General features: G+C 39.4%; 2 protein-coding genes across 9 annotated transcripts; one reads left to right on the forward strand and one right to left on the reverse strand.

The window, feature by feature from the left end:
* Window positions 1-1,798: 1,798 nt before the first annotated feature.
* On the reverse strand, window positions 1,799-93,964 carry ighmbp2 (immunoglobulin mu DNA binding protein 2). The gene is made up of 15 exons (XM_062967526.1): window positions 93,771-93,964; window positions 90,759-90,928; window positions 77,991-78,183; window positions 76,816-76,913; window positions 69,909-70,072; window positions 67,793-67,993; window positions 48,099-48,246; window positions 40,776-40,950; window positions 31,511-31,693; window positions 27,072-27,190; window positions 22,427-22,521; window positions 21,622-21,745; window positions 12,290-13,147; window positions 10,537-10,721; window positions 1,799-3,903 (listed from the first exon to the last, which is right to left on the reverse strand). The coding sequence occupies exons 1-15, from the start codon at window positions 93,851-93,853 to the stop codon at window positions 3,712-3,714; spliced, it is 2,988 nt and encodes a 995-aa protein (XP_062823596.1). The 5' UTR covers window positions 93,854-93,964; the 3' UTR covers window positions 1,799-3,711.
* Window positions 93,944-121,653, forward strand: mrpl21 (mitochondrial ribosomal protein L21). 8 transcript variants are annotated; one of them, XM_062967528.1, is made up of 7 exons: window positions 93,944-94,089; window positions 104,121-104,181; window positions 112,620-112,723; window positions 113,738-113,901; window positions 118,424-118,476; window positions 120,838-120,941; window positions 121,468-121,653. In XM_062967528.1, exons 1-7 carry the CDS (start codon window positions 94,020-94,022, stop codon window positions 121,530-121,532), a joined length of 621 nt encoding a protein of 206 aa, XP_062823598.1. In that variant the 5' UTR covers window positions 93,944-94,019; the 3' UTR covers window positions 121,533-121,653. The 8 variants fall into 8 exon arrangements, with proteins under 8 accessions (XP_062823598.1, XP_003214899.1, XP_016849128.1 ...); XM_003214851.4 differs by having other exon boundaries at window positions 112,638-112,723; XM_062967527.1 differs by lacking the exon at window positions 93,944-94,089 and adding an exon at window positions 96,424-96,622.
* The last annotated feature ends 15,885 nt before the right edge of the window (window positions 121,654-137,538 follow it).

Raw genomic sequence — 137,538 nt, forward strand, 5'->3', positions numbered from 1 at the left:
CCCTTAGCTCAATGTTGGGGTTACAAAAATTGGACAACAGTAAAAGGTTTCTGAACACAATTCATTTACACAAATTTGTTAGCAATAACATGCAGTTTTTGAAGTGAACTCTGAAGAAAATTCAGCTATACTCCCCACCCCCAAAAGCCTTGGAAATGCTTATTTATTTTCAGTAAGTGTTTGATTTCTATATAGGGTTGTTGTATGTTTTCCAGGCTGTATAGCCATGTTCCAAAAGCATTCTCTCCTGATGTTTCACCCACATCTATAGTAGGCATTCTCAGAGGTTGTGAGGTACATTTTTATATATAATTCATATACCTATATATGTCACGTAAAGATTTATTGAGTGTAAAGGGATTGCGAGTGGAAAAAGTTTAAGAAGCTCTGTCCTGAAGTACCTTAGGATTCAATTAGGTCAGGTTAAAAGCACAACTAAAAAAGGTTTTATTTTAGAGTTTACTTTTGCAAGTCAATGCTGATACAAATTACACTGCATCAGCCTTCTCCAGCCTGGTGTTAGATGTTCTGGATTATAACGTCCAACCACCACCCACTCTGAAAAAGGGATGATGGGGATTGCAGTCGAAAGCATTTGGAAGAACTTGCATGTTGCTCTGTATTATATTTTCCAAAAGAATGTGTTACAATGGAAGAGGATTGATTTCTAGGGCAGAATAATGACATCTTTCAAGGAGGACAGAGTCCTTCAGCACCTTGGACAGCATACTAGGCAGACCCCTCCTTTGCTTATCTTGTGCTTTTTCAAGTTGGGCTCTGTTCTTTGAATAATGAACATGCAAGACAGCAGTGAGAATCCAGTGGCCCTCCAGATCTTTCAGGATTGCAGTTGAAATAGTTGTACATCTGGAAGACCACATAATTTATTTATTTTTGCAACAAGGAATGCAGTCTCCAAGGCGATCTGGTAGATTAATGTGCTCCCTGGCTTTCCAGAGTTGACCATCCTGATCTAGATAAATTCAAGATGAAGAAAACTGCTTCAGAGTGATTCATATATAACAGCAAGCGTGTCCAGGCCAGCCCCTTCCTCATAATTTTCCATTAAGAGGGAGGCAATTTTATTTTATCCATTATATTAAACAATGGTCAGTTTGCTGTGGAAGGTATTTTATCACTTGGTGCTGTAAATGTCAATGGCATAGATTTTTATTTTTTAATTAAAAATAAAATTTTAATTATGCCTTTATTTTTGTTTTAATATTTACACAGGGCATAAAAGCAGGATATGCATCCCAAAAAATGATAGTCTGGCAGACTAGTCTGAACTGGAACGGCTTAAAATACAGCAATTTTTTGGCTGGAATAATTGCAAGAGTCTTTTCTGGAAGCAAATGAGGAAGCAGATGCACAAACAAAATGGATGAGATTTGGATACTGCTTCAGGTTGTTATGATTTGAAATGATTTAGCCTAATCATGTCTGTTGGTGACTTTCCCTGTGCTCATTTATTTCTGTATTTGTTGGGAAATTTGTTGACAGAACTAAGATCAATGGATTTCTGGGCAAGAAGCCCAGGGGTAACTTCAATGGCTTGGCTGTCAGCCTATCCACTACAAAAATATATATTTATTTAGGCTTGTGTACATTTCATCAGTTGCAGAGTGTGGAGGGGATGGTGGTACTCCCCGAATATGCTTGCTGTCATAATTCTGATTTCCTGTATTTTGGAAAATGGAGTTTTCTAGTAAGGCATGATATTTCATGTTTGAGATATTACAGAATATTAGAAGGAGCAGATTTCTCACTGAGCGTTAACAGCACAGAAATTCAGAACTAGGAGTTCAAACATTTAATGAAGTCTTAGAAAGGGTTTTTGCCATGACACATAATCCACAGCTGCCTCTAGTACAGGAAATAAAAGGATGGAAATAACTGAAAGACACCACTGTTTCAATATGTCAAAACTCATGTAATGAGACCAAATAATTCCCTCCTTTTCCAGAGATGTTCCCAATCCTCCAAATCAACATTTATCCCTAAATCTTTAGCCTACAAAAATAATTGATTAGGAATTCAGAAAAAGAAATCCAGCTACCTATGAGGCTTTGTAGCGCCAACGCAAAGGTGATCAGTGGTCAAAGAGAGAGACAAGCATATGGTACAGACACAGCAGAATGTAAAAGAACCAATGGTGGGTTAATACAGGGTTTCTCTCTTTTGTGTGCTTGCATTTTAGGATTTAGCCAACGCCGAACAATTGCTCATTTTCAAAGAGATGTGCAGGGACTGTAATGGTCAGTCAGTGCCATCATCTGGCATCTTGGTCCAGGCTACCACACAGCTTAGCCTAACATGTACTGTCAAGTAGTAAATGCTTTAAACGCAAATACTGATCAACTGCTACCTAATTTACTCCAGCAAACAAATAAAAACCACTGCATATTTTGCCAAACGGGGGAATGACCACCTTTGTTATTGAATCCCATTACTGGTCCCCCCTCATTTTCAGAGTCGAAAGGATAAGTCCAAAAATGCATAGTTGTCCTCTGGTGCAGCGGTTCTCAGACTTTTTCAGCTACTGAGCCATTTTTGAAGCAAAAGTTTCTTATGGAGCACCAAGATATGTTTATATATTATATTATACATTATATAGAATTTATACATACCAGACATGGGCAAATCTTTTGAACAAAATTAACCCAACAGTATTTCAGTGGAAGACCCCAGGGGTCATCCAGTTCAACCCACTTCTACCATGCAGGAAAAGCATAAAGCAAACAAGGCGAGGTGGAAAGGATCTGGGTGAGGAAAAAGGTGAGGAAAAAAGGCTTTTAGTGAGAAGGGAGGCGAGAGGAAAGGCTTGTGGGGTTGAGGGAGGCAGGGGGAGGGGGAGCACGAAAGAGGGAGGAAAGTTTGGAGGGAGGAGAAGGGAACCACGGAGCCCTTCAGTATGCATTGCGGAGCCCTAAGGGCTCCATGGAGCACACTTTGAGAACTGCTGCTCTAGTGCTTTATTTTTAATTGTACTAATATTATGATCACTATCCAAATTCTTGAAACAAATGCATTCTTTTAGTTTATAAGGTGTGGCTGCAAGCAGAGAAAGCTCTCTCCTTAAAAACTTGTAGTATATTTATATTACACATGTATACTCAAAACCTTTTCCCGTCAAGATGCAAGTTTCCAAGTCTGAGGAGGGAAATGCTTCTTGTATATCCTTAATTTCTGGATTTAAGGAGGACTTCTCCATTACTCCCACTCTTTTGTAAGGATAGTCTAATGTCCCACAGACAATTATTATTGTATGTCCATGCCATGTCAGCTGCACAGTTCATTGCTCAAGGCACTTAACTACCTTTGTCTTTTTGGAATATCTGCCATACACCCACTCATTGTACATCCATTGCCTTGCCAATAAAGAAAATTGCTCCAAGCAAAAGCTGCCCACCTTCTGCCTTTACTGACAGTGCTTTATGCATTTGAAATGGCTGGTACCAATACATTTTACAAAACAAGATGCAACTGCAGGTGCAAGATTTAAAACGGCAAGCTGAGCTTTTTGATGCTGTTGTATGTGTTTTCTTCTGGGGTTGGCTCTCTGAAAACTAGAAAGGGCAAATGCCTGATTTTAAGCATTAAAAATAATCAGTGAAAAGGGTCAAGAAGTTTAGGGTTCTTTCCCTTTGGAACCTGACAATGCAAAGGAGGTGCTGGGGGGACCAAGTGGCTAGGAACATGCAATTCCTCTCATTTCTCTTTCTTTTTGCTTTTCCTCTGGCTAGTCAATTCATTTAGTTTTTTGTCCAGGCGCCTCTGGAGGTGAGCTCGCTTGGCGGGATCCAAGGACTTGTCTTTCGATCCGCTCCCAGGATACAGAACACCTTCCTTGCTGATTCTCTGCCGGGCATGTGCTTTGGCCTTCTCTCCACACCCATGAATCTGTGAAAAAGAAACCCAATATGTCAGTGGAAGCCACTCAACAGTACTGAGATGTCCTGACACAAAACAAATCATTGGTGCTGGTAGGATGCCTACTGAAACAAACTGGACATTCTACTGAGTAGATAAAAACAAGACATACAAAATATGAAAGCCATCCACTCCCCACCTCACAATAATCTAAAGAGAAACTGAATAGTCCTCTCAGATGGCTCACAATCTCTAAAAATGAAAGAACCTCCATTCCATCTTCTGAGCACCTTCATTGCTCAAGCTGACAAATATCAATGTTGTTGCCTAACCAACATTATTTGAAGAGCAATCAAAATAAAAATGTTGGGGGACAGAACAGGAATTCAGGAGTCCCAAAGGGTGCAGATGGGCTGTCCTGGGCCTCCCACATGGCATGGGGTTGGACTTTGCTGACTAGTGACAAAGTGATCAGAAAGCAAATAGTAAAGAAGCACATCTATTAAAATGTACGAAACAATATACATGTTGCCCATGTGATCAATTCTAGATGGCATAAAAATAGGAAATTTCTGAAAGAATCTTAGGGAAAATTATTTTCAAGAGAACGAAAAACATTACAGCCTCACTAGGGGTCTGCCACATTATCTGGGCCAAAATGAAATCATAATATATATTAACTAGCTGTGCCCGGCCACGCGTTGCTGTGGCGAAGTCTGGTGGTATGGGAAATAAAGTATTGAGGAATTGGTGGTAGTTAAGGTCAAGGGTAAAGGTTTTCCCCTGACATTAAGTCCAGTCATGTCTAATTCTGGGGGTTGGTGCTCATCTCCATTTCTAAGCCGAAGAGCCGGCGTTGTCCGTAGACTCCTCCAAGGTCATGTGGGATGACTACATGGAACGACGTTACCTTCCCGCCAGAGCAGTACCTATTGATGCATTCACATTTGCATGTTTTCGAACTTCTGGGTTGGCAGAAGCTGGGGCTAACAGTGGGGGCTCTCTCCGCTCCCCCAATTCAAACCTGTGGCCTTTCGGTCCAGAAGTTCAGCAGCTCAGCGCTTTAACACGCTGCGCCATCAGGGGATATTATTTCCTAAAGGTTGTGAATATACAATATTTCTGATTGGTTTTTTTTGTTTGTTGGAGGCAAGTATGAATGCTGCAATTAGGAAAAATGATTAGGATGTAATGGCCTTGCAGCTTTAAAGCCTGGCTGTTTCCTCCCTGAGTGAATTTTTTGTTGGGAGGTGTTAGCTGGCCCTGATTGTTTCCTGTGTGGAATTCCCTTGTTTTCAGAGTGGTGTTGCTTGCGATATTTTATGTGCTTCTACTGTCTGTGGCCCTGAGAAAACAGAGGATTTTCCAGACTTTGATGATGGGAATACTTTGTTGGGAGGTGTTAGCTGGCCCTGATTGTTTCCTGTCTGGAATTCCCCTGTTTTCAGAGTGGTGTTCTTTGCGATATTTTATGTGCTTCTACTGTCTGTGGCCCTGAGAAAACAGAAGATTTTCCAGACTTTGATGATGGGAATACTTTGTTGGGAGGTGTTACCTGGCCCTGATTGTTTCCTGTCTGGAATTCCCCTGTTTTCAGAGTGGTGTTCTTTGCGATATTTTATGTGCTTCTACTGTCTGTGGCCCTGAGAAAACAGAGGATTTTCCAGACTTTGATGATGGGAATACTTTGTTGGGAGGTGTTAGCTGGCCCTGATTGTTTCCTGTCTGGAATTCCCCAGTTTTCAGAGTGGTGTTCTTTGCGATATTTTATGTGCTTCTACTGTCTGTGGCCCTGAGAAAACAGAGGATTTGCCTGATTTTGATGATGGGAATACTTTGTTGGGAGGTGTTAGCTGGCCCTGATTGTTTCCTGTGTGGGATTCCCCTGTTTATTTACTGTCCTGGTTTTAGAGATTATATTGTTCTGCATTATTCTATCCCAGTAATTATTTCATATTAAAGAAGAATCTCACTTATCCAACATTCGCTTATACAATGTTCTGGATTATCCAACGCAGTCTGCCTTTTCATAATCAATGTTTTTGTAGTCAGTGTTTTAAATTCATTGTGATATTTTAGTGGTAAATTTGTAAATACAGTACAGTAGAGTCTCATTTATCCAACATAAACGGGCCGGCAGAACGTTGGATAAGCGAATATGTTGGATAATGAGGAATTAAGGATAACCCTATTAAACATCAAATTAAGTTATGATTTTACAAATTAAGCACCAAAACATCATGTTAGACAACAAATTTGACAGAAAAAGTAGTTCAGTACACAGTAATGCTATATAGTAATTACTGTATTTATGAATTTAGCACCAAAATATCACGATATATTGAAAGCATTGACTACAAAAATGCGTTGGATAATCCAGAACGTTGGATAAGCGAGTGTTGGATAAGTGAGACTCTACTGTAAATACTACATAGCATTACTGCGCATGGAACTACTTTTTCTGTCAAATTTGTTGTATAATATGATGTTTTGGTGCTTAATTTGTATAACGATTACCTAATTTGATGTTTAATTGGCTTTTCCTGAATCCCTTCTTATTATCCAACATATTCACTTATCCTGCCGGCCTGTTTACGTTGGATAAGTGAGACTCTACTGTATATTTCTAATCTTATATTATCTGCTCAGAACTGGATTATATGAGGCCCCTTCTTCACAGCTGTATAAAATGCACACTGAAGTGGATTATATGGTAGTGCGGAGTCAAGATAATCCAGTGCAAAGCAGATAATATAAGATTATAAATGGGTAATATAGCTGTGTGGAAGGGCCTTGAGTCTACACTGCCATATAATCCAGTGCAAATTAGATAATCTGTGGAAGAAGTCTAAGTGAGGCCTACATCTGCCTGTCCCCTAACTGAATCCTGGCTGTCCCTTGGTTGCTAGGCAACCAAGTGGGCAGAGATTAGCCCTCTAAACTGGCAGCAATTGGATAAAAAAAATTATTGCTCTCCCTCTAATTAGGACTTTATTTTTCTTTTCTTTTTGTTGTATCAACCTTAAGGCGTGGATGATGGGTTGTGTTGTCAAATTTTGAGGTTGGGGGGCCTGTACTTTTGTTGTTTTGTGAATTGCCGTGATGCCATCACTCTTTTATATATATAGATATATATAATCAGGAGGTGGAGAGGGATGCAATATCTCCGCTTTTTGGGGCTTGTGGAGGAAAATCTAACACTAGTGGGGGCACAATGTTTTCATAATTACATCTGAAAGAAATAACATCTGGGGAGAAAAGGAAGAATCTTAATAAAATAGAAAAGGAACCTTAACTAATGACTGGAAATGGCTTTTGTGGGAATCTGTTTCATTAGAGATAAGTGATGATGTGCATGCAGGCAGTGTTTTAGGTATGAAAGATTTATTAAGATGGAACAGCACTACAGCTATCGCTTATATTATGAGACAGAAAACTTATTTTAACACGATTGACATTTAGATTTTGTCCAAAGCCAAAAGAAAAGGACTAGACACTTTCAGACAAAGCAAATATTGATTTGCAGATCAGTAAAAAAGTAAGTTGACAGTGACTAGACTGGACCAATTCCAGATTTCCATCTAAAATTTCTAACATTTTGCCTGTTTTCTTAATTGATCTACATTTTGACAGAGGAGAGGTTAAAAACTGAGCTTGAATCACCCCATGATGGTCTGATAATAACTGAAGTTACTTAATTCCAGATGCCATATCCCTCAAATCAGATCTATTTAAAATCCTAGAAGAAATCGAACATGTGCCAAGGATAAGTTTATTGGCTGAAACCATGTAAATCCCAATATATCCTGAGCAATTTGCTCTTCACCAGAGGACTCTATGACAATTATTTTAAATGGCTAGATATAAAATGGTCGCCATGGGGAGAAATACTTGTGATTGCATCTTGCAAAAGGACAAAATGTTCTTTTCCACATCAGATCCATTTAAGGTTCAGCAGCAAGTCCTAAGTTTCATTTTCTGTAATTCTCAGTGATCAGTTAACACAACCAGATTCTCTTATGTGCATGTGTCTGCAGTACTGTGATTGAGAGCAACTATTTTTGCATTTGCCCTTACACCTTTTGTAGCCTCTGCAAACATGGAGAGGAAAGGCTGTGGCTCTATTCCTGTAAAGGTTGGTTCACAATATTCACCCACATGATCATGACCCTGGATCTCACATTTGGGTATGATATAATTGTGAAGTGCCTTTTAGTTTCACTGATATCACATGCTCTCCTTTGTGCAACTTTCAGGCACTATAATCCTATGTGAACAAAGAGTTCAGAAATTCAAATTTCTGACTACCAAAATTTTGGAAACATCTTCACCATATATTATTCAGACAAATCCGATTGCACTTGATTTCTTTATGCACCAACACTTTCCTTCAGACTTTTCTTGTTTCAAACTTGCCTCATGCACGTTCCACAGCACAAACTTAATGGCACCACTACTTTACTACTTTTACCATGTGGCACACCTCACAGAAAATATTAACAGATCTTCCTGTATTTACTTTTGTTTGATCATTAAAAAAAGTTCAGCAGACAGAATGCTCCTAAATCCATAATCCCTCTCCCTCCTCCATATTGGGTGCTATAGATGAAAATATTTGTAGAAGTTAGTTGCAATACTTTGCCCAATGATTGAAAGCATATATGATTGACCAACACAAATAACAGGTTATTGGGAAATATTCCTTACTGCTGATCAATATTACTATTCTTTGCATAGAGGCATTTTGCACATCATGTTGGTAAAGCATGCAGGGAGACATGACAGCATGAATCAGGTAATGTGAGATATTCCCACGTTATGTCTCAGGATTGCCCCTGGGCACGTGCAGAGAACAGCCAACACCCACCACTTCTTTGCTAGAGCTGCAATAATGGATAGGTGATAATTTATAGAATTGTTTGATGCCCCAGAAAGTCAGTAGAAGCTGCTGTGCTTATGGCATCCTCTACATCAGTTTGATGGCAACTCCTACAGTAGAGTCTCACTTATCCAACATAAACATAAAAGTTGGATAATGAAAATGTTGGATAATAAGGAGGGATTAAGGAAAAGTCTATTAAACATCTAATTACATTGAGATTTTATAAATTAAGCACCAAAACTTGACATTTTACAAGTCTGCCACTTGTTTGGGAGTGTGGCTGCACTTGTGTTATTGTTGGGCATGTTGCTGCCTAGAGAAACAGCAGTGGATCTGGGTGGGATGCAGACTGTGTTGGATAATACAGAACTTTGGACAAGAGAAAGTTGGATAAACGAGACTCTACTATAGTACAAAAGATTAGGAAAGGCTCTGCACAACTTCCCTTAATTAAATCCAATCTTGGCGCATAATGCAGTTAAAACAAATCCATACACCTCTGTCAATGTGATATCAGTGGAAGAAACAAGGACGATAGCATCATGGCCCATATACTTGAAAGGAGCACATGATGAGAGTAGAGCCATTTGAAGCTGCTTTATTCTAGTTGACTGTCTAGCTCAGTGCAATCTCCTCTCACCAAGTCAAGCTCTTTAGTTTCTGGAAATCTTAAAGTTTCTCCAGACTTGCCATTTGAGAAACTTTAATAATGAATATGAGATGTTCTACTCATGCTTTCACATAAAGCAACAGCCCTGTCCATGCCAGTGGCATCAGCTTTCCATATACTAACATACATATGGAAAAGTGTCCTACAAGCCTTAGAACAGGTACTAAAGTGAAAGATGTGTGTGTGTGTGTGTGTGTGGGGAATGAATGGGAATTATGTGCTAAAAAGAAAGAAGTGGTCGGAGGTGAAGAGGAAATTACTCAGAGACTTGGTGGGAGGGAAAGGATGCTGCAGAATTGCATTAATTCAGCAGTGACACATTATTAACCACATATCCCTTGCTCTACAAAGTTAAGTACCTTTACTTAACAGGCCAAGCCTGTTCTTTCCTGTCAAGGACACAAAGTCTCTCAATCCTATTCATTTTCAAGGCAACACACACACACACACACACTAAAACCAAGCAAGAGAACAACGGAGATAGGGCACTGGATTATATTTTTGCTAAAGGTCAGGAAAGGGGGAATTAATTATATAAATTTGTTTGACAGGGAATAAAATTTCTTGCATTAGAATACAGGGAAAAGGTGAAGGGAGATTTATCAAACACAATGAAGCTCATAAAAACAACCGTAAATCCATAAGAAGTATCAAAGGGGATAACATAGAAAAGGCTACATATGTTTCCCAATGTCTATGAGGGGGAAAAAACCAACTACTGAATGAGCTCCATCATCCCTGCCGTCCATACATTAGCATCACTAGGATATAAAACTAGAGACAAACAACTGGGCCCCTGGTGCAATTTATATGTGCACATATTATTATATTACTCTATAATCCCATCATGTTCTAAAGCTACATTTTCAGGGTTATATATATTCTTAAATCAATATGAACATGAGTTGGATGGATGGATTTGTGCATGTTGAATTAGCCTTGTGCTTCCTACTAGGATCATAAGCTTCTTTGCAAAATGTCGAATGATTCAACATAAGATACTCTCTCACTACATATGAAATGAAGTTGACCCTTAATGCCCAGGGGTCAAGAGACTTGGGAGACAGAGGTGATGTTTAGTATGTCCGAACTAAGATAGGATAAAAGATACCTCTGGGATGTGGTGGCTGAGACAATAGCGTTTATTGCAATACAGACACAGCTGTCCCAGAGTTGTTACACTTGCTTTGCACTTGGAGAAACCACATGTATTGTCAGCTTTAACTGCAGCAGAAATCATAGCATCAAAATCTTCCTCAGCTGCACTTTCTGTTCTGGTTTTAACAACAGGCTTCCCTAAAATACAAAGAAAATAATATTAATTTTGTCAAAAAATAATAGAGGAAAGAATCCAATGCAATCTTTTATTATGTGCACAAGAGCTGCAGGTGAAAAAATTCCCAAGTAGTCTGAGAAGTTCCCAAAACTGGAAGAGACAAAACAGAAAACCACTGTCAAATGCATGCAAAGACTGACAGAGGTCTGACCTCATGTGTGCATGCATGAGAACAGATAAGTCATGAACAGTAAGCAGTATTACTCAAAATAACAGACATGGCAAGATCTCTCTACCCTGAAGGTCTGTGTAAGATAAACTGAACAAAGACTAGGAAGCAAGATATGAAAAAGAGTTGCAAAGATGAAGTGTGTGGGAGTACTTGATTGGCAGGAATGTTGGTGGCTGGTGGTTTAAATATATTAACACAATCCAGAATGTTGCTTTATGCTAAATCAGAACATAGTGCCATTTAGCCAGAACTGGCAGTAGTTCCATAAGGTCTCCCAGGTAGGTCCTTCCCACAAGAGGCTTACAAGATCTCTTACTAAGAGACACCAATGATCCTGAAACTCTAGTCCTCCAGGTATTTTAGACTTTGACTTCCAGAAGTGTCCACTTCCTTGGCCAATGACCAAGGATTCTTGGAGCAGAAGACCAGAGTTTGGGAAATATCGTTCTATCCACACAAAAGATAAAGTTTAGTACTGACCTATAGGCCTCCCCTTGGGAACCCTTTGTATGAACAGTAAACTCAATGAATGCATATAGAGGGTTAAGTTACAGGTTACCTATCCTTGCTTTTTACAGATCTTGGAGTATGCAAATTCTCTCAAAGGCATGAGGAAGGAAAAGAAGGATGTTTATGTTTATTTTCAAAGTTACCACCAAGTGAAACATATGCATATGTGAGGATGTATATTTTTCACAATTATCCATTTAAGCAGGCAATAACACCCTGCCCTTGGGCCAGTTGCATGTTTTTCACAATACGTTATAACCAAGATCCCCATTCCAAAGAGTAAGTCAAACTAACCCTTGGGTCACTCTGTTTTTTGATAATATCAGATATTGCATCTTTGCATATTCTGGTCTTGTATGTGTGGGTGTATGTAGCATGTCCAAAAGCCAAATGTGGTAGTCTAACATCTTCAAGGAAACTGACTCAATGAAAAAGGGTGATCTGACTCAAAAGGAGTTGACTTGGGCTGAAGTCTTGGTTTTCAAAGTGTTTCATCAGCCAAAGAATCTGCAGCAACAACAACCCTGCAGAAACAACTGTATGTTTTCATATCTGTAGTTGAATAATAATAACAATAGGAATATACAATTAACAGTAAAATACATACAAAGCTTTTGAAACCAATTATTCAAAGGATGTTCAAGAAGTATGTTTCCCAGAGTGCTTCAGCAGTGGGATTTCTATGAAAGTTGGGATAACAGGAAAACTCATGAATACTGAAAGAGCAATGGAAAAGTATAATTGATTTAACTTTTAAAAAATGCAAGAGAGAGAAAGAGAGAAAAAGGTTGAAGGAATTAAAATGATACAAAACAACATAATTGCTAAAGAGGGCATATCTCATACCTATGGCTTCACCTTTGTGTTTCTTCCCAGGTTCTTGCAGGTTTACATTCTGTTGCTGACTTTGTTTTGCTTTTTCCTTTTTCCTGGCCTTTTCCCTTTCTATCCTTTCCATGTGCAATGTTTTCAGATCTATTTCTCCCATGCTAATGCTGCTTACTCTCTCCTTGTTGTGACCAGAAATTTCCCTTGAAGGGCTGGGTGTCTTAGGGGATAACTCTTGTTCACATACCTTCACATCTCTCAGAGATACATGTGTTGCAACAGTTTTAGGCAAAGTGGGATTTGTGGCAGTAGTTTTCCTTCGAATGCTAATGTATCTCTCTTTTCCTTCACCCAAACTTAAATGTTGCAACCCATATTCCTCTGCCAACTGGTGGATAAGCAGCCTGTCGTGAGCATTTAATGATGGAGGAAACTCCAGCTGTGACTCACTACTGTCCAGAAATTCCAATATCTTTGCTTTATGTTTACACAAACGCTCCTTTACTTCAGGACCTGCAGTTGTGATCCTGACTGTGTTTGACACCAAACCCTCTGTTGGTCTCTGCTCAGGTTGTTTGGTTGGTTTTCTTTGTGGTTTCTCCCCATCAGCTTTTGGGGCTGCTTTGTTGCATTTATGCTTCTGTCCTTGGCCACTGAGACTCTGAGAGTTTTTGGGTGCATAGTTTTCTGGCACAATGTCATCCAGATATTCAAAGGCTGTGCGTACTTCTCCATGTTCATTCATGTAATCAACCAGCCGTTTAAGAAAACTGTGGTTTCCAGTGGTTCGGGAGTCACAGATCACAGCTACATGGCGTCGGGCACGGGTTATTGCAACATTTATTCTCCGGTCTTCAGCAAGAAATCCCACTTCACCTGTGTGTCAGAAAAACAATCACAATAACCTCAGATACCAATCTATGTAAATGATGACAAGAGCAGGTTACTAGCAGATATCAAAGATGTATAAACAGCCACAACACATTAATATACAGTGAATCCTCTGGATCTGCAAGAATGCCAAAAGATGTAGATTACTGAATCCCATAGTATTTAATGGCAGTGATGTGTGTGTGGCCACTTCAGCATGGACATATACATGGTGTGCCACTGTGATTATAGGTTTGATGCTATAGCTATGTACAACTTTGCAGTTATAGTTGATTGATCAACATAGGACACATAATATATAATGGAGGTTTGAAGTGATAATGCTCTATTTTTGAGGTTGATTAGATTTTTGTTTTTTACTGTATGGAGAAATGGGGCAAACAAAGTATCAAATATGGAATTTCTTGTCAAACATTAACGAGGGAGCTTTTGATTTCTGCAATGTAAGTTTCCTCACAATTTCTTAAATATCTCAAAATAACCCATACTTTTAATTTAAATGATACATAAATGCTTTATTTTATCTGTCAAAATGTGAGTGATCAGACAGTTAATATTCTTTAACTGATTGAAAGCTCTACATATTTTATATGACTATGGAGTTGTTCCAATGTGCTTCATAGTCAACTTTGGAAGGAGGGAAAGTTTAATTCCATTTTATGTTTCAATAAGGAAACAGAGTTCATTAAAAGGCAAAATAAAGAAAACAGATTTCTGGAGTTGGATAAAAATTCATAAGCCGTAGATGCTCATTTTTAGTTCTCATCATTGTGATCTGGAGTGCCAAAGGTGGGACAGCAGGGATATCCCTATTGGTGGTCCAAGCTCATTCACTAAACCCAACTAAAGTTCACAACTGAAATGGAACGGGATGGAAGATATAGGTTTCTACTGAATAGTTCCAGCAGAAATTGGTAAGGGAAATCTCAGGCAATTATATCCTTCTTCTATCTAGTTGTTGGCAGAAATCTAACTTCATAAAGACCAGATATATATAGAGAGAGAGTATATGCTATTTTTAAAAGAAGGCAATTAACTAACATGTGTGTATGAGTAAATGATTATAAAATGGCAAGTGCATATGAGATTTTTCCAGAAGCTATTTCTGATCTCCAGTTACTTTCTTAAGGATCTATAATAACAGATAGCAAAAGCCAGGATGAGTCAGCTTAGCTGCTTAACTTGGATGCTGGTTGATTACTCTGTTCTTGCGGAGAAGCAGGAGACAAGTGGAAAAGCAGACTTTAAAAGCAAATCAGGACAGCAGGTTTGTTCCCATCATCTGAAGTTATAAAACATTTCAGCACATAGTTATGCTGAAATGCATTAGTCACTAAATTGTGTTTAAGTAAACTGTACCTGGAAAAAAGCCACCTTTATCTCCAGGAGCTCAAGATTGTATAGATCGGTGGTTTTCAACGTAGTGTTTTGGCCTACAACACCCAGAAATCCCAGCCACTTTGCCAACTGTTAGGATTTCTGGGAGTTGAAGGCCAAAACATCTGGGAGCCCACAGGTTGAGAACCACTGGTATAGATGATCTTCCTCTCCATATTATTCTTACAGCCCAGTGATGCAGATTAGAATAAAGGAGAGCTTAAGCTTATTTTTCAAGATAAAATTGATATAACCTTTATACCTATGCACATATGCATGTACACACCAAGTATGTAACAACATATTCAGGCGGGTTAGGAATACAGGAGAGAGCTGTGTAGTTCGTACACATGCCACAAAACCATTTCTATCTCTTTTTGTGTGAAAGAATCTAGTTAAAATTGTACTGTCTCTCATTTCAGTCAAAACTTCTCCACAAATTCAAATCTAGAAGACTGTTCTGCTTTCTTTTCTTTTTTTAAAATAGATTTTTATTAAAGTTTTAACTAAGGTGTACAGGGAAAGTGTGAGAACATATAAATTTATAGAAAAGAGGGATGAAAAGGATAGTAGTGGGGGGGGGGAGAGAGAGAGAGAGAGTAAAATAAAATAAAATAGAAAAAATAAAAATTTAAAAGTAAAAAAATAAAAAGATTTAAAAAAATAAAAAATTGTGTGACTTCCGTTCTTCTTTTCCTTGGGTTCATGTTAAGTAATTTCATTATAATTGATCTTTCCCTTTTAGTAAATCCGATAATTTAGTTCAAAATCCCAAACTTCGTAAAACTCTTTGATATACAGTACTTCTCAAGTGATGTCCAATCGGTCATTTTTAGACCTTTAGCATTATTCTTCTTCTAATTCTAATTCTTCTAATTTATCCATATCCTTTATTTCCAAGACTTTATTCAGCCATGACTCTTTAGATGGTAAATTATCTGGTTTCCATTCCTTTGCAAAAACCATTCTAGCTGCTTGTTTAATAAACAAGTAAGTATTTTTTTTCTTTATTTACATGAATAGCAAGTTCCTCTTTGTATAACCCCAATAAATATATTTCAGGCTTCATTACGAAATTCACTCCCAATATTTTTTGGGTTTCATTATGAATCACTTTCCAAAATTTCATTGTTTTGTCACAGGACCACCACATATGAAAATATATGCCTTCTTTATCTTTGCACTTCCAACAGCTGCTATCCACGTTTTTTTACATTAATCCTAATTTCTTGGGAGTCATATGCCATCTATGCAGCATTTTTCACTAATTTTCCCACAAATCCATTGCATAGTTAATTTTCAATTTTCTTTGCCATAGCTTCCCATTTTTTCATCATTATTGGTCTCCCTATATTTCTTGCCCATTTCAATATTGAATTCTTCATTACTTCTGTTTCGGTTGCCTATTCCAACAATTTATTATACAATTTTGTAATTAGTTTCTTCTCAGTTTCTAGTAGCATATTCCAAAAGTCATCTTTATCATTGAATCTAATTTTCTTATCCAAGTTATAATATTCTTTAATTTGCAGATATTGGAGCCATGTGACCTTTGTATTTTGCTTTTATGTCATCATGTTGTCTTAGTTCAAAGCAATCTTTCTTTTTTCAACATTTCTCTATAAGTTGGCCATTTCGTCCAGCCAAGTAATCTTCTTTGGTTTGCTTCCAATCGTGCGGCCCACAATGGTGGTTTTTCATAGAAATTTCATCTGTACCTTTCCCAAACTCGTAGCAAGGTTGATCTTACAAAATGATTATCAACGTTTTTCTCTTTTGCAGCCTCTCCATACCATAGGTAGGAGTACCAACCTTTTCTCAAATCGAATCCTTCCAAAGTCAATAATTTGGGTTTTGATAATTTTATCCATTTTCTAATCCAAACCAAAGCACATGCCTCAAAGTACATTTTCAGATCAGGGGACCCAAATCCGCCCCTCATTTTAGAGTCCATGATTGTTGTGGCTTTAATTCTGGGGTTTTCCCCTTTCCAGATGAACTTTGACAGAACCTTATTCCAGTCTTTAAGTATTTTCATATTTCTTATGATGGGGATAGTTTGAAATAAGTGTAATAACTTCGGCAATATGTTCATTTTTATTGCTGCTATACACCCCATCATTGATAGATTTAATTTTTTTCCAACTCTCCAAATCCTTTTTTATTTCTTGCCATTTGGCTAAGTAGTTGTTTTTTAAAAGTTGATTGTTCTTAGTAGAAATCTAAATACCCAGATATTTAAATTTCATTACTAACTTGAATCCGGTTCATTCTTGAAGCCATTTTTGATTTTGTTTGAAAACATTCTTCGTCATAATTGTAGTTTTTGTTTTATTTAATTTAAGGCCCGCTAATAGGCCAAATTCGTTAATTATATCCAACCAAACTTGTATTTTCTCTTTTGGGTTCTCAATTATACAAATTATGTCATCAGCAAAGGCTCTAATCTTATACTCCTGTTTATCTATCTTTGTACCACTTAATTCTTTATTCTCTCTTATGTTTCTCATCAAAATCTCCAACGCGAAAATGAATATTAATGGAGAGAGTGGGCAACCTTCTCTGCTGCCCTTTTCAATATCAAATTCTTCAGTACTTTCTCCATTAATCACAATTTTTGCCTTTTACTGTTTGTAAATTGCATCAATTGCATTTTGAAATTGAAAGCCCATATCCATTTCTCGAAATAGTAGTTTAATAAAGTTTAAATTTAAATTATCAAAGGCTTTCTCAGCGTCAATAGAGAATAATGCTACTTCTTTTTGGTGAAAGGATTCATAGTATTCAATTATATCCAGAATCATTCTTACGTCATCCTTAGTGCTTCTCTCTGGGAGAAAGCCCGCCTGGTCTTCCCCGATCCAAGTTATGAGAAAGTCTTTCAATCTTTCTGCTAAAATATTTGCAAAAATCTTATAATCTGTGTTCAGTAATGAAATTGGACGATAGTTTTTAACATCTTCTGGGTCTGCTCCGTCTTTATGTATCATCATTATTTCTGCATGTCTCCATGTCTCAGGGATTTCCTTTTGTTGTAGTATTGCATTCATCACCATCTTTAGAGAGGTAACAATTTCGTCTTGCATATTTTTATAGTACACCCCAGTGTATCCATCTGGCCCTGGTGCTTTGTTTAGTTTTAGAGCTTTTATTGCTTTCTTGATTTCATCCTCTGTTATTTAATAAAAGTCTTTGTTCATCTGTAAGTTTCGATAATTTTTGCTTACTTAAATATTCTGTAATCTTCTTCTTGTCTATATTGTCGTCCTTGTAAAGGGTCTTATCGTATGTTATAAATTGTTTCATTATCTCCTTGTCTGTTGTGTAGGTCGTATCTCCCATCTTTATTTTGGATATGTGTTGTAATTGCCTTTTCCCCCTCAATCTTCTGGATAACTCTAGGCTTATTCGCATTTTTGAATGTATATTGTTTCAGATATTTCATCTTTTTCGCGACATCTTTAAGCTCCAAATTATCTTTTTGCCTTATGCAGACTTTTTTTTACACTTAGTGTCTTTTGGATTCTCTTTTAGTTCTTTTTCCTTAAATTTAATTTGGTCAGTTAGTTCATTTATTTTTTGTTGTCTTTTTCGCTTCTTTATTGAGTTTTGCCGGATTAAGTGTCCCGCATTACTGCCTTGTATGCATCCCATATTACATATGGTTTTGTTTCCAGTTTGTTATTTAAGTTAAAGATGCCCTTTGTAATTTTTTTATTTTTGATAATATCCTCTTCTTGTTTTTGCAAATTATCATTTAATTTCCATCTCCAAATATTATGCTTGTGATTTAATGTCATTTCTAAGGCATTGTGTTCGGAAATGTCTCTTGTGCTAATTTTTATGTAGTCGACTTTAGACGAAATAGTCTTAGATGTCCAAATCATGTCAATTCTTGACCAGGAGAGGTGTCTGTTAGAGTAAAAAGTATAATCTTTACATGATGGGTTTTACTCCCTCCAAATATCCATCCCCAATTCTTCTTTTAATTTTAGAAAAAGGTTTTGGTAATGTGCTAGTTGCTCCCTTCTCCTGTTTCGATTGTTTCATAATTTTGTCCAAATTTTTGTCCATCACTCCATTAAAATCACCAAATATTATTATATCATCAATATCAGTTTGTAGTATTTTCTCTCTCAATAATTTTACAAATTTTGTTTTAGGACCATTTGGGGCATAGATATTACATAGTAATATTTTTTTCAATCCAATAGTTATTCTTACTGCCACCATCTTCCCGTCTTCATCTTTGAATTGTAATTCAGCTGGGATATCTTTATCTATGTATTGGGCCACCCCACTTTTCTTTACTTCCGCCATGGAGTGGAACTCTTGCCCCAAACTAGTTTGGGCAAGGTATTTTGAATGTTTCTGGGAAATATGTGTTTCTTGCAGGGCGATTATTGTATATTTACCTTTTCTTATTTGATTAAATATTTCTTTTCTTTTATTTGGAGAATTAAGACTATTAACATTGTTAAACGTTTTATTTGTTGAGTAAAGTCAGCCATTGATCATTCCCTTTTCAGGGTCCGAGTCATCTGGATTTTTTTCATCTTCCCTGTCATCATCAGTATGGATTGGTCCTGCTGCTTCTATTCCATCTTCAGGTGAATGATATCTAGGCCTTTTGGGTTCTTTCCCTTTCACTGGTGACTTCTGAGCTGGGGATTGGGGGGGGGGGGTTCACCAAGTTGTCTTTTTTCAATTTTTTGTAGAATTCTCTGGCTTTTTCCTCAGACGTCAGCCAGAATTTTTCTTCTTTGTAGGTTACCATCAGACTTTGTCTTTCCCATCTGAACCTTATGTTCAATTTTTTAAGTTCATCAGTAAGAAGGAAGTTTTTTCTCCGTCTGTTCAATGCAGAGATAGGGAATTCCTTCAAAATTGCAAATTTTTTTGCATTTATAAAAAGTAGGCTTCTGACTATTTTGCCTTAAAAACTCATCTCTGATCCTTTTCCTCACGAAGCAGACAATGGTATCTCTAGGCGCTTGATTTCTTCTTGAATAGTTGGTATGTATACGGTACACACAATCGATTTCGGCATCACATTCTTGTTCTCTTTGTTCTAATATCTTGGACACGATTTGTATTATCGTTTGACGTATATCTTATCCTCCTGAATGTTTCTAAATCTTAATTGAAATTCCAATTCATTTTGCTCAATTTTCTCTTGTATTCTTTCGAGTTTTTCATTTTTTGACTGTAAAGTGTCCACTTTCTTCTCGATCTTGTTTTGGGCTTTTTCCATTTTAATATTCCCCAATTTTAAATCTGAAATGTCATTTAGGGCTTTTGTTAGGTCTCTCTTTAAAGATCAACTTCTTCTTTTATCTCCTTCTTCATTTCCATCATTTCCAAATGAAGTTGCTTCTGTTGTATTTCATGTTTTTCTGACAAGGTTTGTATCTCCTTCTGTAGTTCCTTTTGCAGATTGTCTTGTTTATCGCTTAATTTCTGTATTATCACTTAATTTCTTAATTTCTGTGGCTGGGAGGGCCTTTCCACAACTAAAACTTGTGCGCCAGCTGTGACCATACCTTGTGAAGTCTGATCTGGCTACGGTGGTCCATGCCTTAGTTACCTCTAGATTGGATTATTGCAACGCACTCTACGTGGGGCTGCCTTTGAAGACAGCCTGGAAACTCCAACTAGTTCAGTGGGCGGCAGCCAGGTTCCTGACAGGAGCGAATTACAGGGAGCGGTCTACGCCTCTGTTCAAGGAGCTCCACTGGCTGCCGTTCACCTTCCGGACCCAATTCAAGGTGCAGGTGCTGACCTACAAAGTCCTGAACGGTTTGGGACCCACTTACCTTTCTGACCGCATCTCCCCCTACGAACCCGCATGATCTCTTCATTCATCGGGGGAGGCCCTCCCCTCGCTTCCGCCTCCATCACAAGCGCAGTTGGTGGGGACGAGGGAGAGGGCCTTCTCCGTGGCGGCCCCCCGGCTCTGGAACGCGCTCCCCAGGGAAATTAGGCAAGCTGCCACCTTGGAAGTGTTCATGTAGAGCCTGAAAACCTGGCTCTTCAAACAGGCCTTTGAAGAAGTACCGCCCACTGTATACTAAACCCTTGTACTAGCGGTCTCTTCTGACCAGTTGTACCTCTTGGTTAACTCCTTGACATAGCCTCAGAGTTCACCCCAGTTTAAGGCTCTTCCCATGACCCTGTAGCACCTTAACTTCCTTCTTGTTTACAAGTTCCACTCAGTGCACTTTGCTCAGCTCATTTTATGTTTTTATTGCTGTGTTTCTCAAGTGTTTTATAATGTTTAATGCCTTTTAAATTTATTTGTGTGTTTTTGTATTTGATATTATTGTATGTTGGTTTTATATCTGTAAGCTGCCTCGAGTCCCTCTGGGGAGATGGTGGCGGGGTACAAAAATAAAATTATTATTATTATTATTATTATTATTATTATTATTATTATTATTATTATTATTTTGCGCATAATATCGCCCATATTTATTTCTTCAGCTTGAGAGAATCATCTGCCAAACATCTTAGTGTCTTTATACTTGGGTCCTGCCATTTCCCAAATGTAATATGACCGCTAATTAATTCTCCAATTAATTATTGAATAATCTTAAACAATCAGTTAATAGGAATTCAATCAGACAGGTAGATATCCATTTCTTCAACAATTCTTAATTAATGCAGTTTCCAATTAATTAATTTTAAAAATTAGACCTTAATAAGTTCATAAATTCATAAAATCCAGCCAGTTGATAGATTAATAAAATTAATGTTAATTAATTAATTGATCTATTTAAGTAGGTTGGTTAAAGTTGATTAAAACTGATTAAAGTATCCCTTCTGACGTGGTTTGATTTGTATTTTCTTCTTTAGCCTTTATTTCCTTGAGCCAGAATGGGGTCTTGATCTCCTAGCCCCAATGTCTTTTTCTATCAATTGGACCTTTCTTCTTTTATCCCAATCTTTTTATATAGCTTCTAACCTCCCTCATTGTCTATATAAGAGGACAGTGCCTTGTTTCTAAACAGAGTCAGCTTAAGCAACCCATAATAGTAGCAGCAGTTTAATGGCCTACATTGTCCTGGGTTTAGCATGTTTACCTTTCCTATTGGATCTCACAAAAGAAAGGACCACAGCCTCCTTCTCTCTTCCTTGGAAACCATCTACAGATTTAATTTCCAGCTCTGGATAATTCTGACAGAGAAGCTCTCTTAGCATGTCCACCTGAAAAGTAAAATAATTGCTAATAAATAAAAAAGACAAACAGAATATGAAAACAGCAAAAAAAAATCAAATGTGAAATATCTCCTGTTTCAAAAATCAAACCAATTGAATCTAAAGGTCAACTAAGAAGGAGTAAGAAAAGGTCACTGGTGCCTTGCATTCTTTCTTGACATCTGCTGTGATACAAACTACATTTGAAAGGAGGAGTGCTGACCCTGTTCGTGATGGGAAAGGTTTGGGTAGGTTTGTGGACTAGATTCAACAACTGACACAAGAAGAATACTAATGCAAGTCAACTCAGGTCACCAAATCCACTGACACTTTTCCACTTATGGCAATGCCTCCCCCCAAATAAGTTTCACAGGGTTTTCTTATGCAAGGAATACTCAGAGGTGGTTTTTCAGCCTATTCATCTCAAACACAGCCTATTGAGTGAATTATATAATAACTGCTGGTGGTTTAATGTAGGGTTTAATGTCCTTGCTTCCTAGGGCTAAAAGGAGATTCATCCCAGCAACTCTGGAAAGGCCACATATCCCTGTCTCTTTGCTTATGCTGCTGACCCCAAAAATTCAGAGCTTAAGTATTAGTAGCTTAAATTAAAACTAAATGGATTTGCCCTTTCTTTACATTCTCAATTGTTTAACGTTTGCTTCTGAGGACATAGCGGCCTACACCCACCTGGAGGTTATAAGGAGTAATGACAGCTATGTCTCTTGCCTTAACACCAGCATCTACCAAAGCTTGTATGTGTAAACCAACAAGACGCACTTCACCTGGAAAAGGAGAAACAAGTTAGCTGTGATCAGAGAACACGTTACTAAACCCCAGAAGAAGCTGACATGTTCCAAAGGAAAAGCATTCTAATCACTCAATGATGGTGAAAGGAAGCCTAACACTCGCAATTCAATTTGAAAACCAGCCTTTAAAGGCATTCTACAAAAGAACAAATCTCTTTGCTCTGGAGGCACATATTTACAAAGGACTCAAGAGAGGCAAAACATCTCACTTTGTGTAAGGTACCAGGTTTGTGGTGATGACTAAATTCAAATTTAATAGCTGTGAGACTTTTTCCTGGTCCTCTCATATTGCCATTCACACTTGTTATGTATGACAAAATATATTTTTTATAAATGTTTTGATTACATGAAAATCTGTCTGCTGACTTCAGTGCAAAAATCAAACATTCACCCAGCAGCTGCAGTTCACATAGGAAAAAGAGGTTATTTCAAATGTTCTTTCATTAAATATGAAAGGGAGACATGCAAGCAAAAGAAGACTGAACACTCATTTTAAAGACTTGAGATCCCTGCCCGCCCCCTACATTATTTATTCTTATAGGTACTGTGTATTAGTCCTGAATGAACAGTAGTACTAAAGGTCAACCAGTCTGGAAATCTTCCTAATTGTTCATTATGTTTCACAAGAGTTGCTAGGCTGATTTAAATGCCTAAACTTTTGTTGCTTGTGGTTCTGGCCTTTCGTTCTGCATGAAGGCCTGTCATACGCACTGTCAGTGTGGTCAAACTCTTGCTGTCCCATTAACTGCAGATGAGTGCCTTGTTCATGCAGAGATTTGACAAAGTGCAATGTGCCAAGGCAATTAAAAGCAAAAGTTCTCCCAGCCATATGGGAGTGAGGAGAGTTCAGCATTTCAAGCTGATGACTCACAGCGTTGTCCATCATTTCAGAGTCTGTGCGGCAACTCAAGGGAGCTATTTAAACTCAATTCCTGGGTTTGACATGTGGCTTTTCCCTTGAGCTCACTCAATCTTCAGGAAAGTCTGCAAAACTTGCCTGAAGCTACAAAAAATCAGACTAGATGATTTTCTAGCTAGGTATCAGGAATTTCTCCTATTCACTGCTATTTAGAATGGCTGTTTGGATCTCAGCATATTTTAGTTATTGGGTTTTGGGATGAAGACCATTCAGACATTATTGGATTATAACTCCCATCACCCCAACTATTAGTCATTTTGGGTGGGGCTGATGAAAACTGGAACCCAACAACATCTGGAGGGCAACAGCTTCTCCACTTATAGTTTGTATGAGTACCAATTAGTACACCCATTGTGTCTATTCAAAATGGGAACTTATAGCAGCAATGATCAATCAACCATGTTCCTTTCTATGAAATGTGAGAAGGAGTCTTAAAATTTTCTCACATGTATTTATTTCTCCGGTTTACTGCAATGTCTGAAAAACTGACATAAATACCTATATCAATAATGAAGTATTTTAAAAATAATTATAGCACCAAAACTATTTATGAAGTGGGGTCTTCCACACAAAACCAATCTCCACAGAAGAATCTATTGATTCTAGAAGGTTGACATGCTATATAAAGAAGTTTACCATTATATCCCCGTGCACTGCACTGCATGGCATTAGAAAAGCCATTTCTTTCAAGTTCGAAGCTTCTAAACTATTTCCATAAGAAAATTATTTGCATTTATGTGCAATGGGGGAGTTGATTAAGCCATCACAGACTGTTTGCAATTTTTGGTTTGTTGGTTTACAAGATAGGTACAAAGTGCAACATCATTTAACCCCTTTAGGTACGCATCCTGTGACAGCATGAATAAGTTTTAGGACAGATCTCTCATAAAGGAAACTCAGCTGAATTATGTGGGCTTTATTTCTAAGGAAACACACATTCGATCAGACTGTAATATATACAAGTGCCAATTTGAGGTACCCAATATAATACACATGATTTAAATTCTTTGAAATAGTAGAGGCTGCGGCAATATTTCATCAGAAGGAAAATCAAGGAATTTAAGAGAAAGCCCATATGGACTGGATTCTTTTCCACAGGTTGGAGAATTCTGTGAGCTAAATTCTATATAGGATGCTCCCACAAGGTAAAGTTTTTCCAATGTCATATCCTTCTGCTGTTCCAATATTCACACCCCCATCCTACTTTTCCTCTGTGCCTTTCTATCCCCAAAAAGATTCCACGAGGAATAAAAAAAAATAGGTAAATAGTTCCTTCTCTCCAATCAGCCACTGGAAAAGCTCCCTTGATTCAAAAACCTCTAGTTGACAGGAGGCCTTTTACTGGATCCATCCCAAGTATTCCTGTGTGGTAGGGAGCTGCACAATGACTACGGTATATGGTTCTTCTAGTACTATCCAACTCCATGATAATGTGCTAATAGGACTTGACAGATTAAAGAGATGGGCCGAAACTAACAAAATAAAGTTCAACAGGGACAAATGCAAGATACTTCACTTTGGCAGAAAAAATGAAATGCAAAGATACAGAATGGGGGATGCCTGGCTCGACAACAGTAAGTGTGAAAAATATCTTGGGAGTCCTCGTGGACAAGTTAAACATGAGCCTACAATGTGATGCGGCGGCTAAAACAGTCAATGGTATTTTGGCCTGCATAAATAGGGGTATAGCGTCTAGATCCAGGGAAGTCATGCTCCCCCTCTATTCTGCCTTGGTCAGACCACACCTGGAATACTGTGTCCAATTCTGGGCATCGCAGTTGAAGGGAGATGTTGACAAGCTGGAAAGCGTCCAGAGGAGGGCAACTAAAATGATTAAGGGTCTGGAGAACAAGCCCTATGAGGAGCGGCTTAAAGAGCAGGGCATGTTTAGCCTGCAGAAGAAAAGGCTGAGAGGAGATATGATAGCCATGTACAAATATGAGAGGGGAAGTCGGAGGGAGGAGGGAGCAAGCTTGTTTTCTGCTGACCTGCAGACTAGGATGTAGAACAATGTCTTCAAACTACAGGAAAGGAGATTTCACCTGAACATTAGGAAGAACTTCCTCACTGTGAGAGCTGTTCGGCAGTGGAACTCTCTGCCCCGGAGTGTGGTGGAGCCTCCTTCTTTGGAGGCTTTTAAGCAGAGGCTGAATGGCCATCTGTCGGGGGTGCTTTGAATGAGATTTTCCTGCTTCTTGCAGGGGGTTGGACTGGATGGCCCATGAGGTCTCTTCCAACTCTATGATTCTATGATTCTATGACATGTTTGTCCAGGGTCCCAAAATTCTAAATAGCCAGCTAAACTGGTTCTGAATTATTTTCACTCTTTTTTCAGTTTTTTTATGGTAAGCTGTTATTTCACACATAGAACTTATTCTTCACTTTGTCAGAGGTTCACTAAGAAAATTCAGCATTTTTGGAGACCTAGGATAAAAAAATTACAGTTCTTATCCATCTCTGGCCTCTTTTCTAGTGCACTGCATAACACTCTAGGTCAGTGGTTCTCAACCTGTGGGTCCCCAGATGTTTCGGCCTACAACTCCCAGAAATCCCAGGCACTTCACCAGCTGTTAGGATTTTTGGAAGTTGAAGGCCAAAACATCTGGAGACCCACAGGTTGAGAACCACTGCTCTCGGTAATATCAATATCTCTCCCATCTTTCAGTAGTAATGGACTAAGGGAAATAACGAACTATTTCATAATCTTGAGAAAAAGTGTTTCTAATGGTCAGCAATGCCTTCTTTCATTGGGTCTTTCAAGGAACTGCGTGTAAACAGCCTTATATGGCTTATCAAACTTACAGGTTGCCAGAAAAATTTTGGCTATAATTTAAGATGAACTGTTTTCATAAAACTTAATTTAATGTTTATCAAATGTAATGCCAAAAATCTCAGGAATAACATTACTGTATTTTTTATCCCAAAAACTTGGAATCAAAAATGTTTTTAATTTCAGACTTTTTTTTTGCATTTTTGAATACTTGTTGCATGTATGTATATGACGGGATATCTTGGAGATAGGACCCAAGTAAACTCAATTTTGATTTTTGTTTCTTATATACATAACCTAAAGATTGTTTTAGATAATACTTAAAATATTTTTGCTATGAAATAAATTTTGTGTGGACACTGAATCATCAGAAAGCAAGTGTCTCCATCTCAGCCACACAGGTAGACTATTTTAGATTATGGAGTATTTTGGATTTCAGAATTCCAGATAAATGATGCTCAACCTGTATCTCTTCAAGATTATTTCTTTAATATAGGGAGAGTTCCTAGCTTAAGGGAAAAACAAATGATTTGTCTGTAGAAGGTCCCAAATTCAATCCATGGCATCATCAGTTAGGGCTGGGAAGGATTCCTATTTGAAGCCTGAAAGAGCTACTGTACTTAGTTTCAGCAACGAACCAAGTTAGAAGAACCATTAGTTTGGTGTCATATATGACAGCATCCTTTGTACTTTCCTGGCAAAAGGTTACAATTTTACCTAGCAATAGCTGAATTATACTACTGTATGTATGGATGATATAACTTGAAATGTGAAGGTCAAGGGAAAAAACAGATTTCAGCAGCAGAAAAACAATTAGAACAGATAAAACAATAGTACCTTGGTTTCCTTTTGACTGTTCATCTTCCACATCAAGCTCAAATAAGCCGCAACCAGCTGTATCGATCAGAAGCAAAGGAATACTAGTCTCTTCCGTTGAAGCCACTCCTGGCAGGTCCCTGGCAAGTTAAAAGAAATAACCATGAGTCCACAGCAGTACTAGCATAAGGGCAATAGTTTCATTCTTCTTTTAAAACTCTGGTGTAATTTGTTCTTAATTTTTTCAGACTTCACAGGTAAAACCACAGACTGGAACAGTATTCCTTACACTCTGTTCTTGTGTTTTGGACTTCAGCGCCCAGAGTCCCTCATCATGGCCAAGGCAGCTGAGGTTTCTGGGAATCAACATTCAAAACACATGGAGGACCACAGTTTGGGAATCACTGGGCTAGAAGACATCTTGACCCTGTGTGTAGCTAACATAAATATGTAGCATATTTTTGCCCTTCCCCATTCAGCTAATATTACCTGGAAATGCCAAAGGACAGAGTACAAAGCAAAAACAGGCTTTCATCTTATGTGATTTCATTAGTGCACTGGAAATATTCATGTTAAAAAATGGAAAAGGTAGGAGACTTAAAATTAATAAATAATTTAGCTATGTATCATTTATAATAACAGCCAGTTATTGCTAAAAGGATGATTTCCCATGATGAAAAAGAAGCCAATAAATTTGATCTTCCTGAATCACTGATGCTCTTTCAACTCAATTTTACTTTGATTAATAGATAAAAGAGAGGTTTTCAAGAATTGCTGATGAAGGATAAGTAAATATCTAAAATGTGCAGTGCCCATTCATTCTTCAGTATTTCCTACTCTCAAATATGACATACCAAGAGTGGCCCAAAAAACAAAAAAGATCAGGGTCAAGTTTCTAGCTCATGGGTTTAGAAACAATAGGTAGGAGGAGATGACATTAACTGAATGTATTCATTAATTACATTTATATCCTGCAACTTCCTGGATTCAAAACCTGGCTCCCTTTCTCTTTACTTCATTCTCACAGTGCAACTGAGAGGTAGGTAAGCTGAAAAATAGTAACATTAGTCATCGGTGAATTTAAATGAAATCATTATTCAAAAATCCAGAAGTGAATCTCATTATTCAGTTCTGGATTTTCCAATTCCCAGACCAAGTCTCTAACTGCTAGACCTCTGAAGAGCCTCTAACACAGTTCTAATTCAGTACTAATTGATAGTAATGAAAAAATTAGTCATGGCTCAGGTAACATTCATTTCAATGAGGGCTATGTAAAGCTAAGTTTGAATACAGTGCCATACACATCTTCCTCTGAATTGGTTTCATATTGTTAGCAGCACTGGCCTACCATGAGATCAGGTAAGGCACAGCAGAAGGCAAGGTTGCAGCAATAGCCCTTTCCCTGGTGCTCCCAAAACCTTACAAATATAGGAGCAGCTTTATAATTTCTATTTGAAGTGTCCATAATCCATAGGATATGTTAAATATCTTGCAGTGGGTATTAAACTGCTGACTCTGTTTTGGGACTTTGGGTTTTGCTGTTCCTATGTTGGAATTTATGGGAAGAGAAAGAACGTGGCATAACATTATGGATAAGGTTTGCTCCACCTGCTAAGCTTAAATAAATCATTTCCTTAAGGTTTTTTTTTTTTTGCACTTTTAAAACATACTATCTGTGGGATTGGGTAGCATTTGTAGCTTGCTTGATAAATATGACCTTTACTTTCTTCCCTCAAGGCTTCGTCCTCCTTCAGTGCTTTTGTTGTCATAGTTAAAATCTGTTAATTGTAGCTGTGAACCTTGGGAAAAAAACTTCAAAACTTATTTCTGCAATGCTAAAACAACTTTCAACAATCTCAAGAACTAAACAAAATACGGAATGTGTTAAGAATGAATTCAGTCTCAATTAACTAATGCCAAAGACGAAAATTATAGACGTAGGCTTTCCATAGCGCAGTTGCTTGTATGTTTCAGTATGCAGAGACAAAAGCAGCGTCCTTTGATGTATTACAAGAGACAATGTTGTGACAGCTATGATATTAGGAAAAGGCACAATGCACAGTCAGGATAATCTAAAGCAGAAGGCTGCTTTAATACCATTTTTCATTTAAAACAGGCATAGCAACAACATGCACCAACAAACCGAAGTTGATCAACACATTCATTACAACAAATGAAAAAGAGTTTTGAGGAATCACAAGATAACAGAAAGTTTAGAGGGCCCAGGTTTGCAAGGCACAGTGAAAAAGAAAAAACCCTCAAGTTTTTAAAAACTTGTTCTCATAATAAATGTGTTGCTAAAAACAGAACTCAGGGTTTGCCTGAGTAACATTTACTTGTTCTATTAACTTTGAGTATGCTTAGAGCAAGCCAACAGTCCAACCTAAATCACATTTACTCAAACACAGCCTTCAAATTTTTCAACTGAATATACAAATACTCTACACAACACATATTGAAGTCTTTAAATAGCTTCCCTGTAGTCGCATGGGACTTCTACATTACATAGTACAGGAAGACAGAAATGTTCTACCTGCCCAGTTTCCCTCCATCAATGATGCAAATTCAGATCGCATCCCACCAGATGATAAATTAAATAACATTTTCCCCCATTGGCTATCCCACAATTGGGTCAAGGAATGGAAACTGCCTTTACTTAAAGAGTGTCATGCGTAGATTTATCATGAACTTTTCTTTTTGTTTAATTACACCTTGATGACAGGAATTAGGGGGATTTGTATCAGGACTGTAGTGACTGCAGTCAAGGCAGTTTTATGGCTACTCATCCAACCACTGAGATCCTGATCCCTACCACACATATATGTGACTAGGCAGGTAAGAAAAAAAATCTCATCAAGGTGGTGTTAGGCTGTGGGAAAACAGAGAACTGACATGTTGCCACTCAGAGAAACAATTGCTCAATTTTATATTTGCTTGATGTTGATGTTCAGCATTCCCCAAACTTAGTTCTTAATTTGGGATTCAGCTAAAGATTTATTTGGTATCAAATGTGGAGTTAGCATCTCCTTACAAGGTATGGGGCCAAAATATTTTTTTTACCCTCATAAATAATATGTATCTAACCACATGGAGGAAAGACAGAATTCCCAGCACACCCAATTCTACAAATAATTTGACATAACCTAGGCCTTCATATTTTAGAACTCAGAAAACACTGAAGTTTGAGAGGTGGGAAGTAGGTAGCAGTTGCTGCTGCTGCTACCAGAATTAAGGGCTTCTGCATAGTAAGAGCAGACTGTCATGGGTGTGAAAGAACAGAATGGACTTTGTGATGAAGCACCTCAGCCCTGTTGAGTAGGAGAAATGCCTTTCCTTCTCCTGAATGCAACATTGCTATGACAAAATCTATTACTTTTGTTGGTTCCAAAATAGACTTCCTTGAGACTGAAAATAATGAAAAAGAAAGATGTTAACCTCCTCCTCTTATGGAAACGGAAGCATAAGTTAAGCATAGGATCTTCTAAACCTTTCACCATTCAGAGTTGGAAGCATGAATGTAAAAACTGTTAAAAAGTGTGATACCACTGAATTAAATGGGGGATAGTTAAGCACACTGGGAACTCTCTTCCTAATCACACAAAATATCAGGTTTGGGGGTGGGAAAGGGGAGTATTGATCACCCTATGTTGGAACTCCATCTGTATAACTTGAGTAATACAAGACTTCAAGGTCTCTGGAAGGTTTGTCTCCTTTTGTTATTCTATAATATGGTGCTTGCGATAGAAAGAGAGGATATAGTATATCAGTTTAAGATGCTGTTCTAAAGCTCAGCGAAGTCAGTGAGAATTATATAGTCTTCATCTAGCAACTGCATCAGACCCTAACTGTGCTGCTAAGATCTTCACACAAAACAATTCATTTTTATTGTTGACAATTTCTTTTACAGTCGTTAGAAAGTATTTCACTGCAATTGCCATCAATATTGCGTACTGAGATTATCCTCTCCGTGATTTAAATCTACAATGTGATCTCCAAACAAGAAAAACATTGTCCTGATGGAAGTGTTTCCTGAATACTAAACATTCATTTTGTAGTCCAGTTTTGCAGTTTCAGTTACTATAAAACGGGGGGGGGGGGGGGGGGGGCTATCCTACACTACAAACTGCATCTCCAGAATTTGGGTTGAAAATCAATAAAAACTCAGCCCATGAAGTGACTGGAAGTCTTTCTAATTTTTATTTTGGGGGGAGGGGAGGAAGGGAGGGAGGAAAATCTAAGCTGTAAGTGCTACAGGGAAGATCAAAATCAATATTTGCTAAACAAAAAGGTACAATCTGCTTTCTTCTCATTTTTATTGAAACTGAGCAAAATAAATGCCTGGTTATTGCAGGCAACAGAAGAAATCACTAGACATATTCCAAAAATATTAATCAACAATGGCAACTTATCCTAGTAGCAGTAGCAGCAGAAACAGCAGCAAACAAACACAGGGCACTTACTTTAGCAAATGTTGTGCAACAGAGTGGTGAGCCAAGAGGCGGCCATCATACATCTCAGTGGAAGCCCATTGCATTATGTCCTGGTGCATTCGGTACTGCACAGTGAGCATTTTGACAACACGATCGCCATATTTTTCAATCAACCTTTCCATTAAGCTGAGAGAAAGGCCCTTCGAGGCAGCCCTGTAACAAGAAATTAACAAACAAAAATTTAAATAAGGATGAATAAAGAAAGTGATTAAGAAGGTTACAGAGTCATCAACTTCATCACACTGTTTGGCACTCAAAGAAAGTGACATACAAAGAGTGATGGTGATCCAGTAAATGAACACAAGGAACAGCTGGCACTTTCAAGAAGCCTACTTGCCCTCAGAGTTCTTTTGCTCTGTAACTGACAGTGAGAAAAGCTGTATGTACACTTGCCAGCATCTCAGTTAAATTTGCTCCAAAATGCCATGCATGAGATCAGCGTCTTCCAGATGTTGTTGGATGCCTCTCCCAACATTCCTCATCACTGGCTAGCCTGGCTACAGCTTCTGGAATTTGCAAACCAACATCTGTATTTGGAAATGCTTCTACCTTACCTCCCTTGGTTACAGCATCTTTAAATTCTAATACAGAGAGACATAGAGAGACAACACAGTGTAGTGTTCTGGGTATTCAACTACGATTCTGGAAACAAGGGTTCAATTCACTCATCAACCATGAAAACCCACTGAACAAGTTACAGATTCTCAATCCCAGGAAAACCTGTGATAGGGACAATTAAGGGCCGCCATAACCCAAAAATGACTTGAAGGAATACAACTACAAAAAGAGGACCAAAGCAATGTAAACAGTAGGTTTTTTTTTTAAAAAAAAGTGAACATCTGAAAGCTCATGGTTTTGTAAATGTCATACCTTGCTATTTCAATCCATGTTTTAATTACCAATAATCATGTATTTTCTTTGGTGTTTAAAAGTCCAAATATGCCATCTACTGCCCTTCCTTCAAAATTCAAGCTGTGTTCCAGAACTAGATCTCATTAACTCAATAAATAGTCTCCATGTTTGAATGAACAGATTCCCCCTTTCTCCTTTTATTATTTTCAGTCAATATATTATTTAAAGTCAAGTTCTGTATTTTTCTTCACATACTCATATTGATTATTTTTTTCAAACTTCCAATTTTAGTTACCATTAGTCTAAGCAATACAAATGATACATTAGATTGTTATCTTAAATGCGGAAGAAATCTAAATGGGGATTCTTCTACTTTTCATTTGTACAGTAAAAGGTAAAGGTTTCCCCTGACGTTAAGTCCAGTCATGTCTGACTCTGGGGGTTGGTGCTCATCTCCATTTCTAAGCTGAAGAGCCGGCATTGTCCGTAGACACCTCCAAGGTCATGTGGCCGGCATGACTGTACCAGTACCAGTACTGTACAGTACCAGCACTGTAGTAATAATAATAAACAAATGTTAACTAAGCAGTCATCTGAACGTGCCTCCTCTAGTTCTATTTTCCAAACAGACATGACATGAGAATGGTGCTGATAGTCTGGAAGTAAAAACCATGACAATCAGTGCAATTCTGATACTACAGTTCCTCTGAGCTTGTAGGCAAAGATTTTCCCCTTTACATTCTTAAAAATCCCATGCAAATCTATTAAATGAAATAAAAAGCAAGTCTATGGCTTTCACACATCGTTCCGAACCTTTTCTTTTAGCACCAAGAAGCAAATGTTCTAAAGTATTCCTTTTAATGGAACCTCATAAAATGTAGAAGAGGGAATAAAAACCACCCTGGGCTGCAAATAAAACTTTTGCATATGTTAACAATTGTTATTTCCCGACTCTGGAACTCCCTTCCCAGGGAGATTAGGTTGGTTCCCTAGCTATCTTCCTTCAGGAAACAACTGAAGACTTGAATGTTTCAGCAGACCTTCAGAGATACAGTCATTAATTAATCAGCCCCAGAGGGTTTTTAATCATCTATCATGTATTTTACGGTCTTACCATTTATGTGTTTTAAATGCAATTTTTATCTTGTATTGTTGTTTTAATTGATATATTGTATTACTGTTTTATCTTTTTTATATTGTGATTTGTTTTATGTTGCTTATATTTTGTCCTTATGTTGTTTGGGCCGCTGCTCCATGTAAGCCGCCCCGAGTCCCCACGGGGAGATGGTGGCGGGGTATAAATAAAGTATTATTATTATTATTATTATTATTATTATTATTATTATTATCATCATCATTATTATTATTCCCTGTGTATTCTGAAACTCACTGTATGGATCTAAAACAGACTATTTGGTGAAGTTATTAAGAGATCTTTCACCCTGCACTGAATTCTGGTATTATATATCCCCTAGTTATTGTCAATAACTCCCAATTTTGGGTCAAGTATACACATAAACACATGGATTAACAACAGAAGTGGGAAAATCTTCTAACCCCAAATTAGCTAAATTCATATAGGCAAATTTTGATGATATGGACATACTGAACCTCACTCACTCAAATTATGCACGATATCAAAAGGAGTGAGCACCTATACCAGGGGTTAGGGCCAATTTCAAATTCATAGCCCCCCTCCTACTCAAGTGATCCGTAGAGACATTTAAATAATGATAAAGCTTCTGATCTTGGAAACTAAGCAAAGAGGCTTAGTTACTACTTGGAAACCAAGGAAAACTAGGTACTATAGTCTACACTTCAAAGGAAGGTAATGGTAAACCATCTCTTGAGTATTCCTTGCCTGTGAAATTCAAGGAGTTACTATAAATAAACCATACGTCATTTCTGTTTTCTTGTATTCGCATTGCTATAATTACTTTTTATGGAGGTAGGGTTTGGTTTCATGAGAGGCAAATAATTCTCAACCCCCCCCCCCCCCAAGATGGAAAAAAAATCAGCTGAAAATCAAGCTAAAGCTAAACTAATAGTTATTTCTGTTTTCTTCCATAGATTTATTCTTGGGTTTTTTTTCCTCCTTCAGTTGAAAAGACAACATGAGGGCAAGCAAGGTTGAGACAAATATACATTCCCCCATATACAGGGGCAGCACAAGGTGAACCTTACTGAGTGGTCTGAGGTGCAATGACCAAAACTTCTCTCCCTATTGGCACCTCATCTATCTTCATTTGGTGGGGACACAAGGCCCACATGGGAGGGAATATCGAGATTATGTTTGTGTATTTCACCAAACAATGATTAAATGAAATCACACATCTCCTCATTGCAAATTAAGATAACTTAGCTCCAAGGACTGTATCTAAAAAAATATCTTTTTTATTTTGCGGTATATGTGCTAAGCATGTTATTTAACACCTCCCTATCCCACTCTTGACTTCAAAACTAGTCAGGATAGTTTGCAATAAACAGGAATACAGCAAAAGTTAGTGACAATCATCATCATCATCATCATCATCATCATCATCCCGGGAATAAACAAACTAGAATCTAACAAATAAAGGAAACTCTCACCATGTTTTCTCTAGAAACATTTCCAAAATGACCATCTTAGATAGGTGTTAAAATGTGCTTGAAACCACACATGAGGGTGGGGAGTGAGACAGATGTCCCTCAGTACAAATTATTATTACAGATGGGTGCAGTCAGGCTCAAATCAGCAAATCCAATTGACAAGATCAATTCTCAATTTTCAGCATCAGTGAAGCAATGCATATAAGTGTTTTCTAAACAAAAGGGCCTCTTGGCTTACCAGTATTATTGCAGCCAGGAACAGAAGCTCAGAAATAGTGGTCAGAAATACGGCATTATTTGTTGATTGCAATACTTTCTTGCTGGTGTGCTAAAACAATATTTCTAATATATTTCAGGGCAACATTAGTTCCTGAGACCTACCTCCAAACATGTTCCTCCAGCTTGCTTGGGACTTACCTTGACTACTAATATTACAGCAAATTGAACTCAATACCAATTTCCAAGTTTCATATTTCACTGGTCCCAGAGAAAGGAAGGGAAACAAATTGCAGCAAATAGCTTGTTTTCTGAATCAAACTAAATACACTAACAGTATAGAACACCCAAAAGAGTGAGAAAAATCCTCAAGGGAAAACATTGCAACGGAATGGCTCTTAGAATGATGCCCTGAATCCCCTTCTGGGTGGAGAATGGCAGCGTATAAATGGAGTAAATAAATAAATGCAAAGAAGAGTAAAGTACTCACGTATAAGTTATCCTCATGTATAAGTCAAGGTTGGGTGGGTTATAGATTTTACTATGACCCATGGATAAGTCAAAAGGACTGCTGTCTGAAAGGTTAGCAATTCGAATCTGGGCAGCAGGGTGAGCACCTATCTGTCAGCTCCAGCTTCTCATACGGGGACATGAGAGAAGCCTCCCACATGATGGTAAAATATCCAGGTGTCCCCTGGGCAAAGTCCTTGCAGACAGCCAATTCTCTGACACCAGAAGCAACTTGCAGTTTTTCAAGTTGCCCCTGACACAAAAAAACAAGAGTCAATGGTCAAACTTTGGGGCAAATTTAAATGTTAGAGACACGCGAATAGGAGTGTGTCTGTGAAAGGTAGGTACCATTATGGTGACCCTGGCCCACATTGTGTGTGTAAGTGCCCACAACCATCTGAGATAAACAGCCCCCATCTTTTATTATGCATTATTTAGCATTAAGGAACAATGTGAGGCAGCTTATACAGACTTATACAATAAGCCCCTATTAAAAATGGCCACAGTCACTCCGCTTTATCTCAAGTGAGGAGCCAAAAGAGAAATTGAGAAAAGCCCATAGCTCATCAAGCTGGCATAGTCATTGCCATCTGTTTCCAGCAATGACCTGTGGATAAGTCATCCAAGGTTTTGGGATTGATTTTTTTCCTCAAACATTTTGATGTATACATGAGCATATAGAGTAATACTACATCCCTCATTCTTTTTTCTTGACTTACTGTTGCTCTTAATTGCCATCATGTTGGCTTTAGCTTATGGCAAGCCTATGGATGAGAGACCTCCAAGAAACCTTATTCTCAAAGACCTCAGGTCTTACAAACACAGAGATATGCTTTCATGGACTGAGTATATTCCACCTGTAATGCAGCTCTATATTTCTACATGAACGACACTGGATTAGAGAGCCAACTCTGACTCTAATATCAAAATTAACTAACAACTTCACAAGACTACAGATGGTTATATTTTCAAGTCATCATTAGCTTTAATGATATTATCACTTGTCCGGACTAGTTGTATTTTAATTTTCTCTCAGATTACTATTTCAATATTTGCCTCTACCAACCACATGTGCATACATGCTTGCAGTTTAGCCATATCCTGCTTAGCAGGCCTACTAGTGTAGATTCTGGTCTCAATTGTAGAGGATTTCAAATGAAAGTTATAAAAAAAAACTAGTCTGTCTCATTTGCTGCCTTCCAGACAATAATTGGAAAATATTAGAACAGGATTTTTATCTCACTCCTTTTCATTTATGTCTTTTTCACACAGGTCTTTCTTTTAATTTCTTTTAGTTTTGTCCTGAAGATTATGGCTATCTATACCTCTTCCCAACAATTCTATTGCTTCTCACAACCATCAACCTGTCTTCCTGGGAAGAGACATTCTAAAGGCTAGTCTAAGAAAACTGCCTTCTGGTTATTTTCTCCTTTACACTTTTCAACTATCTTGACTTCAAAACTAGTCAAGATAGTTGATTAGTTATAAACTGAGAAATGCAGAAGAGGATTTTATTTATGGTTTAAAATCCACTGTAGAGCAATACATTTACAAAACAGTGAGTGAGCTTTCAGGTTTGCACAAGACTTTTATCAGAGACAATGATAATTAATCTCTGGGTAAAGGAAAACTAGGAGTAGTGTAATTGCTTCTCAAATTTAATTGCAAATCAAGATAAGCTGAACTTTAATTTTAAGGTAAACAGGTTCACGTTGGAGATGTTAAGTCACACACAATAACCTGCAGAAGCAGAAGCTAACTACAGCATTTCCCAAATTATGAACAATATAGGTTCTGTAGGTTTGTTCTTAACTTGAATTTGTTGGAATAAGTACATTTTAGTGTAACTCCAGCCCAATATATATTAGCTTTGGATAGCATAGGAAAGAGTTATGTGGTGTTTGTTTTGTTAGTTTTGCTGTCTGTTCAGAAGATTTCACTTCTGTCCCTGTGATAATTGGATTTTGAAAAATTTGGCTTGTCATGGAAATAAGGATTGCTGAGAAAGCTTCAGTGGAGATACCTTTTCCCATGATAACTCTTCCAGGAGTGAATTTTCCTTCCAAGGGGTAGATTTTTCTCACTTTCTGTTGTCTCACCCCTGTTCGTAACTATGTGTTGTTTGTAAATCGTCTGTTTGTAACTCAGCGACTGCCTGTCCTCAGTTTTGGTGAGGTGGATGAAAAACCACTTTGGGCCCGACTATGAGAAACAAGTGTTCTCAAAAAATTATTGGATCCATTTACTTCTCTAAAACAGTGATAGATATGTGGAACTCTCTGCCTCAGAGTGTGGTGGAAGCTTGTTCCTTGGAAGCTTTTCAACAGAGGTTGGATGGCAATCTGTCAGGGGTACTTTGTGCTTTTCCTGCATGGCAGGGGGTTGGATTAGATAGCCCACATGGTCTCTTCCAACTCTATGATTCTATGTGTCTGTGGAGGGAAATTTTCTATCAAGGCATTTACTTTGAAATTAAAAGGCAATTTAAATTGAATCTATCAATTTCTTACCTTATTAATTATTAACTAAGTGCACAATTGCTTTTTTAAAAACTAACTTTCCTATATCCTAGACCTAGGAAAAGATGAAAAGAATTAAGAGGTTCTATGTAAACATTTAAAACCAAATAAGATGGAGTGCAAGGCATTCTGTCTGAACACAATTGGATTACAGGTCTTGGGTATTGCTGATACCTTCAACAATAATTGGATTTATTACGGTGAGCTCCTTGGGGCATAACTTATTGGTAACTCAGCTTGCGAGATGTAAATCTGTAAACAGTATTGATCAGAGCCATGTTCTTTCAAGCTCTGTTTTACTTGAAATCTATTAAATCAAAAGGAAACAAAACACATTAAGCAGCCACTATCTCAAAATATTGCTTAGAAAACAATATCCTTTGTTTCAGGACTCAGGTGGCCCCAAAACAGCATAATCTATAAGAGAAAAATTATTTTACTGCCAGACGGGCTACAAGGAATTCTGACCATAATCTCAAAAATTTAAATTACAGTAGAGTCTCACTTATCCAACACTCGCTTATCCAACCTTCTGGATTATCCAACGCATTTTTGTAGTCAATGTTTTCAATACATCGTGATATTTTGGTGCTAAATTCGTAAATACAGTAATTACTATTTAGCATTACTGCATATTGAACTACTTTTTCTGTCAAATTTGTTGTATAACACGATGTTTTGGTGCTTAATTTGTAAAATCATAACCTAATTTGATGATTAATATGCTTTTCCTTAATCCCTCCTTATTATCTAACATATTCGCTTATCCATCGTTCTGCCGTCCTATTTATGTTGGATAAGTGAGACTCTACTGTATCTGGTTTTAACCCATAAACCAGAGAACCCTGAATACCTTTTTAAAAATACTGGATGTTAATCAATAAATATGCCAAGCAATCCTCCTTGTTTTTAGTACCACTGTCAATAGTTCAAAATACAAATATCCATTTAGCATGCCCAAACATTCCTATACCAATTCATTAACAAAATAGCCTGTTTGATGGAATTTGCAACACTTTAAAAAACTATTTTGGACATTTGGTTATATTAATATATATGTCTAGATTATATTAATATATATCTAGCTTGTGCATACCTTCTTGTATGTATTTCTCCCCCATTTTTTGTTTTCATTTTATTTTAAATCTAATGAAAATCAACAGAAATAATTACACTTCTGAAATTCTGACAGCTAAAGAAAAATGCAAGGAGTAATTTATACAAGATTTGGCTTGATCATTCTTACTGCAGAACTGTAATAGTCTTTATTTTAATTATTACATTGTTTTGTTTTATCTATCTTCCTTTAGCTAATGTGAATTCTAATACAGCTAAAACATCTCTAACAGAATATGATTTTATGCAAGTAACTAAATCCTTAAATACCTAGTCTGATAAAACACGTTAGCATTAGCTCAAGCCTTTTTTGGTCAAAATACGGTAAAGTTTGAAATTCATTTTTATTACTTATTAAGAATATGCCCCTAGCAATGAAGAATGAAAAAAAGAAACAAGTATTCTCAACAATCCAGAATATGGATTTAACTTGAGGCCACTCACTACCACTAGAAAGGACTGTACAGGTTTTCTGTAACTACCAGGTTGTATTGTATTATGAGATCCATAAAGTGCTTATAAAATACATTAAAATGCATTAAAATTAACATAGAAAGAACAACATACACAACAATGAGCAACACAGAGACTCCCTGCATACTAATTTCCCCCCTAGAAAGACCAGAAGCCTCTTTTTAGAGGCTTGATATCGTTCATGGATAGTTCCATAAAAATTAGATGTAATTGCTTTTTCTATAACAACTACAATTTGTAAGAAAGGCAATCCCTCAGGCAAATCAGATAAACACATTCTAGCACATACTCACATGCACAACAGTATGAAAACTCATAAAAGTCCAGATCCTTGATAACTGATATGTGAAGAATCTCAACAAAATGAGCAGTCACAGGAAGAGGCTGACAAATCTATTGCTGACTAATGGAGTGGAAGCTCAGTGCCCCAGCAGCCAAAAGCCAATGTTATTTTGAATTCTGGGCAGGGAAACTAAACTGGCTTCAAGTCCTTTGCTGTGTTTTAGGCAGCCCTTGTTGAGGTAAAAATGAACTACATGCGATAGTTAAAGGTGCCTGTGACCCCAAAACACAGATCATTGCTAGCTAATACCTCTGAAGTCTGGAACTTCTTTGAGCGCCAACAGTAGAGGCTGCCAAATACTTGTCTCTTTCCGATTATGAAGCACTCTCAGGGAAAGTGCTTAATTCTTACATTTTCATATTGCACATTTTTCCTGATATAAAAACTGCAATTGCAATTCAGAGATCACATGTATCTCTGTCGGCAAAAAACTCTCTGTTGTTAATTTTCTCTGCTAAAACATAGGTAATTTCGGATATAGATCTGAATCCCATGAAGACTATGAAAAGTTCTATCTATGATGTTCTTAAAAAAACCCACTTGCATCTTCATTGTAATTCTCATCTCCACAGGTGCTTCTTCCTGAACACTGACGATTGTGAGGAATGTTCCTTACTTGTGTGAGATTATTGTGGGAGGCAACTGTTTGTGATCTCCAGCCAGGACACATTTTTTGGCCTTCAGCAGAGGTATCCAGCAGCTGGCTTCAAGTGCTTGAGAACATTCATCAATCACCACCATGTCAAAGTGATTCTCTGGAAGCAGCTTCAGTGGGCCATCAGAAGAGGCTCCTAATTAAAAAGAGAATACAAGAAATGTTAACCTTTGTGCTATAGTGAACATGAGATGGACTTGGGGGTCTTCCCTACTAATCTTCTAATTCTGTCATTCTCTGATATGTGCCGTGACAGGGAACACAGGTTCCTCAACAAAACACAAATTCCTTTCTGCCATGACACCCTTCCAGTAGACAACTGCAACTGAACATTTATTCAGATGGTGGTTCCTGTCATATTCTACAAGGAGACAGCTTTGGAAGCATTCTATGGACTTCAAAAGAAAAGGGCATTGTACATCTTATTCCAATAGAGGAATCACTCTTCTAGTTAAATCCATGCAAATGATACCCAGAGTCATACTATTTTTTATTATTGCAGTTATGACCACCATAATGCAAATCTCTCATGGGTTTGGGGGGATAAGTAGTTCAGGGTGGGAGGGTTAACCTTGTCTTCCTTTTGAAGCTGAGAAAGTATGACACATCCAAGGTCACTCAGAATGTTTCCAAGACTGAATAGGGATTACAATACTGGTCTTCCAGAGTCTTAGTCCAACACTCAAATCACTGCATCTCACTGGCTTTCAGCAAAGCTTTTCAAAATACAAGAAGCATGTTATTGAGTCAATACTAGAATCACAAAAAAATCAGCATTCTGTCCCTGAAACAATAAAGCCAGGGGATTGCAGAAAACCCACAAACAGAACTATGAACACTGCAGTAATTTTCTGGCCATGTTCTTCAACAACTGGCATTCAGAGATAATACAGTTACCAAAATGATCAAAACCTGATGCTCTTATCCTCCACGAATTTGTCTAATGTCCTTGGTACTATCTATGTGTCTAGTTTTCCCTTTTGGCCTGGGAAACATTGGCAACACCTTGCCATTCCTTCTTTGAATGCAGTTGGGCATTGTCTACTCATGCCACAATAAAATAATTTTGTTCCTTCAACTAAATAACCACATTTAGCTGGTAACCCTGATGGAGGCTCTTGAAGCATGAACCTTTACGTCTTCATGCTCACAGTAAATCTAACTCCTTTTTTTCTTGGTGCAAATATGTCATCATCACCTCTGATAGTGATGGATGATGCTCTAGCAAATTAGGGTTGATGCTGCTGACAGATTCATGCTGCTGGGGAGGCATCTCTGCCCATCTCCCCACCTTTATCCATCTGACAAACAATGGACTCTCAGAGGCATCAAATACAACAAGCCACTATCTTCACTCATCCGACAACTAAAAATATAGGGTGGATTGGTAAAAGCTACCAAAAAGGAGGTGGAGGGATAAAATCTACAACTCCTCTCTTCCCAGTACCAGCTCACTCTTTAACAGAATCACAGTGCCAGAAGCATGTGTGTGTGTATGTCTGGTGTCAGCAGAACAGGAGGGAGCCCCTAGACACTGAATGTCCTGGAGCATTTGTTCCAGTTGCACCACTGATTATCCAGCCTTGCAAATACAAAGATATAGCTAAGAGAGGTGTTATTCCATTCCAGACACTCTAGTAGAATCTTAATATGATGAACTCTTTTAACTAAAAGTCATTTCTGTCCCTCAGGGTTGAAGCAATTAAACTCTCCTTCTGCTGAGTTTGGCAACAAGACGACAGAAGTAGGTTTGTGCCAAGCAACTATGTAGAATGAAGGAGGTCACGATAATTTCTACCTCCAGTTATATCAACCGAATAATTGCTCCAACTGGAACTTGCTTTTGGGAAAGGAAAAAAATTGCCTTGTGCAGAAGAAACATTGTTTAGGCTTCAAAGTAATCTGGCTTTGTTCTGGCCTGATTTCCACTGTAAGTTTTCAAAGCCTCTCACAAAAAAGAAATGTGCAATTCTTGTCTGGAGATGTATTCAAAAAAGTATAAAATGTTAATGCACTAAACAGAGAATAAAGAACCTGGCATAGCTTTAGGTGAAACTAAGTTTCCAAGGTCAAAGTTCTCAATTTATCCATCTCCTTCCCTTAGGAATGCATCTCAAAAGACAGTTTAAATCAGAAATATTCTGACTTTCCAGTGTTTTTCACCATGCAAGCTTTATGGAACTATTTCAGCCTTCCTATCAAATGGAAAACATACATTTCAGTAACAAATTAATTTTAGCAGGTCATTCCTTTTAAGTTTATAAATAATCTTTGTCAGTTCTGTAACTTTGTATAGGAACCCTTCACATATACATTTTCAAATATGTCCAAAATTATGTGGACATTTTCCAAAATATACTTTAAGAATCATCACCAACTCCTTAAACAAACAAACAAACAAAAAAGCAGCCGTTTTCTTTGGTCATCCTCTAAGAAGCTGCACAACATGTACTTTACAATAAAATAATTCACTTTTTTGCTGGTCTGAGAGCTTGATAATTTCTATAAATAATGCATGAATCCCAATAGCCCACATGGTAATAGGAAGCAATGCTCTATGAAAAGGGGATGGGAGACTTGTATGTGTTGTCCAAATGCATTTAGAATTAATAAGTTCCTCAGGTCATCTAATCATGGAGCAGAAAAGCACAAGAGAAGAAAAAAGCAAACAAACTAGTGAGGTATAATCCTCATATCATAACAAAGTTAGCCAAAGAAATTTTACTTCCTTAGTTAAAGCAGCCAGTGGCAACAAATACACAATAATTAAAAGTACACAGTATATAAAATCAGTCAAGTTGTCTTGGCATATAATGCACAAAATCCCACAAGTGCCATTACCCTGCATAATATTCTTGAGTTCAAAAAATGTTGTTCACCATGTTCTATTGTTTTATGACAAGGAAAATCTGTTGCCTAAGAGTGGGATAGGCAATTATTCTCCCTAGTGGAAGTACCAGACCTAAATAAGAATATAACATGCCTCCTTGTGGATTTCAAGCCAAGTGCAGGCTCCTCCATGAAAACTATGCCATAATAAATATGTTACTTTCAGAATTCCTTTTGTCCTTTGTTTCAAAATATCAAGAACACATTTTCATCCCTCACATCTCTGATTCCTTCCACCATTATCTTCTTACTTACTTCACAGGGTTGTTCCAACAATAACAAGGGGCAGGGGAAACTGTTTTCAACCTTGAGCTTTTTATAAGAAATGCAAGATGGCAGTACTATAAATAATGAATATGCTGAGAATTAATTCAAGAACCCCCATGGCAAAATACCCACTTAACTCACATTTCTTTGACAAGTAAACTTGCTTGTCTGCCTTTTATTTTATCTTCTGACAGCTTTGGGTGCTAAGCAGTACAGTGTTCCCTCACTTATCATTGGGGTTAGGTTCCAGGACCACCTGCAATAAGTGAAATCTACAAAGTAGGGACGCTATATTTATTTTAATATTTATACATTATTTTAGTAGTTATACACTATTTTAAGCCTTTATCAACCAATTGTGTGTTGATAAATCACCTCCTTCTCCTCCCGTTGCCACTTGGGCTCCTTTTCTCTCCCTTCGGCTTCTCCTTCCTCCCTTCCTTAGGCTGTAAATTGTAAGTTTTTATTATTTATAATAGTCTTTTAGAGTTTATTGAAAAACCGCAAAACAGCGAATCCGCAAAAAGTGAACCGCGAAATAGTGAGGGAACACTGTATTCACATAGATCAAGATGCCTAGATTTTACTCACACACAAGAGTGTCAAAATCATTGGGGTGCTTTTGCAACAGAAAGAAAGTTGAAATATGATACTCATGCAGTCCTAAAATTATGATTACCCGAGGTGTTTGGAAAGGGAATGTGAAAAATTATTACTGCACAAAAGCAGGCCAAAAGATGCACATAATAAAGTGGAAGTAGACAGGATACACATTTCATTTGGAAGACCACAGGAATGTTCAGTGATAACCAAAGTCATGTCTCTGAGAAAGAAGCAAGACAAGGATGCACTTAATGTGAAATGAAGAGATGTTAGAGTTTCTTCATCACACACTTAAACCAGCTCTGACTTCTGGGGCGGGGGATTTCAGTTGTAGTTAGGAATATAACTGTTTTTCGGGACACTCACAATTATTTAAACTTTACATTCTGTATATAATCTTCCAATATCTGACAGCAAAATTAGGCAATTCCAACTGGATGGCCCCCCACGAGGGTCTTCCTCCAGGGGCAAACTGTCAGGACCCAGGCTGCAGAGCACCAATAACCACGCGCAGAGGCCAGAATCTATCTAATATCTTTATTAAGGGAATATATAAAGTCAATAAAAACAAGTGTAGAATATAGTTCAGAAATAGACCTTTCAAGAAAGGTCAAATATAGTCCAGGAAAACAATGTCCAATATATGATATTAAAGCCCAAAGTTATAATCCACTTCACCGAAACACACACTATTTAGCAAGCAATAGTGTGGGGAACTGTCCATAGTCTTTGAGGCTCAAGGTAAATCCGAAGGAGGGGAAAACAAGGCTGGAATCCGAGAAACAGGGTCCGAGGTTTAAAACGCAAAGCAGGGCAAGACTTGAGACTTGGCAAGGTCCAACTTGAAACAAGACAATCGTGGAACAAGAACTGAGTCCATAGAAATCCGTGGAACAAGGCAGGGCTGGAAACTTGGTTCAGGAGCTGGGAACTGGGGTACGAAGTCTACACACGATCTCACTCCACGAGCTGACGAATTGACTCCGCAAGGAATCCTTTGTGGCCAAGCATCTATATAGGATCTTGTTTTCCCGCCAAAGCAGACTTTCTCTGGGGAACAAGAACCGAAACCTAAACTGTCCAGATGCAGGACTCCTTAAACTTTCCCAAGGGAAATAGACTTAATCATCTAATTGTCTGGCAGCTATCCGGGCGCTTCGGCGAGTCGCCTCCTGCGCGTGTCTATCTTGATTATAATAAAGGCGGCGAGAAAATGGGGGAGATTTCTCCTCAAGGCTTGTTTGTCTGACTTCTTGTGGGCAAACATCCTGCAGCTGCAAGGGCTCCAAATCTGGCAGAAACGGTGGGAAACCCAAGTTTTCCTCTTCATCTGTCACAACAGTACTAGGAATGGGACTACATGGCCCATAAGTCATCACACAAACCAAGAATGGGCAACTTGGAAGTCCCCAAATAGACTCAGAAGCAGAGTTGGCAAATCAAAAGACAACCTGGCAAAATGGAATTACCTAGAAAAATCCTCCACCTTTGCGACTGTGGAGCAAAACAAATGACTCAGCATCTGTTTGCTTGCACACAATGCCCAGACTCAGAGGAAGAACTGTTTAAAGATACAGACAATGCAGACGCTTTTGCTTATTTTTGGTCTAAATCTATTTAGCAGCTTGTGATCCCCTTATTTTATCAGTTTTAAACTTATCTATTTATGGAATACTTTTGAAACGAAATAAATATAAATAAACAAATTTGACAGAAAACCCTGTACTGATATTTAACTTCTGAAGAGATTGCCAAAAATGATATAAACAAGATCCCCTGTGGAGCATGCACAGGTACAAATGAGAAGGTCACTCCCCACTCCCATACTTTTAGGGATACTGCAAAGATAGTGAAGGAAATAAAATAATTAAAATAAACATTCTTTTAAAACTGTTTCATACATTTCAGTTTACACAGGTAAAAATAATCTCCCCATAACAACATAAATAAATATAGAGAAGTCAGGCTCTTTGTATTCTGTGTAACCCTAACCCTAACCCAAGCCCTTTTATGAAAGACTGATGCTCAATAATACCTCTCCTGACAGAGAAAGCAGAATCAGGAGAATACTTCAAAGTCTTCCACATGAAGCCACAGAAGCAGAATTTAATGACTGTCTTGGGGAGAGGGGGGTAGGAAGGAAGGACTCTAGCAATAGCTGCTCTCTCCCCTGCCATCACTAAAAAGACTTTAAAGAAAGGGGCAGGTTTCTCCATCTACCTCCTCACTCACCCCCCTCTATCAGCACCCTCCCATATTGTGCATCCATTACTGATTCATAATGCACCTGGACAAAGTAGGGTAAATGACACAATGAAAAAAGGGAGCCACCAGGAGGAACAGAGAGATGGTGGAAATGCAGCATGACCTCTGTATCCATTGGAAGTATACTACAGAATCACCAGGAGCACCTGAAAGTTCTTACGGAGGAGATATTTTGTCAGATGTCAATAAATGAAACACAAGTACTGGTATCACTGATATGGGGGGCATCCTGTGTTCAGCATAGTCAAGAGATAGACCTGAAGCTGAGTCAACCATTGTAAATTTCAGGCAGGAGGTTGGAAGGTTTTTCCACCTGAAGAGCACATCTGTGTGAGAGAAACTCTTCTTTCAATGAGATATATGCACAGAGAGGAGATGATCCCCCAAATCATGATGGCAGCTGCCACACCGTTCCACATTATATGCATCCCAAAACAAGGGGCAGGAGGGTTGATCGGGGGTGGAGCAGACCTCTCTAAAATGATCAGGCAGCTAGGACTGGATCACCAGGATTCTTTCATATACATTTGAGCCTCTGGTGAACTACCAGTCTGAAGAGCCACAAGTTATGTCATTTTTCTAGTTGCTAAACAGATTTCCCCCTTTCCCTAATATATTAATTTTACGCTTTTAACTGTGTTATAGCATTTTGTTAATTATTTTGCTATTGTATTCACATTGTTAATTGCTTTACATGGTGGCATTATTTTGCATTCTGTGATTTTATTTTCTGTAAACATACTCATGCAAGTACAAAAAATTAATAATGATCTGCTGTGTTGAGTCATGCCACCTTAAAATTGTAGCAGAGTCCCTGATCCTTCAACAGATGATTAAGAGGGAGCTGGGCTAGCAGTAAAAGTCAGCTAGCAAGGCCAGCAGAAGCGCTAAGTTCGACTTTTGGAAGGAGCACATGATAGCAGCAACCTTCATGTCCAGAGGGTGAGGTGTTTTGGACATTGGCAAAAGTACTCAGCAAGGAAGTTTTTGGCTCAAGATTGCTGTGTAGAGTAACTTTCCAAAACAGAAGGGGCCCATGCAAGTCAAGGGAGAATAGCAAATTTGGCAGTCCTAGAAAACTACCATCTCCTCAACCTGTTGCTATAGCTGGCCCTGACTTCAAAGATAATTTGTATATTGTTTGGAATTCCCAACAAAGCATCATAATGTGAGGAGTGTACAGCAGCTTAAATCTAAAACTGTCAATACTCTGACTTTAGCTGTACTTGTTGAAGGCAATGACAAAAAGATTCCCCTAACCTGTGTTTGTAGCAAGAATAACATCTGCATGTGTCAGGATTTCAGTCATTGCCATTTCCTCTCGCTCTTTTAGCTCCTTTCGCAGTGTCTTGATCTCATTCAGAAAATGGCTTCTTTCCCCTTTGTCTTGGGTTTTTCTGTTCTTAACCTGCACAAAAACAGAACAGCAAGGGAAAAAAACCTTAATAAAACAACCTACAGCCAGGCACAACCAGATAATAATAAGGCCAACAGAAGCTCTTACATAAAAGCGGGATATTGTACTATTACAGTGCTCTTGGCTCTTAAACCTGCTGACAAAGCTTTGATCTATATGAGAAAAGTACATATATTTAGTTCACATTTTCCAGGAGTGCAAAATTTTAATTGACTTGTTGTTAATGAAAATTGTATTCCTTGGTATTAGTTTGATAAATACTATGCTTTTATATAATAGGTTACTGGTAGTATTTCCCTAATGTAATTATCATCTTCTGTCATAAGCTATGAAATACTAATAAAATGCAATACAATGTCAAATTCCAAGAAACACTTTTTAAAGAAAAATGTGTTAGGTTTCCATGGGGCTTCTATGAGAAAACAAATAGTATCTATGCAGGGAGATCTAAAATGTTTCATCACCTAAGCAAGTTGCACAGTATGACACCACCTAGCACCAAGAAACACCCAACAAGATTAATCAGTCAGTGACACATGTGCCTAAATTAAGCTGAAATGATGATAGATGTAAAATTGGCAGCAAGGAAAGGAAGGAAAGACTTTCATATGCTTCCCATTTTGGCAAAATTAGTATTCCTTTCACCTCAGGTAATTTCATTTTGCTTCTTCAGTTGCTCTGCATTAACTGGATAAAAACCATAGTTCAAACAGGGATGCACCAAAGCAAGAACCAAGGAGATACACTGAACCAAGGCAACCTACCACAAACACTGTGATAAAAATTACAAAAGTTGTTGTGCTTCCCAGCACTTTCTAATTTGAATTTCCTCCCACAATAGTTGGCTCCAAGGTGAGGAACACAAGCAAAGGCTTGGACTACTGTTCTGCTACATCAACAGAAGTAGTTTCTGAATACAATAAAATGCCCCTTCTACTCACAAACAGCTTCATTCTGAAAGTGAAACACAGCACCCAACTAAAGTATTCAGTGGCAAGCTTTTTTAAAATGAAAACCTGGAAAAAGAAGTACAGTGTAAACGGGCTGAACCCAATTAATTTTCAAGATGCAATTTATAGAAGAGCTGACAAAGAATGTCACTTTCCTTCTTTTAACAACCACAAAAAAATCTTTAGTGCCACTTTGAGCAACAACAGAGCTGCCATTAGTAGCCTGGTTGCACACTGCCCCAGAGAATGGCTTAATGTGAACAATGCTATATCATGCTCTATCACTCCCAGAGGCATAATGAAGCTGCTCCCTCTGACCAGTCACAGAGCCATCCTCCCCTTAAAAAGACTCTGGGAATAGTCCATGTATCTCCTGTAATACAGTGCAGTGCGGTTAAAGTGCAACTCTGCTCTGGCCTGACATTGTGAGACAGCTTGTTCTTTCGTTGTTCGATGGGAAAGAAGCGGAACATTCTCTGCAGCTGCCTCTTGTATATCTTCAGCCCACCTCTGAAAATTAATCAGTTTTGCTTGTCCACAAGAAATCTGCTGAATGAAAATGCCTCCCACGCTCCACTTTTGTGAAAACAAAAGGGTTCTGAGAAATCTGAGGTGTCTGGCACAATACTAATGCAACTCCTTCTGTGTATAAAGTGAAGGGATAAGTTCCAAGCCAATGAATCCTTGAACCACAACCCAATCCATCGAAGTTTTAAACTCTGAATATGTTTTAATGGATTTTAACTGTGAATTTTAAAATGCTGTTTATATTTAATTCTATTTTAATGTTTGCATATTTGTATATTTTAAATTGTATGCTAATGCTTTTATGTCAAGCCGTTTTGAGTCACCTCCGGGAGAGATAAAGTAGAGTATAAATAAACATAATAATAATAATAATAATAATAATAATAATAATAATATCTTGAAGAAAAAAACATCTTGCCAGATGAACAGAAAGGCAACAAACGGAAAAGCAGGGGCACAAAAGACCAGTTATTGATTGACAAAATGATTCTGGAGAACTGTAAGAGCCGAAAAGCTAATCTTCACATGACGTGGATTGACTACAAAAAGGCCTTTGACTCACTCCCACACAGCTGGATCATCAAGTGCCTGGACGCCATCGGGATTTGTAAAACAGTTGGCACCTTCATTGAAAACATGATGGAGCACTGGAAAACTGAACTGTTTGTTGGAAATGAAATCTATGGACTTGTCAACATCAGGAGAGGAATTTTCCAGGGAGATTCATTGTCCCCTCTGCTTTTCATTATTGCCATGATCCCTCTGTCAACAATCTTACAAAAAACAAATCTCGGCTATCAAATATCTAAGAATTCTCACAAAATTTCACATTTGATGTACATGGATGACCTGAAGCTATATGGGAAAACGGAAACTGAAATCCAGTCTCTGACCAACACTGTCCGAATTTTTAGCACTGATATCAACATGGAGTTTGGTTTGGACAAATGTTCGACAGTGGCATTGAAGAAGGGAAAAATCATTGAAAGTGAGGGCATAAATATGCCCAATGGCCAAACAATAAAGTGTCACCAGCCAGAGGCCTATAAATATCTGGGCATACTACAGCTGGACAACATCAAGCATGAACATGTGAAAACTGTGGTCAGCAAAGAATACACACAAAGGGTCAGAAAAATTCTCAAAAGCAAGCTCAATGGAGGCAACACCATCAAGGCCATAAACACCTGGGCCATACCTGTCATAAGATATACTGCTGGCATTATAAATTGGACACAGGTGGAATTGGACAATTTGGACAGAAAAACAAGAAAACTCATGACCATTCATCATTCACTGCACCCTCGCAGTGATGTTGACCGGCTATATCTGCCTAGAAGATCAGGGGGCAGAGGACACTTACAAGTAAAGCAAGCAGTCAAAGAAGAAGAACATGCCCTGGCAGAATATGTCAAGCAAAGTGAAGAACCTGCTTTGATTGAAGTCAAAAATCAGAAACTCCTCAAAACACAGCAGACAAAAAACCAGTACAAGAAAACCGCACTACAAACTAGAGCTGACAGCTGGCACAACAAAACACTGCATGGAAAGTTCCTTGACAAAATTGAAGGAAAAGCTGATAAGGAGAAGACCTGGCTCTGGCTCACGAATGGGACCCTGAAGAAGGAGACAGAAGGCCTGATCCTTGCAGCCCAGGAGCAAGCCATCAGAACAAATGCAATTAAGGCCAAGATCGAAAAATCAGCTGATGACCCAAAATGCAGACTGTGCAAGGAAACCGACGAAACCATTGATCATATCCTCAGCTGCTGTAAGAAAATCGCACAGACAGACTACAAACAGAGGCACAACTATGTGGCCCAAATGATTCATTGGAACTTATGCCTCAAGTACCACCTCCCAGCAGCAAAGAACTGGTGGGATCACAAACCTGCAAAAGTATTGGAAAATGAGCACGCAAAGATACTGTGGGACTTCCGAATCCAGACTGACAAAGTTCTGGAACACAACACACCAGACATCACAGTTGTGGAAAAGAACAAGGTTTGGATCATTGATGTTGCCATCCCAGGTGACAGTCGCATAGATGAAAAACAACAGGAAAAACTCAGCCGCTATCAGGACCTCAAGATTGAACTTCAAAGACTCTGGCAGAAACCAGTACAGGTGGTCCCGGTGGTGATGGGCACACTGGGTGCTGTGCCAAAAGATCTCAGCCGGCATTTGGAAACAATAGACATTGACAAAATCACCATCTGCCAACTGCAAAAGGCCACCCTACTGGGATCTGCACACATCATCAGAAAATACATCACACAGTCCTAGACACTTGGGAAGTGTTCGACTTGTGGTTTTGCGAAACGAAATCCAGCATATCTATCTTGTTTGCTGTGCCATACAACGTCGTTGTGTTGATAATAATAATAATAATTGTTCTCTAGGGACATGGTATGAGCTAGTAATCTACCCCATGTCGCTGTGTTTACAGTGTACACTGAAGTTACTGGCCAATAACATGACCCTCGTCTTTTCTTTTAATAATAAACTGTAATGTTTCAAGGCCTAAAAAAAATAACACCTTAAACAATAAAGAATCCGAAATTTGAATGTTCCCTAGCAAATTACCAAGTATATTGCAAATGATGAGAAAGCAGCACAGAACTGTTCAGAATTTTTTCAAATCCCATATAGCAGGAAATCTAACACCAATGAAAGAGTACCAATTCTCCTTACTTGGCTTTCTGTTTTCCATAAATAACAAGAGCAAGTCAAGGTGAAATCCTTCAAATGGAACTTTGATTGCATTATGTCCAAAATCAAATAAAGATGGCAAAGCAGCAATAATTTTCCCAATTTCTGGTCATAGATAAATAGATTATCCAATTCAATAATTTGCTGAGGATGAGGGATTTGCCAAAAGGTTTAGTTTTTCTGCATTTTCACAAATAGGAAAACACTTACTGTAACATCACTAAGGCAATTAAAGCTGATAAGGGAAAACCAAGAAGTGCAGAAATTCTCAGGTGAGGATACCATTATGCAAGTGCAAGCATGGAGTAAAATTTTGTATTGCAGCTTTACCCCCTTCTCTCTCTCCTTTTTATAGAATCAGTCAGCTGCAATCTACGACATTAAAGCTATAGTAGAGTCTCACTTATCCAAGCTTCGCTTATCCAAAGTTCTGTATTATCCAAGGCAGTCTGCCTTTTAGTAGACATTGTTTTTGTAGTAAATGTTGCAATGTTTTGGTGCAAAATTCGTAAATCCAGTAATTACTACATAACGTTACTGTGTATTGAACTGCTTTTTCTGTCAATTTCTTGTAAAACATGATGTTTGGGTGCTTAATTTGTAAAATCATAATGTAATTTTATGTTTAATAGGCTTTTTTCTTAATCCCTCCTTATTATCCAAGATTTTTGCTTATCCAGTGTTCTGCCGGCCCATTTATCTTGGATAAGTGAGACTCTACTGCATAACACATGTGATCAAAGTGCAGCTTATTTGCTGTACATAGTCCATGCACCTTACTGAAGCTTCACACCAGTCATCAAATCCTCCCTTCAAAATTTTTAAATTAGCATCATTTTTAGACTTTTTTTTTCTTCAGGAAACCTCAAAGAACCCTGCACCATACTCCAACAAATCCCATAACCTTGTTCTACCCCCAAATACTTTGTTTTTTCTCTCTCAAAATTTAGGAAATATCACTTTCTGCTTTGAGGAATTTTGAAAGGGACTACACAGGAAAACAGTGGTATTTGGGCTTGCTGGGTTAAGGTGGGGTCTAGCCCTTTTAGTGGGGAGGGCAATAGGTCCCTACACAGCTCACACCCAGTTTATAAGAGCTAAGCAATCCAGTTTATTTTGCTTGTCCAATTAACAGTATTTATGTCCGAAATTTTGGGCAGGGGAACTAAAAACCTACGGATACCACCGGAGCCCCCTGGTAGCGCAGCGGATTAAATGGCTGAGCTGCTGAACTTGATGACCAAAAGGTCAGCGGTTCAAATCCGGGGAGCGGAGTGAGCTCTCGCTGTTAGCCCCAGTTTCTGCCAACCTAGTAGTTTAAAAATATGCAAATGTGAGTAGATCAATAAGTACTGCTCCGGCAGGAAGTAATGGTGCTCCATGCAGTCATGCTGGCCACATGACCTTGGAAGTTTCTACGAACAATGCCAGCTCTTCGGCTTAGAAATGAAGATGAGCACCAACCCCAGAGTCAGACAGGACTAGAGTTAATATCAGGAAAATCTTTACCTTTTACCCTCATTTTGCAATGGTCTTATTTCGACTCGTCTCTGTCAATGCAAAGTCACTACTTCCAGTATTCAAAGAGATGGTGATGGTAATGATGATGATTTTTCATTCATCCTTCCTTCAAAAACCTAGGATGATTGCTCCCCTAATCTACGGTATATCATCACAACAATGTAGTGAAGAATTTGAGGTTGAGTGACAGCAATTGACTCAAAATCACCTAGTTTATGCATGAAAGGACATGTGAACCCACATCTCCTTTACCCTAATCTCGCACTCCAATTCCTACACCACAACCTCTCTTAAGTATGGAGCACCACACAAATAAATAGCTGCCACAGTGGGATTGCTTGCTGTCCTTCAATTTAAATAACCTACCATTGTGATTTAAGGTGATATTGACACCACTGCTCCACATTGCATAATGTCTATCCCTGCTTGTTCTATTCCATAAAGTTCTCTGCTGCAATTTGCCCCCCCTTTTTTTTAAACTGTGATAAAGCCAAATTAAAGTCACAAACAGATGCCTCTTCAACAGAACAGCAGGAAATATATATATATACCAGGCCATAAAAGGTGGGATGTAGGAATTCTTTATGCAGTAGAAATCTTTTTTTTAAACCTTGGTAAATCACTCTGTGGTAGGTCTGCCTTAAAACCTCTGGCTGCCACTGTGGGCTTAGAGAACAGATTGTATCTCACCTGCAAAAACCAGAAACATAGACTGAAGGTGTGTAAAAGCAATTATCTTCATATAGTAAAAGAGCCCTTGGGAAGGTAAGCTGCCATTATATTGATTTTTTACCTACTTTTTCCTATTTTTGTGTATCTCCTTCCTATCCCAAGTCTATCTCCCCTACTGAAAAAAAAAATTCCTCCGCTGAAATTGGCTAGAAATTGTGAGCTGATATGACATCACATTACATCCAATTGCACCTAAATGCACAGGTATGGCCTTGGGGTAGGGGTTTGCTGCCATATCCTCTGCGGTTTCTTCTGTTCCTGGGCAGATAGGTTTAGACATATAAAGACACACCTGGAATATCACTGACATTTCCTCATCAGTTCTTTCTGGTTTATGCTCACTCTGTGTGACTTATTGTCAAAAGTCAGACGCCAACTGAGAGCAAAGTATAGTTTATTAAAGTAATAGTCCAAATATAGTTCAAAGAATTAGCAGAAACTTAAAACCCTTAAACTTCAGTGTTATTAAGTAGTTAAAACAGAAGAAATGCCAAAAACACGAACTGACATATAATCCGGATTAACCAGAGATAAAATCCGGACTAAACATAAAATACTTGAACTCAGCCCAAAAGCACAAAACGGGCTTGAAATGGTGAAACAGACAAAAGCAAACAGCTACAAAGCCTCCAAAACCTTCCCAAAATTCAGGAGTACGAAAGTAGCTTTAAACCAAAACAAACACCCAAACTGGGCTGGAGAACTCTCTGTTGAGAGCAGCAAAGCAAGCGGAACAGAAAGACGCAGGCGAGCCCGCAGCAAACCGCTGCTGGAGCGAAGGCCAAGCCAGGAGTTAAAGGAGCAGAGCAGGAAAAGTCGTCAAGCCGGTCCGAAGTCGGGATAAGTAAGCAGCGTCAAACCGCTGCAGGAGCAAAAGCCAAGCCAGGAATTGAAGGAACAGAGCAGGACAACGTCGTCAAGCCGGTCCGAAGTCAGGATAAGCAGCCAGCGTTAGGGTCAAGAGCGAAGCCAGTAGTCAGCAACAGAAAGCAGCCACGGAATTGAGAACGACGCCAAAACAAGTTTTGGGAGCGAAGAGCAAAGCCGAGTCAAATTCTAGTCCAAGGAGTTGAAGTCATCAAAAAAAGGTCCACATCATGGAATGGCACAGAAAGCCAAAACAACAAAAGCAAACAGCAGCTAATGCAAAATAGTAATAACAATGCAGTCCAGGGAAACCCACACAATTCCAGCCCTCCGTTGCAGAATAACCTGGATCAAACTTACATCTGTTGCAAAGTCCCAAGCCAGTCTTCAGAATCACGTACAGGAAACCCAATGGCGCCCAGCAACACCTTGCCACACGTAAAGCATAATGGTCAAACACCACCAATTTATTTAGGTTTCCTTGGGCGTCCAACCTTCTAACGCCCTAGGATCAGGTGTCCCAAATTCTTCATCAGAATCTGAGCTCCAAACAGCCAATGCCCTTGGATCAAGCATCCCAAATTCTTCATTAGAATCAATATCATTCTGCCCACACCCAACTCTGTCCACACCTGTGGAACCACCCTCATTCCTTCAGGCAGACCATGTGGGATCTGCTTCTGAAGATACCCAAGCCTCTCCAGCATCAACAGCATCCATGGATCCAGATTCCTCCCCAAGCCCTTCCGGAACCCATGCCCAATCTATGCCAGCTTCCTCAGTCACCACTAGTTCCTCAGCATCCATTTCCACCTCAACACCCTCTCCCAAATCCTCACATATATCTTCCTCAGAAGATTCCTCATCAATCTCCCTGATTCTCTTCCTATATAAATCTTCCAGCGAGCCCTCCTCACGAGGATTCTTCCTTCCTCTCCTAATCCCACTATTATTACTCACAACCTCAGAAGACTCATTCACAACACTTATGTAATAATCCCCGGTTTTCATTAATCAGGCTTGGGCAGCTTGGGAACCATTACAACAAAGAGGTTTCAAACCCTTTTCCTCTCATGCCAGGCACTTCCAAACCAAGCACAAATGACAAGCACTTGAGCAGGCTACAAAATGTGTTACTAGGGTGGGAACACTAAAAAATAATGCTGACCCATATGTTCCTTGGTTTGCCTATTGTGATGCAAAACTATTAAAGAAGCTTGGACAACATAGGGCAGAGTGATTTGACTTTCATACTGGGATAGATGGAAGTCAAGTAATCTAACTATTCTGCTCACCTCCTTCGCAACACCAAGAACCCTTCATGTGCCGTCGCGCCTGGGGCTGTAAACTCTTAGTGAAAGAGGCATGGACGTGACATCTTTCCCCAGGGGATTGCTTCTTGCCCTCCTTTAGGGAAACTGGAACTCCCAAGGACCAAAACACTGTAGTTAACTCAAAAACTGGGTTTATTCTTCACAAAGGGGGTAAAAGAAAATATACATTACAGTCTTTGATTGTTTAAGTCCATGAAGCTTGTCCAGATCCCTCTTTCTCTGGCTGTGAATGCCGGAGCAAACTCAGCCTCAGTCCAATGACCTATGTCTGAAGACAAGAGTCTTCCTCTGTTGCCAAAGGACTGATGTGAAGGCGCTTGAGACTCCTCAACGTTGTTCAGGTTGGCCCTGAACATGAAGTGTGAGTCCCAAGGGTAAGAACCTCAGAATTGGTGCTGAGAGGTAACTTTTGAAGGGCTTTCAGAGCCAAGCCTCTCTTTCACGTCCATCCGATAGAGTGGAATGAAAAGGAGGAAACACAGTCCTACTCCAGGAAGAGGTGGAGCCAAACAGTTTTGCTGAGTGAGCAATATAACAGGTACAAACAACATTGATTGACAGATATAAATAACCAATCCAACTACATTTACAGGGTAAGGGCAAAATCAGGCATGATACAACAATTCAAATCTTGAAACTTATAGTTCCAACATATAGATGGCGCCACTCGCGCCGTCACACTCCCGGCCTAGATTTCCGGACTTTCGGAAATCTAAACAAAATGGAGTTAAATACCTTTAACTCTAATAACTTTAAGACTGTACGTCTTGTGAAAATAACTCAACCATGTCGCTAATAGGCCTGTCAAACAAAGAAACCTTTTCGTTAGATCTTAACCTGGGCCTTGCACACTCTATTGTCAGAGCTAGGATATAATTTTGACACAATACCCTTAGCCCATTGGTTTCTAGGAGCATCCTTTTGTTTAAGTAACATCAAATCCCCAACCTTTACGTTGGCACTTAACAATCCAAAACCCATAGTTTTTTGGGGCAGACTCTGTAAATGACCTTCCTTGGTGTTTGACCTTTGCGTGGAAATGCTGTGTCAACAGCAGAGCTATGTGGCTATGGTGTGGCAAAATAACAGGATTTTTAACACAGGATCTAATCTTTGCTCTTTTTAGTCTACCTCCAACCCTAAGGAGACCCTCATTGTCCAGGAAGGGGTTCAAGTCCTTTAAACCACTATTTTTGGGCAAGGATGCTTTTCTTTCTAGACAAGCTATTTTTGAAGGTGAGGAACTGCTAGCTATGTACTGTCTTGACAGTTGTATGTTTTCTATGCCTTGGGCTTGGCAAGTCTAATTTTTCCATTGTGACATGAGATCCTGAGGAAGCTCCTGATCCCAGGTGAGCTTAAGCTGAATTGCCTGTTTGAAAAGCAATTTGGCTGAGATGACTACTGGAGACACTATACCCAGTGGATCGTAAATGCCATTGATGGCAGATAACATAAGTCTTTTGGAGGTGACCATGTCCAATTTAGGGGCTCTTAAAGTAAAACAGTCTGCAGCTACGTTCCATAACAAACCTAAACTGGCTTGAGCGTTCAAGTCTTGAAACAACTTTGATGTATCCTTTTCCACCAAGTCTTTTGGTGGGAAAGCCTGAAGTATCTCTGGACTATTTGAGTTTATTTTGTGATACGGCAGGAACCACTGCTGTTCTCCCTCTGCACACACCCTGGCTGGTTCAGCGTAGTTGCTTCTGAAGAGGTCTTCCACAAACTGGGTGATCTGGGTCTTTACCTTCGGATCCTTTAGCATTCTTCTTAAGGACAGGAGACGATGAAGGGCAACATCTCTGTTGTTGGGTAGAGATGGTCTTTCCGGCTTGAAAGGTAAAGGTGCTATCCAATTACCTTCAGGGTCTTGAGTGACTTGGTTGTTCATCATCTCAAGGAACTTCTGTTCATTTTTAGAGAAGGCTGTTTGCTCATCTCTCTCTGTGACTTCAAAGATGGGAGAGTAATCGGGCATTACTCCCTGGCAGCAAACTGAGATGTGGCTGGCACATCCTTGCATTAGTGAAGGCCTTTTAGTGACAGGCTGGAACATCTTGTTCAGGCAGACTGGGCCTAACACCGTCCATCCTAAAGGCAACTGCTGGGCCATGGGTGATCCCTTAGGACCTTCAATCTGGTTGCTAACACGGAACAGTGTGGGACAATCTGCACCGATAAGCATGACGATGTCTGTTTCCAAGTCCAAAGCTGGAATTAGATCTTGAATACCTTTGAGATGAGGATGGGCTTGTACCACCTCCTTCGTGGCTATCTGTTCTTTGTTCCTGGGAATCAGGCTGCATTCTATAAGGTCAGGAAGATCGTACCTGACCTTTTGTCCGACAGGCGAGATTTTGAACTTTGTTGCAACTCTGCCATTCATCTTATTCTTTCCAGAACAAGTGGATATGGTGTAATCTATTGTCTCGGTATGAAGGTTGAACATGTTGAAGAACTCTGGGGTTGCAAGAGATGCGTCACTTTGGGCATCCAAGGCGACGTAGACCCTTTTCTTATTCCACGGCTGCTTGTCTGGATACACCTCTGCCAGGCAGATTGGGTGGCAAATCCTGGGCTTGTGGCTATTTTGACAAAGCTTGGTGCAGGCAACCGCAGGAGCCTTGAGGGCTACCTGAGGTTCTGTAGGCTTTTGGTCTTCTTTGGTTTCTTCTTTGGTAGGAGAATTTGACTTTGCTTTGAATTGAGGGGAATCGAAGTTGTGCATTGCAGAGCAATGCTTGATGCTGTTGCAGTGTTGGCATTTAACCTTTTCTTTGCAGTCTTTGGAGAAGTGAATAGTGGCGCCGCAGCATCTAAAGCACACCTTGGCCTTTTGAACTATTTGGAGTCGTTCTTTGTAAGGCTTCTTTGCGAACTCTCTGCATTCAGCTAGGCTGTGTGGCCTTTGATGAATGGGACAGGATATGGTGTTGTTGCTGACTGGTTGAGCAGAAGTTGCAGGAGTTGCGTCTGTCATCTTGACACTCAGGTTCCTTCTAAGATCTTTGCCCTGGGCTTTGTCTTCTTTGGAGGTCTTTTCAGGCTTTAGGTCTTGGTACAAAGCGAGAAGACCTGTTTGAGGGTCATTCCTCTCACGGGCTGCTCTAGTGACAAAATCCACCAAAAAGGTGAAGGGCGGGTATACATTTGCATTCTCCTCTTTGTACTTGAACACCTGTTTCCCCCAAGCTTCTCGAAGAGGAAAAGGAAGTTTGCAGAGAATGGCACTCTGCGACGTGTGCTGGTCCAGACATGCTAAACCTGGCAGCTCTGGATTTCCTTTGGCTGATGCTAGCTCTAGTAAAAGATCACTAAAGTCCCAAAGCTGTTTGCAATCTTTCATCTTCAGCGATGGGAACCTGTTGAGTCGATCCATGAGGGACGCTTCTATCTCAGTGCTCGCACCGAAGCGCTGGTCCAAGCGAGACCACGCTGTGGACAATGCTGTTTGGGGGTCTGCTACATGAGCAGCATAAAGTCTTTTTACTTGCTCGGCTGAGCTGGGTCCAAGCCACGCCATAACAAGGGACAGTTCTTCATCCGCTTCTAGCTTGAAATCTCGAATGGCCCTCATGAAGGTGATTTTCCACAGAAGGTAGTCATCCGGTCGGTCAGTGAATTTCTGGACGCCTTTGTCTCTGATGTCTCTTCTTGGATTTCTCAAGAGGGAACCCAATTGAGACTCCAGTGTGTAAGGGTACATCTGAGGAGTGTGATGTGGCCCGACGAAGTCAATGTTCTTCGGTTGAACACATCTTGTCGCGATGGTAGGCGATGCTGGGTTCAGCAGATTGCTGGCAGGCAGCACCTCTGAAGCCTTCATCTTCAGCGATGGGAGAATTGACTTGGTATGCAGAGATGAATGTGGTGGTTCACTCCTGGCCATGCCTTGCCAATGTGAATGGACATCTGGATGTTGTTGAAAGACGTCATCCTTTTGTTCCCAAGTAGACAAGTGGTATCTCTGAGGCCTAAGTACAGGGATGGACTCTGACAGAGATGGCACTCTCCCGGCCGTGCTTTGCTGTACTTCTGAGGAATGGGCTGGCCTTGAAGTCGCGAACACTGGAACAGGTGAGCGATCTTCAAGGTGGCAAAAGGAGATATGACTCTGCACTACAGGTGGTGCCAGTTGCAGGTGTGCTGAAACCTTTGCTGTAGGCTCTTGTGTTGGCAGGAAACTAAGGTTTTCTTGGGTTAGTTCCTGTGCTAGGGCTTTGGCTAGAACGTTAGCTCTGACTATCTTTTGTTCTGTGTCTCTTTTTACTTGAAGCAGATCTAGATCCCGTTGCAGCTCATCTTGCTTGGCTTCAGCCATTGCAAGCTCTATTTCTCTCTGGGCCCTGGCCTGTGCTAGGTCAGCTTCTTGTTGGGCCCTAGCCTGAGCTAGAAGCAGTTTCTGCTTGGCTTTAGCCTGTTGAAGGAGGAGTTCCTCTTCATTGAAGACAAGGTCTTGCTTAGCCATTTCTGCAGATGCCTCTGCTTCTAAAACCTCTTTTCTAATTTTCAAACGGACAGCCTCTCTGTTGTAGTGGGCTGCTTTGGAAGAAGTACTGATGAATGAGTGTGTGGATTGGGAGGAACTGCTACGCCTAGATGAATGCTTGGATTTAAGGCTAGCATCATTAGATGGAATCTTGAGCAGACTAGATCTAAGGCTTACACATGGGGAGCCTTGAACCCTTTCTTCTGCACCTTTGAATAAGGAACTGGGCTCTGGTTCAGATAGAACCGCGCTGTAGCGCCTCCTCTCTTCTTGTAGGCTAAAAGAAATTTCCTTAGCCCTATCTAAAGACTCTGGAGTGTTAATTTTGTTCAGTACATAGATTATTTCTTCTGCAATAGCACTCCCATTATTGAAGGCCTTTACAAATTCTTGCCTAAGAATTTCCTTTTCCTTTGGGCAAAAGGATGCCTTTATTGCATCAGCTATGGTTGGCAGGTTTTGCCAAGCTCTGTTAAACCTCTGCCTAAGCTGGCCTTCCTGCTGCAAAAGGCAGAGCATTGTTTTCTCTGTGGGGTGCCTTTCTCTGACAGGGCGGGGGGATTTGACCCTTGTTTGCAAAATCTCATTGCTATGACTTGACATTCTGTGAAATTCAAAAGGAAACTTATCCCAAGTTTCAAACAGTACAAAATGCAATACTATATAACTATACAACTAAAGGCACACAAAAGGGCAATGCAATACTTTAAACAAGACAATTAAAACAGCTGCTTAACTGGGAAGCTAAGCCTGGGCTTTCATAAACTTGCAGCAGGCTCTGAAGAAATGGCAGGAACTGCAGAAGGTTGGAAATTTATTGCTTTGCAAACTGGGTTCTGGAAGAGGCTTGGTTGAGCTGTAAAGGTTGGCTTCTGGAGAAATGTATCTACTTTGCAAAAAGCTTGATCTTGTGCAGTTGCAAGAGCTGGATGTAGCGATTAGCTGGCTAGCTTGAGATGAAAAAAGAGCGGGAAAGCTTGCAAATGTCTCAATTTTGCAAAGGCTAGGCTTCTAGCAAAATGTATCCACTTTGCAGAAGGCTTGAACTTGCTGCAGCTGCAAGAGCTGGATGTATCAATTTGCTGGGGGCTTGAGATGCAAAAAAAGGTGGGAAACCTAGCAAATGTCTCAATTTTGCAAAGGCTAGGCTTCTAGCAAATGTATCCACTTTGCAGAAGGCTTGAACTTGCTGCTGCTGCAAGAGCTGGATGTAGGGATTTGCTGGTGGCTTGAGATGCAAAAGAGCAGGAAAGCTTGTAAATGTCTCAAGTTTTTGAAGGCTGGGCTTCCTTTGACTTCTTTATCTTTAGGAGACTATGGGCTTGGCAAATTTAAGGCCCTTTCACTCCTTCTTTTCCCTTCTTAGCACTTCTGGAAGGCTTCTTTCAGCAGTTCTGGAAAAGAAGGCTTCTCTCTCAGTACTTCTGGAAAAGAAGGCTTCTCTCAGCACTTCTGGAAAAGAAGGCTTCTCTCAGCACTGTGCCGTCGCGCCTGGGGCTGTAAACTCTTAGTGAAAGAGGCATGGACGTGACATCTTTCCCCAGGGGATTGCTTCTTGCCCTCCTTTAGGGAAACTGGAACTCCCAAGGACCAAAACACTGTAGTTAACTCAAAAACTGGGTTTATTCTTCACAAAGGGGGTAAAAGAAAATATACATTACAGTCTTTGATTGTTTAAGTCCATGATGTTTGTCCAGATCCCTCTTTCTCTGGCTGTGAATGCCGGAGCAAACTCAGCCTCAGTCCAATGACCTATATCTGAATACAAGAGTCTTCCTCTGTTGCCAAAGGACTGATGTGAAGGCGCTTGAGACTCCTCAACGTTGTTCAGGTTGGCCCTGAACATGAAGTGTGAGTCCCAAGGGTAAGAACCTCAGAATTGGTGCTGAGAGGTAACTTTTGAAGGGCTTTCAGAGCCAAGCCTCTCTTTCACGTCCATCCGATAGAGAACTTGCTGATGGAATGAAAAGGAGGAAACACAGTCCTACTCCAGGAAGAGGTGGAGCCAAACAGTTTTGCTGAGTGAGCAATATAACAGGTACAAACAACATTGATTGACAGATATAAATAACCAATCCAACTACATTTACAGGGTAAGGGCAAAATCAGGCATGATACAACAATTCAAATCTTGAAACTTATAGTTCCAACATATAGATGGCGCCACTCGCGCCGTCACACTTCAGAACACAAATATTTCTATCAAAGCAACCCTCATTATAGAGTTATACTCCTTGAACTGTTAAAAGAGACACCCAAAAGTTAACCGTTGTTTCAATATTGAAAATGCCATTATTTCTGTAGTTAAGTTTGCACAATCCACACGCAAGGAAGAAGTTATTTGGCTAGGAAGAATTCCAAGACCTGTAGAAGTGCAAAAATAAATGTAAAGGAGAGAAAATCTCAAGTGCATGAGGACTGAGCAATGGAATGCTCAGAGAACACTGGAACAACGTTGAACTACTGGAGCTGAACATGGGCAATTCCTGGCACTGCCAGTCAAAAAAAACATTGTAGAACTATTCTACATTTCTTTTTAAACAGAACTTTCTGGTAAGAAAAAAGGATGAACAAATTGGTATGAACATGCAACAGAATTAAAAATGGATGATGTTATGAGCTGGGCCATTAATAAAATTCTGGTTGAAACAAGGCATGTTTTTAAAAACTGTTTGGAAGCATCAGTGAAAGACACCAGGGTGTGGAAATCCAAAGAGAAAGGTGGTGCAATGCATTGGTTGGAAATCCAAATAGGCCCACTCTTGGCTGGTTGCCGGTCTCACTTGTTCAAAAGAAAATCCACCAACCTTGCACCAAAATAGTTCAAGAGTTCAAACTGTTTTAATAGTGTTTGTGACTGAGCTTTTTCTGATCAAACCAAATTCTATTTATACCCCCCTATAGTACCAGAAAATTAATGCCTCAAATCAGTATTTTATTTGAACAGGGATTAGCAACTAGTGAGCTGAGCCAAAATCCCTCCTCTTCCCACCCTATTAAAGTATATAATCTGACTTCAGCTGTCAACCCAAAAAGCCAGAGGATTGTGGATAAAGAACAGTATCTGTGATAATGAGAAAGGAGGGGATTTTGCTACCTTCCACATCATGCTGTTAAGTTCCAATCAAGGAAAGTTAGTTGAGCCAGGATGCTCACTAGAAAACCAACTGCACACATATGTAATTAAAGCAGTTCATGTTTCAACACTGCTACCTGGTCATATCTTATCATCCATGAAATTGAGAACAGCAATCTACTAACACATTTGTTTGTGTGGGGTGATGCATGTACAAGAATATCTAAAAATTACTTTGTAAATCAAATGATATTATAAATAACTACTAAGAAAATATTGTTATGGTTCTGAAAAGGGGAAAGGTACAGTGACGTACAGTCATTTCCTCCTAAATGAATGCAGTTCAAATGGGCACAAGTAAGGGGGTAACTGTGTGTACTATGCCCTGGCATCCATCTGAGTCCTGCCTTTGCGTGATTGTGGGCAGCTTCCTGGCACAGGACATTTAATGCAATTTTGAACCCATTTTTGTACAACGTCCTTGAAAAATGAAAAATAAAATTGTATTAAAATATGTTATCCTAATTAAATTACTGCCACATTTTAAATTAAGTTAAAAGAGTAAATTAAATAAATTGTATGACAAAGAACTCCAAGCCCCTGCTTACTGATTTTGCTAAGCAAAGAAGATGAAGGAGAGGAATGTGTAACAAATCTGTTTATACAATTAGTGTACTGAATTATCTGGCCATCCATTTGATGCTATAATATTACTGGTATAATGTAAAAATGCAAAATTGTCTTATGGAGCCTATATAGTCAGTGGCTGCTCTCTGCTCTGAAAGTTCCAAAGAAGGTGAAAATGGCCTGCTTTTTTTTGCTCTCCTTCAATCAGAAAGTAAAGACTTTTTATTATTCCAACAGAAATGAAGTTTTTAAAGAGAGGCTTTAAGTGCTGTACTGAGTTTTAGACTGCTTTTCATTGTTTTTAATTGTATGTTCTATGAAGAACACTAAAAGCAATTTAAAACATAAATATCCCCTTTCAATGTTGCTATGTTCTATATTTTAACTAAATTATACTTGTTTTAATTTGTAAGCTGTCCTAAATCCTGGTTTGGGGGAAATGTGGTATATAAATAAAATTAATAATAGTGATGATAATAATTATAACAATAATAATGATGATGATAATGATACTAATATAATACTTGAATTTCTGTCCAACCATAAGACATAGCTTTGATTTATCAGCATCTGCAGAAGGGGAATTCAAAAAGCACTAAATATGGAGTTGTATACCCACATCCAGAGACCACTGTGAACCCCATCAACAATGGATCTGGACCACACTTGGCATACAGACCCCCCCCCCACCATAACCCACTTTAACTCCTGGTGGGGTTTGTGGAGCAATGGCAGAGGATGGTGGGAGTTGAAATACCTTCACCCACAACCAGAGGCCACCAAAAACCCCTCTCCCAAATAATGGATCTGGACGAAACCTGCCACACAGACTTGCCATAACCAATTTTAAGTCTTGCTTGGTTATTTGCGGGTGGGAGTGGACCCTGGGCAATGGAAGTTGCAATATGTACACCATATCCAGAGTCAACTGTGTACCCCACAGATAATGGATCTGGACCAAACTTGGCACACAGAACCTCTCCCCCCATGACTACTTTAAACACTGGCAGAGTTTGGCGAGAAATGACAGAGGATGATGCAGCCCACCAATATCCTTATGCATTTTCCAATGGCAACAGTCACAAAATCCCAAAACAGTGGCTTTTTTCGAATGTGCATTCTTACCAAATTACCTAACCCAGGCATTGCCAGGTACCTAAGCAAGTACATAATAAAGAAAACTTCCTTCTATTATCAAAGGACGTCTTCCATAATCACTGCATTGTCGTATTCGATATCTTAGGGATCTTCAACATTTTAGAGCTTTGTTGCCATTCAGAAACCTGAGAAACTGACATGGGCAGACAACCACAACAAAATGGCTGCTACAGAGGTTAGCGAAGTGAAAAATGCCTTCCTGTGCACGAAAGACAATAATTATTTCACATAAAAATGAGGACATGGCAAAGGTTGGATGAGATGCTAAACAATGCAACAAGAACAAAGAGAAGACCCGCAAAAAAACAGATCACACGCTGGCAAAATTCCCAATCCCACCCAAAACACAGAGACATGGCAAAACTGTACACTCAAGCTACAAAGCCTCAAGAAGCACCTCCTCTTCACCCTGATTCCCCCTTAAGTCCCTTCTGCTTCAAACTCAAGTCTAGCAAGCCATTTTCTCCTGTGGAGAAGAGTCCATATCCTGTCCTTAAAAAAAGCAATAGTTTGTCCTAGCTGGCTGAGCACAGAGGGAAGCAGAACACCAGCCTCTAGCTATTGTGCCACTTTTCTTGTCTTTGTTCTAAATACTCTGGATCTGTAAAAAGAAAAGAAGGGGGCAGGTGGATGGAAGCCAAAGATTTGCAATTCATCCAGCCAAGACTGGTTGTTTTGTGTGAATTATAAAATTAATTAAACATCAGTAAGGACCTCAGAGAATGGGCCTGGGGCAACCACAGGTACAGCAGTGCAGAGCTTTCTCTGTATTATGACCTTGCTCTAAGCATGTCATTCTTTAGTACAAACATTGAGAGAATCATTGGGGAAATCCAAAGTTTAGAAAAAGGAAGAAAGCAACCTTGAGTTGTAGAGAGAGGTTCAAAACCCAAAATATTATTTTTTAAAAATAGGTTTGCTAAAATCTGAACAGAGGCACTCCATCCTGCAACGGTTTGCTGTTGGTCCCACTTGTAAATGCTTCATAATGTATCTCCGATTCTGATTCTTCAGATCTATACTATCAAATTCTCCATACAATTTTTCTAATACAATAATAAGGGGCAGGTGTTTGCCAACAATCCCAGGATTTGAAGGTTGTGCTGACCTTGATTTCTGTGTAGCACTTTGTGGGAGTTTTCACTTCCTCCTTAGGTAGCTGGACTGTAAGAGCAGTGGCATGTATAATTTACTGTCGCTCCACTGCTGAGCTGAGTTCAACAAACACCAATGAGCTTTAGAAGTATTCAGTCCAGTTAATTGATTACAAGGTGTTTCACAAACAACTCCAAATCCACCTCATCTTCCTATCCCCCTGGCTTCACTCCCTTCCTTTTATGCCCCTCACCCTTCTGATCACACAGCTGCCTGCCCTCAAATGTGTTTCCAGGCTTAGCTTGTAAATCTCTCCCTGAAGATAAAGGGGCGGTGCACTCAACAACTCTTACCCTCTTACACACTTATAATTACAGCAGATATTAGCAATATATTCTACAGGGCAATTATTTAAAAACAAAAAAATGTGGAATACAAAACTTACAAATGCTTGATCAATATCCTTTCGGATATCTGCCACAATTTGGGCATTATCCCCATGGGCCAAGATGGCATCAAGTGAATGTTGCTGTATGGACTCCAAGAGACGAGCTGGATGACCAAGGCGGAGAATCCGGGCTTTATGGCTTGCAAGTCTTTCTACCAAGTTGTCCACTGCGATGTTAGATGGAGCGCAGCACAAGACCTTAAAAAGAAACATTTTTAAAGTTTCCCTGCAATTGCTAGAAATTTCCAAAGGCTTAGATTAGGAGTACACAGAAACAAAATCAGCATGAAGCTAAAGGCAGCAGAAAAGAAGTGCTTGTATAGTTTTTCTAGAACAACATCTTGTTAAAAATATTAATGGGTATACCACTGGGTATGTTTGTTTGGGCTGTATCAAAGGAATACACAATGCAAAACAGTTCATCTGATGTGTTTTTGCTATATACTCAGTCACCTGGTCTCAAGGGCTACAAAGTTCTACTTTGTCTAAGTTCTACCTTCTAAGGTACCATATGTTATCTGACAAGTGAAGACCTTTTTATTCCAGCAGTTCTATGGGAAGTGATTGCTTTCTACAATGATTTTCTGTTTTATTGCTGTAGTTTTAAATCTATGCTCCGAACATAATTTTATATGCGTTGTCGATTTTAATTCTATCATATATTTTACATGATTTAATATTATTTAATATTTATTTTTTCATGTGCGCTTAGCTATATGTGCTTTAATTAGTATTTCTTTTTATTCTGTAAGCCACCTTAAACCCCACTCCTGGGAAAATGGCTGGATAAAATATAAGCATATCTTAGTTAATAAAGCCTCTGACAATGAAGCTTCTTTTTCAAAGGCTTTTTATGCTCATCCGGCCCAATCCTTCCTCCTCATCCTCTGTCTAACTGGAATTCATTTTGGCAATGTTAGCATTGGGAAAATTGTGAAAGATGAGTGAAAATATACAGATTTTTAATGTTAGGTTTCAACAGTGTGTCTTCAGTGAGCAATGCAATAAACAAAACTTTGTGTGGTAAAGAAAGGGATTCTACTCTTGCCAATCACTGTTGATTCTAATTCCAGCCTCAAGGAGAAATGCCAGGGCAGAACCTAGGATGTACGTGGGTTATCAAGAAAGTAGATTACGTTTTGGAATTAAAAATGAACAAAGTATAGGAGAAAACATTTACCATATGCAGTTGAAAGCCACACCCAAATGCCACATCTCACGTAGTCGCCATTCAAACCTAGGCACTTATCATAGCGATGAATGAGCTTTGCAACTCCTTCCCCACTAAATTCTACCGCTTGCTTCCTTGACCAGCCGGTCACCCCTTCCTGCAGCTACGCAGCGTCGTCAAAATGCTGCGTTGCCAGCCACACCCCCATTGTTGGAAACAAGTGGTTGAGGAAGCAAGCGGCAGAATTTAGTGGCGAAGGAGTTGCCAAGCTCATTCATCTCTATGATAAGTGCCTAGATTTGAATGGCGACTACGTGAGATGTGGTATTTGGGTGTGGCTTTCAACTGCATATGGTAAATGTTTTCTCCTTTACTTTGTTCATTTTTAATTCCAAAACGTAATCTACTTTCTGGAAAGCCCTCGTACTTCATTCCCTTCCTGAATTATATTACTGCCCCATAATGGATATCAAATGCCTAGACATCTACTGTCATGTCATATACATGCTACAGCAGGTATGGGCAGCTGTGCAGGGCCCGGGGGGTCAATTTTCTACACACCAAATACAAACCAGCATGCCAAAATACCTCTGTTTCCTTCCATTTGTCCTTCAAAATATTGACTGAAGTAATGTCATATCACCCCAAATCTTCATTTTATTGGTAACTAGGCTTATTTGAAAAGAAGTGGTATTCTGGGTGGCTTGGGAATGAATTTACGGAATGTATTTGGGGGATTTTCAGGGAAAATCACTCCACATTGAGTTTTTTTTTTTTAAAGGGATCTTGGAGGATTTGCATATAACTGGCAGGGGTCTTCAAGGGACACAGAAATGAGAGTTGGAGCCACATGTGGGTAACAGGTCAGTTTCCTCACCCCTGCACTACACAGAGAGACACCATGTCTCCCATCTAGTATTAGATGCAGCCTCTCTCACTCACTTTCAATCTCTGCTGCACAGCTTGGAGTATTATCTCAACTACAGTCGTCGTTTTGCCAGTGCCAGGTGGTCCATGGATGATTGCAAGCTCTTTCTGTGCCAAGGAAAAACCAACAGCCTCCTTCTGGGAGGCATCCAGTGATTCATTGTAGAACTTCAGAGGCCCTGCAAATAGCAGCAGGAGGAACATTTATTTAGCTCTCTGTCTTGCAAAGAACATGTACAGATGAAAGCAAAGTCAACAATACACATAAGGGTTGACCCTATAAGCAGATCAGATCTGATAGCAATAATAACCTTTGTAACAAAGGAAACATCCTGGTTAATACCCGGAGGGACCCAGATCCCCACTGAGTCCTGGCTTTCTTGATGGAAAAGCTATGTTTAGCTGTAAATAGGCTCAGCCTTCAGAGACATTTGATATCATTATATGAGTCTGTGTTGGAACAGAAAGTGAATGTGCTGTGCCAGGCAGTATTCTCGAAAGGCATTAGTCCCACATCATTTCACTCAGAATTTCATTTGTTAAAATCCCCTTCTCTACTAAGAGATCAAACATGTGCATTGTGTAAGCAGATGTTGCCAGATCTTCATAGAATGATGAATGGCATTCCATAAAACAGAAAGCAGGATGGTGGGAACCTGGGGGATGGGTGGGTGGGGGGGGGGCATGTAGAAAGATTTGAAGGTGAAATGGGGCTTGTCCAACCTGATACACAGAAAACCTGATGATCAGAATTCTACTACTGAAATATTCCCAATGACATTAGGCCTCCAAACAAAGCAGCAACACTTTCATACTAGACAGGCTCAACTTTCTCAGCTAAATTGCCCTAGAAGTGACGAAGCTTAGCCCCACTTAAGTAGTAGTGTGGATCCGTTGCCCGGTATGCTGTGCTTCTTTGATATAGACTGGGTTTAAGGCAACAACAGAGGTTTAACTTACTTTCAGGACTGAAAGGATGTCTGATGCAGAGTCTGCACTCAAAAGGAATCAGATATAACCATGCAAGACATTTTATCCCTTTTGACAGCTATTCAAAAGATCTGCTCCCTCCCCTGATTGGCTCAGAAATGGCAATAATAATAATAATAATAATAATAATAATAATAATAATAATAATAATAATTTATTTGTATTCCGCCCTATCTCCCCGAGGGGACCCAGAGGGGCTTCTAACATAATAACAGGCAAATATTCAATGCTAATATAAACAAAGGGCTAATAATTTAGATAAAAACAATAATCAACAATAACAATACTCACACCATACAATAAGTAAAAAGACAGTGACATTAAAGGATCCAAGCCAGCTTTCATTGGCTGTGGACTCCCTGTGATGTCAGAGGTGGGTGGAGACTCCTTCTTGGTGGAAAAATTTAAGAGCCGTTATTTGTCCATTTGAAGCTGGAGCCATTTGGAAGGTTCTCACAGGAAGAAACGGGCGAAACTTGGCAAATGGTCTGAGTCAATGCAAATAAACCAGAATGGGATTATGTAAGTCCACAGAAGGAGCTAGGCTTTGATACAGGTAGAAGGCTTATGTAAATATAGATAGCTGAATGGAAAGCATACGGAAGAATATAAATCCTATTGAGGAGCAGTTTACATCTGATATTTCTGACACACCTGGATGTTCACCTGGAACCTGATCCTAATTGCATCTTAAAGATGGATCTTTTCTTGTTTGCTTTGTTTCCCTGAAATGATTCCCTCCCAGCTGGACACCTGACCAGCTTCTCAGATGTACAAACCCCAACAGGTTCACAAGTACATACAGTAGAGTATCGCTTATCCAACGTAAACGGGCCAGCAGAACGTTGGATAAGCGAATATGTTGGATAATAAGGAGAGATTAAGGAAAAGCCTATTAAACATTACATTAGGTTATTATTTTATAAATTAAGCACCAAAACATCATGTTATACAACAAATTTGACAGAAAACGTAGTTCAATGCACAGTAATGCTATGTAGTAATTACTGTACTTATGAATTTAGCACCAAAATATCATGATGTATTGAAAACATTGACTACCAAAATGCATTGGATAATCCAGAACGTTGGATAAGCGGGTGTTGGATAAGTGAGACTCTACTGTACATACATTATATAATTTTAATTTCTTTTGGGTGCCCTGGAACATGTCTATGGCTGCCCTCTACCAGTACAACCAATCCCCACTGCATACATATGTGAGCCCCCTTGTTCATTTATCATCAATAAAACACATCCATGAATCTAGACATAGGAGAAGCCTCAGAGTTATGGTGAAACTTTTCAGGAGAGGGGATTTGGGGTTAGCCTGTTTCTCTTCCACCTTTCCGGGGCTTTTTGGGTTTGGCAACTTATTAGATTTTTTTTGGAGTAAACTGCATAGAAACTTTTAAAAACCCAGAGAGACGATTACTTTGTTTTAAGGCTGCCAGTAGCTGATACATTGTTTCATTGTTACATCCTCCAGCCTTCTTCACAGACCACTTAGGGACCTTCCACATAGCCATATAACCCAGAATATCAAGGCAGAATAACCCACAGTATCTCCTTTGAACTGGGTTATTTGAGTCCACACTGCCATATATCCTAGTCCAAAGCAGATAATGTGAAATTTTATTCAGCTGTGTGGAAGGGGGCAAAGATACATTCAGAAGCCTCTATTAAAAACATACATTCTAAGATTTGTAACCCCTTTATAGAAAACTTATTAGATGAATTTATTAGATTAATCCTTTTGGTGTTTCTGGGCTCCAGGCATTTTTGAAGGTAACCCTCGAATCTTGACAGCTACTGAAGTTATATTAATCCCTATATATACATATATATATATTATCCATACATACATAGATACATACATACATACACACACACGCACATACATATATATATTCCTTTGGGAGGCGGGAGGGTCCATTTTTCAACACCAGGGCAGAGAACATTTTGGATCCAGACATTTTAGGCAATATGGCCGGAATTACAGCATTGTGTGTTTTCCGGGCTGTATGGCCATGTTCCAGAAGTATTCTCTCATGATGTTTCTCCCACATCTATGGCAGGCGTCCTCAGAGATATACCTCACAACCTCTGAGGACGCCTGCCATAGATGTGGATGAAACGTCAGGAGGGAATACTTCTACAACATGGCCATACAGCCCAGAAAACACACAACAACCCATTTTAGGCAATAATTTCCACAAATCCTTAATGTTCGCCAGCCAAGCTGGAGTTGCTGCACGGCAAAGGTTTACTATCCCAGATGTAAGCTTCTGTTGAATTACTGCAGTTGACTGACATGACTATCCACCTAATACAATGATAATAAATAGGGACCAATCCTTAAGAAAATCCTGAATTCTCTTAAAACAGTATGTGTATCTTAGGATGCATTTTGTCTGTGTTAGAAATTATCCTCCTCATCATCATCCTGCCCCAAGGCCAGCTTTATATTTTCCACTAGAAGATATAAGATATAAGAGGAATATGGCATTGGTTTTAATTCCATGTTTGATGTCATAATAGGAAGCAGAAAATATTTGAACTCAAAGGTCCAGAGGAATGTAAATGAAGTATAAGCAGCAATTATTAAGTAGGGATAAGCAGTTAATAAGAAGCTGCTGTTGACATTCTTGTATCTAGCTTGGTAAATGCTAAATATAATAGGCTAGTGAATCATACTGGATGGACAGTTTGATTCCTCTGAAGCTGCAGGGAGTCGGTACATCAAAAGGCGCAGCAGTGCCATCTCTGCTAAATTGCAGTACAAACAAATTTCTCATTCTAAACAACTGGAGATTAATGCAGTCTCCAAATCCATCTATCTTGGGCTACTTCTGCTATGATGACCAATTTGGATAAGTCTCTTAGGTTGTTTTACAGAAGCCATAGGGATGTCAATGCTATGGGATTAATTATTTTGACAGTTTTACTGAACAAATAAAACAATGCACATGTGGTATTTTAACTATACTGTTGTGGAATCATCTGGTATAGAGATGACATTATGAGCTATTATGCTGGGTGACACCAATTCTAGTGATAGTGCTGCATATATGTTGAAAAGTATTTTCTGAAGGTCTGTTTCTTTTTCACTTGCTTCACATTGTTTCCCATTCTACATCTGTTGGAAGCATTTACAGATCTCGTACCCTCATGTAATCATTCTAAAATGCATCTAAAGGCTTTTTTGAAATTTACAAAGCAGAAAGTGTCAGGATTTAAAATTAATAAGGAGAGAACAGCAATACTGGCCAGGAATTTGACAAAAGAGGAACAGAAAATCTTATTTGAGAAACTGAGTTTCCAAGTTGTACAAAAAAAAATCTGGTTATTAATAGTTCTACTAAAAACTCTGTTATTTAAGAACAATTATGATACAATATGGAAATATGTTTAAAAAGACTTGCACAGGTGGAAGGGGATACAGCTATCCCTTATAGGGAGAATTCTAGTTATAAAGATTAGGGTTTCTATAAGTCGGAAGCAACTTGAAGCCCAAAATTTGGCATTATCCAGCAATATAGTAGCAATAATATACAAGTCTATCACATGAAGAAGGCAAAGGCAGATTTTAGTGTAAATCACAATGTTTTATTCAAATACATCAAATATACCCAGTGTTAGAGAAGTTACCTAACTGTAATTGGCTTGCAGTTCTGTTTTAAAGCGCAAACGTGAGCCTTAGGTCACTAGGGAATAATATGGCTCAGACTAGTGAGTGACCAGTGCTGCTTCTGCTGTGACTACAGGGCAAATGGGCTATACTTAAGTACTGCTACTGGCTATGGGTTAAATCCACTTGCTGGGTGTTGCTGGCTCAACACTGCAACTTGGAGCAGCAGGGAAGGCTCACACCAACACTTTGACAAAGACTGAACACTGAATCATGAAGCCAGAGTGGAAAGAAGTAAGATGTGTATAGGATAGGGCCATCTGCAAAGCATCCATAGGGCAGAAGCTCAGACAATTGGTTGTTTTCTTTGTGAAGTAAATCAAAAGAACAACAGCATCAGGGGAAAAAACTACAAAATTGTATGCACTGAAGCAGGAATAGGACATTCTGGAGGGTTGAAGAATACCTTGATTTCTCCGTCCCCAGAAACCACATTGTCAGATAGCTGATGCTGAAAATATGCTGCCCTCATTTACCACCAAATCCCAGATATTTTGCTCAAAAATATATCATCAGTTCCTCCTAAGCTATGTTTAATAGTAGACTCATTAGGCTTTGGCAGTAGACCAGAGGGTAAAACAAATAGCCAAAGAGGATGCATGGCCTCTGGGTGGTTTGCTGCTTTTCGGGTCCTATTTGATAGCACCAAGACTTTTGCATCTGTTGCCCAGATATGTAGATAGATATGAATTTTTCATATAAACCAGTGCTTCTTAAAGTAGGTCTCTGGGCCAGTGTTTGTCCCTGATTAGGTTTTAAAGGGGTAGAAATGTGTTGCCTGTTCATGGCAGACTGGAAAAGTAAAATAAATGAAGGTCTTCCCATAGCTTATCAAGGGCTAATATGGCTTACTTTACAAAATGAACTGAGCACTTCTTAAGAAATGAGAACTAAACAAAAAATAGCTACATAGCCTGATGCTCGTAGGAAAATACTGACCTCTAGTGGTTTTCAGGAATGTGTTCGGGATTCACAAGTCTAGGACTCACCTCGCTGCTGAATGAGTCATCTGTGTGTTTGCTTAATGTGACATCCTATCCTACCTGCATTCCAAATGAAATAACCCTACAAGCCCTACAAGCATTCTACCAAGACGACTGGTCCTTAGGAACATTAACTAATGCCTCTCATGAAAATACATGTCTCAGAAAGTACCAACTTCAGTGGTTGCATTAGACTACCAATTATGAACTAAATTGCTCAGTAGAAAAGTGATATTCCATGGGCATAACTTCTTCTGCCCAGTTATTATTTTGGAAACAACTGGCTTGTTTATATCACACATTAAGAAAGCACCTGCAATCCATTAATTGTAACCTGAAGAATCAGATGTGCTGACTCCTGCTTTATTGATCTTATTGAGCAGGAAGCACTACACAGTTCTTCCACAATTACTAAACATCAACACAGATGTGGGTTCTGGGTGTTACATTTACTGAAATGGTAAGAAAGAACTCTCTTCCTGCTCATATACCTTATCTAAAGTGAAAGCAAAATTATAGCAATGTTAGATCATGTCCCATTTCCTCCACATCATGAGTAGCCTAAATGGTGCTAAGAGATAGGAAAGAAGCATGTACAGCCCTTCGAGTGTTGCTAAATTCCAAGTTCCAGTAGTCCTAGCTAACAGAGAAAACCCTGAGAAATGGGAGGACTTCCAGTCCAAGAGAAGCTAGCACATTTATGAAGGCATTCCTCAATAATACTTGCACATATTCTATTTCTTGGCCAGCAGGATATAAATATTTTAGCTAATATGGTGCACATAAACGTCAGGGGAAAAGTGACTAAGAGAATAGTGATATAAAAAGCAGAGAAGGAGCTGGCACTACATAAGTATTTTAGCTGCATTTTTATTTAGAAGGCAACACTTTGTCCGGAAAGTGCATTGAGGAAGTAAACTTACTCTATATACTTGTGTATAAGTCTAGAAGTTTTAGTTAAAGAATCAACCCCCAAAACCCTAGGTTGACTAATCTTTTGTCATTGTGAGAACTGTACTTCAACTCATTATCAAAAAAGAAACCACCCTCTTCTCTGAGTAGAGTGGTGAAAGGCAAAAGCTTAATCTGCCCCAGGAGAACCTAAAAGAAGCACAACCCCACTCTGCTTTATATGCTTTGACAGAGACTCTCACAGATTGCCAGTGCAGTGTATTTGTATATCACAGAATTGCAGTGATTTCCTCATCTCCAGAACTTTCACCATTGTATCCATATCCAATAAAGAAAATAGTCTTACTTGTATTATTGGCATCACTGGGCTCAGAAGCACAGAAGAGGACATCAATAAGGCCAGATGCTGGACCAGAGTGATATTGGCTAAGTGTATTTAAAGCCCTGTCAAATAAGAGAATACAAAAGGATATGAACCCTAAGCAGAGTTCAGAAAATAATGTCATACTATGGTCAAATCTCACACTGACCACATGTTTGAAAACCAAATGGTAACTTTTCAGTAATATTTGGCATTCTATGGTTAAACTGGATTCTTCTCCAATATTTTTTTCACTTCAAATTCTGTCAAATCAAAAATGATACATGTGAATATATGCTACCTAAAATCTGTTGAACAGATTTCCAGCCACACTTGCAAGTTGTCACTCAGAAATACATTATGCATTTAGGTTGTGATTTCACAATACTTTCCAAAATCCTTCTTTTTTCTTCTGAAGTCTTAAATATAAATGTACAGAGAATGATTTTACTTTGAATAATTCTGAATGACAATTTGAAAAGATTACAGCCCAAATACAAAACACTCATTTATTTCCAGCCATGTGCCAAAAAGCCACTGATATACAGATATAAATGTTTTTTCACTAGTCAACTGGAAGCCATTCATTTTCATAAGAAACAGTTTTAAGCAGGAAATTGGCCAGGTTATCATCACAGATAGGTGCTAAAAGTATGACTGATGCTAAAAGAGCTAAAGTGCTATGGTGACACAAAATTCTTGTTATTAAAAATGAGACAATACTGCAAGGCTAGATTTAGACCCTGGGGAGTTAAGGAAAATACCCAAAGTTTAAATGCTGCCAGATCAAATGGAGAGACAGCCATATGCTGTTCCTAACTCCATTCCTCTCATTTTTGTCAATCATCTATCTTAAGTCTATAGAGCTGTGTTTTTTCATCTACAAAATCTGTAGGACAAAGCATGTTGGAAGGACATCACTTTCACAGCTTAGTATTAAATGAGCAAGAAAGTCCACAGACCTAGCACTTTTAAGTCCATTGGCACCGCACATTCACCTGCAGAGCAATGGAAACTGAGAGAGACTACAAACGGGACAAAATAGTTTCCGCAATTTCATCCTTGCAACTCTTAAAAAGCTATCACAGTTTTGAGAGGAATATGTATTTATCGCCCATTTAAAATATGTAATGAGCCAAGGCCTACGAGAGGTGTGTTACCTTTTAAGTCTTTTGTATGTGACATCATTGGCAAGTTTCAGTAAACGATAAGTGTTTCCCTGATCCAGGTTCAGAAGGCTACTCTGAGGCTCATCAATAGCAACAGTAACTGATTTAGCAGTTATGCGAGTGACTATTCCTGTGGAGAGCTGATCACCTTGTCCAGCAGTTTCATAGAGTCCCACAATGTCACCTGCAGAAGAAGACAAATCATCAGAAAGAATAAAATTTAGAATACAAAACAGGAAACAGTGGAGGAGTACAGCAAAGGAGCTACCTTGTACCAAATGAAACAATGTGTTTATCTATCTCAGTACTATCTATTCTAATTTGCAGCTAAAATTCAAGATCTCCAGCATGAAGTCTGGACACTGATCTTCTAAAATGAGATGTGAAGGAGTTGAACATGGGTGGATGTGCCATACCAATGAATTACAATCCAAATGGTTTAGAAGAGATTTTTACCCTTAAGCATCCCATAAATGATTACAGGAATGGATCACAGGAATGCAATCCATCCAGTACTAGACAACAAGCTGTTTGCGCCTCACCCCTCACGTCCACCTCCAACTTGTCTCTACCACCTGCTTAAGATTAAAAGACAAATCGGAAGGCATCCCTTTACATTCAGCCAAGAAAGTGCTCAGAATTGGGGACTAGTTCAGAATTCAACATCCTATGATTTCAATTCAATAGCATCATCCTACAATGACCCTGCTGTCAGTTGCATGGACTCAGCACCTAGTCTCATTATAAAGCTACCAGGTTCTAAGGATCTGATATGTTCTATGTTGTTTTATGCTGTTTTATACTGTTTTTATTGTTTTATATTGGTTTTAAATTATGATTGTGTTTTAATGTATGTTGATGTTGGGCTTGTCCCCATGTAGGCCGCCATGAGTCCCCTTGGGGAGATGGGAGCAGGATATAAAAATAAAGTCGTTGTTGTTGTTGTTACCAAAAATGTAACATTTTTTGTAAAGAACTTACTATGCGAATTTCCATTTTAACTACAATGTAGGAGGCAACTGCTAAAAGAGAAGATGTTACTTTGCACAAGGTTAGAAATAGATTTCTCCAGAGTTCTAATGTGGTGGGGATAAAAGGTTGAAGACCAAAGCCATAATTGGTAAGAAACTCAGTTGTTGAAGTTAGAGTTTTAAGCCACAGTAATCATATATTTATCCAACCCCTGCTATGGTAAGTAATTTTACCAATTAAATGGCAGACCACAAGATCTCCCCCCCCCCAAAAAAAAATCACCTACAAAAACTAACAAGGTTAGTTCCTGTTAGCGTTCCTGTCTGGCAGACAATTGGATGAGTTGGTCCTTAAGATTCCTTCCAACTCTATAATTATTTTATTTCAGTTGAATTTATCATTTTCGCAGAAACTGACTATGCCCTAGAATACCAATGCAGAGCCCTGAAAAATCCTAACTTAACTACTGTGGGCCAGGTGCTGGCAACACATATTCACCATGTTTTCTCCAAAATCTGGACAGAGGATAAAAATCTGCAGATTCACAATGTTTTAATCTTGCCTCAAAAAAAATGACACAAAAACAGAAAATCAAATTTGGAAACTCCAGTCCTTAGAAACAGAAAAGTTAATCCTGCAAAAGGCAGCTCAACCCTACTGTCAAGGAAAGCAAACCAACAAGGAGCCCCAAACCTTACAAATTGTTATGGCACATGTTTTCATAGACTACAGCTTATTTCCTCATACACACATAGTTTTATCTAGAATGTTGGGGATACTGAGTTTGAGGACCTTGATCCAGGTTTGCTCCTGAGCTACACAGATTTAGGTATGACTGGCCAGAGAATGTTACAGTAAATCTCCATATTTGGATGGTAATAGGGAGTCAGATTACCAGATACATAGCTATAGTTCCAAAATATACTGAGTGGATTCTATTTTACCACTATTTTATTCTGCCTCAGTGAGTTTACAGAGCAAAATAAGATTTAATTTGCTTAATAAAAAAATCTTTAAAAACAGAACAGATTAAAATTTTATTGAAATTACAGGCAAGAGGCTGTAAAGTTGTAGCTTATTAATAGTAGAGCAGGTTGAGCATCCCTTATCCAGAATTCAAAAAGCAGTTAGTCCTCTGTATCTGTGATGACTCATGGGCCATGTAGTCCCGTTCCTGATACTATTGAGGCAGATGAAGAGGAAAACTTGGGTTTCCCACCGTTTCAGCCAGAATTGGAGCCTTTGCACCTGCAAGATGTTTGCCAACAAGAAGTCAGCCAAACAAGCCTTGAGCAGAAATCTCCCCCATTTTCTCGCCGGGATTATTATAATCAACAAAGAGGCGCTCGCGAGGCGACTCGCAGGAACGCCAGGATAGCTGCCAGACAATTAGCTGATTAAGTCTGTTTCCCTTGGGAAACTTTAAGGAGTCTTGCATCTGGACACAGAATGGGTTTCGTTTCTTGTTCCCCAGAGAAAGTGTTCCTTGGCGGGAAAACAAGATCCTATTTAGGTGTTTGCCCGCGAAGAAACCCTTGCGGAGTCAATTCGTCGACTTGAGGAGTGAGATCGTGTGTAGACTTCGTACTACAGTTCCCAGATCCCCGGATCAAGTTTCCAGCCCAGCCTTGTACCATGGACTTCTATGGACTCAGTTCTTGATTCATGTTTGCCTTGTTTTAACTTTGATCTTGCCAAGTTTCAAGTCTTGCCTTGCCTTGCGTTTTAAACCACGGACCTTGCTTCTCGGATTCAAGCCTTGTTTTCCAGTTTCCTTCGGATTTACCTTAAGCCTCAAAGACTATGGACAGTTCCCCACACTATTGCTTGCCAAATAGTGTGTGTTTCGGTGAAGTGGATTATAACTTTGGACTTTAATATCATATATTGGACATTGTTTTCCTGGACTATATTTGACCTTTCCTGAAAGGTCTACTTCTGAACTATATTCTACACTTGTTTTTATTGACTTTATATATTCCTTTAATAAAGATATTAGATAGATTCTGGCCTCTGCGCATGGTTATTGGTGCTCTGCAGCCTGGGTCCTGACAGTATCCATGGATTCTTCATCCACAAGTACAATAATAGACATTTGAAAATACCCCTCCACCCCCACTTCCCTTTAAAAATCCAAACAGCAAAACTTGATTTTACCATTTTGTATAAGGGACACAATTTTATTCTGCTACTGCCTGTAATGAAACTTGAACATCTGCAGATCGTGGTACCCATGGGAGTCCTGAAACCAAATCTCAATGGACATTACAAAATTTGAAATTGCCTGCATAGGTGGCTAAGATAATGCCACCTTTGCTTTCTGATGGATCAATGCACACAAACTTTGTTTCATGTACAGAATTATTAAAAGTATTGTGTATAAAATTACCACAAGGCTATGTGCATAAGGCATATTTATTGAATTTCATGTTAAGACTTTGGTCCTATCACCAAGATATGTCGCTATGTACATATTAGGGCTGTGCGATCAATTAAAAAATGTTTCAAAACTCATTACAAAATAAGGGGTGTCTAAAGTATTTCTAAAATATTGTCAGTGAAAATTTCATTATTATAACAAGAGTAATAAAATTGTATTACTTTTTCATTATAGTTATTGAGCAAGTGGGGAAACTTCAGGAGCTCCGTTCGCCCTCATTTTTACAGCTACTGGAGTGAAACTTGCTACAATAGTAGAAAATATTTACCACTGTTAGCCCATCAAGTTTCAGAACATCTGACTTATCCATGGATTTTTGGGGAATTTTCAAAGTTTTTATAAACAACATTTTTAAAACTACAAGAGCTATCTCCTTGAATTTTCTGTACAATGACACAAGATAACAGGGGTTCATTCCCCCGTTTTGAGAAATATTCATACATCTACTAATTTTAAGGAATTTTTAAAGTGACAAAAACTTTTTTTAAAAACCACAAAAGCTATCTCATTTAATGTCTCTCATATTAACCAATAGAACTTCCATTTAGAGATTTCTTCCTAGAAATATCAGTCAGTCCTCCTCTTTGCAGATTCAACAATTTATTGGAACTCTGGCTGGCTGCTGCTACAGAGGGACCAATGTCTCCCCTATATTTACCTCCCCAAAGAGGTAAATAGCTATGAGTTTTAAATCAAGCTGGAAGTTGCCAGTTTATATTATTATGGTTTAATCAACATAATCATTTTAAATCCAACAAAAACGTTGCTTTTGCTTGGGTGAAAAGTGGTCATTCACATCACAGCCAAGCCACATTTTCATTTTCTTTTCCATCTGCCTTTTTTGCTTCCTGCCTGCCACCTTCATTTTACTAAAATATTCATTCCTTAAAGGAAAAGCACAGCTCTGCATAATTAAAGTTGCTCTGTCACTAGCAATTGTAAACTCAATAGGTGATGTATTTAGCTCATGCTAACTTTTGTGCCACATATAAGTAAGTATAAGTTTCTTTCTGAAACAGTGGGCAAGGAGTTTATGAGATTTTAAAAGTCTCTGGGAACTCTTTCCACAACCCATGTTTGTCTAGATTAATACAAACTGTTTTAAAATACTATTTTGTTTTATAAATAGCTAAGGATCCTCAGGTATGCTGCTGTTTATCATTGTTGTACATACCAGTCATCAGTGCTGATGAGTTCTCTAAGCGATATCCATGGAGCCATCTGTCTGCCGTGGCAAGAAAAACTGTCCCCAGATTATTATCTAGTCTCTGTTCTAGCCTTAAAGAGTTAGGATGCATGTCTCTCTCCTTCCCTTCCCTTGAGGAAAAGAATTGCCCACAAATAGCCCTAGAGAATCCTTTTCAGTGAAGTTCTAGCTCTGAAGGACATACCTTGGTCGATCTGATTTGTCTGCTGATTTCTCTCATGTTTTTTGGGAGAAAGAGAAGAGTGAGGGGAGAAAGAGCATGTCCAAACATGCTGCCTTCACAACAGTCCTCAAAAAGCAAGAGATGGATGGGTCTATTGATCTCCCATGGAAAGGAGAGTAGGGAAGAATTCAGGATACAGCATTCAAAACATAAACTTGTTTGTAACAAGACTTTATACTAAAAGCTAATGCTGAGATGTGTCCTTTATAGTTTATATCAAGGAATTATAAGATAAAAACTGTGAAAGACAGACTTATATATTCCATACATTTTGCTTCAGAGGATGTTTTCTACCTGTAAAGTAAAGCTACCATGGTTACAGCACTATTCAAAGCTGCAGCAGCACAGGTAATGGCTGCTTCAACATCTAATCTGGCTGCTTGAAAAAATTATGGGTCAAGGAAAAAAGCAGCCTATCTGAACCTCTTGCCAATAGGAAACCATTCTGTTTCTCCATACTGTGTCCTTATGGTATCCTCTCATAGAGAGTATCGGTTAAATATGAATCTGGATCACCAGATGTTGTTGAATTCCTATTTTTTTTAAAGCGAAACATAACTGTCCATTTCAAAGGCTCTGTATAATTTATAAAGTCCAGATTGATTTCTTCGAAAAGTCTTTGATACTTTGAAAGTCTTTTCAATTAGCTTTTGTAAATTGCGGGTTTAGATTCAAACATTACTTTCTTGAAGAAATCTGTCATCTTTTCTTCTCTTTTACATAGCTCCCCAGTGTATTGCTTTCACCAATGTTTCATTTTGTTGGGATCATATAATGTGTTCCCCTGCGAGACATGTACCATTCCTATGCTTAAGAAACATAAAAAAAAAGTATTGTTTTGCAAGTTAAAATAAATCTATCAGCATCTACATAGGAGTAAGTCTCACTGAATTCAATTAATCTTATTGCTATGTAAGTGTGTACAATTGCAGCCTACATTATTTACAATTATATGAAAATCTGATTACTTCAGACGTAGGCCTCTGCTGAACTATTTTTCTTAATTGTCAGTTAACTTGGTAACATAAACAGCCCCTGATAAAACACAAATGTTAGGCTACCAGGACCATATAAAAGATCTTTGTATCAGTCTACCTACATGTTATATATTTCTATACCTGTGAAATGTCATCAGAAAACTGTATTAAGACTATTTTTGTTTTTGAGTTGGAAGATGAGCTCCATCGCTGATTCTCATCCAGTGGGAACATTTCTCCCAACCAGGTTAGGAAAAATATGTCATATTAAATGAGTTTGGTATGAGGGGAGATTTGTGGACACCACAGGAGCTTTTTCACTGTTCTCAGAGTGTGTTTGGAGACTATGGAGTGGAACTGGATTTCTTTAATCCATATTCTGATCCGGATTATGTGGCTGTGAAGAAGCAGCCTTAGAAGAAGCAGATTATTAGAGACAACTCTTCTTTAATAATCTCTAGATCAGAGCCTTCCAAGCCTATTATATTTTTAGACATACATCATTTAATGACACAGTAATTAGGTTTTACTAGCAAATCAGAAGTTAAATCACCCCTTATAAAAGATTGATGTATGGAAATACAACATATTCTATGAAAACTTTTTATTTATTTATATTTATTGAAGCACCACATGTGCTCATTTCATCAGACACCACAAAGGAGAAAGCAAATAACATTCAACTCATTCATATCCTGGAAACATTCAATTAAAATCTAGACAAAATCCTTGAGTTTCTCACTCCTGTTTCTTAAAACCATAACAGACAAAAATTTTCAATGGAGGGAATTCCACAAAACAGAAGATGTAACTCAGAAGACCGATTTCTAAGGCCTGCTAAACATATGGTGAGCCCTTAGTATTCAGTAGGTTTGGTTCTAATACCTTCTCACCACAGACAGCAAAATCCCATATATACAAAATGGGATCCCATTTAAAAATGGCAAAAACCATGGTTTGCTTTTTGGAATGTTTCTGGAAGATTTTAAAGCCATGGATGGTTGAATTCAGGACACACAATACACAAATAAGGACAGTCAACTATATTGTTCTCAAAGACAGGTAGCAATAGAGAACTACACAAAATGTCGCAAAACCCTGTAGGTTCATTAAGATGATGCTAGGTAATATAACAATACCTACATAAAGTATCATGTCTGCCTAAAATCCACAGTACTATATTGTGACTATTAAATGACAGTCATCAGTAACCTTGCTGAGTACATCTGCCAGAATAAGGTGTAAAACCCAGTCATGCAGAAAAGACAAAATAAGTCTACCCCAGTTTTAGGGTGCATCTATACTGCAGAATTAACACAGTTTGACATCACTTTAATTACTATGGCTCAATGGTATGGAATTACAGGAGTTGTAGTGTGCAGGGGGGATGCAGAAAACAGATATTTTGTTCATAAGGTGTTACATGTTTCATTAATTTTATATTTCTTCTTTGCTGCCACCATTTAATTTCACCTCAGCCACCTCCTTGTCAGGATTTTAAACTGACAGGCCACCACTTAGTTAGAATTGTTCAGGAAGACACACAAACTCTTCAGATGAAGCAAAACAATATGAGGTTTATTTGAATTTGAACAGTAAAGATGCGTAGTGGTTTCAATAAAAGATTAGGCTTTACTCTTACAAAGAATGGTTTTATATTTTGAATTCTGTAGAGATATGTTCCTTCCTACAAGAGTATAGTTTAGGTCTATGAAACCCTTTTAAAAGCCTGTTCTCCTGTTACTTGACACCAGCACTCTAAACCATAGAGTTTCAATATAGTTCTTAGCCCCTCTTCCCTGAAGGCTCTTAACTATATTCCTCAAAGAGGTATCTCTCTAATGACGTTTCCCAAAACTATATCTTCAAATTGTAAACACCAACCAACTCACTCCCTAACTGAATAATTTACAGTGTTCCCTCACGTATTGTGGGGGTTACGTTCCAGGACCACACACAAAAAATGAAAATCCGTGAAGTAGAGATGCTATATTTGTGTTGTTTACAATCTCACTGGCAAGTAGTGTCTCTGTCTGCTGCTGCCTTGTGAGGTGAAAACAAAGCTGCTTCATCCTCCTTTTCTCTCTCTTCAGCTTCTCCTTCCTTCCTTCCTTAGGCTTCTCCTTAGGAAGGAAGTAGAAAGAGGGATTTATAATATTATTTTATGATTTATACTATTATTTTAGTGTTTATTAAAAAACCACGAAACAGCGAGTCTGCGAAAAGCGAACTGCGAAGTAGCGAGGGAACACTATACGAGGGCAATCCACAAAGTTAATTATGTTTTGGAATTAAAAATTAACAACGTATAGGAATAAATATTTATTATATACATTTGAAAGCCACACTGCAATAGTACTTTTAAATATAGTCCCCATTCAAAATTAGGCACGTTTCATAACTATTAGTGATTTTTGAAAGTTATTACCCTCAGCTTTTTCCCTTCCCTTCCTGCCAGCTCTCTTGCCTCCCGAGAAGAAACGGCCAGGATCGGCCAAGGCTTCTTGCCAGCTTCTCCTCCGGAGGCAATGCTGATCTCCTCCAGACTGCTTGGCCGATCCTGGCCGTTTCTTCTCGGGAGGCAAGAGAGCTGGCAGGAAGGGAAGGGAAAGCCAGAAACTTTTGATTCTCTCTTGCGATCTTGCAAAAGAAGAGAGAGAGAGCGGGGCCTGGCTTGCTCCTCCCTTCTTTTTGCATTCATTCTTCAGCTGGCTGAGCTTCCTCATTGCAATAGCGCGGGTTCCACACTCTACAGGGCGGTGGCGGGAAAGCGCTGAGGGTAATAACTTTCAAAAATCACTAATAGTTATGAAACGTGCCTAATTTTGAATGGGGACTATATTTAAAAGTACTATTGCAGTGTGGCTTTCAAATGTCAAGCTAAAACTGTATAATGTACATGTGATCTTTTCATCCCTCCTCCCCGTTGTAGGACACGGCTCTACAAGGGCCGGAAAAATAGTACAGGTCAATAACTGGCTCAGAAAATGGTGTCAAGAGGAGCATTTTGGCTTCCTTGACCATGGTCTACTCTTCCAAGAGGATGGACTACTGGCAAGCGATGGGGTGCATCTCACACAAGTAGGAAAACATCTTTTTGCACACAGACTCACAAACCTCATCAGGCGCACTTTAAACTAGATCCACTGGGGGAGGGGAACAACAGCCTGGCGAACACTATATTACCCACGACCACAGGGAACCGCCAAAAGGCTAAACGGAGGGCTGCACAAACACAGCAAGGACCAAGTACAGAGAGCACAATAATCCCAAATAAACAGTTCGAGGGGAGGTCACAGGGGCTTACATGTCTTTACACTAATGCTCAGAGCATGAGAAATAAGCAAGACGAACTCCAACTTCTAGCACAGCACCACACATACGATGTCATAGGCATCACTGAAACCTGGTGGGATGACTCCCATCACTGGAATTTAACCATTGAGGGCTATAACCTCTTTCACAGAAATAGAACAAAGGGGAGAGGAGGGGGAGTAGCTTTATATGTCAAAAACAGTTACGTTGCAGAAGAAATGCAAGACTGTAATCCGGGAAACCAGCTTGAAAGCATCTGGATAAGAATCAAGGGAACCGGGACTCAAAAAGATCTTGTTGTGGGTGTCTACTACAGACCTCCGAGTCAGGATGAAGGACTTGATGAAGCCTTCTGTCAACAGCTGACCAAACAGGCACAAAGAAGAGATATAGTAGTCATGGGCGATTTCAATTATCCCGATATCTGCTGGAAAACAAACTCAGCCAAGAGTACAAAGTCCAACAAATTCCTCACTTGCCTTGCAGATAATTTTATGGTCCAGAAGGTAGAAGAGGCAACAAGGGGATCAGCAACTCTTGATCTAATCTTAACAAATGTGGAAGACCTGATCAATACAGTTGAAGTGGTTGGATCCTTAGGGGCAAGTGACCATGTGCTCCTGCAGTTTGCAATACAAAGGAATGCTGAAACTAAGACAAGTCAAACACGCATTCTGGACTTTAAGAGAGCTGACTTCCAAAAAATGAAGGAATTACTGAGCGGCATTCCATGGACGTCGATATTAAAAAACAAGGGAGTTAAGGATGGATGGGAGTTTTTCAAAAGTGAAATACTCAAGGCGCAAATGCAAACAGTGCCAACAAAGAAGAAAAATAAGACAAGTGCAAAGAAGCCAGAATGGATGTCCAAAGAACTTCTAACCGAGCTAAAGCTCAAAAGTGACATGCACAAGAAGTGGAAAAGGGGAGAAATCACCAAAGAAGAATTCAAACGTATAGCCAACACCTGTAGGGAAAAGGTTCGCAAGGCTAAAGCGCAAAATGAGCTCAGGCTTGCCAGGGACATAAAAAACAACAAAAAAGGCTTTTTTGCTTACGTTGGTAGAAAAAGGAAGAAAAAGGAGGCGATAGGGCCATTGCAAGGAGAAGATGGGGTGATGGCGACAGGGGACAGGGAAAAGGCAGAACTACTTAATGCCTTCTTTGCCTCAGTCTTCTCACAAAAAGAAAGCCATCTTCAACCTCAGAAACATGGAATGGACGAAGGATTGGGGGAAATCAAACCCCAAATAGGGAAACAAGTTGTCCAGGAACACCTGGCCACTCTAAACGAATTCAAGTCCCCAGGGCCAGATCAGCTACATCCAAGAGTACTGAAGGAACTAGCGGAAGTTATTTCAGAACCACTGGCAATTATCTTCGAGAGTTCTTGGAGAACGGGAGAAGTCCCAGCAGATTGGAGGAGGGCGAATGTGGTCCCTATCTTCAAGAAGGGAAAAAAGAACGACCCAAACAATTACCGTCCGGTCAGTCTCACATCAATACCAGGCAAAATTCTGGAAAAGATCATTAAGGAAGTGGTCTGCGAACACTTAGAAACAAATGCGGTCATTGCTAATAGTCAACACGGATTTACCAAAAACAAGTCATGCCAGACTAATCTGATCTCTTTTTTCGATAGAGTTACGAGTTGGGTCGATACAGGGAATGCTGTGGATGTAGCATACCTGGATTTCAGTAAGGCCTTCGACAAAGTCCCCCACGACCTTCTGGCAAACAAACTAGTAAAATGTGGGCTAGACAAAACTACGGTTAGGTGGATCTGTAATTGGCTAAGCGAACGAACCCAAAGGGTGCTCATCAATGCGTCGTCTTCATCATGGAAAGAAGTGACAAGTGGAGTGCCGCAGGGCTCCGTCCTGGGCCCGGTTCTGTTCAACATCTTTATTAACGACTTAGACGAAGGGTTAGAAGGCACGATCATCAAGTTTGCAGACGACACAAAACTGGGAGGGATAGCTAACACTCCAGAAGACAGGAGCAGAATTCAAAACGATCTTGACAGACTAGAGAGATGGGCCAAAACTAACAAAATGAAGTTCAACAGGGACAAATGCAAGATACTTCACTTCGGCAGAAAAAATGGAAATCAAAGATACAGAATGGGGGACGCCTGGCTTGACAGCAGTGTGTGCGAAAAAGACCTTGGAGTCCTCGTGGACAACAAGTTAAACATGAGCCAACAATGTGATGCGGCTGCTAAAAAAGCCAATGGGATTCTGGCCTGCATCAATAGGGGAATAGCGTCTAGATCCAGGGAAGTTATGCTCCCCCTCTATTCTGCCTTGGTCAGACCACACCTGGAATACTGTGTCCAATTTTGGGCACCACAGTTGAAGGGAGATGTTGACAAGCTGGAAAGCGTCCAGAGGAGGGCGACTAAAATGATTAAGGGTCTGGAGAACAAGCCCTATGAGGAGCGGCTTAAAGAGCTGGGCATGTTTAGCCTGCAGAAGAGAAGGCTGAGAGGAGACATGATAGCCATGTACAAATACGTGAAGTCATAGGGAGGAGGGAGCAAGATTGTTTTCTGCTGCCCTGCAGACTAGGACACGGAACAATGGCTTCAAACTACAGGAAAGGAGATTCCACCTGAACATCAGGAAGAACTTCCTCACTGTGAGGGCTGTTCGACAGTGGAACTCTCTCCCCGGGGCCATGGTGGAGGCTCCTTCTTTGGAGGCTTTTAAGCAGAGGCTGGATGGCCATCTGTCGGGGGTGCTTTGAATGCGATTTCCTGCTTCTTAGCAGGGGGTTGGACTGGATGGCCCATGTGGTCTCTTCCAACTCTACTATTCTATGATTCTATGATTCTATGATTCTATGTATATAATAAATATTTATTCCTATACGTTGTTAATTTTTAATTCCAAAACGTAATTAACTTTGTGGATTGCCCTCGTACTTGATAGCTCCAACTGTCACTTTGGTTCCGCCCATCTCCAGTTGCTAAGGAACTCTCCCCATTTACATCAGCCAATCAGACTGCACTTCCAGTAATGGCTGCCTGATCACTCCTCCCCCTTGCTCTGCTTAGCTTTTGTAAGCAAGGCCTGAAGCCACCTGTATACTGACCTTGTTAGGTAGGCTAATCTGTTACATAGTGATATGAGGACTGGGCACTCTTTGTCAGAGAAAACTAAAGACTTTGTAATACTACAATTCCCATGATTCCATAGCATTGAGCCATAGCAGTTAAAATGATTTCAAACTGTATTAATTCTACAGTGTATATGTACCCTATTTACCACTTGCCAGGTGTTGTCCTTCTCTCCCAATTCAATTGCCACAAAAATCTGGTATACTGAGTGTACTGTGGAATCTCTTAGCAGTACAGGTAAAAAGGTTAATGAAAGAATGAAACAGCTTAGGTAACTGTTTTATCCCTGGGTTTCATGATTAAAAACTAAATTGTAACTATGTAGAATTATCAGCTCAATTCAACTTAATAGTTGTGATCTTACCATAGATTAGTCATCATGCAAGGCTTGCGAGTGTTACAGTCTCACTAGAATTCTAAGACTATGAAAGCATTTGACATATGCATATTTGTATGTACAGCTAGTTTTAGCCATTCTAACTACTTTAGAGTATATTTACTTACCAGGCCCAAAGCTATTACTGGGCAGCTCTGCTTGCAGGCCACATTTTCGAGGTTGTAAAGTTACAAGGAAACGTCCATATAGCCCAGTTCTTTGACTAGCTATTTCAAGTTTCAGCAAGCAGACTCCTTTGCGCTCCAGCTCTTTCAAGGAGATGCTTTCCTGCCATACTCTGGACAGATACACACAAAGAGAAAGACCACGGCAAATGAACAGTATGAACTAAAAAGCTTAGTCTTCTTCCTCCCTCACTACAATTCTAACAGAATGAAAAGATCCAATAGAGGCAATGATACTGAACAATATTTGGGTCTGTTGGGATACAATTAATCACAGATATTCTTTAAGTAAAGGAAGAAAACTTCACCTTTAAAGCTAACTGGGTTTGATGCTTGTTTACCCAACAGCCTAACCACAAACTTGGAGAGAACCGCAAGACTTTGGGCTCCCTGGACATAAATTGTCCATGTATAGAAGGCCTTAAAAGACCATATACTAGGTGTATATTTGATCAGGAATATGATATGTGCAAAATGTATCTTACTCAGGCATGGGCAAATTGAACACTGAAGATAAATTTAAAGAAAGCACAACCTACAGTTGAAATGAACAGCTTTTACAGTACACGCGCAGGAGACAAATGACTTCTGTAATAAAATATGCAGCCATTACACATGTCCAGAAGTCATTTGTTCAACAGCATTGCAGTGACTGATCTATATCCACATGTTTAGCTCCCTGGCAACTCAGTGGAAGGTGGTCTACGTTTCCCTCTCTTTTTGTAGCCACAGATGAGAAAAAAATTATCAGCCATAGCAAACATTAAAATACCAGTGGTTATGTAGTGGCAGCAAATTTTTAAATGAATCTCAAAGCCATTTTACTTGATAATAGAAGTTTCTTTGAAAGTTCACTTCCGGGGAGAACCTCAAGCAATAAATATGGGCATGCTATGCCTTAAAGAAGCTATTTTTTTTCTGTAGCTCTAGGCTACAGAGAAAATTCAAAGCCTTTTTATTCCATGGGGTCTAGGGAATAAAAAGGCTTTGAATTAATAACCTCTTCTAGCTATTATTTGTGAAACAATATTAGAATCCCATAGGTATGTGGAAGTGAGCATACAGTTTTTGGATATAGGCCACAGCTGGGGAGGGGAGAAGACAGATGTCTCTTTATTTTGAGGCTTCTCCACCTCCTGGGTTTTCGGATAATTAAACAATCTTTCATCATATACTCCAAATGTAAATAATTAAAACAGTTCAGTGACTCAAGATATTTAACTTCAATTTACAAAATGGGAACAGCATATTCATTTTACTTAGTACATCCATAAAAATACCCTGAATTCAACATATTGTGTTAAATTTGTCAAAAAAAAAAAACCAACAAAAATAATGCCACTCAATTATAATGTGGGAGATGGGTTCTAGCACTCTGGAGAAGTAATCAGGGTCAGGTGGTTCAACTCAAGGGAACACTCTTTAACCCTGTTGTATCCTGCCTCTAGCCGCAAGGAGAGGCAGGTAATACATTATTATTGGTTATTATTAGTATTATTACAAACAACTGTGTTTTTCTTTAGAGTATGTGTAATTTTTATTTATTGTGGGAGACTGTGGGCACATCTACATTGGGTACATTTGCACTGTAAAATTAATGCAACTTGAAACTACTTTAACTGCCATGGCTCAGTGCTGTAGAATCTTGGGAGGTGTAATTTTACATGGTCTCTTCCTTTCTCTACTAAAGAGTACCAGTGACTCACAAAAAAAAATCCTATCGTTCCATAGCATTGAGCCAGAGCAGTTAAAGTGGGGCCAAATTGCATTAAATCTACAGTGTAGAGAAGCACACACTGAACATTTAAGGCAGGGTGAAGCCAGCTCAAAAAGACACGATTTCAACATGGAGCTGATCTGGCACCCTGGAACAAGATTGAGACCTGGATGGTGCTTATAGGTACTGCAGAGGTTGGCTTCAACTTGCTTCCAGAATCTGAACTATCCAATAACAGTGGAGCATGAGATCTTTTTCTTCATCTTCCATCTCCCACAATGAAAATGGGCAGATTGCTGTCCCTTAATTGGTTTCACAATGCCACATGATTTACACTGAAGCACAAATTCATACCTATTACAGAGTCTTATTTTGGGTTATCCCCCAATTTTGCTTATCTTCGCTAAAAGCCTTTAATTCACCTTGGCAAGCACATTTGTGCCATGTGTGATTTAAACACCATGTTTTCAAACTGCCTTCAATCCACATTAGGTGGACAGTGCAGGAGCGCACTTTAGCATGTGCTTACAATAAAGGAAGCAAGAAGGCCAGAAGCACAGGTGTCTGGTTTAACGGTAGCGAAAATCTTGGATAATAAAATTATGATTTTACAAATTAAACACCAAAACATCATGTTTTACAAGAAATTGACAGAAAAAGCAGTTCAGTACACAGTAATGTTATGTAGTAATTACTGTATTTATGAATTTAGCACCAAAACATTGCAATATTTACTACAAAAACAATGACTACTAAAAGACAGACTGCCTTGGATAATATAGAACCTTGGATAAGTGAGACTCTACTGTAGACACGCACACACACCGTTTTTTTTTCGCTCTTAAAGAAACTCAAAGACGCATTTCGCCTTCTCTGCCTGAGACCTAATGCTTCACCAAACTACCAGCCCCATGATTCCACAGTATTGGGCTACGGCAGTTAAAGAAGTCTCGAACTGAATTAGTTCGACAGTGTAGACCAGGCCTGGGCAAACTTCGGCCCTCCGGGTGTTTTGGACTTCAACTCCCACAATTCCCAACAGCAGCTCTAAGTGATTGTGGGAGTCGAAATTCCAAACACCTGGGTGGAAGGCCGACGTTTGCCCAGGCCTGGCAAGTTTCCTGAATGGACGGGTTCCATTCAAGAAAGGGGCAAGCAGGTGTCAGTCAGAATCGTTCTCTAGGCAACCCGGGTTCCTTCCGTGAGGGGCTGAGGACCTCCAGTCGGGCCTTCAGTACCTGGCTTCGGCAATCTCGGCCTCCCGCTCCTCTTGAAGCAGCTCTAGCTGCCGAGACACAAACGGCTCCACGGCGGTGGCCATCGCGGCCGTCTCCGAGGGACAATTCCTAAGAAACCCCCGAAGAAGAGAGCCCGGGGCGGAACCTTAGAGCCAGACTGCCGGTTCCCTTCGGCTCCGGCGCGTTGCTGCTCCTGCCCCCTGCTTCCGGTTCCGTCGGGCGGCAAAGTGAAGAAAGCGGCAACCCGCGATGGCCGTGGCGGCATTGGCTCCTGCGTTTCGTTGTGGGCGGCGGCTCGGTCAGAGGGGCGCGCGGGCAGGTGAGGAAGGGGCGCGTCGCTCTTCGTCTTTTTCGGGTGCCGTTTTGGGATCGTGCTCTGTGAGGCCGGCTCCCTTTTTGCCATCCCTTGGCTATCTTACTCAGGCATGGGCAAACTTGGGCCCTCCCTCCAAGTGTTTGGACTTCAGCTCCCACCATTCCTCACAGCCTCAGGCCCCATCCTTTCCCCCTCAGCCGCTTAAGCCTGAGGCTGTGAGGAATGGTGGGAGCTGAAGTCCAAAACACCTGGAGGGAGGGCCAAGTTTGCCCATGCACAGCCTGACCCACCTTGGCCACCTTGATTAGCATTGAATGGCCCTGCAGCTTCAAAATCAAACTTCTTCCTGCCTCAAGCAGGCAAGAGTTCTTTTTCTCACTCTTGACCTTTCACAGATATGTAAACCCCACTTGCATAGTTTTCCAACAGACCTCACAACCTCTGATGTGGGTGAAACGTCAGGACAGAATGCTTCTGGAACATGGCCATACAGCCCAGAAAATTCACAACAACCCAGTAACTCCTACCATGAAAGCCTTCGACAACATATTTAAGAAAGCTTTTAATGTGTAAAATGAGAGGTGGTGTTTTATTGTGCCCGTTTCATATAGCTATTGAACTTTGTAATGTTTTTAATCGATGCACAGCATTTAAAATATTGTATAAAATAACCTTTGGGTATCTGTACAAGGGATGAATGAAACATAAATGAAGTCGGTGTATAAACTTAACTCATCTCCAAGATTGCTCATCAGGGCCAAATGTATATGCAAATGCAGGTGTACATAAATCCAAAACAGATCTGGTCACGAGCATTTTGGATAAGGGATACTCAACCTGTATTAACATTTTGTGCATTGAACAAAATTTGTCTACACTGAAGCATCAGTGTAGAAAAGGTGCCACTCTGTCAGCCACTCATGTGGACGGTTTCTTATTGTGGAGTGCCTTGGATTTCTACGTAAGGGATGCTCAATCTATATATAATCCTCATTCCATTCATGTGTTACAATTGCATGCAATTACCATCACCTGTGTATTCCAAGCCAGGTGTCAAATTTTCTTCTTATCTTGCGTTGCCTGGTACATTGTGACTTCACTGTTGCTGGTAACAACGTGTAATTTCTGTTCTATAAAACACTAGCTTTGCCCGGCCACGTGTTGCTGTGGCTTCTGGGAATTATTTGTTGGTCAGGTGGAATAGCAGTGAATAGCAGCTTCAAAGCCTGGCCATTTTATTCTTATGGGAATCCTTGTTTGGTGTGCTGGAATGCAATGGAATAGGCTTGCTGCTTGGAAGCCTGGGTCCTTGTATTCTAGGGGAATGGTTTTTTGGGCTGCTAGAATTGCAATGCATAGCCTCGCAGATTCAAAGCCTAGCTGCTTGCTACCTTGTAGAATGCCTGGTTGGCCGGGTTGAATAGCAATGAATAGTCTCAGTACTTCAGAGCCTGGCCGCTTTCTACCTAGGGAATTCCTTGGTTGGCGTCTTGGTGTTTTGGACTACAACTCCCACAATTCCTTGATCAGCTTGACCAGTACTTTCTCATAATGTGTTGCTGTGGCGAAGTCAGTGGACCACCTTGATTAGAATGTAATGGCCTTGTAGCTTGAAAGCCTGGCTGATTCCTACCTGGGGGAATCCTTTGTTGGGAGGTGTTAGTTGACCCTGATTGTTTCCTGTGTGGAATTTCCCTGCCTTCAAAGTGTTGTTCTTTATTCAACATCCTGGTTTGAAAGATTTTTAATAATGGGAACCAGGTTTTGTTCATTTTCATTCCTTTGTTGGGAGGTGTTAGTTGGCCCTGATTTCCCTGTTTTCAGAGTGTTGTGTATTCACTTTCCTGGTTTTAGAGTATTTTAATAGTGGGAGCCAGGTTTTGTTGATTTTCAATGGATTTCCCTAGGTAGGAGCCAGACAGACAAGTGTTGTTTGCATACCTGTGGAATACAGTTTGTCCAGTGTGGGAGAAAGTACTCTTGTCTGTTGGATGCAAGAATGAATGCTGCAATGATTCACCTTGATTAGCATGTAATGGCCTTGTAGCGTCAAAGCCTGGCTGCTTCCTTCCTGGGGGAATTCTGTGTTGGGAGGTGCTAGCTGGCCCTGAGTGTTTCCTGTCTTGATTTTCCCTGTTTTCAGAATGTTGCAAGTGGTAACCTTGATAAGCATGTAATGTCCTTGTTGCTTGTAAGACAGTAGGGGCCTGAGTTTTTTGGACTTCTACTCCCATAATTCCAAATAGCCGGTTTGGGATTGTGGGAGTTGAAGTCCAAAAAAACACCTGGAGGGTCCAAGTTTGCCTATGCTTGCTATATATGAGTAGTAATCATAATCTCAGTAGTAATAGTATGGGAGGATCAGGATGTGTTGGTTTGCTGGCTTCCCCCGTCCTTGGACCCAGCGGCGAACTACAACTTCTCAGAGATGGGTGCGGCTTCTGGCCAATCAGGAGGGGCTCCTTCTCCGCCTTCTGCTTTGGCAGCCAGTGTATGGCAGCTCCAGCCGGCCTCGCTGCCCATCGGAGCGCGGCTGGTAAGGAACTGAGGCGAAAGTGAAGTAAAGGCGCCATTTGTTCTTCCCTCCCTCTGCCTGCCCGCCAGCATGCGCGCTCTGGCCTTTTTGGACGGGTCCAGCCGGAGGGAGGGAGGGTGGAAGAGCCGTGTGCCGCGAAGGGGAGGGGGGCCCATTTTGTCAGAAAAGCCGCTTACTGAACTAAAACAAAATAAGTTGTAAAAAGCAGGAAAAGGGGGGGGGGCTGCTCTGCCCGTGCGCAAAGAGCATTATTCTGTTTTTGGGTGTTTTTTTTGTGATTTCCAAATTGTATTGTTTGGGTTTTTTTATGTATAAACACAGACCGGATGACCATGTCTTTTGTGGCCAAATTAAGTTAAGGGGGAAACTATCAGAACATTTATATATATATATATAGATAGGGAAATCTGGATTTGAGGAACAAGGCATTGGTTGTTTCTAGTATTTTAGTAGCAGGAGTTAAAAAGGTTAATGGCTTTATTTTAATGTGTTTGTTAAAAACCTTACATGTCATGCTTCATTGAGAAATCTCTTGCTTTATCCTTGTTATGCTATTAAGTAAAATCAGGACTTTAAATTATAATAGTGTTTAAAAATCAAAAGACATATACCTGACAAAGAGAAATACTTCATTAAAGAAAACTTTTGTGGTAATGTGAAGATGTTACTATTAAGTTGCTAACAGCTGGAGTAGGTTTTGCACTCAGCTGTTTCAAATCATTTAGTTTATTATTCGTTTTCTAGGAAACTTTTAGCATATGAAAAATGGTATGTGAAACATACTGGCTAATGAAAATACAACTAGTACAGGAGTTTCCAACGTTTTTAAATAAGTGAGCACATATTTGAGACACCATTGTAAAATAGCTGGCATTGTAGGTATAGTCTCTTACAAAACACCCTTTTCCCAGGAAAGTGAAGTGGTCTGGCTATAAGACAGTTTGCTTAAGAAACTGAGAAGCAAGACAGAAGTGCAGTCTGCATCATAGCACAGTAAAGCACTTCTTTGAATCCACAGTTTCAGAATCTAACGGATTACCCATTTCACAGAATGTCAGACCTACTATTTGCAGAAATCATCTGTAAAATATGGTCATTTCAACAAAGATGTGTCCGCATAGAGCAAGATTATTTGTAGCCACTAAATTGTTTGACTACTAAGCTCATAGAACCAATGTGTTAGTCAGCTGAGTATTGAACTAGGAGTCTGAGAACCAGGGTTTGAATCTCTGCTCTGCCATGAAAATCCCCAGGATGATCTTGGACTAGCTGCACAAGTTTTGAGAAAAGTTAACATCCTCTGAATAAATCTTGGCAAAATTGATACTGTGCAAGGGATGCTATAAGTTGGAGCTTATATCTCACAAATTCACATGCACACACTGCTGAATAAAACTTCTAAAATGTATTATCCAGCGGAGTAGGATTAGAGAGAGTTAAAGAGAAAAGATAGTGACGGCCTAGGTTGTTGGTTTTTTTTGTCTAGTAAATTGCAGAATGTGTTCATCAAACAAGTGTGATTTATGTGTATCCTGGCAAATAAGGGAGGAATTTCTTGTAACTTAATTTATGATCCTCCACTGCTCCAAAAAGACAGGAAAAAGAAAGTATTTGGTCTTCCCATAGAAGGCCCGTCTGTTTCCTACCTATGCTCTGGATAGGACATGCAAATCGTGTCTCCTACATCATACTATAACCGCTCAACTCTTTCTCCTTGTTCTTCAAAAAATATGTGTTTTTACTTGGAGAACTATGAAGCAAAATTCAGAGTAAATAGTAAAGGATAGCATTTTAGTTTGTGTCTTAAATCAAAAAGAACAAAATTAGTGTGTTCCTATTTAAACAAACAGAGTAAATGATCTCTTCCTAAGAGATGGGTCAGAAGAGAAAAAGAGTTGTTTTTGATCATTAACTCTTCCTCCCATTTCCAAGACAAACTAGTGGAACTTTCTATATGTATCTTTAGAGTAGTAACTTAGTTAGGATTCCCTTAACAGGCAATGAATAAAAGGCAATGTGTGGAAATGTTTCCTGTCTAGTGTTTTCTAAACTTAGCTTTCTGTTCTTTCATTTATGTTGAACCATTAATTTGTTGATAAGTCAGAAAGTTGTAGTTCTCATGAAAAGTAGTACTCCTTAATGGAAAAAATGCATTCGTCTTCCTTTGTAACCAATTGTTTGCCCTTATCTCCCACTGAGAGAAAGCAATGAATGTGGGAAATTTGGTGCTATTGTATTTTGTCTTCCAGTTGAGGTTAATTTAAACTCAATCAGCCATTTACAATGTTTTGTTTTAAAGTATTTAAGAAATACAGAGGACTTGACTGTACTTCTTTTATACTGGTAGAAATTCTAGGGTTCCACAGCTGTCATATAAGGAGGCAAGGAATTACATCATGAAGCATTTGCTGAGACCCATACCCCAAAAGAGAGCGTATTGCTAGTCTTTAGAGTCCAGTACTGTAGCTGTTGTTGCTACATCCTGCATTCATTCACTAAACCGTTGGTTTCCATATTTGGCTCCACATATGTTGAATTGTTGAATTTGGAAGCCACTCTCAGTCCCCTTTGGGGTTGAAATAGAGTAGAGTAAAAATGCAGTTAATAAATAAATAAAACACTCCTTCCTCTGCAGTTGCAATTCAATTTTTGGCATCTTTGGTTCCCTTGCTTTCTGGCCTCACCTTTCCCCCTCCTCCCTCTCCTTGTTTTATCTGGTAGTGCAGGAGGAATATATTTTCATTAGTAAGGGCTCCAAGGATTGCGAAGAGATTATCTAGCAGGGTGCACTCCCACACCTGCAGTGGGAATGCAGGAAACGAACATGATAGTTAAAGAGCAGTGGGAAGGAGAAAGCAAACATGACTTGTGCATGGCAGGTTCATCACGCTGATCATAACTGGCTACAGATGCATGCTTCAGGTTGAACAAAGCATGTTAACAGACTACAGCTACATCCTGGCCTTCAGGCAGTCTTCCACCAAGAAAATCTTTGAGTGAATGTATTTTACAGATTATGCAAATGCAAACTGGTTGACTGCATTTCCCAGCTATTACCCACACATCATTTTGAGAATGTTGACATTATTTCCCTTTGAGGGAACAGCTGGTCAAGCATCTTTCCTGAGAGGTTATGTTCATAAATGCTATCACTTCAGCATGTAGGGTATTAAAGCTGAGAATACACTCTGTTCACAAGGAGTTCTTTATCTTCAGACTAGACTTGGTGGAGCTGTTGTTGGACCCAATTTTTATTCCCAAAGTCATTGCAACCTTTCACAGAGTGCAGGAATTCATCTTTCCATCTATATCCATTGAAGAGGCTGAAAAAGGTCTGGTAAAGCTTGGATGTGCAAGGGCCATCTAAATTTATTTGAAAAGGACAAGTAACTTCTAGTCCTTGGATGCACTATTTGTCTCCTTCTAACCAAGAGCTTACTTACTTACTTAGGCAATCCCTCGTAGTTCGAGGATGATGGTCCTCCATTTCTTGGAAGACGCCTGTGCGTGATTTTTTTTAATGTGTGGAGGTCGGTGCACGGCCGGTCAACATACAGTCTTCACAAATGAGGTCCCAGCAGTGGTGTGATTAACACAATGAGAGAGGCTTCTCAGTCTGTTGCAGCCTTATTCCGCCTTCACAGCCGTTGTAACATGTACCTAACCAAGAGCACCCCAAGAGCTAGAAGGTCTTCACCTCCACCCTGAGCAGATGGATCAGGTTATAGCTCATTCGGGTGAGAAGGGCGAGATATAAATATTGGAAATAAATAAATAAAATATATAGCTGCTTGCTGTGAGACATTGAAAAATCCTCCATCAGATAATATTATGGCACAGTCGACCAGGAGTGTAGACATCGCAACAGCAATCTGGGTGACTGGCAACCATCACCCAGAGGACCTTTTCATCGACAAATCTATCCCTGTCTTCTGGGGAAAGTAACACCTGTTCTACCCTGTCTCCAACAAGCGATAAACTTTTTGACCAACCATTCTAAATGCTGGCATGGTAATTATTTTAATCACCATACAAGTTAGAGCAGATTAGATTTCTTGCTGTTGTTTCTCTGGCTAGTTCTATTGTTCTGAAAACTTAATATTTTTTTTCCTCTGGAGCATTCATTTTCTTTGGCTTTCTTTGGACCTCATCACAATAATATCCACTTGAAATTCTGTGGCTGCGTCCTGCAGAATTCTGAGGTTTGTAGTTTTATGAGGGCCAGAATCTCTCTGGCTGAAAAGTTTAAAAGTGCCTCTGTAAACTACAAACCCCAGAATTCTGCAGGAGGCAGCCACAGGATTTAAAGTGCATATATTCTCTAGCTTGATTACCTCCTTTTTCTTGCCTATTTGAAACAGTGCAAGGAGCATAATCCAAGCTAGAAAAAGTTTATCTCATATCTGCTGGAAACAGGTGACTCACTGTTATGATTGAGCCTCATGGCTCTGTTACTGGCAGACGTGGGCGTAAGACTCCTCGAGAGTCAGATACTCTCGAGGAGCGAGAAAGAAAGAGACTGCGAGATATCTTTGCAGCACCATCTGACAAAGAGTCTTTTGAGGGGTTTACGGAGAGAATGGAGGAGGGGCTGGTTAGCTCGGAGGAGGATGAGATGGATTGGACTCGGGTGAGGGAGGAATTGGGTGCCACTGGCAATGATGGGATGGAAGATGAATGGGGACCTTCAGGATTAGACCCATGGACAAGCTGGAGGGATGGGACGGGATCCACAGCTGGGGATGCTGTGGGGCGTAGTCAGAGGTGTTCCAGCTCTGATGAGGAAAGTGATGAGGAAACGCCCGGGTTAAGGAGGACAGCTGATAGTGATGAGGATTTGTAACTGGCATAAAATGAGGCTTGGGAGCAATTGCAAATTGCGTTGGGCAAGGTAATCTGGACGAACGCTTGGGATCTGTGTGGGACGCTTTCCTGAAGACTGGTGTGTTTTCGTGTGCTGATACGTAAGTTGTTTTGGAATTTGGGGTCAGACGGCGGGAGGAATTGTGTGGGCTTTTGTTTGTGCAAACTTGTGCTTAATCTCATTAGCTTTGACCTTCCGTCGTCTTCTTGACGGACGCCATCTCCTGCTTTGGATTTCGGACTGAACTGACCACGGCTTGACTTCCCCCTACTCGGACTTGGTGAAACTACAAACGTCTGCTTCTGGCTTGAACTACGGAAAGGAACTGGGTCTACTCTACTGCTTCAATCCTCGGCTGATCTGTGTGTATTGGAAATCTTGCCTGCTGTGTGGAGGAGTGACTCAAGTTACTCAAAGCACAGTGCTGGCAGCAGAGAGGAATCTGCTGCCAATTAGCTGCATTCTTTTGAACACTTTGTTCCCCGGCTTTTGTTTTGTTTATCTCCAGGCTGAAGCAAGCTGTTTGTTTTTACCCGGATTAAACTTCGGTTTAATCCGGTTTATCTTTTGAGCGTTTTTCCTTGCCCCTTTTTGCTTTTAAAGGCTAATACTGCCTGGCCCTTGTATTTTACGGGCATTTTGAGTTCTGTAATCCAATAAACTCTGTTATCTTTGATCTTGTGGCGTTCTGTCCTTGACACTCACAGGTAAGAACCAGAATTGTTATTAGGTGTAATGGCTGTTTTCTGGGTATTGAAGCCTGATTCCATGCAGGCTTATGTGTGGCTAAAACCCATTAAGTTCCATGTCTTTAGAAATGCTGAGTCTGTGAAAGTTCAGGTTGATTTAGCTCTGGAAAACAGGACTGTAAAGGGGGAAAAAAGGCTTCTGTGGTTTCTATGAAGGAATTGCTGTTCAGAGTAATGTCTTCTATACAGGTTGTCTTTCCTTACAAGGAAAATTAGTCAAGTCTTGTAATAGCAGAAAAAGTGGTTAATCTTAATAAGGTATTTGAATAATTTCTTCCAAGAAGGGATTTTCACTAACTTGCCTTTAATTTGTTCAAGTTAATCATTATCCTTTTACCTCTGGTCTCATTATTTTAGTTGCTTGTTGTCTACATCAGATTTAGAGAAGAACGGATTAGAAAACTATTTTTAACTGGGTATTTTTTTTTAACTATCAACTTGTGAAACATTAAATCTTAGAGCCAAGTTTCCATTCCTGCAGGACTGTGAACCCACCTTTCACCAGTTCTGGATATCAGAGGAACTGCAAAGATCGTTTTTTCTTAACCTTGATATTTATTAATATTTTGTCCCTTTCTGAAGGTTCTCAAGGCCAAGGTGTTCCCCATTGCTTTGTATGGAGCTGAAATATGGGGGGATCAAGATCTGGCATTGGTAGAAAGATTCCAACTTCGCCACTTGAAAATTGACTTAGGTGTGGAGAGATCATCCCTGTCAGCCGCTGTGAGAGCAGAGATGGGAGTACCCCCAATTTCCACAGTAATCCTGAAGAGGCAGATCAATTGGTGGTACAAAATAAGACAAATGCAACCACATAGACTCCCAGCCATATGCCTATTAGAACAAGAAAACCACAAAGAGTGGTCATCATGGCTAAGTAGACTCGGTCACACGGTCAGTAAGATAGGTTTTGCCCCATACGAGCTAATAAATTTTGGGGCTAAAGTGTGCTCAATTGTATACCAAAGAGCCCTCGACATTGCTGCACAAATGATCTTATGATCATAGCGCAAGCAAGAGCCACTCCATACCTGGCCAAATTTAAATGCATTGTGGGCTTGACTCTTCCATTATATATTAGAAAACTTTTTCCCTGGGCTAGATTCGAGCAGCTCAACATTAAGTCCAAGCTAGGTAGACATCAGAATATCCCCTATACAAAGAGAACCTGTGGGTGTCGTGGGGTAGATGCAGTGGTGGAGGACTCAGAACATTTTTTCTTAAAATGCCCCTACTACACCAGGATTCGATCTCTCTATTTAGACCCTTTGCTGGAGAATCATACTCACTTAGAGAATAAGGAGAAATTGCATATCCTTCTACAGGGTTCAGATAAAAACCCTATTTTAAAACTGGCCCTTTTTACGCAAAAAGCGCTGGCCATTTGTGAGAAGATGGAAGCTGAGAGCTGATACATTATTGCCATTAACAAAATCCAAACTTAAAATTTACTATGGACAAGACACTTGTTTTACTTACCCCTGTCCTCGTTCAAACCTTACCTTAGGAAATTACTAATTTTAACCTTTTTACTCTATTTGTCTAGGAGCGGGTTATTAGGCCGCAGGTCGGGATGTTTTGTATCTTTACATGGTTTTATTGTATGTATGCGTAAGTGTGTACGTATTGTATGTTTTACATGTTTTGATATGGTCAAAAGTGACTAATCAATAAAGAATTGTTGTTGTTGTTGGCTCATATTAATATTTTGCCTGTCATTAGTGAAGGAAAAGCAAAATAACATAACCCATCCCATTTCTTTCAGTGTTCCAGCCTTAGTTCTAGAATTTGTGCATTGTTTGTAGCTTTTCAAAACCGTAACATTCAAGTATGATCGTGCTCTTCCCTGTTTCTAATTTTCTTGTATTTTTTCTTTTCTTTTCAGGCTCTCTGTTGTGGTCTACATCTCGAAGTCAAAGTTCACAAAATACCTCATCACAGCAACGGTAAGATTCATATATTGTATAAGAAAGGCAGCCATAGAACACGTCCTTTGTTTCCCCTCCAGGATATTAATTCATTATTTTTCTTTAAAGAACAGATTTATAACATTAAACCTAGAGTCCTGCTAGAGCGGGCCTGCACAACATGCAACCCAGAGGCCAGATGTATCCCTCACAAGGCTTTGGTTTGGCTCTCAGAGGCTCAGTTGCTAAGCCTTAGAGAGGGAGGTCACATGTAGCAGTACAGCAGAGTAGCAGTCGGGATCCATCCTTTCCCTCTCCAAGGGATTTATTTTTACACATTTCCTTTCTCTGGCACTGTATGAACATGTTGTTCTCTTGAGGACCTTTGTTTTTTATTGCTCTCTAAGTGGACTCTTTACAAAATGGATTAAAACTGTCCTGATCTACAAAATCTCTGGTGATTAGGACAATTTATAGCTTTTCTTGTATTAATTGCTTTTTGTATTTTTTGTAATTTGTTGGGTCAGTTTTTAAAACTTTTCATTATTGGTCTTATTGGTGGGTTTGGTTGTTTATTACAGATATTGTAGATTATTAGGATCTCCTATGTGCAAAAGGTTAGGAAAGTGCTGCATGAAACAATATAAATAAAGAAAATGAGAATAAAGAGAATAATGAGAAACTGCAGATATTCCAGAGAGTCATTTTTTTGTAAATGTCACATAATCTCTTTGATGTGTGACGTATAATGCAAACAAATGAACCTTCTCAGTTGCTGCTGCTGTGCTGGAGAACTCACCCTCACTGACCACTTCTTTACTAATAGGCAAAGATATTCCTAGTTAGACAGGGTTTTGACTGGTTTCTGCAGAATATTTTTTTTAATGAAAGGGAGATATGCATATTTTCATATTTGTTACATTTTAGAGGCTTTTCATTTTTTTTAAATTTAGTGCTGTGCCTGAAGAACATTAAGTTTTGTGATATTGTAGTTGATTTTAGTTATATTCTGTCCTAATCTATATTATAAACCTCCCTGGGTCCGATACTAGGATAAATGTGCATTATAAATTAAATAGCAAAAAATAGAGGTATTATTTGAATGCAAGTGTTGTGTAGGTTGAACACAGCAGTCTCTTGCAAATGCTGCTTTAACAGGAAAGAATAAGAAGTGGGATAGTAACAGAAAAAAATTCTTGATACAAGTTGAGCTTTCCTTATCCAGAAATCTGAAATACTTCAAAATCCAACATGAATGTTTGAGATAGTGATACTTATGCTTCCTGATAGTTCAATGTACACAAATTTGTTGAAGGCACAAAATATGTAAAATATTTTATGAAATTACCTTAAGGCTATGTGTAGAAAGTGTCTATGAAACATGTTAGACTTTGTCCTCATGTTTAGACCGGCCTCATCTCCAAGATATTTCATTGTGTACGTATATGCAAATACTGGTATTCCAGAATCCAAAACACTTCTGGTCCCAAGCATTTTGGATAAGGAATACTCAAACTGTATTTCCTAACAGATTCAACATGTCTGCATGACCTGATATTTCCTCAACCATAGACATTTGTATTCTTTTCTTCTGTGAATTTTAAAAGGATGCCAGTCAGGACATGGTTGGATACACTAGCTGTCTTCAGCCAATCATATCTCACTTTAATAATGCCATATGTATGCAGTACCTGTATTGCACAAATTAGCAGATAGATTAGGAGTCTTCAAATAATCATAGTTTCCCATTTCATTAGAACAGGGAAACTATGGTTACCATCTGTGGAACAATCCTGGGCATCAAACTAATGTAAAGACTATTTAATATCCTGAGTTATTCCAAAACTATTAGCCATAATTCCTTAGTTCAGCCAAGTAGAAAGCTATAGTTGATTGCTTCTTTGTTTGTGCTTCAACTCGCACCAAGGGGGAGGGGGTTAAGCAATTATATTTTATTGAATGAACTCATTTAAATATTGGCTTACAAGGCCACAATATGATCATTATCATTTAATAATGCTGGCTTAGTTTTTCTTCCACATTAAGGATTTAGATTTTTCATGTAGGTGCCTCAGCCTAATGATACTTTCTTCATACTTTGATGCAGTTCTAGAATAATTTGAAATGCACCCCACCCCTTCATCACCAGAGTTTGCAGCTTTTCAGCACCTGGCCTAAAGAGACAACCCTTCTTTGATACATAAGGTTGCTTTAGAGAGCATTCCCGATCATCAGATGACAGAACTGGGTGCCATCTAAGCAGTGAACAGTATTTGGAGGCTAAGGGAGAAAACAAGTACTCTGTGCCAGCTGTGTACCATGAGTTCAGCCAGAGCAAAGGCTAAATGTAGAAAAAGCAAGAAGGATACCTTCCTTGTGCCGGCAAGGCCCACCGGAGGTCTAGACAACACAACTACAGGGCATCCTTCTGAAACAAGTGTATTACCCACTTCCTCAATGCCTTTACCTTTAGCCTCTGCTGGTTCATCCTCTAAAGCAGAGCCCGGCATTTTGAAAAGAGCTGCTCACCTGAATGATAGTAAAGAAATGAAAGAGGAAGAGGTTGAGAGGAAACACTATGGAGAAGAACATTCTCTACAATCCCGTAACCAAAACAGAATGACAGTTGCAGCTCAGCAAGCACCTCCAGCAGCAGAGCCAGGTGAAAGTGCTGATGAAGAAATAATAGACCTTACCTGTGAATCTTCAGTAGTTAACAGTTTGCTTAACGATTCTGTTGTGTTTGTTGAGGAGACTAGAAGGGGACAAAATGAAGAATCCAGAAACAGATCCCTCTTTGACAGCTGTATATTATGTAGCGATGATGACATTTCTACCGGATATAAAGGGAGTGATGTCCTAGTCACCCCTGAGTTGCCCAACAAATTGGGAATGGAAAGAGCTGAAAATTCACCGCCTTCAGGCATTGTGCGCTGCCCAATTTGCATGGATGACTCTGTGGAAATTGTACGTAGTGGACGGCTTGTGGTGTCCACAAAATGTGGTCACATCTTTTGTAATGAGTGTCTCAGTCATTCTCTTAACAGTGCTAGGTTTTGCCCAACTTGTAGGGAGAAACTCAATCGCAAGCAGTATCATCCAATTTATATATGAAGACATGGGTGCCCCTGAGAACAATCACGAGCCTTTGAACAAGTTAGAGTTAAAGGAATAAAGGTTAAATATACAACTGGAATGACTGTTAGGGTTTTTTGATTGCCTGCTCATTAACCATTTAGTTATATTGTCCAAAGTCAATTTTGTTTCAACAGTTTTCACAGTGTAAGTAATTTAAGATCTTCAAATGTTTGTTACATACATAAGGCTAATGTGGCCACACTATTTTGGAATACATAAAAAGGTTTGCTGTACAATTTTATGTTTGGAGAAAATAGTTATGTTTGAATAAAATAGATACAAAGTGAGCTGCTTCTTGCCCAGCTGCCCCCGTACTAGATCATTTGAATCCTGAAAGTATAACCAGAGGTGACAAGCTCCTGGAGAACCTCCACTGTTGTAAAATGTATTTTGTAACCATGTTGTAAACCTAAACACACCTTTGAATGGAGATTAAATGTAATACTAAACGTTGCTCATGATTAGAGTTGCTGGGCTTCTATTCTGCTTAAAACCATCTCTTTAAAGAAGTACTTCCGACTACTCTTTGTTTCATGTATGTTCCACAAGTATGTTTTTTTTCTTCTGTTAGAAAGAATTATAGAATTGATCCCTAAATGTATTTGTTTTGGTAATAAGAAAAGGCAGATAGCTCTGTATACAAAAACACTGAAGCTAACTGTATTTAGCTCTGTCAGCCTATGCCTTTTATCCTGAGGCTGATCCCTTCTAGGTGTGATACACTACAGTTTACACCAGCCTCTGTTAGCTATGCATGCAGTGGATTATTAGAGTTGTGAACCCGGACAGCTGCAGGGTACTTGTTTTGAGGCGGGTGGCTTATATATGCATCCATTCTGTGAAAGACAGAACAGTAGAAAAGCAAAACCATTTTGTGGGCATTGTCTAGAAGTAACTAAAACTCTATCCCAGAGAACCCTAGAAGTTTAATAACAACAAAGTACACTTACTCAAAGATTTAAGACTGAACTTGGGGCTGTAATAGCTATATAACATGAAAGCCAAAATAGGAATGATGAATCAGAATTCATAACTGGTTGCTGTATTCATACTGATTACTTCGTATTTCTGTTTGAACAAAAACTATTTTCTTCGTATACCGTACTACAATTTCATTAGTATAGAAATTAGTATATGGTTTTCTATACTAATGAAGTAATGCAGTACTGAACTACATTATATGCTATATTTCTGTAGCATCCAAGTTTAATGTACTAATAAGGTACAGAAGAGAAGTGTGTTGGAAGTTATTTGTGAGCTATTATTTCTCAAGTGAAGCTAGCTGTTATAAATATCATTAATTTTCATTAAATTTAAAAAAACAAAAGCAACATTTCCTCTTATCATTTTAGAGTGAGTAATGTTAGTTCAGTCATAGAACAGGAGATTTTAAAACACTGTCAAATGCTTACTTATATTATACTCGTATTGATGCATATATAGCTCGTATTTGTGTTCACAGTTCACTGATTGTCAGATTTTTGTACTCGCACTGAAAATAAAGCCATTTAAATATATCATTTTAAGTGGCATGATTTAATGACTATAATTTTAACCTTTTCCAAACCTTTTCCTCAGTCTTGCCTTTCTATCTACCATGGCTCATTTTCAAATTTTATTTATATTGGGGCTCCCCCTTACTCAATAGACCTGACTGATACCAAACTACAAAAATCTGTCATATCACTTCTAAGCAATTAGTTACTGCCTGAATCTTAAAAACCTAGTACAGCCAGCCCTCCACATTCATTGGTGATTAGAAGTGCATAAAAATAGAATAAAAATCATAATTTTCTAAGTAAGAGAACCACTCCCTAGGAATCTCCAAGTCCTCCATTTTGACTATGTTCAATTTCTGCCAGAAGAGCTTTCTAAAGATTAAATTCCGCAATGGGATTGTTTCATTACTCTGTTTTGATTAGTTAATTTAACCATATAAAAAGTAACGGCCTTGAATCTTTTTTTAAAAAATCCCACGACATTTACCATTGATTGTCTAATTCCTATTTTGAAAATTTTCACTTAAATCCAGTAGGTCCACTTCTGAGAAGGATTGCTAAATCCTTATTTATGTCAGTAAATACAAGGCTGTGCTATATTTATAACAGCTATACAACATTGTGGCAAAGCAATAACTTTAATAATAATAATAATAATAACCACTTTATTCTTATATCCCACCCCATCTCCCCCAAGGGACTTGGGGCGACTTACATGGGGACCAAGCCCAGTAAATGAAAATTAAAATATAACACCATAAAATGCATAGCATTACAATAATTTTAAAATGTATACAACATCATATAAACATAAACCATCTAACAACAACCAGAAACCCATTTAATGGTTTTCCTCTAGGGTGCATCTACACCAGGCCTACACAACCTGTGGCTCTCTTTGGGCCTCCAGCTCCCAGAAGCCAGCTGTTCCAATGGCCAGGACTTCTGGGAGTTGAAATATCCTTGGAAGCTTGGAACTGATTCACATGATTTTTTAAAAAATGCATTGTGCAGACTTTCCATTTTCAAGGTAAAGGTAAAGGGTTTTCCCTGACATTAAGTCTGGTCATGTCCGACTCGGGGGGTTGGTGCTCAGCTCCATTTCTAAGCCAAAGAGCTGGCGTTGTCCGTAGACACCTCCAAGGTCATGAGGCCAGCATGACTGCATGGAGCACTGTTACCTTCCTATTACCTATTGATCTACTCACATTTCGGTCAGCAAATTCAGCATCTAAGCAGTTTAATCCACTGTGCCACCCGGGGGGGGGGGGGGGGCGGCGGCTCATTTCTTGATATTAAGGAAACTCTATATCTGATTTTGGAGGTTAAGCAGAATCACCCCTCCTTAGTTCTTGGATGGGAAACCACCAATAAATACCCTATAAGCTATTATAGTGGAAGTAATTGGCATCTGAGTGTTCCCAGCCTTAAAAACTCTAGGTAATTCATGAGGTCACCATAAGACATGAAAGCCTTCGTCAATCCAGTAGAAAGTTAAAACATGGTTAAAATCACATATTCATAAATCCGTTTTCACCTCCCCGAATAAATCCCTTTGATATACAAATGATAAACCTTAAAACTCAACCCAGCCCTGACAAATACCATATTTAGTTAAAGGCTTTCTTAAATAAGAAGATCTTTACCCCTTTCAGGAAATTCAGCAGGGATGGGGCAGCTGTTAATTCTTCCGGAAGGGGGTTCCAAACCCACAAATCAAACCCATTTCCACACTTCTAATCAAACTTCTCAATTAAATGTATTTTTAATCCTGAATATACATGACAGGAAATATTGGCAGGAACCAGTATGCATGAATGGATTTTTAAAAAACCGCCTCTTGTGATCATTGGGAGAGATATCCTAGATCTGACGAAGGGCCTGTCAGGCCTAACATTGCTTTCCTACAACGGCCTATAACACCATAAAATGCAGATATCCATGGAAAGACCACTATGTCTGTTGGTAAGTTTCCAAGGCCTCAGAGCAAGTTTTTAGAAGACCTATTACCCAAGTGGAGATGTTGGGAACTGACCTGAAGATACTGTGCACAATGATCCCTGAGCTATGGCTCAACTTCATTAGAGACAGGGTCAGATGTTCATTCCACTTCAGATGAAACCAATCTGTTCTGCTTGGTGGCAGCATGCCTAACTAATTAATTTGGTGGCAGCTCTCTCACAACCATGTTTCTTTTTTAATTAAACATTTTATTTATGTTTTTGTAGCATCGTGTTCTCATTCCACATCTACCAACTGGAATTTATCACTTGTACATTGATTTCAAATTATTTGCTAAGTAAATTGGCTTTTGTTAGCATCTTTCCAAATCTGTTTACCATTTCATGTGTCCCCCTAAAAATGTGCTCTTGAATGCAGACTTTGCTAGCTGGGTCATTTTCTGGAAAGGAAATGCCTGCAGTTTGTATGAATACAAGTTTCAGGTCTCCATACTTGCATTTCATGCCACCAGTCTTTCACTTTCTGCTTTCCGTTTCACCTGGAGCACCAAGAGTTCTTTCCTGATATTTCACTGGTGGTTATGAAAGAAGCACTAAACAGGCTTCTAGGCAGCCAAGCACTGTTCAGGGATGCTATGAAAGGGGCTGTGAGGAAACTAACTGTGACACTGGGAAGCCTAAAGAATACATTGTTAGAGTTTAATGTATTTTTCCGTTATGTTCAGTAAACATATTCTTGTTCTAAACCTGTCTCTAAAAGGCGTTTCTACACTGTAGAATTAATGCAATTTGTCGCCACTTTAATTGCAATGGCTTAATGCCGTGGAATCCTGGGATTTGTAGTTTAGTGAGGCACAAGGACTATTTGGCAAAGAAAACTAAAGACTAAACTAAAGACCTTATAAAACTACAGTTTCCATGATTCCATAGCATGGAGTCATGGTAATTAAAGTGGTGTAAAACTACATTCATTCTACAGTGTAGACACACCCTAGCTCTCTATGATGCTTGAACTAGAGTCAGGCCATACATTCAAACTAAAGATGCCAGACACCAATACAGTCACAAGCCCACATTTAATGGGCTCAGTAATTACTGGGGCTCAGTAATCCAATCCAGCAAGGATTAATTGGGGGAGCAAGGGCAGGATGAGCTGCAAGATCCCCGGGGGTTGGTATTTTGAGTCCAGACGTGGACCCCTTCTACACTGCCATATAAAATCCAGATTATATGCTTTGAACTGGATTATATGGCAGTGTAGGCTCATATAATCCAGTTCAAAGGAGATAATGTGGCTTGTCCCCTTTGATAATCTGGATTATATAGCAGTATAAAAGGGGCCTAAATGTCATAATGGTTAGCTGTGGCTCACCATGTGAGTTCACCCACACTCTCCATCATAGTATTTGGCATTTTTAAATAACCACACTGCTATTTGGATTTCATAAGGGGTTGAGAATGTTTTGTATTAGGCTCTTGTTTTATGCTCTGAAATTATATCCCTGCCCGGTGAGGGTTTTTTTTTTTACTGGGCACTGTATAAATGAAATACATCAATGACAAATAAATAAAATCCCCACTTTTTAGTGGCAAGCATAAAATTGATTAGACAGACTGGAACAGGGAAGTGTCTTTCTTACAAAACTTCAGTAACAGAAAATAACACCTCCCTGGTTAGAGATCACACAGGTAGAAAAACATGAAAGAAATAATTTCAAATAACAAAATTGAATCGTAAACATGCTTAAGGTTCCCAAAGTTTGCACTTGGGGTTTTGGTTTCTTTGCTTTATGGCATTCAGGGAGAAAACCCTCTTCCTTTTTTGAGTACAGTCATTGTGAAATATTGGCTGCAGTGCTTGGCTACAATGTAACAACAGATCCATGTTCTTTCACAGACACCTTCCCAAAACCTCCTTGACTGAACCTCCATGGCCTAAAATCAAGCTACCTGACCCAACTGAAGAGGCAAAACACCATAGAGGTAATCACTATTGAAAAGCTGTGGCTATGACTGCACCATTTTGCTGTCTTCTGGGGAGATGGGGAAGGGTCATTTTTATACAGTAAACAAAACGAAAATACATAATAGCATTGTTAATTTTCTCTCAAGATATTCAGTATGAACACATGAGAAATCATATGCACACAAGTGGATCAGCCATTAGACCTTGGCTCATTCCTTTTTCATTGATGTGCAGTTGGCATTAGTTTTAAGGCCACCTTGTGCAAATATATACATGTGTGCCCTCTTTGAAAAAGAGAAACCTGGGTAGTCTATATCCCAAGAACACAGCTGGACATGTACTGTATACAACCTCATCCATACTTGTACCAGTTCCAGGGGCAAGGATAAGAATCATGACATATCAATGGTTCCTAGTCCTTTCCTAAATACCGACACAAACTTGGCTGCAACTGCCAGCAGGCCTAGCTCACATAGCTACTAGTGAGGTATGCTGACAGCTGCAGTCAAAAAATTCTAAATATTGCCACCCTTATTATATGGTTATATAATACTTTACATAATATGCAGACATGCCTCAGTTAACAAAGCCTCTGACAGAAAGATCTCCTTTTTACAAAGTGTTTTTATGACCACCCCACTTTTGTTCCTTGTCCTCTGTTTCACTGAAATGTTTTTACAGCATTGCCACTGGATGGATGATTAAAAAAACTGGACTGTCCTAAACTTTGGGTATCAGGTTATTTTTCCCATGTTATTTCTGCCTCTGGTCCCACATTTTCTGCTACAGTAGTAATGTGTGGGAACCACTACTTCACTTACTGAGGTATATCTGCCCAGGAGGTTAACTTTGGGTAACATATTTAAAGGCTCACCACAACTTTAATTGTGGGATTGGGTATTGTGAAATATGGATGTTATAAGGAATGAGGCATGGTGTTCCATAAAAATAATGTTTGTTTGTCAGAGTCAGGAATCTCTCATACACCTTGTTAACTCCCATCTTTTTATTAACTTATCATTTTCATGCAGAGATTGTGCAAAACGTGAATGAATTAATTGCCACAGGACAATATGGAAGACTGTTTGCAGTTGTGCACTTCGCCAGCAGACAATGGAAAGTAACCACTGAAGATTTAATTTTAATTGAAAATCACATACCAGCTGAGTGTGGAGACAGAATTCGAATGGAAAAGGTAAGTGTCATATCAGTTGGTGCTCTGTTCCTATATTAACTGGAAAGATTTCATTAATGACCTCATATTGTATTTTAAAGCTGACTCACCTGAGCAATAATAGTATTATTTCTTACACCCTGGTCTTTATGTATTAATCGGTCTCATCTTCAACAAGCCAGTTGGCCCCCATAGTCTTTTTAAGTATCTTCTAATATTTGTTGCCCTTTTGGAAATATCTCATCGTTCAATGCTGTGAAATCTTGAATTCATAGTTTGGTGAGACACCAGCTGTTGGAATCACAGACATCTTAAAGGGCCAGACTTAAAAGTGTCTTCAAAACAAAGCTTATTGAAACAAAAGGAAAAGGATGCAGGGATACTTAAATGCAGTTCCATTGGTCAAAAACTCAAAAACCCAAACCAGACCTGGTTCAAGGATAAACAGAAATATAATCCAGATGAACTGGATGCAAAAAGCAACAAGTCAAACAAAGTGCTCTAAGGCAAAACAAAAAGGCATAGTACACAAATGGTTAACAGACGGAGTTGCAAGAAAAGAAGCGTCGTCAGCCGAAGTCCAAGGTCGAAGCACAAGGAATCCAAAACAGCATTGCTCCAGTGTCTGTAGAAGCAGCGTCTTCAGCCAAACCAGTTCAGGTCCAAACTGCAGATCCAAACATGAAACAGGCAGCAGCAAGACTACAAGAAACTTTCCCAATACCCAGCACACGAACGCACATCAAAACCTTGCCTTCTGCAAAGACCCCTCACCCCTGAACCCACTTTTATCTACAAACCATCATCAGAGGATGAACTGACCACCGCCCCATCACCATCTCCCACAGCTGCTCCCAGCTCTTCACGCGAATTCCTTTGACTCTCCCTCCAATTCCTCCATCTCCTGTCAAGACTTAGATCCCCCCCCCCCAAGAATCAGTTGGATCCCCTGATTGCCAGTCTTCACTTGTGGTGCCTCACAAATAGCTTGCACTTCTCTTATCTTAGTCCAATCCATGGTGTCTCCTTCTTCTCCTTCACTCATTGACCCATCATCCCCAGAGAATCCCTCAAATGACTCCTCATCTGTAGCTGCTGCAAGTATGTCCCGGATCCTCTTTCTCTGCTGCTCTTCATCAGATTCCTGCTCCCGAGTAACCCTTTTTTCCCTTCTGGCACCCATACTACTGTTTGTAACGTTACTCACAGGCTCTACTACAACACCAGCACTCTTTGCCCAAGAAGACTAAAGAGCTTTTGAAAGTACAAATTCCAGGATTCCATAGCATTAAGCCATGACAATTAATTAGTTTCAAACCATATTAATCCTACAGTGTAGATGTACTCATTGGCAACTGTATCCAGCACTAACTTACACAGAAATCTATAAATTAAGTGTAAATACTAGGTTGTCCTGTTACTATAGACTCACTAGTAATACAGGATAGAATAATAATTACAAACTGATTCTTATTTATAATTCAAGAAACGTAGGGAATGAACACATTAGGACTGTTCTACAACAATGTACCAAACTTTATATTCATGCTTGAATGTTTTCCAAAGTAACTGATAAGTTCTAATAATAAACCATGGTCAACACTTTAAACAGATTGAGTATTGTCCCACTCAAGTAAAAAGTCTTAGGAATGCGTGATCAGGAAAACAAAGGGTGGAATCTGAAGATTTATTTCTGATGAGTGAGCGATGTTCGAGTACTCTGATCTTTAGAGGTCTGGTGGTCATTCCTATATATAGGAATGACCACCAGGGACACTGGATTACATAAATGACCTGGCCGGTGTTACATGTAGTAAAGCTTCGTAGATGTATGTTACATTTCAATGTAGAATGTGAAAATTGTTTAATTCTAAGTGACTGTATGCAACAGTTGCAATGTCCACAGTTTGAGTGGCCTCTAAGATTGGATTTCTTGGTGATGCTAGGAGTTGTAAAATCAGAACTTATAAGCATGTCCTTGAGATTTCTTGAGCGTTTATTAGCTAACAATGGTAAGTTTTGGCATCCTGGGATATCCCTAATCAGGTGCCAATGTTTTCTAATTATTTGTGAATTTTTGTAGTTCACCATCTGAAATAAATCTTCAGATTCCACCCTCTACTCATATTTTTTAGAGAAATCTCATTCCTGTACGAGTTTTAGATTCTGTGCCCTAGAAAGGATCACTACAAAACCCCATGGGGACATAAAAAGGCTTTTACTACAGAGGGAAGCCTTTTGGATATCTAAGTTACATACAGTGCATCCACATGGTCTAAATGATAGATTAGACCTTACCTGTTTTCTGTAACTAGCCAGTAATCCTTAAAAGGGAGCAGCCTCTATGAGTTAACTGCTCGCAAATGGAAGAAACCTGAAGAAAGGATACTTCTCCTGAAACAAGGATTATAAACACCTGGGAACCCCTGTAGTTTTCTTGATCACACATTCCTAAGACTTTTTACTTGAATGGGACAATACTGAATCTATTTAAAGTGTTGACCACAGTTTATGGAAGAACTTATCATAGAATCATAGAATAGTAGAGTTGGAAGAGACCACATGGGCCATCCAGTCCAACCCCCTGCTAAGAAGCAGAAAATCGCATTCAAAGCACCCCCGACAGATGGCCATCCAGCCTCTGCTTAAAAGCCTCCAAAGAAGGAGCCTCCACCACGGCCCCGGGGAGAGAGTTCCACTGTCGAACAGCTCTCACAGTGAGGAAGTTCTTCCTGATGTTCAAGTGGAATCTCCTTTCCTGTAGTTTGAAGCCATTGTTCCGTGTCCTAGTCTGCAGGGCAGCAGAAAACAAGCTTGCTCCCTCCTCCCTTTGACTTCCCTTCACGTATTTGTATATGGCTATCATGTCTCCTCTCAGCCTTCTCTTCTGCAGGCTAAACATGCCCAGCTCTTTAAGCCGCTCCTCATAGGGCTTGTTCTCCAGACCCTTAATCATTTTAGTCGCCCTCCTCTGGACGCTTTCCAGCTTGTCAACATCTCCCTTCAACTGTGGTGCCCAAAATTGGACACAGTATTCCAGGTGTGGTCTGACCAAGGCAGAATAGAGGGGGAGCATAACTTCCCTGGATCTAGACGCTATTCCCCTATTGATGCAGGCCAGAATCCCATTGGCTTTTTTAGCAGCTGCATCACATTGTTGGCTCATGTTTAACTTGTTGTCCACAAGGACTCCAAGGTCTTTTTCGCACACACTGCTGTCAAGCCAGGCGTCCCCCATTCTGTATCTTTGATTTCCATTTTTTCTGCCGAAGTGAAGTATCTTGCATTTGTCCCTGTTGAACTTCATTTTGTTAGTTTCGGCCCATCTCTCTAGTCTGTCAAGATCGTTTTGAATTCTGCTCCTGTCTTCTGGAGTGTTAGCTATCCCTCCCAGTTTTGTGTCGTCTGCAAACTTGATGATCGTGCCTTCTAACCCTTCGTCTAAGTCATTAATAAAGATGTTGAACAGAACCGGGCCCAGGACGGAGCCCTGCGGCACTCCACTTGTCACTTCTTTCCATGATGAAGACGACGCATTGGTGAGCACCCTTTGGGTTCGTTCGCTTAGCCAATTACAGATCCACCTAACCGTAGTTTTGTCTAGCCCACATTTTACTAGTTTGTTTGCCAGAAGGTCGTGGGGGACTTTGTCGAAGGCCTTACTGAAATCCAGGTACGCTACATCCACGGCATTCCCTGTATCGACCCAACTCGTAACTCAGTTACTTTGGAAAACATTCAAGCATGAATATAATGTTTGGTACATTGTTGTGAAACAGTCCTAATGTATTTATTCCCTATGTTTCTTGAATTATAAATAAGAATCAGTTTGTAATTATTATTCTATCCTGTATTACTAGTGAGTCTATAGTAACAGGACAACTTTGTATTTAAACTGTATCCAGCAGCCAGATGAACTGCCTGCAAGAAGCTGGTGGGTGGGAAACCCAGAATTTAGATAAATATAAGAAAGTCAAGTTTTAGTGTTTAAGATTCCAGAAAATCCTAAACACAATTCTACTGGGGGTTGAAAACAAACCGGTACAGAATAATTAACAGCATCAAATTGCTTATCTGAACAGTTAGAGAAGTGGATAGATTTACAAGACAAGTTAACGTGACATAACATTCAGGCCTTGTCAGGAGTGCTACCTATTTCCTTGAAGTCTGAGCTGCTCTGAATCCAAGAAATAAACATGTACTGCAAATCTGTGAATTGTCAGGGAAGTAACCACAAATGGAAGGCTTTCCCCTTTTAAATATTTAGAGAATGATATCTTTGGTGGGTGAAATTGCATAATCTTTGAAAACAGATACCAGTTGCATATTTGCTTCCTTCCCCCCACACACATTGTCATGTGTCCCTTAGAGTAAACAAAAATGTGTATTAATTGGTGGATTTATCCTCAGTGTTCGTATATTATAACTTGTGATTAGAAAGTGTACTGTAGGTTTAAAGAACATTCCTTTCTGCCAAGTCCCATGGGGAAAATCCGATGATACTGTGACCGTAATGTAATGACTGATGTTGCATTGTTTCCAGGTATTGTTGGTTGGTGCAGATAACTTCACTTTGCTGGGAAAGCCACTGCTAGGGTAAGGAATCAATAATTCAGTCGTATTGAGACGTTGTTAGAACAGATATTTTCTGGAAACAGTACAGAGAGTCCCAGAGAAATATATCTTTTAAAAATCACTGATATACAACAGAGAAAAGGAAATCTGGAATGAAAGAGATAATTGCCTTCACAACTATGTTGTCTGTTCAGACAGTCCTGTAATAAAAAAACACACAAGCTGAAGTAATGTAAGATTGTACTTAGAGGCAAAGTGTGGGGAGAGAAAAGGGTCTGATCAGAGTGTAATCCACTTGCTACTGACAGCAGCCTCGAGACATTTTTTTGCACCACAGTTTCGAAAGCTCTGAACTGTCAGCATTGAGCAGAAGAGCCTTGCGCTTGAAGTGCAAGATTGTTATTTTGCACTTGGACTCCTGCACCTTGGCTTTGCTTTGTGATTTTTGCACATTTCTATGATTGCCAATTTCTCATAATAATGGCAAAATAATGTTCAGTTATTTGATTCAAGGTATATTTTCACCACTTGCCAAGAGAATACTCATTACAGGTCTCCTTTAGGGTTGTCTTGAGTCAGAAACAAATACTTTCCCTATGATTTCATGTATTTTTTCCTTGCAACAGGAAAATGTGTCCAGATTTATCTCTTCTGGGATTCGGTTTAAAGGGATCTACTAGGGTTTGGTTCCAGGACTCCATGTAGATCTCAAAATTTGTGGATGTCCAAGTCTCATTATATACAATGGTGTAGTAAAATAATGTCCTTTATAGTTTAGGGGTTTTTTTTATATAAAAAGTGGTAGCCCTTATATTAAATGACAAAATCAATGTGTGATTTTTGGATTAAAAAAATATTTTTAAGGATGGTGGAATCTATGGATACAGGCGGCGATTGTATAAGGACATTTTGAATAATCCACAGTGAATCAGGTTTATGCTCATGATACACTGCTTCTAAGTTGGAAGGTGGCAGAATGGAGATTTGGTGAACTTCTCTGCCTGTTTCAGGGTTTGAAGAGGAAAGGAAAGAATGAAAAGCCTGTTATTTTACAGGGCACAGACTTTCTGGTACTGATTTCATGACAAGTAGAAGTACATTTCACCTTGAGTGGAATATTAATGTAATTAATACTTTCAAATCCATTCAGGTTAGTGTGATTTGCTTCTTAGTAGATATGTATAGGTTTATATTGCTCATATGTCTGAATGTCAGATTATTCATGTATATTTTATTGAGTTGGTCCAGATTTCTGCCTCTCCCGCTTTCCTTCTCTTCTCTCAGAAGGGCTAGCCCATCTGAACTAGCCTGAGGTGTTCAATGAACCAGCAGTTTCCTGCTTTTATTTCATGTTGGGTTTACTGAACGAATGAATTGCCTTGTTGCGGTCACAGACCAGGGATCTAAAACTTTAAATCATTAAAAACAGAGTTTTAACTGTTGGGTTTTGTCTCACCTGAAGAAACTGTCAAAAACCAAATTCATTATGAACTCATACATATACTCTGATCATGGCAGAACATTTGATTTTTTGCTGAAGCAAAAGATAAAGGATGTTCTTTCATTTTAGGGCTTTGTTTCAAAGCATTAAAAAAATAGGAGTCACCTGCTGCTTTGGTATGTGCTGAAAGTTAACAGCACACATCACACCTCAGGTGGGATAAGCTAGTATTTGCTCTGAATTATTCCGTGCTGCCAAACAGCGAATCCACAAGACTAGATTCACACACTTTTTTGATTAGTGTAAAAATAAAAGGGTACTCAAGCAAGTTTGTTAACATTCCATATTCCACAATTGTTCCTTATGTATTCTTTCTCAACTTTGCAATGGGATTCCTTAAATCCTTCGGAAAACTTTGATTCTCAAATATTTTGAAGAAGTGGGATTGAGATTATGGTAATTCTCAGGAAATACACTCCATTGAAGAATAAATTGTTTTGATCTCAACGAGGTTTCTGTCTGTATGGACATGCACAGAATTGTGCAATGCAGCCTCCAGGGACAATTTTGTCATGCCTTGTGGACTCTTCGTGCTATTGTAGACATGAGAGGGGCCTATTTTCCAAAAGGAAATTAATTTTCAGGTCATTTCCTATTAGAAAAAACCCCGCTTGGACCTAAATCAGCTCAGAGAATGCTACAAATGCAGCAAAAATGTTGTTCACACACCCAATAATGCAATGATGAAAAAAATCATTTTTTTCCAGAGATGTGACCCTCTGCTTGTCACATTGCCACCCTTGGTTTGGAATCATCATTATTTCACTCTGTTTTAGCACTCTGGGAACTTCATGATTGCAACTCAGTCTCATAAAGAAATTCCCTGTTGATTAGAAGAAAATGTAATAACCCCATTTGTCTGGGTTTTTTTTCCTATAAAGAAAGGATCTAGTCCGCGTGGAAGCCACTGTTATTGAGAAGACAGAATCTTGGCCAAGGGTTAATATGCGGTTCTGTCCAAAGCGTCATTTCCAGAGGAAGCTAAGTAAGATTACAATGATACATAAACCTTTTTCTTCCAATGTGCAGAATAATGTGGTTATATTTGGGCTGCTGTTATACAAACATTGTGTTAGAGGAGTGTGGTCCATAAAAAAGAGTAAAGGGGTATTTGTGTGTTGAGGTTAGAATAACAAAGGTGAGGCCCTAACAACTTCATCCAAGCAAATGTCACCCCCCCTTTTTTTTTCAAGCAACTTTTTTGTCAATCATTTTCAGTTTAGTTTACCTCACAGTTCCAAATCTTGCCTTATAATCTACATATGTTAACAAATCTTCAGGCCAGCCTTAATCAGATTCCAATGAAACAGTTTCATCTTGAATAATAACTTGTTTCTCAGTGCCATTTGCAAAAATCTTCTCAGATGTATATGCCACGAAACTGAAACTTAAATAGATTTGACTGTATTCTACTTGATTGGGATCAAAGTCTTATGTGGACATGATGCTAAACTATGAAGGAGTTCCACTCGGAGACACTGTTTGAATTATATTTTTGTCTTCTCTTTCAGTTGTCATTCATCCACAAACTGTTCTGCGGATAAACAGCATTGAAATTGCTCCTGTTTTGTCATGATGATTTGTTGGACTCAGCTTCTCGTTCCTGCATTAGGCCAATATGAGCAGTGAACATGTTTCTTTTGCATTTGATTACTGTCTGTAAAATACATCTTATTATTAAATTGCCTCATATTATATCTTGCTTGATATTGATGATCTAATTTACTACAGTTATATGTAATTTTGAGACTGAGGAATTCTAAAGAAATTACATTCATTTTCTCTGCACAATATTTTGGGATGGTGATATTAAAAAAAAATTGGGTCAGGATTCCACAACTTCAGTCCACTTCTGCCACTCTCACACTCAAGTCAAACACAGTGTTTCAGCCACATATTATTTCCTACTATAGAAATGATAGTTGCCTGGGACTGCAGATGATCCATTGGCAGCGTGTTGGGTTACAACTTTCAGAGCTTTGGAAAGACTGTTTAAATTTAACTACAGTAGTTACATGCTGATTGGTTTCCACCTTCCTTAAGCAAGATTTGACACCATCCATCAATCCAGTGGTACAGAGGAGGCTCTCAGGAGGAGGAGGAGGAGGAGACTCAGATCGATGGGTTGCGTCCATGGAATGAAAACTTGCCTTGTGCATCTAAACATGTTTCCCAGCATTCATATTTACTGACCATAGCTCTTGATTCTGAGTGAATGGGGGGAGAATGCAGGTATTGATTCAGAAACATGTTATGGATATTCTGAGAAGCACTCAAAATATATTTGATTAAGAATTCTCTACCCTTGAATGACCAACCTATTTCTATATTCACTTATTGCTGCACAGTAGTGTCTGCTAATGAGCAATGAGCACATTGTTTCTTGTTTACTTTTTAAAGCTGCGACAAACAATTTGTTATGAGAAGAATGGAAAAGAATAGAAGATGCAGATCAGTGCCAAAATATATTAGTGAAGGTTGTTAGTTTCTATGCTTTAGGATAGACTTCTACAACCTAGAACTTTCCAAAAGCTTGATTCCAAAAGATATCAAATCCTAAAAAAAAAAAAAGAGTTCTAGGTGGCAGCATTGTTAGCTAGGAATATAATATTATGTACAGATCAAAACTATGAAAATGTATCAATGTAGGTCTTGCAAAATTATCTTTTATAGGAAAGGCATGCATATTCACAAGACTTTTTTTAATCCTGTGAAAATGTATTGAGATTGGTTTGGTATCTTTTGGAAACAAGCTCCACTACAAATCATAATCTCAGCCATAAAACAGGTTCATAGTGCAATGTAGCTGGAAGTACCTGGTTGAAGGCAGCAAGTTAAAACTACAAAAAAGGGTAAAAAGGTTACTGCTTTGGAAAAAGCAGTAACCAAATGTGTGACTAGAAAGCAAGTGGCAAGTCAACATACTATTCTTCATAACGTCAGTTGTTTCTTTGAAATATTAAGTTTTTTGTTTTTTTAAGTGAGCGCCCAGCTTCTGCCAACCTCGCCATTCGAAAACATGCAAATGTGAGTAGATCAATAGGTACCGCTCCAATGGGAAGGTAATGGCGCTCCATGCAGTTATGCCGGCCACATGACCTTGAAGGTGTCTACGGACAACGCCGGCTCTTCGGCTTAGAAATGGAGATGAGCACCAACACCCAGAGTCGGACACAACTGGACTTAATGTCAGGGGAAACCTTTACCTTATAGTAAAAACATTGTTGTGATGTCATTGGGGGGGGGGGGGCATCTAATTTTTTTTTTTTTTTTTAAAAAACAGACACGATCAGTGACTTTAAAAGTTTAGATAGACACAAGGTTTTGATTTGGTGGCAACTCTAGGGTGTCAAACCTCCATGGGAATAGTATTTATTTACTATATTTCTGCCTAAAGGGTATTTAGAACGGCTTACATGATTGGAGCATCACAGCACTGAAATCTCTCCTTGTCTCATTGATGTGTAATGTACACTTGGTGAAGGGCCTCTTCAGATAATCTTGAGTCAAACATGGCTATGGATTCGGAAGCATGGCACAAGGATGTGAAGCTGAAGATTCTGCTTTTCAACATGGAAAAATGACTGCCAAGATTTTAATGTGTTGAGACACTTGTTAATTTCCACCACAGCTTAACCTGCAATAATGTGGGCACAGCTCTCCAGTTCAATATAATGTAATACATTTAACTGATGTATTCTCTAAAATCAATCTCTTCAACCTGCGGCCCTCCAGGTGTTTTGGCCTCCAACTCCCAGAAACCTTAGCCAGTTTGTTGAATGGTCAGGAATTCTGGGAGCTGAAATCCAAGTTGGGAATTGTTGAATCACAAATCCCATCACCATAGCTTGTTTAGCCATTGACAAGAAGTCCCAGCGCTAACAGTTTAATGTTTGGAAAGCTGTGCAGTTCCCACTCCTGATCTCAAGATTAGGCCATTGCAAACAATGTGGTCTTTTAAGTGCCATTGTGCATTTTGTCTTAAAATAGTTTTTCTGCGCACTTTACTAAGGCTATGATTGAGCTCTTTGCTAAATCCAACATTGCATGTGGTACTCAAGGCCAAAAGGTGCTTTGTGTCTGTTTTGTTGTTTGAGTTTAATGAGCTGGAGTAATATTAGTGCTCATTTGTTCCATCATTTCCTGAACCACTTTCCCCTTTCAGTCCTCTTCAAAGAACTGACAAACTGTTTAACTAAACACTTAATGAAATGCTGGTCGCTGCCAATGCTGTTGCTTGAGAGGGTAATTCAATGTTAGTGCAATGTGATATTTTATTACAATCACCTGTGTGAAAGCAATGAATGGTGTAAATCTTATTTTTTGATAGAAGAAATGGCAGCTGTACATTTCCCCAAGTGTCTGCTTCATGCACAACAGAGAGGTAGAAATTTGATGTAATTTGTAACTGGAACAACCTATACTGGGGCACTATAGTCTTACATTTTTGCAGGGTTATTAGATCAAACAGGCTCCCGGTCAGCTAGGCTTTAGCACTTTACTGCATTACTTCTCAGACTATCTTATGTGAGGGACCGGCAATGTGCCAGGAACCAGTGCTGAGTTTGTGCTCATTGGGTACACTTTTTATGTTTTTTTTTTTAATTTCCTGGAAACTTATCAAGGACTAGGAATTACAGCTTTAGCCTTAGTGAAGTTTGCTACTGCATCCATGTTCCAATGGAAGTAAACTAGATCAGAGCCTCTCATATAGATAGGACTGAGACTGTGTGACTTGCCCATGGTCTATATGTGTGTCAACAAAATTATTGGTTCTATGCAAATCCCTTTCAGCTCAGGATAGTGGGAGCAAAATGGTTAACATCTTTGACACTGTGCTCTATTTTTAAATATCAGAAGAGTGTTTCTCAGCTATTGAAAACTACAGTTTGACAGGTTTCTAAAATTTTGAGTATGAGACCACTAAACTAGGAGAATGCTCCTGGCATGATTTTTTTGTTTTTCATATGACAGCATTGCTGGGTATCTTTAAACTTTTTCTTGAGCCTGATTTATTTTCTCTGCAAGACATATGTCTATTCTAGCTGTAGTCAGAAAATACATTTTAGTGGCTTGAGTTCAAAGATGTTGCAGATGGAAATAACTGCATTTCAACTGGAGTTCTTGTTGGGGCTGATAGAGCTGAAATTATTACATGGGGAGCAAAAAGATGTTAAACAATTCAGCATTCAGCATGCATCCTCTTAAATCAACAAATAGATGTTTAGCTACAGAGTGATGATACAGGATGGGGATTCAAGATGTATGTAGTACATAAAAGTAACATACATAATCTATTTCACAGGAGTCAATAACATGGTTGTTAATAATACTTATTGTGGTCAGGATCCAATGAGGTGCTTCTACCAATCGAACTGCTTAATCGATAGAACAAGAAGAGGGATTGTCTTTCCTTTTCCTTAATAACCCAAAACCTAATTTCAAAGGTCTGGGAAGCTCTCCAGAGTTAGCTAATTGCAATACAGAAGACTGCAGTGAAAAGAAGAAGGGAGACAAGTCCTATCAGATGAGCACAGTACTGGATGGAGACTCATGTGTCTAGTATTCAGGGAAGATCAGGTATGTTTTGTGGCTCCTGAAGACTCCCGAAATCCTACCAAAAATTGGGATGGAAATCAGCATTTATTAATGTTCAAGCGATTATTTATTTTTTATTTACTTCATTTTTACCCCACCTTTCTCAACCCCCCAGGGGACTCAAGTCGGCTTACAGATCCAGCAAAAATTCAATGCCACACAAGTAAACAATAAAACACATCTCATCAAAATGTAAACAATCAAAATATGTAAGCAATTAAAACACATATAAATTATTTAATAGATTAAAAACCATATAAAATGCTGAGTCATTATCTCATGTCCAAACCGTTTTCCAAAATCCATAGTCCATTCAAGTCTCATTCCGTAGCTTCCTATTCACCAAATGCCTGTGTAAAAAGCCAGGTCTTAGGTTTTTTTCTAAAAACCAGGAGGGATGGGGCCTGCCTGATGTCACTGGGGAGGGAGTTCCACAGCCGAGGGGCCACTGCTGAGAAGGTCCTGTCACTCGTCCCAATCAATAACGTTTGCGAAGAGGTTGGGACGGAGAACAGGGCCTCTGCAACCAATCTTAAAGTTCTTGTAAGATCATAGAGGGAGATATGTTCAGACAAGTAAGTTGGACCAGAACTGTATAGGGTTTTATTGAATTGGGCTCGGAAGCAGGCTGGCAGCCAGTGGAGCTGACGTAACAGAGGAGTAGTATGCTCCCTGTACACTGCCCCAATTAAAAGTCTGGCTGCCGCCCGTTGGACCACTTGAAGCTTCAAAGGCAACCCTACGTAGAGCATGTCTATAAGAGATGTAACAAGAGCATAGACCACTGTGGCCAAGTCTGACTTCCCAAGGTACAGGCGCAACTGGTGCACAAGTTTTAATTGTGCAAAACTTCCCCTGGCCACCGCTGAAACCTAAGGTTCCGGGATTGTTCCTGTTCTGTTGTTGTGTGCCTTCAAGATATTTCAGACTTATGTTGACGCTAAGGTGAATCTATTACAAGGCTTTCTTGGCAGAATTTGTTTGAAGGGGTGTGTAACGGATCTTGCCTACCTTACAGGGTTGGTGAATGGCCCACCTTGCAGGGCTGGTGTGCAGCCAATTTGCAGGCCTCACTTGTAAACGCTCAGCAAAGCAAGGGAGATGAGCAATCAGGCAGCCATTGCTGTCAGTGCAGTCTGATTGGCTGATGCAAATGAGAAGTTGCTTAGCAACTGGATATGGGCGGAGTCAAAGTGACAGTTGGAACTAGGTAGCCAGAGAATTCTTTTTCCGTTGGAGTTTGGAATTCAGTCAGTTGGGGGTTGGAGTTTGAAATGTGGAGATATAGTTTGGGGAACTGTGTTTTGAAAAGGAAGCCTGTGTGAGGAATATAGTTAAAGCCTTCAAAAAAGGAAGGGCTGAGAACTATATTGTGGCTCTATAGTCTAGTGTTGGTATTAAAATCCCAGGAGAAGTGGATTTAAAAATTTAATTTGTCCTGTTTGTGTTTCCTTGTGAAGGAACATATTTCCACAGAAACTAAATTATAAAACCATCATTTGAAGAGAAAAGCCTAAGCCTTTAATGAATCGGCTAAGCATCTTTAGTGTTCAGTGTTAATGAAACCATTATGCATTATTTACTGTTCAAAATACAAATAAACAACAACTTATTGTTTTCCTCACATAAAGTGTCTCATGTGACTCCCTCAATATACTAACACAGAAAAGGCTCCTGAATAAAACATTGGTGGCAGCATTAGTAGAGGTAGCGAGTTTGAATCCTCAATATTTTGGTGGCAGCAAAAACAAAAGCCTTTGCAAGTTTGGCAATTTGAAAAATCCTCTAAATTCTATATTTTGAAAGCAAATCCTCTATAGGGTGCCTTTGCGTTCTGTGGGTTTTGATGGGAAGTAAAGACTGAAACCATGGTCTCTAGAGTCCAGCACTCAAGCCACTGTACAATGCTGGTTCTCTTTCAAGTCATGTGCTGTGCCAAAACCACACATCAATGTGCTGTGCCAAAACCACACATTCCCCACACACATACACATACCTACATCTTTTTTATTGGAATTCAACCACAAACAGTGATTGCAAGTGACAATTATCATTCCTGGAGTGCTAGGATGAGCCCGTGTAACTCATGGAAAAGGGTCATAGAATCAGAGTTTGAGTCATGGAAAAGGGTCATAGAATCAGAGTTCAAGTCATGGAGTCAGAATGAATTTTAAGTAGAGTTGGAGCCAGAGTCAGTAGAAATTTACCCACTTTGGCTTCAAAATGAAAAACCTGTAATACCAAATTTCAAAGTAATTTAGGAAAAACATTCTGACTAAGAGCTGTTCAGTAGTGGAACTCTCTGCCTCGGAGTGTGGTAGAAGCTGCTTCCTTGGAAGCTTGTAAACAGAGACTGGGTAGCCATCTGCCAGGGGTGCTTTGATTGCTTTTCATGCATGACAGAGGGTTGGTCTAGATGGCTGATGTGGTCGCTTCCAACTATGATTCTATGAAGTTATTTTGTTCAGAAATTTTAAATAAATGTTCTCTCAATTTAAGTAGCTTGATATTCATTTGGTGGTAGTGATTAAAAGCCTTGAGTTACTATTTTGCTATGGTAAAATTGTTATTACTAATTAATATACATTTGCCAAGTATGAAGAAGTCAGAATCAGACAACTGAAAGAAGGGTTGGAGATGAAGATTTCATGTACCAACTTCTAAGCCCTGGTTATAGGAATGAAAATTAGGAGGGGGGGGCCTCGCCCAATGTTGTTGCTCACGTTAATGTGGTTCACCTTTTTCATTCTGAGGACAGTTTTGTTAGATAAGCCATTGTTCTTGTACTCACAACAGATGGAACGCTGAGACCAAGAGTAAGACTATAATTGCATCCTTACTCATTTCTTCAATGTTTTGACAATTATGTTGTTAGGAAAATATCTTTTCCCATTTAATCTTGTCTTGGCTTATACATTAATCCATGAAGATTTATTTTGTAAATACTATTTCACATAATAACACAGCCCAATAAAAGAATTTATTGGTGTCATGGTTTTAGGCCTATTCCTGGGGTTATTTGGGGTGCTGATTCAGGAAACCGCATTGGATAGACTGTAACCCCTTCCACACAGCTCTATAAAATTCATATTGAACTAGATTATATGGCAGTTCAAAACAGATGTTGTGGATTGTCTGCCTTGATATTCTTGGTTGTATCATTGTATGGAAGGGCCCTGCATCAGCTCTAGTTTCTTAGATATGGTTATCATGGTTTTCTATGGGCAAGCAGATGGTGACGGGTAGATGCCGCATGGATCGTGGCAAATCCAGTGGGGGGCATGGGCAACCCATTGCTAGTGGTGTGAATTTGTATGGAATCTCTGTTCGTTTTGTTTAGTTTCATTCATTTTGTATCAGTTTTGTATTTGTCCCCATTTCCGCAAACAGGATGCCTATACGAATAGAATTTTCGTCTCGCTTACGAAAAAATGACAATTTTTGGACCATTGGCAGCAATGGGAAGGCTTCTGAGTCTCATCCCACCCCCTTCGTTTTTGGGCTAGAGAGGTAAAAATCGCCACACACAGAGGGCATTTCCACCCCTTTTAGCCCACTAACTTTTAAACCGTTTGGACCTTCTCCAGAGTATTATTGTTATTAATATTAATATTATTATTAACACCCATTGTTACACATCAGCTGTCATGGGGAAGCAGACGTCTCTCAGACTCAGCTTAGGGTCCCAGAGTAACTATTATTATTATTACTATTATTATTTACATCCATTGGTACACATCAGCTGTAATGGGAAAGCAGTCCTCTGTCAGTACCTGCTTATTGTTACACGGCCAAAATGAAAGGAAAACAAAAAGCATGATGAAAGCATGCTTTCATTTTCGTGTCGCCTCGTTTCCTACGAAAATGTCATCATTCGTTTAGTGTAGACGAACGGTCGACACAAAACGAATACACAAAGGAAACAAAGGAAACATATATCGCGCACATCCCTACCCATTGCCTCACATCGGGGGGAACTGTTGCCACCTGGCTTCCCTCCATTCTTTTCTATGAGAACACAGGAAGCCTCTCGTGTTCTCACTGCTGCCTCTTACGACAGTTTCACTTTAGTTCAGGGACAGAGCATCACCAGAAATAGATCTACATCGTCTGATGCAATGTGGCAGACTCTGTCCCTGAAGTGAGGTGAAACTGTCGTAGGACAGACAATTTTGCCCATGTGATGAAGTCGTAAATGGCCCTGGAGAATATAGACATTCTAGAGATAGTATTTTAACCTCTGATTAATAAAATCCACAAAACTTACAAATGTGGAGGCGAACTTTGTAAACTAAGATTGAAGGCAGCTGTTTTTTCAGGTATCAGTCACGGCCTAAGCTTGTTGACCTGCAGTGACCTGGAGAAAGGCTAGATAATGAGAAACTGACATGAATGGGAGCATGGCATGATTACAGTCATTTTGCCAGAAGGGAGCACATGAGAGAACCTGGCTAATTGTGAGCTTAAGATAATCATGGATCAGGCTGGAGGGCGCTGCTGCGTTAGAATAATTATAAAGATTTGTGAGGGACATGCTGAACTACAGTAACCGATAACAGCATTTATGAAATCTTTCATTATCTTTCACTTCTGTACATCATTTAATTATGTGGTGACAGCTTGTCTCATGGAACTTGCCCCCCTCCACCCTTAAATGCCAATGATAGTAAAATCAATTTCTGAAATGAAATATGTATTTCCAGCCAGAGTTTGATTGTAATGAGGATTATGTAGCTCCAGAGCTGTAGCTTCAGGGCAATTTCATGATTGATCTGCTTTGAGACAAGTGGCTCTTTCTCCAGCTACAGGATGACAGAGTTTTCTGAAAAAACAAAACTAGATGAACTTTGCAAATGATAATGGAGTTCCAGATTTGAAACAGCTGAAATAGACCTCCAAAGCTTTTGAGATGATCTGGGCATCCATTAACTTTCTGGGCTTGTACTTAATCATACTGAGGTTGAGCTTGTGGCAAAATACATCTAGGATTTTTGATTTACTTAAGGACTGAAAAAACGGTCTACTAACTCAGGCCAAAAGACTACACAAAGTACTCCATCAACCTGTTTCCAACAGCTACTGTTGTTGTGTGCCTTCAAGTTGTTTCTGACTTATGGTGACCTTAAATCTAAGCTATCACAGGGTTTTCTGGAAGTAATATAGAACTATTTTGGCAGCAGCCATAACCTGATTAAGGCTGTGTTGTCATACCTTAATAGGGTAAAATCATACATTTATCAAGTTTTAATTCTGTTTTTCATATACATCAGTATGAGGCCAGGAAAAAGAAGCACAAACCAAATGTACTTTTTAGAGATTGAGTAAGATGGCCCTCCCACAAAGCATAAGAATAAAATGAATTTCCTGCCAGAATTTTCTTGTTGGCCAGCCAGGTAATATTGAAAGGCTGCCAGCTATTCTCTAATTGACTGTTTTTAGAGCCAAAGTCATTCATTACCAGAATTTTTTTGGGGGAAAGTAAAAGATAGGCCAGATACCAAACTCCCCATTCCATAAACAGCATTGTTGGCCAAATGCCTAACTCTCTACTGTGCAAATTGCACGCTGCCTTGGATGCCTCTGATCTGAAATTCTATTATGGCTCCAAAGTCAGCAATTAGAAGGCCAAAAGCACCATGGAGAAAACTAAATTTGGTCTAGTGGTTTTCTAACACACATCCCATGTTCAAATGTTCAAGTTCCTATAGAAATCTATAGCAGATAACTCTCCAACAGAACCCACTTGCCTGGAAGTAATCTCTCATGTATTGCTGGGCCTAAGTCATTTCAGGTCAAACAAATTACCTTAAACTGAGCCTGAATTACAGATGGAACAGAAGTTTTTTTTAAATTCTTATTTCCATATGAAAATATCTATTTTGCATCTCCTATTACTAGCAGTGGAGTTTAAGGCATCTTACCTCATGAATCTGTACATTCTTCAGACTACTATTAAATTTTGGGAGAAGAAATGTGCATAGGCACATTTTTAAAAGATGTACAAATGTGTATGTGTTTAAGATGTACAGAAATGCACAAATATGCTTCACTTAGGAAAAATGTCTTAGAATGTGTACATATATAGGAAATGTATATATAATATTTAAGGATAAATTTACACGAAGGAGTGCAGGAATTTCTGTGTGGGCAGAGGGGAAAAAACTACCACAGCCCAATAAAAGTACAGTGAAATGCTGATGAGACTCTGGAAAAAACAACAACAATAAAACTAACAGATTTTTACATTAGGGAGTCAAACTCTTGGAGCACACTGGATATATTTCCAGCAATGTATTCTCTCTTAAAAGGCATGAAAATGTTATCCCCAAGGGCTACCTCATATGGACAACATTTAGAGTTAGCAGGTGTCCCTTACTGTATGGGATGTTCTTTATTTGAAGATCAGGAAGTTTGTCCCATATCGAAGTGTCAGGTCTTTCTTATTATAAGGAATGTCCTCTATTTGAAGGTTGGAACATTATTCCTTTTTGATAGACTGAACAAAATTCCCCTAAAATCCCAAGACATAAATTATGCAAACATAATGTAATTTATAAATCTGGACAATATGTTAAATTCTCAGAGGAACACATGGCCAAATGAACTAAAATAGTTTTTTTTTAACAAAACAACCTTTATTTCTGTCAGCAGACCATTAGGTGATGCGTAAGAAATCAATTTGGATTTAGACAGAGCACACACCTTTTAATAGGTACCTGTCATGAATTATGACTCTCCTGTTTTGTTGTTTTGAAAACATTAAGTGCCGCAGCCTAATCCTGAAGTTAAGGAGGCATGAATATAGCTATTAATGATGACTGGAAAAGGAAAGATGTTGGCAAAGCTGGCATTTTTTTCTTTTTGAAGACAAGGATCCAAAATGACTGTATGTGAGTTTTCCATACCATACAGATGAAATGTTGCATGTATGTTTGAACAAGTAAATTATTCTCTACATTGATAAACAGCTGCTATGGTTGTTCCCACTGATCTGCTGTTCTAAAAAGGAATTGAGTTCCAGCAGCTGGGAAGTATGTAAACAATGAGTGGGTTGAAAGTGACTTAGAAGTTATTTGGGGTCATCGTTATTTATTATAATGATTTAAAATATGGCCAGTGTTCAAGTATTGCTTGGAGGGAAAGCATGCAGCCAGCTGAATATAAGGAAATGAGTTATAAAAGTATTACAAAAATGCATAACACATAATTTTTAAAAATGCACCAACAGCCAAACAAGTTCCTCTAGCAACATTGGCCAACATCCAATTTTTAGAGCATGACCATTGGATCAATTGAACTTGCAAAAGTATCAATTTCTTACTGATTCAGTGGTTTGGATTTGGAATTCAGAACTCCCCAGGAGAGACTGTGTTGGCTGCTAAATCCAGGGGCAATCCTGAGCATTAGTGCTCTGGACTGGCCCCAGAAACAGCCAGATATACCCCACTGGACTGTTGCCTCACCTTCTATGTCACCATCACCGACCCTGGCCAGCCATGGAGCGTCATTCAAATTCCATTCTGATGTCAGCAGAGGTGCTTGCATGGTTGGCAATAAGGGGGCAAGTTCCCTGCCTTCTTGCTGGGTTGTCAGAATGGAAGAAAAGGGTGATGATGTCAATGTCCAGTCTGACAGTGGACCAGTCCAAATCAGACCCAATCACACTGTTCAGATTGCCCCAAAGCTGTTGGAAAATCTGAGCTTCCAGCAAACTTTGAAATATCTCCTGGTCTTGCCCAATGTGGGCTAAAGTTGATTTAATCCTTTAAAAATGCTCACCAGAAGTTGGTAAACATCATTGGGAGAGCCAGCAATTGATTTGAGATGAGTGCAGTGCTTTCTGCCCATGCAGATTCTATTTCTATGTTATTTCCCCGTAGTTTTATAAAGAACAGGAAAAATGTATGGCCATGGAAAAATGTATGGATACAGGGCCATGGACTAGCAAGGATCTCAATCCCCAACTAAATGCATCAATTGGACTTGTCCCCCTTTGTGGCCTATTTTGAGAGCAGTAAGTGGAAAGAAGATATGGATGTGCTAAATGTGTGCATTTCAAGAATATCTTACATAAAGAACATTGCGCCAGTATGGTGGAACAGTGGACAAAGTTAAAAATACCTTTGGAATGATGTCTGTGATCAAAACACACACACTGTTTGTGGCATTACCTCAACTGAACTTTTATTATCAAATGTGACCAATTAAAATAGGATCAAATGAACTGCAGATCTATATGTCTTGATTTGTACAGAACTGAGGAAGGGAAGAGAAATGATTCCACTTGTGTGGAGTTAATATGGTATAGTAGGTGTTGTAGCCTAGTCTGAGGTTGGGTCTATTCAACCTGTGATTGTTCCTACTGCTGACTCTGTGATTCCTCCTGCTCCTGCATTGCCAAGAGACTCTGGGTTTGAGCCTGAGATTCCTATGCAGCCAGAAAACTGCTGTCCCAGGCCAGCCAGAGTTTCAGCTGGAGGATTCTGGGAACAAGCACACAATGGTTCCTAGCCAGAAGCTTGAACCGTATTCCTTGAAGGAGTCAAGGTCGGGTTTGCCTTTGCCAGCAGATAGGCATTCTAGTGAGGATTTTCGTTGTGATAAGGCTAATGAGCTTGATCGTAGGAAAGTGATTTATCAGCAGAGGAGAGAATGGGAGGGTTTTTGACACCCAGAGGTTGTTATTCAGAAAGAATAACAAGCAGTCTTCTTACTGCAAGAGGCCTTGAATTTACCTTTAAGAGCAACTGTGTTCTCTAAGAAATTCAGAGGTGATAACTTTGCTCATCAAGAGAGAAAGATCTCTGCTTCATGTTCCTGTGAATTCCATGTTAATTCCTGCAGCCTTGTACCTTGATTCTTGTTCCAGTCTTGTCCTTGCTTCTAGGGATTTTTGTGTAACTATCCAGTTGACATTCCAATAATTTGCTGTTTGGAATTCTGCTCAAGCCCAGACTCTGCCATGTGTTCCAGCATTGATCCTGTACCTTGGACTAAGCTTGGAGTGCTGTCTCCTTGTTCCAGTTTGATCTTCTGTGTTCCAGTGTTGCGTCCTGTATTCCAGTTTGTTCTTTTGTGTTCCAGTGTTGCCTCTTGTGTTCCAGTTTGATTCTGTGCCTTGGACAATCCTTGACACCTTGCTTGGACTAATCTTGATACCTTTATTGGGACTAACGTTGATATCCTATTTGAACTCTGTTCTTTGAGTGACTTTTATAGATTCTTGCTTCAGGATTCTCAAGTACTTTGTTCTTGTGGACTTAAACCCCATTTTATTGGCTCTAAACTTTGATTTGCTACTGCTTGCATATAATCTTCAATAAACAGCTTGCTTGCTTATATTCTGGGGCTCCAGTGAGGTCTTGTAGTGCCTGCACAGCCTAAGGGTGCAACTGGAATCCTTTCACACTACATAGTTATACTCTGCCAGAGTGCTAGTGCCTCACCAAACTACTAATCCCAGGATTCCACAGCATTGAGCAAAGGCAGTAAAAGTGCTGTTGACCTGCATTAATTCTGCATTACATCTTACTCTGCCAGAAAGTTCCATTGGTAACCTCAGACCATCTCTCAAACTAATATACTGGAGAGGGCACTATGTATGCTGCCCTGAACACCTCAAACGAATGGTAGTGTAAAAATCTCATGTGAAATAAAACATTCTTGCAATAAATGAAATAACATGATTGCTTTTGTGACTGTACATAACTGGGGAATTCCTATAACAGACCCAAGAATTCTTTCATTTTCTGCTGCCTTTTGAAATTAATTCAGACTTGAAAGAGGCATCCAGTTTCTAAACCGGTCATACCTCAGCTATATCAAAATAAATGATGGCTATGTGGTCTTTTGTGCCATGTGTCATTAATATAGATGGAACTAAATCATGGCCAAGTCAGGTCAGAGTGCATTTCAGTGCATATATGGCACATTTTCTCCTGTCATGATGGAAAAGGAATGTCACTGCAGAATGTCTTTGTCACTCTTATTGCTGCCTGTTTAGAGAATCCCCCCCCCCCCCCCCCCGAAGTGTACATATGATCACATATTCAAAGGGATGTTTGGAAAGAAAGAGAAAAAGATAGCAATGGGGCAAAAGGAAGAAAACAAGGACTGTAGCGATTTTGATCAAGGCAACCAGCAGTGCTGCTTTTGTAAACAGAATCCATGTTGCACTGCTATAGTCTGGCTCTGCTTCATAACCTTACATGGCAAAAGAAAGGCCCTACTGCAAAAAAAGAAAAAGAAAGAAAGGCCTTGGAGGTAGAATTATGAAACTCTGTGTGAGCTTCATTTGTAAATGTCATGCAATTGTAGTTCTCAGTCCAAGCTGTTCACTGTCTGTTTTACTCACATTGTCCTTTGCAGACCAAAAGGTCCTGCTGTCTGTGAGAGGCACAATACAACTTCATCCGTTGGAACAATCCAAGAGCACCTGAAATGCTTGGTTAATCCTAGGCTGCCTAAACAAAAGTGCAGTTTGAATAGAGTTGTGCACCCACTGCAGTTTCTGAGTAAAAGGACATAAGAAAGTCTGTTGGGACCTTGGATGCCGGAAATAGATTTGTGTACTTGTTATGAGAAATTTTCAACCACGATAGCGACGCTAGTGGCAATATTTTTATCTTCAAAAAAGGCTGGTGATGGGACAATTTATAAATAATTTAGGAGGGACGCTTTAAAGGCTCTAATCCTAAAGAAGGCAAGAGTTCCCTTGAACTCAATAGGGATTATTTCTAAGTAGAAAATTCAGTTTTGAGTCACACCTTTGGGGAAAATTGTCTGCTATAAACTCTGGTCTTAAGATGTACCATGAAATTTAGGTTAATAAACTAAACTAAACGAACATTGCATGGCTTGAAAAAAATCGGAATAAAACCTTGCTAAGGGTCTAGCTTGTAGCAGATTGATGATGATAAATGGAAGCTTTTTTTGTGCCTGCGATCCAGAGTCACCCGCAGAACAATAACATGTCACTCAGGTTTGCAGAATAAAAATACAGGAATTTTACTGATTCCAAAAGATAAAAAAGTTGTATTTACAATTGTCCATCTGATCACTTACAGAAGTCCACAGTCATAAATAGTCCTTTCTCAGCAACGAACAAGCCTCAAAATAGCAAGGCCTCTCTCTGAGTACACTCCTCTTTCCAGCAGTACTCAGACAGCAAGTGAAAACTTGTCCAAATGAATTCTGCAGCAGCAGAACAGAAACAGTGTCAAATTAATCCCCAGATCTTTGCAGGCTCAGCCAATCGGCTTCATGCACTTCATTTTTCAGTTAACACACACAGCACTGTGGCTTTGCAAACCATGACATAGCTCTCAAAAATATGCCCAGCTGTAAATTCCAAATAAAATAATGAAGTTCTCCAGAAGAAATGGTCTGTGGTTGAAAGCAATCAACTTTCCTCTCTCAAAACACACTGCAGAATCAATCATGCCTTTGCCTTCACACAAACACTGCTCTATATAATGCTCCCACATAGTTTCTACCTGTGATCAGATACATATCATTTAAAAATAGCTGCACATCTTATGACCCATGAAGCCAGACACAGCCATAAATTACACCTGTCTGGCATTTGACAACTGCTGTTGTTTTTTTTTTTTTTTGCGTGCCATGGCAGGCCGCAAAAAGAAGGGTTGCATCCAGACTTTGGTGGCTGGTGGGTTTAGTTTAGTGCGGGAGGGGGGGGGGGGGCGGCAGCTCTGGTTTATGCAAACCTGATAGGAAATGAATTTCGGAAGCCACAGATTTGACAGCTGGTGAAATCTCTCTATTAGCCGATCTGGCAATACACTCCCCTGTGGTTAGGCAGAGAGGCATGAAAGAGGTCTGCATCATTCATATCCAGAAAGGAAAACATCCAACTGCCTGGTCTATTCTTTTACAAACCCCCAGTAAAGAAAACACGTTCATTCTTCAAATGCAAATTGCTGGAGGCAGCCTTTTTGGGTGGAGGAGGGTTTTTTTTTGGCGAG

This window comes from Anolis carolinensis, chromosome 1 (genome assembly GCF_035594765.1).
Source record: "Anolis carolinensis isolate JA03-04 chromosome 1, rAnoCar3.1.pri, whole genome shotgun sequence".
Lineage (NCBI taxonomy): Eukaryota > Metazoa > Chordata > Lepidosauria > Squamata > Dactyloidae > Anolis > Anolis carolinensis.

What these genes read in the sequence shown, in the direction of transcription:
- ighmbp2 (XM_062967526.1), bottom strand. Translation starts at nt 93,853, where the DNA reads ATGGCCACCGCCGTGGAGCCGTTTGTGTCTCGGCAGCTAGAGCTGCTT. An exon ending in CCCACAATAATCTCACACAA is followed by an intron (nt 31,694 to 40,775) that starts GTAAGGAACATT and finishes TTCTTGTTACAG; the next exon opens with GGCTGCCTCGAAGGGCCTTT. An exon ending in ACACAAAGGTGAAGCCATAG is followed by an intron (nt 10,722 to 12,289) that starts GTATGAGATATG and finishes TTTGTATTTTAG; the next exon opens with GGAAGCCTGTTGTTAAAACC.
- mrpl21 (XM_016993639.2), top strand. Translation starts at nt 106,462, where the DNA reads ATGAGTTCAGCCAGAGCAAAGGCTAAATGTAGAAAAAGCAAGAAGGAT.